Raw genomic sequence first — 144,179 nt, forward strand, 5'->3', positions numbered from 1 at the left:
ATCATACAGGCTAACGGTCCACAAAAAAGGGCAGGAACAGCCATTCTCATCTTAGACACGATAGATTTTAAATTAAATAAAGTAATAAAAGATAGGCAAGGACATTACATAATGATAAGAGGATCAATCAGCCAAGAAGACTTAACAATTATTAACATCTATGCACCCAACGAGGGACCATCTAAATACATTAAACACCTATTGAAAGAATTTCAAAAATACATCAATAGTAATACAATAATAGTGGGAGACTTCAATACCCCACTCTCACACTTAGACAGATCAACAAAGAAGAGAACCAATAAAGATATAAGAGAATTGAATGAAGAGATTGACAGACTAGACCTCTTGGACATTTTCAGACTCCTCCACCCCAAAAAACTGGAATACACCTTCTTTTCAAATCCACACAACACATACTCAAGGATAGACCACATGTTAGGTCACAAAGACAGCATCAATAAATTCAAGAGCATTGAAATCATCCCAAGTATCTTCTCAGACCACAGTGGAGTAAAACTAACTTTTAACAACAAACAGAAAATTATTAAAAGACATAGAATTTGGAAACTAAACAACATGCTCCTTAAGAACCACTGGGTCAGACACTCACTCAAACAGGAAATTCAAATGTTCCTGGAAACTAATGAAAATGAAGACACAACCTATCAAAATATTTGGGACACAGCTAAAGCAGTACTGAGAGGGAAACTTATAGCTATACAATCACATATTAAACACCAAGAAGAAGCCCAAATGAACGAACTTACTACACACCTCAAGGACTTAGAGGAAGAGGAACAAAGGAACCCTAAAGCAACCAGAAGGACAGAAATCACTAAAGTTAGAGCAGAAATAAACAACATCGAAAATAAAAGAACCATACAAAAGATCAATGAAGCCAAATGTTGGTTCTTTGAAAGATTAAACAAAATTGACAAACCCCTAGCCAGATTCACCAAACAAAAAAGAGAGAAGACTCAAATTAATAGAATTGTCAACGATACAGGAGATATCACAACTGACACCACAGAAATCCAGAGAATTCTGCGAAACTTCTATAAAGAACTATATGCCACCAAGCTAGAGAATCTGGAAGAAATGGAACAATTCCTAGAAACCTATGCACTTCCAAAACTGAACCAAGAAGAACTACAAAATCTAAATGCACCAATCACAGACAAAGAAATTGAAACCGTTATTAAGAATCTCCCCAACAACAAAAGTCCTGGACCAGATGGCTTCACAAACGAATTCTACAAAACTTTCAGGAAACAGTTAATACCCATACTTCTTAAGCTATTCCATAAGATTGAAGAAACAGGAATACTCCCTTCCACCTTTTATGAAGCCAACATCACCCTGATACCAAAAGCTGATAGGGACAGAACAAAAAAGGAAAACTACAGACCAATATCTCTGATGAACATAGATGCCAAAATATTAAACAAGATCTTGGCCAACCGGATACAGCAACACATCAAAAAGATTGTTCATCATGACCAAGTGGGATTCATCCCAGGAATGCAAGGCTGGTTCAACATCCGTAAATCAATCAATGTCATTCATCACATCAATAAAAGCAAAGCCAAAAACCACATGATTATCTCAATAGATGCAGAGAAAGCCTTTGACAAAATCCAACACCCATTCATGCTCAAAACTCTACAAAAAATGGGAATAGATGGGAAATTCCTCAAGATAGTGGAGTCTATATATAGCAAACCTACAGCCAACATCATACTCAATGGAGAGAAGCTGAAAGCATTCCCCCTCAGATCAGGGACTAGACAGGGCTGCCCACTGTCACCGTTACTCTTCAACATAGTATTGGAAGTTCTTGCCATAGCAATCAGGCAAGAGAAAGAAATCAAAGGGATACAGATTGGAAGGGAAGAAGTCAAGCTCTCACTATTTGCAGATGATATGATAGTATACATAGAAAGACCTAAAGAATCCAGTAGAAAATTACTGGAAGTTGTTAGGCAATATAGCAAGGTATCAGGCTACAAAATCAATGTACAAAAATCAGTGGCATTTCTTTATGCAAACACTAAATCTGAAGAAGAAGACATCCAGAAATCACTCCCATTCACTGTTTCAGCAAAATCAATCAAATACCTAGGAATAAAGTTGACCAAAGAAGTGAAAGACTTGTATGCTGAAAACTATGAGTCGCTACTCAAGGAGATAGAAACTGATACCAAGAAATGGAAAGATATCCCATGCTCATGGATTGGAAGAATAAATATCATCAAAATGAACATTCTCCCCAGAGCCATATACAAATTTAATGCAATACCCATCAAAGTTCCACCAAGCTTCTTTAAGAGAATAGAACAAACACTACAATCATTTATCTGGAACCTGAAAACACCTAGAATTGCCAAAACCATCCTAAGGAAAAGAAACAGAAATGGAGGCATCACACTCCCAGACCTTAAACTATATTATAAAGCCATCATCATCAAAACAGCATGGTACTGGAACAAAAATAGGCACACAGACCAGTGGAACAGAATTGAAAGCCCAGAAGTAAATCTCAACACCTATGGGCATCTAATCTTTGATAAGGGGGCCCAAAGGATTAAATGGAAGAAGGAGGCTCTCTTTAATAAATGGTGCTGGGAAAACTGGGTTGAAACATGCAGAAGAATGAAATTGAACCACTTTATCTCACCAGAAACAAAAATCAACTCCAAATGGATCAAAGACCTAGATGTCAGACCAGAAACAATCAAATACTTAGAGGAAAACATTGGTAAAACACTTTCCCATCTACACCTCAAGGATATCTTTGATGAATCAAACCCAATTGCAAGGAAGACCAAAGTAGAAACAAACCAATGGGACTACATCAAATTGAAAAGCTTCTGCACATCCAAAGAAACAATTAAACAAACAGAGAGACCCCTCACAGAATGGGAGAAGATCTTCACATGCCAGACATCAGACAAGAAACTAATCACCAAAATATATAAAGAGCTCAGCAAACTTAGCCGCAAAAAAGCAAATGACCCCATCCAAAAATGGGCAGAGGAAATGAACAAAACACTCACCACAGAGGAGATCCAAAAGGCTAACAAACATATGAAAAACTGCTCTAGGTCACTGATTGTCAGAGAAATGCAAATTAAGACAACACTAAGACACCACCTCACTCCTGTAAGAATGGCATACATCAAAAAGGACAGCAGCAACAAATGCTGGAGAGGATGTGGGGACAGAGGAACCCTTTTACATTGCTGGTGGGAATGTAAATTGGTACAGCCTCTGTGGAGAGCAGTCTGGAAAACCCTCAGAAGGCTAGACATGGACCTTCCATATGACCCAATAATTCCTCTCCTGGGGTTATACCCCAAGGACTCCATAACACCCAACCAAAAAGAGGTGTGTACTCCTATGTTCATAGCAGCACAATTCATAATAGCTAAAACCTGGAAGCAACCCAGGTGCCCAACAACAGATGAATGGCTGAGAAAGCTGTGGTATATATACACAATGGAATACTATGCAGCTATCAAGAACAATGAACCCACCTTCTCTGACCCATCTTGGACAGAGCTAGAAGGAATTATGTTAAGTGAACTGAGTCAGAAAGTTAAAGATGAGTATGGGATGATCCCACTCATCAACAGAAGCTGACTTAGAAGATCTGAAAGGGAAACTAAAAGCAGGACCTGATCAAATTGTAAGTAGGGCACCAAAGAAAAAACCCAGTGGTGAGGGGTAGACATGTAGCTTTCTGGGCCAGTGGGGGGTGGGAATGGGTGGGAGGGATGGGTCACGGTCCTTTGGTGATGGGAATGGTGTTTATGTACACTCCTAGCAAAATGTAGACATATAAATCAGTAGTTAATTAATATGAGAGGGGGAAATCAATTGTATGTCTCAAAGGTTCTCAGGAGACAAACTGAATCTTTTTAATAGATAGGCTACGTATTTGATATGCGGACTCTCTCAAAAGCCTAGACCAAGTAGATTGGAGGCTTCCAATAGCACAGCTATATACAAGATACTGGGTACTGTCCAGCAAACCATAACAAAGGGACTTTTCAAAGTTAACCCAATTAACAAATAATGTGATGATAATATTAACTATTGATTGTCTTTTTGAACCCTAAGACAGCAGGAACCTCACATCTTCACTATAGAGCCCCTACTTCCCCCAGTCCTGGCACCCATGGATAGGGCTCACTTTCCCGTATGCTTCTCCCAATCCATACCAAATAATATTGCATCCGCCGATCACAACCTAACCAAAGCAACGATTGCCATCTCAACATGCTTCACCTCAGAGTGTATCCAGAGACTTCACGTGTGGAATGACAATCCTTCAGCTTCATTACTCGGGTGAGACCTTTCCTTTTATAGTACACTCTAATTTCATCTCAGGTAGTTCACTTTCTAACAAAGTCCCATAACCTAGACATACACCAGTTTCTGTGAGAGAGAGCGTATGCGCACACGTATCCATAAACTACTGCAAAATATATACCTGAAAGCAGGATTACACTAGAGTTTGCAGTGAGTACCTCCCAACACTTCCTCTCCACTATTCCAATCTTGGGATCCATGTTTGCTCAACAAATTGTTTGGCTTTGTATGTTGACTCTCTTTTCAATCACCAGGTTCCAGATGCCACCAGGATGCTGGCTAGGCTTCCCTGGATTGAGGACCCCACCAATGTGTCCTGGAGCTCAGCTTCCCCAGAGACACACCTTACTAGGGAAAGAGAGAGGCAGACTGGGAGTATGGACCGACCAGTCAACGCCCATGTTCAGCGGGGAAGCAATTACAGAAGCCAGACCCTCTACCTTCTGCAACCCTCAACGACCCTGGGTCCATGCTCCCAGAGGGCTAGAGAATGGGAAGGCTATCATGGGAGAGGGTGGGTTATGGGGATTGGGTGGTGGGAATTGTGTGGAGTTGTACCCCTCCTACCTTATGCTTTTGTTCACTAATCCTTTCTTAAATTAAAAATTTAAATAAAAAAAATATATATATATACATTAGCATGCTGAAAAAAAAAATGATATGTACATAATGGTGTACGTATACATATTTTTTAAAAGAATGTATTTATTTATTTATGAGAAAGATAGGAGATGAGAAAGGACCAGACATCACTCTGGTACATGTGCTGCTGGGGATTTAACTTAGAACCTCATGCTTAAGAATCCATTGCTTTATCCACTGCGCCACCTCCCGGACCACTATAAATATCTTTTAAATGGTTGCTTGTTATGAAATAGCAAAAAATGATGTTGTTCTTTCCAATAAGCTTATACTATTTGGAGTAAGAGGAACTTGATTCAGCTTTTGTGATATTGGTAAAATCAGCATTGGAGAACAGGCATCTAAATTAGTTAAAGAATATATTTTCCATGGCTTGGTAACTTTCATTTTAAAGGGTGGTAAGGAACACTTTGGTCAATAAAATATTTGCAAACTTGTGTGTTATCATTGTTTTAGAATAACATGCAATATGTTTTTTATTTGCCCCCCCCTTTTTATTGTTGTTGTAGTTAGAACTGTTGTTGTTACTGATGTTGTTGATATTGGATAGGAGAGAGAGAAATGGAGAAGGGATATGGGGCTTGAACCCAAGTCCTCATGAATGGTAATATAGGTTTTATTGAGTGACTCATAATCTGGGCCATAAATATGTCTTTTATGAGAGAGAGAGAGAGAAATCAACTCTGGACTATTTAGTGCTAAGATCAAGTTTAAGACCTTGCAGGTCTTACACTTCACACACTGTATCCTGGGCTCCTGGGCCACAGGAGCTGCTTCTTGAGGAACTAAAACAAAAATAATTCAAAAGTATCTCACTCCTCTGTGAGAATATCAGCCAACTACAACAAAGTGAAACACCCTCATTTATATTTTCTTGAGGAGAACCAAAGGAATAGATATTTCTATTGATAATATTGCAGTGATTAATGGAGAAAACAACATTTGCAGCAACACTTAACCTTGATGTGTTCTGCTTCATAACACTTTTTCAGCATGTCTGGATTATCTAATCAGAGCACCTTCAAACTGGCAGTGGCCAGAAGTTAAATGGGATATCCCACTATTGGTCATGTTCACTTACAACTCAGCTTAGCTTCTTCATTTATTAGTTTGTAATTTAAGATGCTCATTAATTAGTAAAATATTATATCCTTTTACAACCATTATGATAATACTACTTACTTTTTGTTTCTCTAACTATAGAGAACTAAAGTAAAAATTATATATAAATTAGTGCCTTTATACAATTTTTTTTATATCAAGCAGTAAACTACAAAATGGTTGTGATAAAAGAGTATTTATTCTTTCTGAATGATGGCATCATGTTGCTTTTTTCAGGAGTAACTAGAACCGGGTGGTGGAGCAGTTGGTTGAATGCACATATTACAGTGAACAAAGATCAGGGTTCAAGTCCCCAGTCCTTTACAAGTGGTGAAGCTGTGCTGCAAGTATATGTTTGTCTCTCTTCCTCTATATCTCCCCATTTCCTCTAGAGTTCTATCTGTATATATCCAATAAATAAATACATAAATAAAAAATACAATACTTCAATAGGTCAACAAGATAGCCCACCTGGATAGTGTGCCTCACGATTCAGGTTCTAACCTGGTCTGTACCATGCTGGAGGAAGTCTCAGCATAATGTTGTTTTTCCTTCTCTTTGTTTCTTCCCTGAAAAAGTCATCTTAGAATGCTGAAACCCCAGCAACAACCAAAAAAAAAGGCAATGTATTTGTAGATGTTAATAATCTTGACAGTGTACTGGCTTACAAAATTAGAGAAGGGATGTTTGTCAAGTTTATACATATGTGTAACTCATGTTTAGGAAAAGAAAGAGAAACAAATATCAGCATAATGAAAGGAGTAGTAATATATATATATTATAATATATATATATAATATATATATATATATTCAGCCCTCATTAGTATAAAAGAGAAGCCATGGCATGTCATAACATAAATTTTTGTGGTAAACTAGTGGTGAACTGTGAGAGTCGGATGGTAGCACAGCAGGTTAAGTGCACGTGGCGCGAAGTGCAAGGAACGACATAAGGATCCCGGTTTGAGAAGCGGTGAGGCAGGTGTGCAGGTGTCTATCTTTCTCTCCCCCTCTCTTTTCTTCCCCTCTTCTCTCCATTTCTCTCTGTTCTATCCAACAACAATGGCGTCAATAATAACACAACAAGGGCAACCAAAGGGAATAAATAAATATATAAAAAAACCTAGTGGTGAACTACCATAGTGAAAAAGATAATTGTCATGAGATAAAAATAAAAATGATAGAAAAAAAACTAAGACACTTAACCATTCTGTTGCTTTGTATTAGATTCTGTTAAGGTTTAATGTGTTTATTAAGAGACAGAGAAAATGACCAGAGTATTATTCTGGAATATGTGATGCTGGGAATCAACCTTAAGTTCTCACGGTAGAGTACCCAATGCTTTGCCCACTGCACCACCTCCCAGACCACTCTGGGAGGTTTGATATACACTGTACTATAAATGAAACAGAAACATGTAGTCTGAGGTAAAACAAAGGAAACAAACAAAATAATCACAATATAATAACCAGATGAAGAGTTGAAGATTTCATTAGCACAGAGAACTTCACATTGCTTAATTTCAATTTAAGAGGTTACTTAAGTGGATGGCCTTCTAGAAATTTAATGGTGTGTTATGGTTCATCTGAACTTGTCAGATGGCCCCAAGCTGCTATAATTAGCTTTTCAATGTCAGACTCATTCACTCCTCGAAGAATCCTGAAATAGCCATTCTCTCCCCATGCCTTTCCCCAGGAATTGGCAGCAATCTGTAGGAAAAATATAAATAAAAATACTGAATATTATACTTGGATATGTTTTACTATTGCCTGTAATATGCATAGAACTCAAATTTAGCTTTAACTGGTTTTTGCTTACTACAGAGCATAATTATTGGAAACCTAAATGTGATCTAGATAAAAAATTTTAAAAGTGACAATAAACATCACATAAATACTGAGGCAATAATGATGACAATAAAGGCAAGATGTTGGGTTAATATCAGAAGAGCAATATAGATAAATTTACATGTGTATATCAACACATATCAATAGTTATATACATATTTTTGCTAAATACTTATGTCTAACAGTGCTATTGTTGAAGCTCAAATCCTACAGAACAAAGTTATATGCTGACTTTTCTAGTATGAAGTGAAAAAGATTGCTTTAAGAGAGCAGACAAAAAAGATAAACAGACCAGCTAAAAAGCTTATAATAAATTGAGTGACATAATCAAGGGAGGGGAGATAAGAATATAAAACAATAGAAAATATTTTGTTTTATTTATTTGCTCCCAGGATTACTTCCGGGGTCTAGTGCCTGTACAACGATTCCACAAGTCCCAACAGTAATTTATTTTTCCTGTGTGTGTTCTCTCTCTCTTTCTCTCTTTTATTGGTTAAGGGTAAGAAACAGGGAAGGGGAGGGAGAGAAAGAGAGACAGCAAGACAGAGAGAAGTGGAAACAATGCAGTGCTGTTCTACTCTGATAGTGAATCTTTCCTCCCTCTATCTCTGCAGGTAGGCACTGGAGTCTTTGCATGCAGTAATATGTATGCTCTACCTGGTGAGTCACCACTTGCCCTCAGACTTCTTTTTCTGTTTTCCTTGCTGTTGGACTTGTGTCTCCAAAGACATTTCCAAAGCAAGCCTTGTAGAGTGTAATGCCAGTATTTTCTTCTGTGTATTTTGATTTCCAGTGCAACTGGAAATATCCAACTCTTCAATCCATTTTAACTTAACTTTTGTTCATAGTGACATGTATTGGTTTTATTTCATCCTTTAGAACATTGCCATTCAATTTTCCGAAAACCATTTGTTGGAAAGACTCCATTCTTCATGTAATGTTATGGGATCCATTGTCATAAATGAACTATCTTTATATGTAAAGACTTATTTCTGGGCTCTTAATTCTCTTCATCTGATATGAGTGTATGTTTTGTTCTAGCATCATGCAATTTTGATTATGACAGACCTGTAGTATAATTTGAAATTAGCAAATAAAATTTGTAATATTTGTTCTGTAACTGAATTCTTGAGAGACCATAGCAGACCTAAGACCTGGCTTAGTTGATTAGACCATTCATCCATGAAAGCTTGAAAATATAAAGGTATTTGATTTTAAGCTGCAAAATGCTGAGTAATAATGGAAAGCTAATCTAGATGCTGAAATTGATGAATGTATATTTTATATCAACATAGATATTTATGAAACTTTTTCCTTACTTTACTTTGATAACCTGATGAACTAAATTTATAACTTTTTTTGCATAAAGACAGCCAGAAATTAAGAGGGAAGGAGGTGATAGAGAGGGAGAGAAAAGGAGACACATGTAACACTGCCTCACCCCTGGCAAAGCTTTCCTTCTGTATGTGGGCACCCAGGGCTCAAATCTGGGTTCTTGTGCATTGTAACATGTGCAGTCAACCTGGTGAACCATTACCTGGCCTCAAATTTCTGACTTTTGTATTAATTACTTCTATGACCCAAGTTTCACTTTAAGACAGAGATAGGAAGAAGTAGGCTGGGGTGGTAGCATGCTTTTTTAAGTGCACACATTACCATGTCCAAGGACCTGAGTTTGAGCCCACAGTACTTACTTGTGGAGGGGAAAGCTTCATGAACAGTGAAGCAGGTTTCTAGGTGTCTTTCTACCTCTTCCTCCCTTCTCAATGTTTCTCTATCCTAGCAAATAAAAATTAGAAAGAAAAAAAGGAAACAATGGCTTCCAGGAGTGGTGGTGGATTCATAGTGTTGGCACTCAGCCCTAGGTATAACCCTGGTGAAAATGTTTAAAAAAGAGAGACAGACACAGAGACAAAGAGAAGCAGAGTGAGAGAGAACAAATGAAACCACAGCACCAAAGCTTCCTCAAGTGAATGGGGATCCTACTGAATCTAGATCACATATATAATAATGCAGCACAATGTCCAGGTAAGCTATTTTGTCAGCCCTGACTTTTAGCATTGCTAGAACTGGCTTGTGTTAGTATGGGGGAATTGAACCTGGGTCTATGTGGCCTCAGGCAAGAAATTTTTTTTTTACATAACTATTATGCTATTTCCCCTGCCCAGCCCTGACTTTAGGTATTAAAACTTACTTCAAAACAAACAGAAAAGGGTACAGGCAGCAGGTAAGTGCACATAGTGTGAAGCTTAAAGACCCGCGGGGGTGGAGGGGTAGGGGGGTGGGTCCGCTTCACAAGTGGTGAAGCAGGTTCGCAGGTGTCTATCATTCTCTCCCCCCTCTTCCCCTCCTCTCTCCATTTCTCTCTGTCCTATTCAGCAATAACAAAGGCAAAAAAAAAAAATTGGGGAAATGGCCTCCAGGAGCAGTGGATTCATAGTGCAGGCATCAAGCCCCAATGATAACCCCAGAGACCACAGTAATAGTAATAGTATTAGTAATAGTAATATTAGTAATACTAAAATCGTAATAGCTTAGCATTGGAATTAAGTAGATGCATTCACACTTTGGCCCACCAAGTCCACTACTAGAAGCTATCCTAAAGATCCAGGGGTAAAAATATAAAGAGAATGTTTATGACTATTCAGTGCAGCACTGTTTCTTTTTTTTCCTTATTTACTAGAAAAATAAAACCTATTTATTATTGCTAGAATAAATACTCCTTGCTCATGATAAAGTAGCATTTTGAATATATTTCTTGATTATATTTTATAAACATTTTTTATATTCATGAGAGATTTTTGGCATATAATTATCTTTCTTGTATTACCATTTCCAAGTTTTGATGTGGCATTCAACACCAAATTTAAAATAATCTAGTAATTGTTGATTTCTCTCTATTCGTTAAAAGGGTTTGCCATAAAATTTATTCTATTTGTTCCTTAAATATTTGTAGGAATTTAACAGTGGATCTTTTTGAACCTGTTTTTCCCCCCCTTTTAGAGAATTTTTTAAAAATAAGCACAGCTTTTCAAATCATATAATGGCTTTAAATATTTTTAATCTCATATTTCCCGAGTTTTGATGAGTTTTTCCCTAGAAATATATCTATTTCGTGTATAAATATGTTTAAATCATATCTGCTATAGTTTAAAGTGTTTTAGCACATATTTTTCACTAAGCTTACTATATCTGTATAATATCTACTGAAACTATGCCAATGCCTTTTTATTTTTTGGATAGAACACACAGAAATGGAGAGAGGAGGGAAGACAGAGGAGGAGTGAAAGATAGACACCTGCCGACCTGCTTTACTGCCTGTGAAGTGACTCCCCTGTAGTTGGGGGGCCAGGGGCTGGAAGGGGTATCTTTATGCCTGCGGGTCCTTGAGCTTTGCGCCCGGTGTGCTTAACCTGCTGCGCTACCGCCGGACTCCCTCTTTTATTTCATTTCCACGACAACTATTTTTCTCTTTTATGAGTTTTCTTTTTTTTAATTATTTATTTAAGAAAGGAGACATTAACAAAACCAGAGGATAGGAGGGGTACAACTCCACACAATTCCCACCACCTGGTCTCCATATCCCATCCCCTCCCCTGATAGCTTTCCCATTCTCTATCCCTCTGGGTTTTCTTAGAAAACTGATTTTTTCAAAGAATCAACTATACTTTACTGCTATTCTGCATTGTATATCTACTTTCTCCACCATTAATTTTTGCTTTTCTTTTGTTGTTTCTTTCATTCTATCTTCGTTGCTGTTTCTCTAAATACAGTCTTTAAAAAATACGCACATATTTTTTATTTATGTATTATTGGATAAAGCCAGGGAGAAATTGAGAAAAGAGGAGGAGATAGGAAAAGAGACAGAAAGAAACCTGCAGCCCTGCTTCACTACTGATGATGCTTTCCCCTTGCAGGTGGGGACCAGGGTTTTGAACCCTGGTCCTTATACACTATAATGTGTGTGCTTAACCAGTGAACCATTGCCTGGCCCCTCTCTAAATACTATCTTATTATGAGACGGAGTTACTATTTAAGTAAATTATTTAAAGCCTACAAAGAAACTGGATTATAGGTATTCAAATAATATATCATCATGCACATATGAACTTTAACTCTTAACATTTAGTACCTTCAAATATTAGTTACTTCAAGTATTATTTTACTAATAAAATTGAAAGATTCAAATATAAAGAAACATCATTCTATTGAAATATATATATATACGTATATATATACATATATATGATAAATACAAGGACTGACCATACAATGGGGAAGTTGTGTCTATACAAGCATCTACTGAAAATAGATCTAATGAGTACAAGCCCTTTAAATGTAGTGCTGACTGAGATACAAGTATAAGCATTTTAAGATGTTAATAGTACAAAAATTTATTGTATTCATTTTAATTAAGAAAAAATCTGCATTTTTGTTTACAGCTTGAAATAAAAGGAGTTGAGAAAAGTTGAGGACTTTTACTAAAATAAATGATTCAAATTAATTTTTTAATTAATGGAGAAAATACTGATATGAGAAAAAGTATTGCAGTGATTTAGGTTATAACTAAATAAACAAAGGCAAAGACAATTCTGTAATACTCACTTGACAACAGGAATTAACGTGGACAAATTTACGTACCCAAAATTTTTCTTTCTGCCCTTGTGCTCCTCTCAATGTGCCCCATCTACAAATATTAAAAATGTGAGACTACTGGAATGAGGAAAACGTCTATCTCCCTCTTGATAAAGTGCAACATACTATCAGTATTATGTGCTTTTTAAAATTTTTCTTTTGACTTCATTTTGCTTTACTATGAAAATTCCATCACCGATGAAAAGAACTTTTCTTGTATATTTCTATTTTCATTTACCATAGAATTAATTATTACTTTACTAGTTCATATATATATATATATATACATGTATGTATATATATATATATATGAATGATTTGGAATTAAATGCATTAACCAAAGAATGTAAGTCCCAGGGGAAATGGAGTAGAGGGACTTTAAAATACATATAGTACTCATCTCTTTACATTAATCTCCAATAACTACCTTAAATGGCATGAGTGAAAAAGTTCTAAGACTACACATAAAAGTGTCTTGGAAAAATGCAAAATCTTTTGAACTTATTTTGCTCCAATGCCTGGAGATGGTACATAAGAAGATAAATAATGTTTAATAGAGGGGATTGTAAAGATATATCAGAAAAATACCCTGTGGGGGCCGGGCTTAGTGCAAAGACCAGAGCAAAGATCCTAGTTCAAGCTTCCAGCTCTCCACCTGCAGAGGGGTCACTTCAAAACGGTGAAGCAGGTCTGGAGGTGTCTTTCTCTCTCCCTCTCTATCTTCCCCTTTTCTCTCAATTTCTCTCTGTCCTATCCAAGAACAACAACAGCAACAAAAAAGGAAAAAAATAGCCTTCAGGAGCAGGGGCTTCCTGGTGCAGACACTGAGCCCCAGACATAACCTTGGAGGCAAAAAAAAAAAAAATCTGTGAAATAAATATTGCATATATTAGGACATATAATTTGGACACCTCTAGGGACTGAAACTCTGTTTTGGGGTAGGAAGAGCCACAAGTACATAAATTTAGCAAAATAACTACACATAATATCACTGCCACAGGGGGCAATCTAACTCTAAGTAAAACACACTATCTTTACAAAGGAGGAAAGGTATTTATTAAACACACAGTTGCATTTTTTTTGTTTTAGTATTACCAAGTAAAAGTGAAAGAAGCGGTTTTTGTTTGGAGATATTAAAGAAAAAAAACCTATTCCCTTGAGTTTGTTGAATTGTCTATGTTTCTCATATGTACCATATATGTTGTTATCATTATCCAAATAATTTTAGAACAGCATAGTAAGCATCAGTCATTTTTGTCTGGCCAATCTAATCAGTTATTTTGGAATTGACACAAATTTATTTTTAGTCATTGTGTATTATAACTTTAAAATATATATTATCAATCAATCTTAACCTATGGTGAATGCCAGTACTCATAATATATTTTATACTTAATCTAGGGTGAATGCCAGTACTCATTCTATATATTATACTTTGGATATATATAGCCAAAGTCACCAGAGAAACAAATCAAGTTTTTAATTTGTAAGTAAAGCTGTGAATCTGATATTTCAGAGACTAGAATGCATATGAAAGAAAATAATAAACAAAGGAGTGTTAACTTCCATGCCAAATTAATATGGAAGGAAGCATTCATATCTCACAAGAGAAGCAATTGTACAGTTCCTTTGTCACTGCCTCCCCCCCCCGCCCCCACGAAAAAACAAGAAATACCCATCCAACACAGAATCTACCTTTTGCACTGGGACCTTCAGCTTTTTTAATCCTTCTCTGTCTTCTTAGACAGTGCCTAATTGGTAATGAAATATCCTGTAGAGTCACAATGGGGCATTATAGAAAAATAGAACTATTGGTTCTTTTCAAAATATCCATGCTCTGAAAGACTGGGAAAAGTCACTTTGCCCCAGGTGATTTCTCACTGGTATCATAGCAGATTCATGTAATTAAAACTTCTATTGAAACTTGAATGAAAGTCAACTGGAGCTAAGCAAGAACACTTTCTATTATTTAGTATCTATATACTTCATATGTATATATTGATTATTAATTGCTGCAATAACAAATAGCTGAGGATTTCTAGAAAACTCTGAGGACATGATCTTTATAGCATTCAGATTTGTTCTAAATATAACAACAGTCATTTTTCTCTTTCATGTAGCTCTCTTCTTTTTATTCAATTATTTTTTGGGGAAATAAAATGTTACACATAGGTACAATTTCTCATCTCCCCAAAACAGAAAATATGCATACCACTCCAACCAATAACTGAAGTCGTTCTTCACCATCCTGCACTGGGTCTTCAACGCCCTTGATACCCACCCCACCCCTACTTCCCACTCTCCCACAATCTTTTGCTTTGTTACAATACTTAGTTCACTTTTCACCCTCTGCTTCCCATTTTTGTTTGTTTGTTTGTTTGTTTCTTATGTTCCACCTACAAGTGAGCAAGTGATATAAAAGGAAGTTAAAATATCCTGATGGGAGTGGTTGGAAGCATAAGATGAATATTATAGCTAATGCAAAAATTAAGAAAATTCTGAAAAATAATGTAAGCCTTATAAAACAGATATTTTATATTAGTTTAATGGCTGCATCTCCAACACCTAAAATTGTAACTGCACATAATCAACCCTCAATAAATATTTGATGGGAGTATTCAACTTTAGTATACTGTCATCGGAAATAAATGAATGGGTACATTTCAAGAACTAATTCTTGGGGAGAAAAAGTGATAGTATTTGTTGTCTAATTCATATTGACAGAAACAAGTAAGAAAAAAAATTAAAACTAACTCCAGGAATTTCATGTTGAGTGAGTGTTATATCAAACGTGACATCACTAGAGATGTACTTCACATCACACTAAGATGTATTTCTGACAATCAAGTTGATTTATCACTGCCTGAGACTGTAATTACTCAGTTGCTTCATCTTTTAAGTTCTTTTTACCAATAGCAGTTCAGCATCTTAAGTTTTAAACTCACAACTTTTCAAAGTTTCTGACAAGTAAACCTGTCATTGTAAGAACCAGAGAATGCTGTTATTAAAATGAATTATGAAAGAAATATTCACCAGCATAGTGAAAAAGTCTTCTTTTTAATTTTTATTTATTTATTTGTTTGTTTATTTATTTATTACCAAAGCAATGTTCAGCTCTGGCTTATGGTGGTGCAGGGGCTTAAACCTAAGGCAGGAAAGTCTGTTTACATAACCATTATGCTATCTACCCTCCTCCTGAGAAGTTCTTCTTGATAATAATTAGTATCTCACTTATGTCAAGATTGTATTTGTTTAGGAATCAAGCTCCTTAAAGTATGTGTCACACCCATATAATAATATGTAGCTGAAAGGAGAAATAAATGCACTGGCATGTTTGATAGTAGACATATTATATTGTAGAAGAATCATCTAGATCAAAATGTTGTGAGACTTCTGATGATTCGTTACTTCTAAGGTCACAGGATAAACCCAATAAACTTTCCCTAAAGAGTCAAATTCTGGATCATATGGAAGGTCCATGTCTAGCCTTCTGAGAGTTTTCCAGACTGCTCTCCACAGAGGCTGTACCAATTTACATTCCCACCAGCAATGTAAAAGGGTTCCTCTGTCCCCACAACCTCTCCAGCATTTGTTGCTGCTGTCCTTTTTGATGTATGCCATTCTTACAGGAGTGAGGTGGTATCTTAGTGTTGTCTTAATTTGCATTTCTCTGACAATCAGTGACCTAGAGCAGTTTTTCATATGTTTGTTAGCCTTTTGGATCTCCTCTGAGGTGAATGTTTTGTTCATATCCTCTGCGCATTTTTGGATGGGGTCATTTGCTTTTTTGGTGCTAAGTTTGCTGAGCTCTTTATATATTTTGGTGATTAGTTTCTTGTCTGATGTCTGGCATGTGAAGATCTTCTCCCATTCTGTGAGGGGTCTCTCTGTTTGTTTAATAGTTTCTTTGGATGTGCAGAAGCTTTTCAATTTGATGTAGTCCCATTGGTTTGTTTCTGCTTTAGTCTTCCTTGCAATTGGGTTTGATTCATCAAAGATGTCCTTGAGGTGTAGGTGGGAAAGTGTTTTACCAATGTTTTCCTCTAAGTATTTGATTGTTTCTGGTCTGACATCTAGGTCTTTGATCCATCCTGGAGCTCAGCTTCCCCAGAGACACACCCTACTAGGGAAAGAGAGAGGCAGACTGGCAGTATGGTCCGACCAGTCAACGCCCATGTTCAGTGGGGAAGCAATTACAGAAGCCAGACCTTCTACCTTCTGCAACCCTCAATGACCCTGGGTCCATGCTCCCAGAGGGATAGAGAATGGGAAAGCTATCAGGGGAGGGGGTGGGTTATGGAGATTGGGTGGCGGGAATTGTGTGGAGTTATACCCCTCCTACCTTATGGTTTTGTTAATTAATCCTTTCTTAAATAAAAAAAATAATAAAATAAAATAAAATAAAGAAGTAAATCAGATATTAAAAAAGAGTCAAATTCATATCTTCTGAGCAGACTGATAGCATATTAGTAGATATAGATCCAGACAGATTATTTTTAAAATTTCTAGACAGACATGTAAAGAAGTTTTATGTAGTATAGCCTACTTGAACCGGAAATTTTGTAGGAAAACAGGAAACAAATACATAAAGCGTGATAAGAAAGACCGACTTTTTTTTTATTAAGGAAATGAAAATCAGATAAGATACAAGTATTGCAAAACCACCAGACAAATCTCAATTTATAGCAACGATATGACTACTCTAGATTAAAAATTTTGCTTTTGAGGATGAGATTTCAGACAAATTCTCTGTTCCCCTTACACAAAAAGTTGAAAATATCTACAATAAGAATAAAACAAAGACATACATTTTTTATCTTATGAATGTTCAATCATAAGTATTTAGTCCCTTCATTCAAAAAATGTTTATGTCTGGTAAATGTGGCAGTGCTGAATATGATAGGGAGCTATCAGAGAATAATCATGCTTGCTCAAAGATGAACAAATATGGACTCTGTAGGTAAGCAAAATAAAATGAAGTCATTCTCTACTACTAACTTCTTTAGTTAAGCAAAATGTAAGTTTACTGAATCCAAGATTAGATTCTTTTAAAAAACATGTTGTCAAGGAAGTTCACATTTTAGCATGAAAGCTAATCATCGTAATTAGTTATTTTTTATTGGACGAGCAAATGAAGATTTAAAAATTACCATTTTATATGAAAATGCTATGTGGGTGGACTGAGAAGGGGAGAATTGCTAAATGGAAGGAATCTTTTGTTTTACACAAAAGATTGTCTGAGGTTCTAAGGTTCTAGGTCTAGCACTCTGCACAACAATATGCCAGAACTGAACAATGTTGGTTAAAACAACAAAGGAGGAAGGAGAAAGGAAAGAAGGCAGGAAGACAGGAAAGAAGAAAGGAAGGAAGAAAGGAAGGAAGGAAGGAAGGAAGGAAGGAAAGAATAAAGGGAAGAAAGAAAAAAAAGAAGGGAATGAAAGAAAGAAAGGAAAGGAAAATAAATGCTACATATATATGTATGTTCTTAGTATTAATCATCCAACCAAGACTATTTATTGCCTACCATATTTCTTAACCTACTACAGCCTAACATTCCAAAAAAATACATAAATAAAAAATATCATATCACATATATTTTGACCAATGAAAAAATGAATAGAGGACATCTGTGAGAAGATTCCTTCCAATTTATATTCCAGTCAAAATAGTCTTTTGTGTGGATTAGGTGCCATTGCACCCAGTGCACACATTACTATTTTCCGGGTCTCAGGTTCGAAGACTGGTTCAAATATCTTTGGCGGGAAAGTTGATGTGCTGTAGGTGTCTCTCTGTGTTTTTATATCCATGTTCCCTATCAATTTGTCTCTGTCTTTATTAGAAAAAAAAAGTTAAAAAAAATGGACAATAGGAAAGGTAGATTCATCATGCGGGCAAGCACTGAGCACCAGTGATAACTCTGGTAGCAATTTTAAAAAATCTATAGTGGAACTGAGAGAACTATCTATCTGTATTTAGTCCATTAGCAAAATATATGTTAAGATGTCCACAATCACCTAAAATGCACGGGGATTTGAATACACAAGATCAAAACAATCCATAATCAATAACAATTAACAAGGGAATACTAATGATGATATACTTTGAGATAAAAACCTATGTGCTCTGAAGATACAAATAGAAATGACATTTTATCTGCACAAAAAATTTAACACTAGGAGACTCAGATTATAGAAAATCCCAGTGATAAACCTACTGAACTCATGAGTTAAATCTGGCCCACTGCCTATTTTGGCAAATAAAGTTTTATGGAATAATCAGGTTCATTACCTTATTATCTATCTCTGCTAATGGTAGAGTGATTAGTGAAGACCATATGCCCTTTCTAATTAAACTGACTTCAGTCAAATTTATTTGCTTCATTTGTAAGATGACTTATACCAAAAGGTACTAAGTAACATATCACAAATATATGGTAAATGTCTAAAGTAATATACCATCTAAGTAGTAATAAAGAGAATGATTGGAAGAAGTCAGAAATTGGGTTGGGAGATCATTTACAACTGTGATGAGGGAGAAAAGAATTGACCTTGTCCTGTCCAACAACGAATACATCAACAACAACAACAATAATAACTACAACAATAATACTATAAGGGCAACTAAAGGGAATAAATGAATATTTTTAAAAAAAAGAAAAAAAGGAATTTTCCTTGGATAACCTGAAGATAAAGCCAACTGTTAGTAATGACATACTTAAGAGAATAGCTTGAATTAATGTTAATGCTAGGAACTACTACATATACATATACATATACATATACATATACATATACATATACATATAACCTGGAGGAGAGCTGTAAACAATCACAGATAGATGAAAATGACAACGGAGAATAAAATGAAATGAAACAAAATGAAAGAGTGTGAAATTGAAGGACGGAAACTAATCAGACTAATAATTCAATCAGGGTTGCATTCATTAGATTCAACTGCTGGCATTTTATAAATGTAACAAATATGCTTATAGTAGCAGTGGATCTGGGAAAGAACAATATATAATGCATTTATTTTGAGGACAAAATAAACCAAGGTTGTCACTTAGTATCACAAGTAGTACTCATTCTCCATCTGCAAAATTCATTTTGCTGTAATTGTCCCATGTCGATTGCAAGACAGACATGTTTAAACTTTCTGAAACATCTTACTGGCATGCAGTTGAATACTGAACAATTCAAAAGGTAGGAGTATTAGTGCCAGCACAATAAAAAACCCACATATAGCTTGTGATACCCACCCCCAACAAGAATGCTAGTAGTTTGTTATTGACCAGAAGCTTTACCAAAAGCATAAATATTTGACTGACAACTATTTAGTATGTTATATGGAATATGCCCTAGGTCAGATTGATGGAGTTAACAGTTAATAGTATTTATATACTTTCCTCATATTTGGGAGCTACTCTCTGCCCTAACCCAGCTTTCTAGTCCTATTCTCAACTCTGACACCATCTTCCCAGGCAGTACTTTTAGTTCACCTGCATGCTAGCTATCAGGTTCAGGCAAAAATTACTAAAATCATGGGCCCCTTTAAACATACCTAAAATAGACTTTCTAGCTTTTTCCCATGTGAAGAGCCCTAATCTCATTTTCTCTATTCCTATTTTTTGGTTCCTGATTATTAAATAATTTGTCCCTTTACCACCTTTCAGCCACCAAGTTGCAGATGCAACTATGATTTTATCCTGACTTCCCTGAGCAGACAACCTCATCAATGTGTCCAGGAACCTCACCTCTCCAAAGCACTAACCAACTAGGGAAAGATAGACACAGGCTGCAGGTATGGATCAACCTGCCAAAGCCCATGACTAGTGGTGAAACAATCACAGATGTCAGAACTTCTACCTTCTGTACCCCATAAATAATTTTGGTCTACACTCCCAGAAGGAGAAAGAATAGGGAACCTTCCAATGGAGGGGATGGGACATGTAACTCTGGTGGTGGGAACTGTACGGAACTGTACTCCTATCATCTTACAATCATGTTAATCATTATTAAATCACTAATAAATAAAAAAGAATAAATTAATCTAATGAAAAGATAGCATTATTAACACTATTGTAAGAAGCTACACCCCACACTACCCTCTTCTCTTTTCTTTTAAGAGAAAGAAGAGAAGAAAAAAATACTTTTATAATGAGGGTTAGAAAGAGCTCACCAGGGAAGGTATATATGTTTCCATATGCATAGCTTAGGTTCAAATCCTGACACCACATAGGAAGTTAAATGACACTGGAGGGAGCTCTGATGCTGTAATCTCTCTCTTTTTCTAACTCTCTCTCTTCAACTGAAAGGAAAATTTGATCTAGGAGAAGTGAACTTGCATAGGCATAATAAGGCATTGGCAAAAAATAAGACAAAAAGTTTATCTTTAATGAAAATATCTTTGTAGTACAATTACCATAAGTTTACGTCATATATTTACAAGATGAATTGTCTGTCATTACTTCTTTCAATACTGTTTTATATGATACAAAATACTATGGATGTTATCATTAACACAAAATATCAAAATGAAAATATAGCATAAGAAAATAAATTTACATTTATTTACAAGTATGAAAGTTTATGTATATAAGTATTTATTTTAAAATTTCCATGATTGAACATGCATAGTTTAAACCCATTTTATTCAAGGGTCAACTGTTGTCAGTAAGATTATGCCTGCTTCTGACCAGAGATGTAATTGTAAAGTTCCACAGCAATGCACTCCTTTTATCAAATACTCTCATTTCTTTCATCAAAACTGCCACATATCACATTCCTGGTAAGAAGTATAAAATCTTGACCCTAGATACTGAAGTAGTAAACTTTCACTAAGGCTTTCTAAATATTTATAATCACTTCCCCAAAAGTCCTGAAAGTGCATTCTCTTTTAAAGAATAGCTAACTCACACCAAGTTGTCAGAAATTAGAAGCTACTAAAATTCTTCCTTTCAATAGTTATTCCATCCACCACCTTGGAAAAGTTCAAAAGCACATATTGCCTAACCTTTATCTGAATTCTATCACATTTCAAATTTTGACAGCATTAACTTCAAAAAATACATCTGATTATTTAAAAACAAAATTAGAATTATTGGTGCAGAAGAAAAAGGAGAACACATTCTTGATGAAATAATAGCAGAGAACTTCCCCAAATGAAATTGGAAAACATATAAATATATAAGAAGCTCAGAGAATTCCAAATAGAATTGATCCAAAGATACATACATCAAAACACATCATAATCAAACTGCCAAAGACCAAAGATAAAGAAAATTTATGGGAGAAGATCTTTATGCAACACACATCAAAGGACTAAAAACCTAAGTACGTAAAGAACTCAGTAATCTAAGCACACAAACATATAAAAAGTAGCCCCATTAGAAAATGGGGCCAGGGAAAAGATAGAAATTTCACTGATAAAGAGATATAGAGGTCCAGTCGAGATATGATGTTTAATGATGGCCCTCTAGTCAGTACCAGACCAGCCTACTAGAAAAAAAAATAGAATAAAATGTAGTTGAACAAAACACTAAAGCAAACTTGGGCATCATAATGTAATTTATTTAGATGTCAAATTATATAGTATATTTTGATTTTACTACTCTAACCAATATAATCAACTTGATTCAACAGACAAAAAAAATAAGAAAGTAAAGTTTGCTTTTCAATAATAAAGAATTATACTTACCCTTGTTATAAAGCAAGTCTTAAAACATTGTTCAAAGTTTTCCTTGAAAAATTAAAGAAATCTATGGTCTCACTTTTCTATTAATATAATCAAATCAGTTGTTTGGGTGTCTAATCTTTGCTCAATATGTAACAATTAGGAACGTATCACTTTACATATAATTATATGGAAAATACTATCTGTCTAAAATCATCCATGAGGCCTCATGATGGCACACCTGCTTGAGCCTATATGTCCATGCTAAAGGACCCCACCTACAGGGGGGGATGTTTTACAAATGGTATGACAATGTTGAAGTTCTCTCTCTCTCTCTCTCTCTATCTATCTATCTATCTATCTATCTCTCTACCCCCTGCCTTCCCTCCCTTGTTCCCAGTCTATCTAGTAAATACATATTTAATAAATAAATAAAATAATCATAATAAAAGGACTTAACTGGTTCTCACTTCAACAGCACAAGTACTAAATTGGAGCCATACAGAAATTACTGTGTGTGAGAATTTCATGCAATTCTGCAAAGCATCCCATATTTTTAGCCTTGGAGATGGTACAGTGGACAAAGTGTTAGACTCTCAAGCAAGAGGTGAGAGTCTTTCATGAAAAAAAAGAAAAATATTTTTAAAGGGTTGGACTGACATTTAATCAAAGATTAACTCCAGTGTGCCTGTTCTTTGTATAATATAGCATCATCTCCATAATCAAGATTAGCCCTACACTATTCTGAAAAGAAAAAAAATCCTAGATTTTTGAGTTCGGGATATGTGCCTCATAATCCATGTTTTGTTTTTTTTTAATCAATGTCAAAAGCTTTTTCTGATTTTTTAAAGACAAAGTCTGTTACCATATCTCCATGAGAAAAAAAAATATATGTATATATTGCTATTGCTGTTGTTTGCTTTTGGGTAAAAAAATAAAGGCTATTTTACTGAGGTAGCAGCATAGAGTATAATGAACGTGGTCTATATTTGAAGTGTCAAATCAATAAAACACCAATGTCAACCAAGAAACAAATAGAGCGTAAACCATTTGAAGTAGTCAATTTGAAGTAGTACTGACAGGCAAGACAACGTAAGTCAACCATCACTAAAAATAGAAGAAAAAATCACTTTCACCATCTCTGGTTGTCTCTCCATTTCTTCTCTGTCAATGAGTTTAGTTCAAGTGATCCTAAGTCTGTTGAATTTTTGGTGGACTTCCAGAATGAATGATTGATATCTTTCCATAACTGCACCAAGTAAGTCAGTCTTATTTTTCAAGGTTCTTCATACTTTTGTTTCAGTATCTCCAAGACTTAGCAAGGTACATAGTACATCATCATTATACAGTAAAAATGGTTGATATTTTAAGGTGAAAGCACTGTGGAGAGTATCTACATAGATTTTATAATTGTATTTGCTTTTAGTTTCCAAGATGCTTCTGCATATTTGGAAGTCATTCAGTATAATAGCCAAAGAGTTACTTTAGCTTTTGTATAATCTCAACAATTAGGATTTTTTCTTTTTAATAATTTTAATACACATTGTATGAAATAATATGAATGCCAAGTAACTTCACATAAGATAAATCAAAATTGAAGATAGAGATAAAAAGAATATTCTAAAGTAATTTATACCTACCACTATTCCAATAGATGCAAAAGAAGAATCAAAGGTCATTCATTCTTTTTTTTTCTTCTGCAGGCACCATTATCAGCAGACCCAAAGCACATTTTTTAGTACTTGCTTTACATAATATTTCATCAATATAACATGCTGCCAATTATTCCTGCTTCCTTGGGACACACCTCCTTCCCCCGGCTATCACATTAAGCTTGGTTCTCAAATTTTGACTCCTTAGTTTCCTTTTCTATCTTCTTCTTCTCTATTTTATTTTTAAATGATGACATCATTCAAGTTTTGATCTATAGTATTTTTTACTCCTCTGGCTTTAATTGCTACCTAAATATTGACAATTTTAATTTTCTTTCCTTTCCTTTTTTTTTACCACATCACTGGCTAGTTCTGGCTTAATCCAGGGGGATTGAACCTGAGACATTGGAGCCTTAGGTATATGAGTCTTTTTGCGTAACCATTATGCTATCAATCCCAATCCAATACAGACTTTTAAATAGCTTCCCATTGATCTTATAAAAGTAGGTGGTTTCACTCCAGAAATTTATATGTGGTTTGTGTATGTATGTGTGTGTGTGTGTGTGTATGTATGTGTGTGTGTGTGTGTGTGTGTGTTTGACACTTCCACTTTGAAGTCTTCAGATATCATAAACTCAATGTATCTACATTTAATTAGTATCTTGGTTTCCCTGCCTTCATCTTTTCTTCTATGCTCTCTGTATCAATGAAAGGTACAACTGTGAAACTGATTGATCCTGCAAGATCTTTGGGATTTACAGATGATATTTTTCCCTCCAAAATATACACCATTCAGTAAATGCTAAGTCCTGTCAATTTTAAAATAATGTATGACTCATATCTAATCTATTTATTCATCTCCAAATGCTGCCAATCAAATCTAACATACTATTATTTAACCATGGCGTCTGACTTTACTGTTCTTCCAACTACTTTAAAGCCAAGGATTTCACACAGTATGTGTTTACTCTTTCCTGTGAGCCCTATATAATAGCCTTTTTTAATTTTTAAATTTCATTATTGGGGAATTAATGATTTACATTCTACATTAAATACAATAGTTTGTACATGCATAACATTTCTCAGTTTTCCATATAACAATACAACCCCCACTGGGTCCTCTTGTCACCCTTCGTGGATCTGTATTCTCCCTACCCCCCACCCCAGAGTCTTTTACTTTGGTGCAATACACAAGTACCAATTCAGGTTCTACTTGTGTTTTCTCTTCTGATACTGTTTTTCAACTTTGGCCTGAGAGTGAGATCATCCCATATTCGTCCTTCTGTTTCTGACTTATTTCACTTAACATGAATTTTCAAGGTCCATCTAAGATTGGCTGAAAATGGTGAAGTCACTGTTTGTTATAGCTGAGTAGTATTCCATTATGTATATATACCACCACTTGCTCAGCCACTCATCTGTTGTTGGACACCTGGGTTGCTTCCAGGTTTTGGCTATTAAAATTTGTGCTGCTAAGAACATATGTGTACACAGATCTTTTTGGATGGGTATGTTGGGTTCCTTAGGATATATCCCCAGGAGAGGAATTGCAAGATCATAGGGTAGGTCCATTTCTAGCCTTCTGAGAGTTCTCCAGACTGTTCTCCACAGAGGTTGGACCAATTGACAATTCCACCAGCATTGCAGGAGGGTTCCTTTGACCCCACAACCTCTCCAGCATTTGCTGCTGTTACCTTTTCTGATATACGATGTTCTCACAGGAGTGAAGTGGTATCTCATTGTTGTCTTGATTTGCATTTCTCTGTCAGTCAGAGACTTGGAACATTTTTTCACATGTTTCTCAGCCTTTTGGATCTCTTCTGTGGTGAATATTCTGTTCATATCCTCCCCCATTTTTGGATGGGGTTATTTGTTTTATTGTTGTTGAGACTGGCAAGCTCTTTATATATTCTGGTTATTAGGCTATGTTTGATGTATAGCATGTAAAGATCTTCTCCCATTCTGTGAGGGGTCTCTTGGTTTGGGTAGTGGTTTCTTTTGCTATGTAGAAGGTTTTTGATTAGTCCCATAGGTTTATGCTTGCCTTAGTCTTCTTTGTAATTGGATTCATTTCATTGAAGATGTCTTTAAAATTTATGTGGAAAAGAGTTCTACCAATATTTTCCTCTAAATATCTGAGTGTTTCTGGTCTAACATCCAAGTCCTTGATCAATTTGGAATTTACTTTTGTAGTTGGTGAAATATAGTGGTTCAGTTTCATTATTCTGCATATTTCAACCCATTTTTTCCAACACCATTTGTTGAAGAGACTCTGTTTTCCCCATTTAATAGTCTGGACACATTTGTCAAAGATTAGATGTCCATAGGTGTGAGGGCTTACTTCTGGGCTCTCGATTCTATTCCACTGGTCAGTATGTCTACTCATGTTCCAGTTCCAAGCAGTTTTGATGACAATGGCCCTATAATACAATTTGAGATTTTTGGGATTGTGATGCCTCCAGTTCTGTTCTTTCTTCTCAAGATTGTTTTGGCAATTCTAGGTCTTTTCTGGTTCCAGATAAACATTTGTAGCATTTGTTCTATTCTCCTAAAAATGTGGTTGGGATCTTTATGGAGATAGCATTAAATTCGTATATGACTCTGGGTAGTATATTCATTTTGATGATGTTAATTCTTCCAACCCATGAATATAACAGCCTTTAGTAAAAGGAGTAGAGCACAACTATATACTAATCTCTATATGTATATAATATAATGAATTTTAACATAAATATAGAAACAACCCAAAAGTTTTGAGTCAAAACATATAAATATTATTAAAATTATCTCTAAAATTTCTTTAACATGTATTCATTTTTGGTAATATGTTAACTATATAAGGAGTATAAATATGGTGCTGAATTCATGTATTTGAAGTATCAATAACAGTTGCAAGGAACTTCAACACTGCATAAAGTTGCTAGTAACAACTGTTTTTGTCTTCTTCATCGTCATGATCACATTATTACAATTACTTCAGTAGCTCTGATGAGCTCATTTTTTATAAACATCAATTTAATTGAGAATTATGTAATAGATTTAGTAAATGAATATAAATCAGTGCTGTTATGGTTGTTGATCAAGGGCTAGGAGATGGCTCACCAAACAGTACAACCACCTTACAAAGTCTAAAGTGCTGGCTTCAAACTTCTGCACCATCTAAGAGCACTATGGCGTCATGGAAAGCTCCAGAGATGGTGGAAAGACACTGTGATGTTTCTCCCTCTTTCTTTTTCTGTTTCTGTCTGATCTTTATTTTTCTCTCTCTCTCTCTGAAATACAAAGAAAGAAAAAAATCAACACTGTGGTAGTGTAGTAATGTGCATTCGCAGATCCCTGATACCGTAAAAAATATCATTATCTCTTCGAAATACCTTTAGTTTAATGTAAACTTTTAACAGGATATCAACCTTATAAATAACTACAGATCTTTTAAAAGTATGAAACTCTAGTTTATATTATGAAATTATCGTGATCCATTATCAAAATCTGAAGAAACAATAACATAAAACAAGTCTTTTATACTAATTTCCTTAAAAGTTGTAAACTTAAAATAAATTGTTAACAAATCATGTTTATTAGTATATAAAGTCCAGGGGCCTTTACAAATATAATTGAATCAAGTGAAATAATTTGCTCATTTCAGTAAATATTAAAGTTTTATAATAATGTTTATATTGTTATTTTTGCCATGAAGGTCAGTTCTGGGGTTTAGTGTCTACACCAATACACTACTTTCTGCTACTATTTATTCATTCATTCATTTATTCATTCATTCATTCATTCATTTTTTGCTACCTAGGTTATCTCTGAGGCTGACAGCCTCCATTAAATCATTTCTGGCAGTCATATTCTTCTTTTAAGTTTTCTTTTGATATGGGATTGTGACAGTGAGAGACGGGGAAAAAAAAAAAGAGTAGAGATAACCTGGAGCACTGTAACACTGCCAATGAAACTCCCCTTTCTAGGTGAGGACAAGGGACAATGCAGGTTCCTTGTGCATAGCCACGTGAGAGTTTTATCTGGTGAGTCAACATCTGCTTCCTATAATAATTTTTATATTTTATGTGTTTATTAATGAGAGAGATATGCAGAGATAGATGGAGATAGAGACCCTAGCACTACTCCGCTCTAATGGTGGTGCTGGGGATTGAACCTGAGACCTTGGAGCCTCAGGCATGGGAATCTTTTTGCATAGCCATTGTGATAACGCCTCAGCCCCCTATAGTAATTTTTAAAAGTTACCATAATCAAGTATTTTAGAAAACCATTATTATGACAAACACTATATTGATGCAAAAGACAAAATATTGTTAAAGGAGCTTAAGAAAAAAAAAATTAAGAAAGGGAAAAGCATGAAATAAAAAGTGGGCTGGGTGTGGTGTATTGCACTAAAGCAGAGAAATTTTAGAAAGGACAGAAAAGGAATAGACTGTGGGGGAAGGGCTTGAAGTTCTCTTCATGATGGTGCAAAACAACCTAAGTTAGAAGTGAGAGTATTTTGCGGACATCTATAACAAAGAGATGAGAAAGCATATCCTTTTGTCAACAACTATCCTGTAATCCATTAGGTACCCAAAAGGAAAAAAAAATAGTAAGCAATAAAGGAATTCAATTTAAATGTGGAAAGGAGAAATGAGTATTAAAATACCCAGTTAGTGAGATGTAGAAGGTCTGCACAATTGAATAATCTTAAGAGAAGTCTTTTGTTTTATACTGAGTTGTTTTGATGTGTTGAGTAGAATATTTTCTAAGCTTGTCAATATATAAAAAGTTAATTTCTTCTTCAAAATTCACTATTTCCCCTAAGACTGCTGTCATATTTACCCACACCAAAATCATATTTTATTTTTACCCTATGAATTACTACACATGTCAAGACAAATTGAGAGAAACAAAGTTATGTTTATGAAATGCAATTATGTAAAGTGATCAGCTTGCAAATACCAATTCCATAGCTTATGATTCAAATTTGAGTTTAGAAATATTACTTATTTCAGTAGACCTTGATTTATAGAAGTCAAGATGGAATCATAGTAATATCGTTTCATTTTTGTTTTAGTCTACCTCATAATTAGATTAATGTTATTGAATATGTCTATAAAATTTAGATGGAAAAAAGTGCTGCCAATATTTTCCTTTAAGTATTTTGTAGTTTCTAGTCTAACATCCAAGCCTTGTTGGAAATTTTAGCAAAAGTCTTTATGAAATTTTAAATATGTGTAGTCACAGAAAGAACTGAATTTTAGACAGAAAAAGTGATACATTTATTTTTATTTTATGGAAATTTGAAGGAAATGCAAAATGTATTGATTTAGTAAATTATTACTGTGTATATGTGTACATACAAATAAAATATATGCATATACATATTTATAATAGTACTGGTAAAGTATTAAATTTGAAGGCAGAATGAATTAAGCTTTAAGGAAATTCAATAATTCCTAGAATGTTCCAAGCTGTAGCCATGGACTGTAAGTTCAGTCTAACAGGGACTTGGAGGTTATATAAGATACAGTGCTAAATATCCATAAATATGGGGCTTGGGTTATATCAATGTGATAAATAGTAAACTACATTCATAATTTAGTAAATACATACATATATTTATAGTACATATAGAATACATACATTCTCAATTGTTTGAGAACAATTCTTTGCTCTAATCCTGCTTCCTAGTTTTACTCTCAATTCTGACACCACCTTCCCAGACAATATTTCAAGTCTACTCCCATGTTAACTATCAAGCTCAAGGAAAGATTTATAAGACATAGACGCCTAGAAACATATCTAAAATAGTTTTCCTAGTTTCCTTCCACCCTAAAATTTCTATTCTCATCTGCTCTATTCCTACTTTATGGCTTTTGTTTTCCATTTTACTGCCTGACTTCCCTGGAGAGATGACCTCACTAATGCTTTCTGTAACCTCAATTATCCAGAGTCTTACCCCACTAGGGAAAGCAGAAACAGGCTGGGAGTATAGCTCAACCTGTTAATGGCTTGTCTAGCAGAAAAGTAATTACAGAACCCCAAGGACTCCTACTTTCTTCACCCTAAAAAGAATTTTGATCCATATCACCAGTGAGGTAAATGATAGGGGAAGTAAACAAGGGCTCTATATCTCCATTCCACCAGGACTGAAAGCATTTGTCATCAGGAATCATGTATTTATACCAGAAATGAAAGGGAAGTAAATGTGGAAAACACCAGAGGAAGCAGAGAACTGCTTCTCTTATCTGAGAGAGAAGAGGAAAAGAGCAAAGACATTTGGAAGTAGGAACAGGTATAGAGGTGACTTAAATGGGGAGTAAAGGCATGATTACTGAAAAAAATGGATGGCAGAAAATGTATATAGATAGTTATAGAATCAAACTGTATTGGTGACCTTGGGAGAACTTCTGCACCTTCCATTGGAGGGGATAGAAACACAGAAATCTGGTGGTGAGAACTGTATGGAATTTTACCCCTGTTATTTTATGATTTTGTAGATCAATGTTAAATCACTAATATTTTTTTAAAAAGATCCAACATCTAAGTTTCCTGTTTCCGGTAAAATTGAATAAAAGGATAATTTTTTCTTTTATCATGTGCCAACAATTCTACTGTAAACCATTAGCCTTCCTATAAAAATTCACATTTTATAAGGATTTTGTAAGTATGAGGATTGTGTTACAGTTCTGTTATACTGATTGCAAATATGATAAGTTCCAAATAAATGTATTATTATGTTAGTTTATCCATTTAATTTTGTAGAGCTGTGGTCTCACCATTTCTCAATGAACATTCTCATGTAGCAGAAAGGGATTGGGAAGTATAGAGAAAGTTAGTGAAATGTCTATAAACTCAAAGTCTATATCTCTGGAATTTCTTCCTTTAAATTTTAGAAAAATTTGGATTTATACTCTAAAACACAGCTATGTTTGTTCAGATATAAAAAATTCCCTGCCAAATCATTTACATTTTCCAGTCATCTTTGCACATGAGTGGAATCATGAATAAATTACAGCCAAAGGAATATAAATAGAGTGATATGAACTGTTTCTAAGTCAAGGATGTAAACCAACTTGATTTAAAAAGCCTTTCTCATTTTTAAAAGATGAGAATCACAACATCTGACTCCAAGAGATGGCACTGCAATAAGAAAAGCACTCTGAGTCACCCAAAACTAGAATCAGTCCTATTGAACTATTATGTGACCATGCAATAGCATCCTCCATTCATTCCTTTGTTTCTATTTTGTATTTGTTGATTTCTTGCCTCACATATGCATTATTTCACTTCTCCATGGCTGCTTTTCTTAATCCAGATGGAGGGGGAGAGAGAGAGAAAGAGAGAGAATGGGAAAATGGCAGACACCAAAGCACTGGAACTTCTCCACAGAGACATAGTGACTCCCACATAGTGTTTGGGCTTAAACCTATGCTGCACTCGTAGCAAGTCACACACTTTATATAGTGAGTTATCTCTTGGATCCTAAATTTTTATTAATATGTTTAACTTATTAGATATTAAAGTCTATGTATTGTAGTAGCTATAGTTTTCCAGACCAAAAATAAAAAACAAAGTAATAATTTTGCAGTTTAAATATTCCAATAACTAAATGAAGTATTTCTGTATTGTCTATACTAATTACTGCACTTTTTTTTCTTTTTCTAAATAACTGTATCTAAAATATTCATTCTATTGTATTAGAATTTCCCATGCTTTTAAACCTCTAATTAAAACATCTGTTCAGAATTTATCAACTTTACAGGAGTTACACACAACACAGAGTGTGATAATTGATGCTTAACATTCAGCAGTTATTCAAAAAGGAAGCATGAGAAGTAACAGATCAAAGGGGGAAAAGCAAGTGGTCATCCCAATAAACTTTGTCAAATAATTTGTACTGTAATATGTACTGGTCTTTACTCCCACAATCCTTGTTTTAGTTATTATGTAGATTAAAAATAGGGGAAATAAATTCAACTCTGAAATATTATTTTACACACTCTTAGAGGGCGAGTATCTTTAGATAAATTGAAATAGGAGTGGAAGAAGCTTTTGATTATAAAGTAGACAGTATATGTCACAACATAATTAGGTCCCAACATAAAATATCATGGCTTTTAGTCACTATATTATCACTGGAAAATAGTACTTCCTTGTTATTGCATGATTATATTCTTTTCATAACCAATAATTGGAAGTCTACCGGACTGGACTGGGTAGTAGTGCACCTCATAGAGAGTACAAATTACCAGGTACGAGGGCTAGAATTCAAAACCAGATCCCCCCACCTACAGGGATGGAGGCTTCACATGTGGTGGAACAGTGTTGCTCTTTCTCTCTCTCTGTCTCTCTTCCCCCTCCTCTCTCTTTCTGCCTTTCCCTCTCTACCTAACTCTGTCTCCTATTCTTTCAAAAAGGAAAAATGGTTACCAGGAATTCTGGAGTTGTTGTACAGGAAGGAAGCAATAACACTGATAAGAAAATAAATCTAACATACAAGAAAAGAGAAATTAGAAAATCATAAAATACTGAGATTAAAATTACCAAAGTCTCTTACTCATTTTTTTTCATTTTCTCCAACTGGTCCAATGTTTCCTTTGTATCAGTCTTATTAAACTTTATTTCATTTTAGGAATTTGTCACTGCTCATACCCTAAACCCTTGTATTTCTAACTCTGAATTGTATCCTGCTGGTGCTCACCATGGGTGTCCTCGCAACCAAGGTAAGCCACTGGCCTTCCCGTAATCAGTTCTAGTGACTGTGTGATGCAGAAATGAAGCACCAGGAGAAATTCAGGTAAGAACTTCCAACTTTATTCTGAGAAGGACAAGCTAATATAGAAAGTAGGATAAAGAACATTTTTCACATATGTCAGTAATCACAGGTTTCCAAAGGTCAGGTACCCTATGGTGGGAGGGGTAGGAATGACGAGAATTGATGAGATACCAAAAGGTCAGAGCAATTAGTTTCCATGATGTAAGACATGTTAATTATCTAAAGGTATTAAGAAAAGCATAGTGGTTAAACCAGCAGAGTTAGATGTAGCAGAGAAGGGCAGAGCTTGATGTAAATCATAGATATCAAAGAACAAGGAAATAAGGTGTGGGGACCTCACTGCTAGGGTACTGGCAAGGCTGTGATGGAGTATGCTTATGTGTGTGATAAAAGGGTGGTGAACTTATAGTGAACATAGTGAACTCTAAGTGAACTTTCAAGCAGGCAGCCATTTGTTCTGCACCAGGGGAATGAGTTAGCTGTGAGAGGTTGCAGGTCTTTGTGAAGCTTGGGAGACCAGCAAGAGGAAACTGAGTCAAGAAAGTGTCTCCTTCCTAGCTCTATCCCTGAAAGGGAGAGACTGACAAGTTGGGTGTCTTTCCAGACCTCCATCTCAAGGATGGGAGAGTTCCTCTAAGCTCTACCATGCTTTCACATAATCCCACATTACCCATCTAAAAATATGCCCATATTGGATGAACTCAACTACACATTTCTTTTTATATACAACTCTGTATATAGTTATAAATACAGAAAGCATGCAGGAGAAGGCAAAGTAGAACAATTACCGATACATGATTCTCCTTTAGTGTTCATCTGAGTAACTCTATCCTCAACATTTATCAGTAGATGACCAATACAAACTAACTTTATCCTGTAACTTCTGGTAACACATCCCTCCTACCATTTCTTGTCTTTTCAAATAAACTTATTTTCATTTATTTTTAAGTATTTTGTTTATTTATTGAATAGAGACACAGAAAATTTCAAAAATAAAGTGATGATAGAGAGACAAAGAGACACCTGCAGCCCTGCTTTACCACTTTATCTGCAGGGGGGCTGAGGACTTGAACTGTACTTATAACATGTCCATTCAACCAGATGTAACATTACCCAGCCCCTTTTTATTTCCTAAACTAAAAAAATTTAAAAAATTTGACTAAAAGTTTTATTCAATTTATCACTACTTGAAATGCTAAACTTTTTATCCTATGTCTTACTCTCTATACGCTCTCCCCCCCTCTTTTTTCATTTGATAGGAGAGAAACTGAGGGGGGAGAGACAGAAAGTGAGAAAGAGAGACACTTGCAGCACTGCAGCATGGCAGCACTACTTCACTGCTTGTGGATCTTCCTGCCCTGCGTATGTTAATTGGGGGCTTGAACCCAGCTCTTTGAACATGGTAACATGTATGTTCAACTGGGTGCACCACTGCCGGGTTCCTCTGTCCTTTCTCCCAATGTAATATTGTGTTCTTTTTTTTTTTAGCCTTCTTGTGGTTATTATTATTGTTATTGATGCTGTTGGATAGGACAGAGATAATGGAGATAGAGGGGGGGAAAGAAAGATAGACATCTCCAGATCTGCTTCACCACCTGTGAAGTGACTCCCCTACAGGTGGGGAGCCCTGGGATCCTTATGCCTGTCCTTGCGCTCTGTGCCACGTGCACTCAACCTCCTGGCCTACCAACCGACGCCCCCCCCCCCCTTTTTTTAAAGATTTTATTTATTTCTGAGAAAGATAGGAGGGGAGAGAAAGAACCAGACATCACTCTGGCACATGTGCTGCTGGGGTTCAAACTCAGGACTTCATGCTTCAGAGTCCAAAGCACCATCACTGTGCTACCTCCCGGACCATTCTTTATTCATAGTTAATATATAATATTCTGAACCCCAGACCCCATAGCTTTCCAGTTTTTACATACATCTTACACTTAAGTATTCTAATGGGTTTTCAGAAAAACAAGGCAAAACTTGGACTGGGGACTGTGTATTGCACCAAAACAAAGGACTCTGGGGAAGGAGGGAAAGGAATAGGATGGAGAGACATTGGGATTCTGTTGGATGATTCAAGAGGAGACAAAAGGCTGTGTGCCTCTGTTTTAAAGACTATGCTGGGAGCCAAGTGGTGGTGCACCTGATTGAGCACATATGTTATAACGCAAAAGAACCCAAGTTCGAGCCCCCATCAGTCCCTACCTGCATGGGGAAAGTTTTGTAAGTGGTGAAGTAATGCAAGTGTCTATCTCCCCTTCCCTCTCCTAATTTTTGGCTATCTCTATCAAATAAATAAAGATAATTTTAAAAGATTATGCTATAAACTATTAACCCTCAATAAAAAAAATAGAAAAAGGGAGTCGGGCGGTTGCGCAGTGGGTTAAGCGCACGTGGCGCAAAGCGCAGGGACCAGAGTAAGGATCCCGGTTTGAGCCCCCGGCTCCCCACCTGCAGGGGAGTCGCTTCACGGCCGGTGAAGCAGGTCTGCAGGTGTCTGTCTTTCTCTCCCCTCTCTCTCTGTCTTCCCCTCCTCTCCCCATTTCTCTCTGTCCTATCCAACAACAAAGCAACGTCAACAATGGCAATAATAACCGCAACAAGGCTGCAACAACTAGGGCAACAAAAACGGGGAAAAATGGCCTCCGGGAGCGGTGGATTCATGGTGCAGGCACCGAGCCCAGCAATCACCCTGGAGGAAAAAAAAAAAAAAATAGAAAAAAACCTATATCAGAAAAAGAGTACTTCTGTGTATTAGTACTCCTTATATCCCCCAGTTCTGTTCACTTGCTAAGAGTCTTAAGTTTGCTTTTTAAGCAAGTGTAATAGTTTTATCCTCTACAGAAGATAGAACATAGAATTTGCTGCAATAATTTTTTAAGGTTTTTCATAGAAGTGAATTGAGCTCTTTGACAAGGAACATTAACTAGGTGGGTTACTTGATTACTTACTTGATTACTCTCTGATGCACTAATATATTAATTTCTGAAAGCAGTAATCACCAAATCAGGAATTATTAATGGAGAAAAATCTGCTGCTCCAGGGCTTATAATAATGCTTAGGTTATCTGAAATTATTCTGAAATATAAACATTTTCTCTGAAAATAATTTTCCTAATTGTAAAATTAGCATTATTAATTATAACAATATATGTGAGACAAATTTGTAATAGCTTTAAATTTCAAGGATTTTATAAGTGAACACACTGCTGCACATGCTGTAACAGTGACATAGTGATTAACTGTAAACACATTTTTATCTTGCTCAATGTCAGCATAAAAAATTAGGAATAAAGAAAACACAGACAAAATAGTTTGATAAGTGGCAGAGATGACAAAGAGTTCATTCTAATAAATAGAGGTAGGTTCCAAACCAGCCAACATTTTCAGAGTCCTCTGAATGACAGGAAAAAATATTACAATTACTGAGTGTGTGGTGGGGAAATTTTCCAAATTGATGTCCTTACCTAAGCACACAATTCTCACATAGATATGAAAAATTACCTTATATTGACTATCCCTGTTGCTTTATAACAGATCTTTTTTAGGTTGCATTCAAAAGAGACAGAAATTAATCAGCCCCCTAAAAATATTGAACAGCATTTTGGCTAAATTAAAAAAAAAAAATGATGACTAGTGTCAAGAGTAAGGAAAATTTAAATTTGTATCAGAATCTCTCACACAATGGAGAATTTCAGTTTCTCAAATTTAGAATATGCTCATGTTGAGAATCACTTTCCAAAATCACTAATTGAAAATCTTAAAGAAATTATCTTACCCAGTGAGTTTGACCGCATGTGTTTGAAACTTGCGATATTTTTCTGATTCTTCATTTATGCTGGCAACATGTCTGTATATTCCTGCCTTATAGTGGAAGAAGTCTTCACGAACTTTCATTATGGCTAAAATAAAAGTCAGCAGAATAAACATTATAGTTTTACAAATTTTTTCTTTAAAATTTCCATAAATTCTTAAAGAACAGTCTGTAATCTAAGTAAGAATTTTTGTATTTCAACCTAATATTTTTTTCCATTTAATTTGTTGCAACATTTTTCTTGTTTTATAAAATCAACCTCTAGTTATTTAGAATATTACTGAAGTTCACAACATACCTCTAAAAGGGAGCCTTTCTTTATTGGCAGTAACCCTATTACCTAAAATCTAGTTCACTGAAGTAAACAACTCTTACACTTGAGTAGCGATTGTCATTTCTCTATTGACCTTGTACTTTACCATAAGAACTCTAATTAATCTAGCATGAAAGCATGAGTCTAGCAAGTTGAGTTTAAGGTAATTGTCCTTAATCCATAGAAGTTAATACAAACCTTTCCTTGGTCATCTTGATCAAAAAGCAAATCCTTGGCAAAATATTCTAATAAGATTTCATCCTTCCAGAACTAAGCCACGATAAGTTTTTCTAGAACAGCTTATATTTTATAAAACTCTCCTTAATTCCATCAACTAGATTACTTCCTTTATTGTCTGTTGCTTTGTTGAAAGGCTAGGGCAATTTAAACTACTGGGAAATATGAATTTGAAGTTAGGTCTAAATAAATAGGGTTTGATGATATACAGACAGTTTGTCTAGTGAGCCAAGTGGCGCCGCACCCAGTTACGTGTACAATGTAGACTGCTTGTCTTAGTTCGATTTGTATTTTAAATAATATAGGAAATAATGGTTATTAGCATTTCATAGACACTAAAATAATTATTAATTCAATTTTACATATAGTTATTAAATGTGCCTTTTCATTTTTAATGCTCTGTGTTTTTTAATAATGAATTATTCTCAAGTGAATTAAGATTTTATTTTATAAAATTTTTATGGCTAACCTTGTTGGAAAATTCAAGAACTGCAAAAGCTGGAAAGAGACAGGAATAATTTAATTATGGCTTTTTTGGTCAAAACCAGGCTACACCATCATCCAGGACCTTAGGGAATTCTGGGAATCCGACAGAGACATGTTGGGCTTAGACCTCTAAGAAATCCCTCTCTCCACTGTCACTAGTCATCTCCATTAGGAATAACATGGTGGACCCGCTTGTGGGCCTCTACATGTCTTTGCCCTTAATGTGGATCAAAATTGAGAGGGATTGCTCTATTTTCCAAAGGGAGGTTGGGTCAATATACTCTGCCTCTAGAGGAAGACAGGTCCTGCAAAGAGTGCAGCCTAGAATGTCCCTTGCTATGCAAAGATTACAGAATGCAAGATCAGAACTTCAGGGGATGCAGAAGTTACACAGACTCCTGTGCTAAATATGGGCCCTAGATCAAATCGATGGGATTTATAGTTAATGGTGTTTATATACCGTTTCTCATATTTGGAAGCTACTCTCTTCCCTAATCCAGCTTTCTACTCCTATTTTCAACCCTGAGACTATCTCCCCAGACAATACCTTTAGCCCACCTGCATGTTACCTGACAGGCTTAGGCAAAAATTATTAAAGTCATGGGCTTCTTGGAATATACTTAAAATAGATCTAATAGCCTTTTCTAAAATGAAGAAAACAAATCTCAGCTGCTGTAGTCTTACCTTTAGGTTCCTGATTATTAAACAATTTGTTCAGCTTTATATCTTAATGCTTTTCAGCCAACAAGTTGCAGATGTTACCCTGACACAAACCTGACTTCACTGGACAGATGATCTCACCAATGTACCCTGGAACCCTACCTCTCTAAATGCCTGCCCCACTAGGGAGTAACAGAAACAGTCTGGAAGTATGGATCGACCTGCCAACAGCCATGTCCTGTGGAGAAGCAATTATAGAAGCCAGACCTTCCACTTTCTGAAACCCATAATGCTCCTGGGTCATGCTCCCAGGGTGATAAAGAACAGGAAAGCTTCCAATGGAGGGGATGAGAAATGGGACTCTGGTGGTGGGGATTGTACCCTTCACCCTATATCTTGTCAATCATTATTAAATCAATAAAAATAATTTATTTATTATTAGACAGAAACAGAGAATTTGAGAAGGGAGGGAGAGATGGAGAGTGAAAGAGAGGCACCTGCAGCCCTGCTTCACCACTCCTGAAGCTCCTTCCCCCCTGCCGGTGAGGAGCAGGGGCTTAAACCTGGATCTTTTCACACTATAATGTGTGAGCTTAACTAGGTGTGCCACCACCTGCCCCCCTAATTTAAATTTTCTTTATCTATAAAACACATTCCCATTCAGTTTTCAAAATCATATATCCTATTCCTACTTTATGGTTCCTGTTCAATAAACAGTTTTTGTCCTGTTTTAAATCTTAACTCCGTTTCAGCCACCAGTTGAAGATTCTACAATTTCATCCTAAATTCTCCAGGCAGATGACTTCACCAATGTGTCCCAGAACCTCACCTCTCCAGAGACCTACCCCAACTAGGGAAAAACAGAAACAGACTGGGGGTGTGGCTTGACCTGCCTATGCCCATGTCTAGAGGAGAAGCAATTACAGAAGCCAGAACTACAACCTTCTTATAATTTTATAAATCAATATTAAATAATTAATAATTTTAAAGCATATATAACTGTACTTTATGGGATGCATTGGATCGACCTTCTCGTGGTGCATCCTGTGAGTACCCATTCATTGGAGAAACTGACGATCCTTCCTAGCCTACTGAATCCACATGGATCCCAGTCACTTTCAAAGCCAGCAACAAGCAGCTCCTGACAGCTTTCAACCTGACCTGTTGACTGGCTACGGAAGAAGGGCAAACGCTAGAAGAAGAACTGTACTTTATGTAGTATTTGTTTTTGTTCTCTTTCTGTCACTTAGACTTCCTTGTTTATTTTTGTGGTTGTGGTTGTCACTAGGACTTCACTGTTCCAGGCTGCCTTTTTTCAGATAGAGAGAAAAGAGAAAGAGGGAAAAACACTGCAGTCACTGCAGTGTCAAAGTTTCTTCAGTGGAGTGGGACCCCGGTTCAAACCTATGTTGAGTAGGGCAAAACAGGTACAATATCCAAGTAAGCTATTTTGTTGACCCTAAACTGTATTTTATTTCTAAAGATTTTACATCAGTTCCCAAAGTGTTATTCATTCAGCATTCTAATACCTTTTACATTCTTTTTTCCTGACACAGGAAAATTGTTGTATGTCTTCTCAGAAAATATTGAGTAGATAATCATGCAGCATTTAGAACTAGTTGACTGCAACAATCTCACAAAGCATTATTTTCTATAGAACTACTACTCTGTTAGCTCTTCCCAACTTCAGCTGAACACTGTGACTAATATATCCACTTCATTCTTGAAAAACTAAGCCAACTACAGAGACATTAGTGAGAGACCATCACAACTGGAAGGTGGTTTCTCTTTTCAGTTTCTGAACCCAGTCTTGATGAATTCACAACATATAGTTAATGTAGCATATTAAGGTATGGTTTGCATTTTGAAAACTTCAGCAAACTTACACAGAATTATAACATACCTAAGGGCTTGAATGCTTATTATATTTCTTGTCCCTGGTTCAGCTTGGCAGTAGGTAGATTTGCAACGTTTGTTAAATGAATATTGAATAATTTACATTTAAATTTTAACTTGAAATTCTACCTCTTTACTTTGATTCACTATGTGGAACTCACGAACATTTAAACTTAGGAACCTAAAATAAATCTAAATTGTGCTCATTTTAAATAATTGTGGTTTAAATTTACTTTGACTACTCAAAGAAAAAAGGAACTTGAATTCATAGTACAGTTATTTAAAAATTCAGAATAGTTAAATAAAATATCCCAAGTTTGTTAACATCAGATGTCAGTTAGAATTTTCAGCTCATCCTTGATTTCCAAAGTCTGTTCTCCATCAAAAGTGTCACATAAGCTCCACTTAATGGAGCATGTTATTAGGGGCAAGGTGGTAGTACAATCAGGGAAAGCAGACAAGTTACTATGTATAAGGGCCTAAGTTTGAGTCCCAGGTCACCACCTGCTGGGGAATGGGGAGAGTTTCAACAAGTGGTGGAGCAGGCTGCCAGTGTCTCTTTTTCTCTCTCCCCCTCTCCCCACTCCATTTTTCTCTGTATTGGTCATAATAAAAAGTGAATAAATAAATAATTTGAAAGATTGGAGTATATTAGTAGAATATACTTCCATAATTCTCTGATCTTGGAATTGCTATATATTCATAGTACTCTAAAAATAAAAGTTTTTTTTATTCCTTTTACATGAGTCAAGATTATGTTTTTACTAAAGAGATAAATATTTGACTCAGCCATACCTTGAACTGGTCCATTTTGCATTATTTCTTGCATAATCTCAGTTTCCTGGAAGGAAAATTCTCAGTGAGTACCATCATTGTTTGCACAGCATACTAAATCTATCCTTTGTTGTATAAAGTTAGATGTAGCACAGTCAACCTAGAATTGTACAGATAACACTTGGATTTTCCATTTTATCTTATTAACCTTGAGTATATGGAGTTTTACTACTTTTGGTCACTTTCATCCAGAGAGAGAGAAACATACAGAAAGAGAGCATGAGAGGCAACACAGCACCATAATCCTCCAGTGCAGTAGCACCTTCAATATAGCATGGGGCTCAAAAAATGTTTGTGTGTGGAAAAGCACTCTCCATACCCAGTAAACTTTCTCCAGGCCCTCTTCATTTTTGCAGTGCACCACAACACCAACCACCACCACTCACAGAGCCATCCAGTGCTGCCATGATGCTTCTTTATGGTGTTAGAGCTTGACAAATGTCCTTTGCACATAGTGAGGTACACATTCTACTGAGTAAATAATAACCCAGACTCTCGCTAACAATTTATTTCAAACCATAACTTAAACTAACCACATCTGAAATGCCAAATGATGGAGTTGCTTAAGACAGGAGGCATCCATTTGTTTCAGTAACATTTACTTCTAAAATATTTTGAATAAAGAGGGAATATAACTTTAAAAAAATATTTATTTATTCCTTTTTGTTGCCCTTGTTTTATTGTTGTAGTTATTATTGTTGTTGTTATTGATGTCTTCATTGTTGGAAAGGACAGAGAGAAATGGAGAGAGGAGGGAAAAACAGAGAAGGGGAGAGATAGACACCTGTAGAGCTGCTTCACCATCTGTGAAGCTACACCTCCTCATGTGGGGAGCCTGAAGCTCAAACCAGGATCCTTATGCTGGTCGGTCCTTGTGTTTTGCGCCACGTGTGCTTAACCTGCTGCACTACCGCCAGACTCCCAGAATATAACTTTTCATGGTTACAAAGAAAAAATTAAGTTGAAGTTATATTTCATCAATGGATATTTTGTCATCTGAATTGTTTTGAACACAAGAGAATTCCAAGATGATTAGTTACAGTCTTCACTAAAGTTTTAGTCTATAAACATTCCTATGTTGTCACTAAATGTAATTTGCGCCTTACTAAAGAGGTAGATCATTCATTCATGTGTTATTTCACCTGTACATATTGATCACAGGATAAATGCAGGAAGTAAGAATAAAATGAAATATTGATCTTGCTCCTATCCTCCAGAAGTTTAAGTTTTGGTAGACAGATACAAATAAAAAATAATTGGTTTGGAGGAGCACCTAGGCTGGGGGTGAGAATGTTATGAATAAAACAGAGAAATTTACAGTTGCACCAAAAACTGTATTTATTGTAAACCATTAAAATCCAAATAAAATAATATTTAAAATTATTTTATGAAATAACCTATACTATGGCAAGTACAAATACCATACTTATAGAAAAATAATGACACTAATCCTACCTAGGAGTCACAAAAACTTACTTCACCTGAGTTTTAATATATGTGTGAGATTTTTATCAGCAAGAAATGTGTGGAATACTTCTTGGGTCAAAGAAGTCAACACTTGTCCAACTACAGAATTAGGAAAGAACTTGGTGTATCTAAGAGAAAGGCAGTATTCCCTTAGTGATCTAGGGATCAGGGGTATTATGTTTATGACCAGTGACAGTGTAGATATGAATCTGTAGAAAAACAGTGAGTCATAAACGAGTCACAAAAGGTCCTTATGTCATGGTAAAATTACTGGATTGAGGGGTCAGCTTCCCTCCTGCAAGGTCAAGTTTTATTAATGGTGAAGCCTTACTGCAGGTATCTCTCTTTTTTTCATCCTCTCATCTCTCACTTTCTTCTTAATTTCTCTCTACCATCTCAAACTTTAAACATAGGGCTGGGGAGATAGCATGTTGGTTATGCAAATTATTTTTATTTCTGAGGCTCTGATTTCTCAGGTTCAATTCCCCAGCACTACCATAAACCAAAGTTAAACAGTGGTGGAAAAACAAAAGAAAAGGACACCTCTGTGGTTACACTTTCTGGGGCCACATAGTGGCACACTTGGTTAAGTGCACACATTACAGTGCATAAGGACAGTGCATTAGTCCCCACCTGCAGGGGAATAGCTTCATGAATGGTGAAGCAGGATCCTCTCTCTCTCTCTCTCTCTCTCTCTCTCTCTCTCTCTCTCTCTCTCTCTCTCCTCCCTCTCTCTCTCTCCTCTCTTTCCTATCTACCTCAGCCTTAATCTGGCTCCATCCAATAATAAATAAAAAAATTTAAAATAAAGAAAAAATTACCAGTAGCAGGGGTTGGTTCATTTTATAGGAACTAAACCCCAGCCATAACTCCTGTGGCAATAAAAGAGAACTTAACAGATAGAATAGAGTAGGATAAGATAGTATAGGATTAGAGTAGGATAGAATGGATTGAAGTAGAGTGGAGTGGAGTGGAGTGGAGTGGAGTGGAGTGGAGTGGAGTGGAGTGGAGTGGAGTGGAGTGGAGTGGAGTGGAATGCGATGGAATGGAATGGTGTGGAATGGAATGGAATGGAATGGAATGGAATGGAATGGAATGGAATGGAATGGAATGGAATGGAATGCAATGGAATGCAATGGAATGCAATGGAATGCAATGGAATGCAATGGAATGCAATGGAATGGAATGGAAATTAGGATAGGATAGGATAGGATAGGATAGGATAGGATAGGATAGGATAGGATAGGATAGGATAGGATAGGATAGGATAGGATAGGATAGGATAGGATAGGATAGGATAGGATAGAAACTAGATTCTGTTATGTAGATAACTGGATTTCGCCAAGGAACAACAAATTTATATATGATTATGTCTGATATTACTGATATGATGAAGTAAAATTTGCCTAGGCTTTTAGCATGACAGATAAAAGCCAAAGGATATTTTTTCAACATTATAGCTTTGTCTACTTTCTATTATTTTGTGGCACTAGGTAAAATATTGATAAAATGAGCTATTATCCTGAAAAAGTCAGTAAAGAGGTTTAATTTAGATTTTTGCCATGCACACATTTTTGAGTATAATAAAATTCATTTTTAAAACTTACTTTCATGAACACTTTTAAAAATTGAGGCAATCTTTTATAGTGCTGATACTGCAAAATTCAGGAATCATAAGCAAATGGAAAAGTTTTAATCAACTCTAAGAATATTAAAAATTATAACAAAATATAGCATTTAGAATTGTTTTAATAACAGCATAAACATACATTTTTTGAGAAAGATAATCATTGTTAATTATTTCCATGAGACTTACATTGGAAGAGACTCTGTACGGAGGAGAACATTGGTAGATCCTATTAGATTTCTCAGTGTTGTTGGGGCAAGGCTTTGTGGCATGCCGTTTTCCCCGCCCATCAGACCTACTTGCCATGGCACATTCATTGTTAGTAGCATTTTGATTCTTGAAAAGTGGATAACATGCGTGGGATACCAGTCTATGAGAAATAAATAAGTAATAGAAGCAATGCTTAGGAAAATGCCATTTAAGATTCTATTTACATATAATTTTATTGTACTAAATATTTAAGAAATCTTTTGCTATTTATATATGGAACTTTCAAAATGTTAACTAATTCCAACCAGAAGTTGTATGTGGAGTTACACACTTCCTACTCCTAATAATTTCTCCATCAAAAAATAATTCTAGCTGCATTATAAAATTTCCTGAAGATTAAAAATGGCTGTAAATATATCTATTGTAGGATGCTGGGTGGTGATGCCCCTAGCTGAGTGCATGCATTACACTCTACAAGGGCCCTGGTTCAAGCTCTGCCTTCAGGAAGGAAGTGTCAGAAGTGGTGAAGCAGTGTTGTTGGTGTCTCTCACTTTAACTCTATATGCCCTATCCCTCTCAAATTGCTTTCTATATCTATCCAAAATAAATAATTTCATCAAAATATTTAAAAAGTATATATATATAGATAGATAGTATTACTAACAGTGAAAGACTCCTTTATTCTACATCTCAATCACATGCAGAAGCCCATAAATAATTTAATGGAAAGTGACAATGAATTTCAATATACTCAGTTAATTTATTCTGATAAATTATTTTAAGTTTTAGAATTAAGATCATAATTTTATTAAGTTACAGATATCATACTAAGACTTTAATTATTCTGAGTCTAGTTCATGATGTTTTAGAAGTAATTTATAATAGTATTTACTGAAAGTTATCATATATGTATGTATATAATATACAAAAAAGAAAAACTTTTACTTCACCTTTGAAATTACATATAAAAAGTACAGATAATTTGATTCTAAATCAAATGTAACTCACTGAGAATGTGAGCAGAAATTAAGAAAATAAAATAATTTGTTTTATAGACATTCAATATTGAAATAACTATAGATGTATCAAATAGAAATAACTCAAGATAATCCGATAATATTCAACAGAGTAGGGGCATCTGAGCAAAGTATGACTGAATCAATGTCATGGAAAATACTGAACACTTCAACAGAGTAGAAGAAAGTGAACAAAGAACAATGAAAGTAAAATCATCAAAATTTTAAACATTTCAAACAATTTATACACTAAGCTCATTATCCTGGGAACATGCTATGGAGGGTCAAGTGGGGCCACATTGAGTAGATCACACAAGTTGCCAGCTACCAGGACCTGAGTTCAAGTCTCTGTTTCCACCCTATGGGGGAGGGGTATCTTCAGAAGTAGGAAACAGTGCTTTAGACCTTTCTCTTTCTCCCTCTCCTGGTGCCCCACTTTCGCACTTTCTGTTTCTCCCTGATTCTACTGTGAAACAAAAAGAAAAATGTGTGCTATTGATTGGATGTTATTCACTGCATATCCAATTAATATTTAAAAGTCATAACCACCATTGTCAGATGATAATATTTGGTATCAGGGCATTTGGGAGATAGATAATTTAAAAGTGACCAAAAGATTAGATTCCTTATGAGATATTGGATTTATCTACTGCTATGTGTGCAAACAAGACAAATCAGGAAGATATGTATCACTAGGAGCTCATATTTGGTTTCTCAGACTCCAAAAATATAATATATATAATTAAAAATATATATATACAATATATATTTAAGCAATGTTTGTTGTTTAAACCACTCAGTCTATGATATTTTTGTGTTAACTGCAGAAAACTAGTAAACTAGTATGAAACTTTCCTGCTAAGGGGGGAACTAGAGGCTTGAGCCCTTGATCCTTGTGCATTGTAATGTGTGTGCTCTGTCAGATTTGTCACCACCCTATTCCTGAAAAATAAAACTTAAATATTTTATTGCCTTAACCTAACTCCAAGCAGCACTCATAAGAATGCTAGAAACATGTGTCAGGCAGCCATTTACCCACGTTTTCTCAGGAACCACCATGCCCTATCAATGCTTCCACTGTTGCATCCATGACGATTCTTGGCACAGCAGGAAATTAAATTTTGAGGGGATAGATTAGCTGTGTATCGACCCTTGGATTGAATTGCTATTCGGTCAGCTGCCACACCTGTTTTAAATAGAATATTTATTAATACTTAAGTGAAGCATGATGTTTCTAATAATTCACATAATCACTCTTGTTTGAACCAAACTCATATTCAAAACACTATGAAACGGAAATAACAGCAGTTGTGTTTTGCTCTCTCAGACCAATTAGGAATACAGCAAAAGAAATCACCTGAGAATGCAATAAGATATGACTAGGATTTCTGCAGGAACTCACCAATCTATAGGTGAATGCAAACAAGTGTGGCTCATGGACAGCGAGGGACTTCAGGAGAGATTCCTGGGACTTAAAGCCTATGCTCAGGAGAGGTGGGTCCAGCAGTTTTCCAGTTCACACATCACCTCCAGACTGAGATTTATCAACAAAAAAGTGCTGAAGGGTAGAGAAAATCATCTAAACCACATCAATTTACAACTGTAAGTCTCCATTGCTGCTGTCTCTCATAGACTGGAAAAGCAGTAGGGGAGCCCTATACTAACATCAAGGGGCAGAGAACTGGCTGGGTGACTCAGGAGAAAGTCTACATTCCCAGTGGTCAGGAGGTGTGAATATATACTAGGAGCCTTTCCACATTGTTCTCCTGATAAATTAGGAAACACTGATTAATTCCCTCAGAACCCATCAAATACAAAGAGGATTTATTCAGAAAATCACAGTGCTAAAAGAGCACTGCTTAGTTGGCCTCTGGCTGGTGGTGGAACCACAGGATTGGGCCCAGGACTTTGAACCCTCTGGGCATGGGAGTCTCTTTGTATAACTGTTAAGCTACCTATCCCCTACCCTGTTTTCTCTAATTAGGCTAAAAATCGACTTTCATACTCTAAATAACATAAAGGACACAAAGGTTCAAGAAGCCCAGAGAGTTCCAAACAGAACTAACTCAGACATCAAGGCACATCATATTTAGAATGAAAAGGAATAAGGATAAAGGAAGGCTGAAAAGTTCCTCAAGTTAGTAGAGTCCATATATAGCAAACCTTCAGTCAACATCATACTCAATGGTGAAAAACTGGAAGCACCCTTCAGATCAGGTACTAGATAGGGCTGCTCACTATCACCATTACTATTCAACATAGTGTTGGAAATTCTTGCCACAGCATTCAGACAGGAACAAGGAAATAACAGGATACAGATTGGAAGAGAAGTCAAACTCTTACTATTTGCAGATGATATGAGAGCATACATAGAAAAACCTAAAAAATTCCAGCAGGACGCTCTTGGAAATTATCAGGTAAATATAGTAAGGTGTCAGGCTACAAATTAATATACAAAAGTAGCAGCATTTCTCTATGTAAATACTAAGGAAACAGGAGAAGAAGTCCAGAAATCAATTCCTTTCACTATAGCAACAAAAACAATAAAATATCTAGGAAGAAACCTAACCAAAGAAGTGAAATACTTGTATATAGAAAATATGAGTCACTATTCAAGGAAATAGAAAAAGACACAAAGAAGTGGAAAGATACTCCATGTTCATGGGTTGGAAGAATTAACATCATAAAAATGAATATACTACTCAGAGCCATATACAAATTTAATGAAATCCTCATCAAGATCCCAATTCATTTTTAGGAGAATAGAAAGAAAGCTACAAGTATTTATCTTGAACCAGACAATAGTTAAACTTGCCAAAACCATCTAGAGAAGAAAGAACAGAACTGGAGGCATCACTCTCCCAGATTTCAAATCGTGTTATAGGGCAATTGTAATAAAAACTGCTTGGTACTAGAACATAAATAGATATACTGACCAATGTGTCTATTTTTCACCAAGCACAGAATTAAATTCCTAATAGATCAAGGTCTTGGATGTTAAAATGCATCCATGTTTATCAGATATATTGGATTAAATCAAATTATTTGCTTTAAAGGTGGTATCTAGTCTATTTGTCCACGAGACCATTCTTAAGATAGCTCAGACTATTAAGAATATTCGGGACATTCGAGATTTCTGGAGGTGGGGCTATGAGCAGCAGCAGATCTGTTTCTCTCCTCTCCTCTCATCTCCCAGATCAACTAGGAATACCAAAGGAGACCACCTGGTACCGAAACAAGACAGGACTAGAATGACTTCAGGAATCCACCAAATCACTGGTGAGTGCAAACACCTGTGGCTGGTGTACAGAGAGGAACCTAGGGAGAGATTCAGTGGCTGGTAACAGTCCAGCAGTTTATCAGTTGAGACACCACCTCTAGTATGTTCCACCAACAAGGGGATGGCTGAAGGGAGGAGAGGATTCTCTGGAGACTCACCAAGTGCAACTCTGAGTCTCCGTTGCTACTACCCTCAGAATCTGGAGCAGAAGCAGGAATGCCCTGGGCTGGCACCAGGAGACAGGGAACTAACCATGAAATTCAGGAAAAGACCTATACTTCAGTGGCATAGCGGTGAGGCTGTGAAAGTGTCTTTGCATAACCACTGGATTATCTCTGCCACACTCTGCTTTTTCTCTTGGTCAGGAGTCAGTGATTAAGCTAAGAAGTCCACTTATAGTTTAAAAGCTCTAAGGCTCCCATAGCCTACAGGGAAGAAAAAGCACAAAAGAGGCTTTTAAGCCACTGAGCTCCAAATCAGGGGTTAAAATACTATTGAAACAACTGTTAACTTCCACAACTCTGAACCCTTTGATTTCCTTACTTAGACACAAGTCAATCCTGGCAATAGTGATCAGTAATTGGAAAAGTATCGAGAGAGGGAACTCATAACATAATATATAAAATGGTTAAACCAACAAGAAGAAATATTGGAGAAATGAACCAGGGCAAGAGTCCAGCTAAAAGCCCCCCAAAGGGTGAAGCACAAAATAATGAGGTCAACATCCAAACACTGGCTAAGGAAATAATCACAGGAGTGAGTAAAGAGTTTGAAAGAATTGTCATCAGAAATGTAGAAATAAGAAAAAGTACAAATAAACAGCCTGGTTGCACATCTTAAAGACTTAGAAGAAGAACAAAGGAACTCTAAAGTAACCAGAAGGACAGAAATCACTAAAGTTAGGGCAGAAATCAATAACTTTGAAAATAAGAAAACCATAGAAAAGATCAATGAAAGTAAATGTTGGATTTTCTAAAGAGTGAACATAATCAACAAACCTTTAGCCAGACTCACAAAACAAAAAAGGGAGAAGACCCAAATAAATAAGATAGTAAATGAAAGAGGAGACATCACAACAGACACTGCAGAAATTCAACATATCATGCAAGGCTTCAATGAATGACTATAGGTCACCAAGCTAGAGAACCAGGAAGAAATGGACGATTTCCTAGATACCTACCAACTTCCAAAACTAAGTAAAGAGAAAGTAGATAACATGAACAGGCCCATCACAGCTAATGAAATTGAAACAGTTATCAAAAGTCTTCCCAAAAATAAAAATCCTGGACCAGATGGTTTTACAAATGAATTCTATAAAACCTTTAAAGAAGAACTAATACCTCTACTTTTAAAAGTCTTCCAGAGGATTGAAGACACAGGAATTCTCCCTTCCAGCTTCTATGAAGCCAACATCACTTTGATACCAAAAGCAGACAGGGACACAACCAAAGAAGAAAACTACAGACCAATATCTCTGATGAACATAGATGATAAAATATTGAACAAAATTCTAGCCAAGCGTATACAGCAGTATAGATTGTTCATCATGATCAAGTGGGGTTTATCCCAGGCATGCAAGGTTGGTTTAATATATGTCAATCAATAAATGTGATCCACCATATCAACAAAAGCAATACCAAAAACCAGATGGTCATATCAATAGATGCGAGAAAGCCTTTGACAAAATACAACATCCCTTTATGATCAAAACACTACAAAAAATGGGAATAGATGGAAAACTCCTGAAGATAGTGCAGTCTATATATAGCAAACCTACAGCCAACATCATACTTAATGGTGAAAAGCTGGAAGCATTTCCCCTCAGATCAGGTACTGGACAAGGATGCCCGTTATCACCATTGTTATTCAACATAGTGTTGGAAGTTCTTGCCATAGTAATCAGGCAGGAGCAAGGAATTAAAGGCATACAGATTGCACTATACCAGCCTTTAGATCCATGATTGGTCAACAATTTGTTTGGCTTTGTATGCTAACTCTCTCTTCAATCACCAGGTTCCAGATGCTAGCATGATGCTAACCAGACTTCCCTGGACAGACAACCCCACCAATGTGTCCTGGAGCTCCGCTTCCCCGGAGCCCTTCCCCACTAGGGAAAGTGAAAGACAGGCTGGGAGTATGGATTGACCATTGAATGCCCATGTTCAGTGGGGAAGCAATTACAGAAGCCAGACCTTCAACCTTCTGCATCCCACAATGACCTTGGGTCCATACTCCCAGAGAGTTAAAGAATAGGAAAGTTATCAGGGAAGTGGATAGGATACAGAGTTCTGCTGGTGTGAATAGTTTAACATTATACCTCTCTTATCCTATGGTTTAGTTAATGTTTCCTGTTTATAATTTAAAAATTAAATTAATTAAAAAATAAAAAATAGAATATAATGCTTTTATTCTCTTATTTAATTTCAAGTGTTACTATGCATCAAATTAGTTTGATGTATATCTGCATATCTTAAAAAGAGAAAAATATAAGAATTTTATGTGTGTGTGCACATACATATTAAGTCTATAAATGGCAATATGGATGAAGAGGTACCGATATTATTATTATTATATTGCTGGGGGCTAGGTTCCTTCACTACAAATGCACTGTTTCTTGAGGCCATTTTTCTCATTTCTGTTGCCCTTGTTATTGTTATTGCTGTTGTTGTTGGGTAGGTCAGAGAGAAGGGGAGAGAAAGACAGACACTTGCACACTTGCTTCACAACTTGTGAAGTAACCCCCTGCATGTGGAGAGCCTGGGGCTGAAACCAGGATCCTTCGTGGGTGCCTGTGCTTCTTACAGTATGCGCTTAACCAGCTGAGCTACCGCCTGACCCCCAATCTGATATTACTTTTATTATTTGGCATTAATATCATAGAACAAATTAATTTTGTTGATTTGTTTAGTTTCTATTTTCAATCAGTTTCTAGTTAAAATTAAACCCTAAAATTAAGACCAATTTTAAGACTAAAAGTTAGATTTTTGTGTAATCTTTATATTGCTTTCTAGGGTGAAAATAGGCTTTTAAATATTATAAATTCAAAATATTTTAATTACTGTCCCAGGCTCTAAAATAAAAGGGTAAATGTGCATATGTATAAATTAAAATGAATGTATTACTTGCAGTAGAAAATGCCCATGATGCAGCACAATTTTTTTGATCCAGTGGGCCATGAATCCATCCAGGCCATTTATAAGAAGCAACAAAAAATTCTGGAAGATCAGTCATAGGCAATGAAGTCTAAAGAAGAAGAGGTAGATTATCAGGTTTCTTTCTTTTCTTTCCTTTTTTTCTTTTATAGACTGAAGGAACATATACTCAGCCTATGGTCTGTGCATGAAAAGGTTTGAGACATTCAATCAGTTTCTTCCCCTCTCATATTAATTAAATAGTGATTTATGAGACTGCAAGTTAATAGGATCAACACCAATCCTACCACTGAAGGACTGTAGCCTGATAACCCCGCCAGGTTTCTTATGTATTACAACGTGCACTATAAGAAAATGGTATGACATTTCTTTCTTTCTTTTTTAAGATTTATTTTCCCTTTTGTTGCCTGAGTTTTGTTGTTGTAGTAGTTATTGTTGTTGTTATTGATGTCGCCGTTGTTAGATAGGACAGAAAGAACTGGAGAGAGAAGAGTAAGACAGAGAAGGGGGAAAAAGAGAGACACCAACAGACCACTTGTGAATCGAGCCCCCTGCAGGTGGGGAGCAGGGGACTGGAACCAGCATCCTTACGCAGGTCCTTGCGCTTTGTGCCACGTGCGCTTAACCTGATATGACATTTCTTATAAATTCTGAGTTTATTCTACTCTATGTTTAAAAATGATAGTTCAATGTGAAAATTATAACAGCACAAAATAATAAGAAAGATATATGTTATACCTTTGCTGGGCTATACAGTGCAATAATTCCAGTCAATGTTTTGTCAAATTAAGTCAGAGCTTTGAAAGATCACATCACTGTTATTTAATTTAAATTAAAAATGTTTGCTTTGAGTGAGTTTGGGGAGGAGTGTTAAAAAAAAGTTTGCTTTGCTGTTTCACGTGCATTAAAGAGATTGAATGATACTGGTGTGATATAAATTTTGAAATAAAGTCTTCATAACAACTGTGTATAGGAGCTGGGCCCCGATGACACAGCTGGTGAAGGTCAAATATTAGCATGCACAAGGACACAGATTTGAGCCCCTGCTTAATGAGCAGTGAAGCAGTGCTGCACCTCTCTTGTGCATGTTTTCACTTTCCCTTCTGTCTTCTCCCATTTTATTTTTGTTTGGTTGTTTGTTTGTTTGCCTCCTGGGTTACTGCCGGGGTTATGTGCCTACACTACTAATCCACTGCTCCTGGAAGCCATTTTTTCCCTTTAGTTGCCCTTGTTGTTGTTACTATTATTGTTATTGCTGCTGCTGCTGCTGCTGTTGTTTTTGTTGGATAAAACAGAGAGAAATTGAAAGAGGAGAAGAAGACAGAGAGGGGGAGAGAAAGACACCTGAAAATCTGCTTCACCTCTCATAAAGCGACCTCCCTGCAGGTAGGGGCTGGAACCCGGATTCTTATGCCAGTCCTTGTGCTTTGAGCCACGTGTGCTTAAACCCTGCACCGTACCCCAAAAAACAATCGCTTGATTTTTTTCTATCTCTATTCAATAAATAAATTTTAAAAGAGGGCTCTGAATTCCATAAAAATGCTATCTAAAAAAAAATGTATGTTTTGAGGTTCACGCTCCTGGTCCCCATTACAGGAGGAAAGCTTCATAAGTGGTGAAGCACTGCTGCAGGACTCTATCTCTCTCTCATATTTTTTTTCCTACACATTTTTTAACCTTTTGCTTATAACAACAGTATCTACTGTGACTTGTAGTTCTGGTTTTACTCCAGTTCACCTATTTTCATAGACTTTCCTTTTATCTATTGTAATACAAATTTTAATTCAGTGCTGACAAGATAGCTCACCATTATAGTGCACCTAGAAGAAGCTTCAGTGGTGTGGTGTCTTTCCCTTTGTCTCTCTGCCTTTTTTTCTGAGAATGTTGCTTGGGTGTAGTGATGGCAAAAAATAATATTAGTTCAGCATATGCAAGTTTGGAAAGATGACTGCATTTTCTAGTCTCACTTGTGCACTCTGTTAATGACACTGGTAGCTTCTGAACTTCTGACATTTCTGACACTTGATTTCTATTCCTTTTTGTTAATCTTCATTTACTAGACAATAAAATTTGGAGTATTATAGATAAACATGAAAGCCTTCATGAACATTATATGATCTCAGATCTTAAGTCTCTAGAAATGGAACAGGAGGATAGAAGTTTAGATATCTAATATCACAGATGGCAGTTATAGTGCAGAATTGCTCACTTCTAGATGGAGTATATGACTAATTTGTATACTATTTAAGCTACTATAATTTTCATTTTATTACTCCTCTTGGTAGTACTAGGCAAAACATAATACTATAAACATTAATGATGTTGGAAAAATTCTATATATTATTGGGTGCAGTATATGAAATATAAGATACATTATAATCAGATGAACAGAAGGCTCTGAACTCCAATTCCATCACAGCCCAGAGAAAGAAAAGGAAAAAAGAGAGTGAGAGAGAAAAAAAAAATAATAATAAAAGAAAAAGAGTAAGAAAGAGACTCAAAAGTAGTAGGTGTGACCTAGAAAGGAAGTCAGAACCATAGGAAAAATTGGCAAATATATATATATTTATGGAAATTACAGTCAACCCATAACTGTGATCTTGGGAGAACTGCAGTTTCCAGTAAAGAGAATGGTTACAGGAAACTCTGGTAGTGAGAAAGGTGCGAATTTTTACCCCTGTTATCTTATAGTTCTGTAAATCAAATTAAATTGCTAATAAAATTTTGGTTCATTTTATTTCTTTTTTTTCTTTTTTTGCAGGGATTAAATAATAATTTAAAAATAAATTTTGCTAGAAATGCTTAAATGTCATCATGTCTAATAAGTTAAACACTGCATATTTACTTATGCAATATTTTTAAATGATTGTGATTTGGGTAAAGAGAGTTACAAACTATAAATATTTCTTTAATAATTTACCAAGGTATAAGGACTGTGAAAAGCACTTCATATCATTTCATGTCACTCTGCTACTACTATTTCAAGCAGGAGGACAGGAGCAGAAAGTGGAGAAACCACTTTAAAACCCATGCACATTGGCTTTGCAGCACATTTATCACTGCATATTGGATGATCCCCTATGGTGAATGTATTAGCCTACTACTGACATTAGCTGTATTAACAGACAGCAACTGTAATGTTTCTGCTGGCTCAACAGGACTTCAGTCAGTGTCATTTTGCTTGCAGTCATAATTGTTTGTCTCTACTAATTTTTTTCTGAGACACTAAGATCATTCTATTTTTATCCTCAAAATGTACTTCTGCATCTTCAGCAATCATTTCAGTATTTTAGCAGAAATAACCTTTCCTTGTATGTGTTCTGAGTATTCTAAAATTAAAAATATTAAAAATAAATAAATGCCTAAAAGGGATTCTTTGATACCATGAATTTAAGACATAAGGGCTGAGATAAAGGTTAACTGAATAAGTATTATGAGTGTCTTTGATACGCTGACAAATACTATTATTCTTGAGTACAGTGATATAATACATTGTATTGACCATAAGCAGAATATCTTTATTCCATTTTATAAGGTTGGAGGTTCATGGATCAAAGTTCTTGTAGGGATACTATTTATCTGAAGATCAGCCCCTAGTCAGTACCATTATGAGTCTATACATATGACATACAAAGTCTCAATAGACTGACAGAAAATGATTGATCCATGCAAGCACTCTTAACATTTTTGGTGCAGAGCAATTTGTTACAGAGATATCTAATCAAGACATTACTTTGATAATCTCAGGATAAACCTTCGGGGAAATATTATATAGCTGGATCAGGAAGCGTTATTGACATTATTCTGAAAGTGTTTACTGAAGTGACTCTTTATACACAGCAGTAAGTTGTTTGGCCTAAGCAAGGTGTTTCTTAACCTTCCAGGTTTCTTTTTATTTTATATTCTCTCAGCTATATGCAAATAAAACTCTACATTTGGGGTTGGGAAGAGAGATGGTTTAACTATTGTGGTGCCATATAGCAAATGGGAGGTGTTATAGCAAAGAAAGGAAATTTCAGTGCCCTCTCTCTTTTTCTATCTTTGTCTCTTTCACTATTTGACTTTTTTAAAAGTTGCCTGGAGGAATAAAATTATGTATGTAGGAGGCCCTAAATTCATACACAGGCATGCAAGCGCACACACACACACACACACACACACTGTTTATGTTTTTCTTTTATAAGCTCTGTCTGATTACTATCCTAAAACAGGGTCCCCAATAAATCATAAAATCATTTTTCTATTTTGCCATAACTACTGTATTTCTATTTCTCATTTTTTCAAATCACACTCTGCAAGAAACATTTCTATTAATCTAAGACAAATTATTTTTGCATATTTATATACATGTGAACCTCTTTGTACAACACTTAATGATATTTCTCTAATTATTTTCTAGTACATACAATCTGGGAATGGTAATGTAAATCAATATACAAATCCGGAAAGACAGCCAGGAAAGTGATGGGTTTACCTAGTAAACAGGAATTACTTATGAATCATTGTTTATTAAAAACAAGGAAAAAAATCATGACTAACTTTTGTCAACATGGTGCTGTGAAGAAAAGGAAGTTTTGGGGAAGGGATTATCTTAAATTTGTCATCAAAATCATTAGTGCTGTTGACAATCATCCTTATTTTACATATAAATCATCTTGCATTAAATATTGTATTTGGTGAAACAGGGCTGCAGGTCACTCTGACTATCTTCCTGTCCCCTCTTAAAATCTTGTCTCTATCCTAAATTAATTAATTAGTAAATTAATTAAAATCCTTTTTAAAAAGAAAAAAACACAAAAAGTACAGTTAAACTCATCATTTCAGAATATCAGCTCAAGTTAAATATCTTTTCCCTCTTTTTTAATCTGTTTTGCCAGAATCTAAATGATCTACTGGAAAGCTAAGGATTATTTTAGGAGCAAAACTTTGAAAATGTCCCAGTACTGCAATTGAAGTAATTTTGTGGTAACTTTTTACTCCTCCAATATCACTCTGACTTAAGGTCTCTCATCTTGGTTTTCTTGTAGGTCATAATAGTACTCTCGACATCAAGCTGCTGAAAGAATTAGATGAGCTAGTATAAAAAACATGTAGAAGAGTTCTACTCAGTAAATGAAAGCTGTCATTACACTTTCTGCTACATTATATTTTAGCAGGTCCTATTGCTGGCTTTCCTTTCCTATTACTGGTTTTTTAATTGGAATTTGAACTCAAGGGATTAAATTTCTCAAAAGTAAGGCCCCTTGATCATTTAACGAAAACTGTGTGCATTTATAACTCATCCATCAATAAACAACTCTACTTGCTTAAGAAACTGCAAGCCTCCAAGTGCAGATGTCTTAATTCCACAGTAAGAGGCTGCATTTCAACAACCAGAGAACTTTGCTCTGCTTCAGGCATTTTTAACAGGTATTAAAAACAATTGGCATCTCAGCTGGAAAGTATGAATGCCTAAGGTACCACATGATGGGTAGTAAAACTGTTCTTCTAGGTGTTAGAAGTTTGTGATAACTAGAGAGGGAGAAAGAAGCCTCTTTATGAAAGATACCAATTCTTTGATGATTACATTTATTAGATGTAATATAGAAATCCAATAAAAAATTAAATAAATAAAAATAGTACAAAAATAAGGGTGGTAGGAAATGGAGCAATTTCACAAAGGATTTTACTAGAGCTACAGGCAAAATCTGAAGATGTTCTTTCAATGAAATTTTTAAGAACAAATCTTGCTAATAATTATAGTCTGTTCAGTATCTATCAGTTCATGGCATTTAATTTTCATGTGATATTATATAGTCAGTAAGAGAATCCGAACTCTTCTGCTGAACTCACAAAATGTTTTTTTGAGAATAATATGGACTTACTAAGTTTTAAGTCATTGAAAAGTCAGAAATATATTTCTGTGAGGTGATTAGCAATATAAGTTTACACATATTGCACATCTAATTGATATAATAAACTTTCACAGTTCAGAGGGGTGTAATGATCAGTTAGGTAAATATTACATTTTCAAGTTATATGGCAAAACTATGACTTTTAAAACTCAAAAATCATTATTTTAGTTATTAAATTTTTTATACACACATGTGAGCCCACCCACATAAATAAACATGACCACGAGCCAGATCAAGAACTTACTGTCATTTCATTCATACTCAGAAGTGTGGGGCTAGGTGGCAAGGTACCAAGACGATATTTGAAACCTTCTTCTAAAGTCATTCCCCAGAATTGGCTGTAGTTCTGGGCTGTCCATCTACCTTACAAATAAAAGAGGAAAAAAGGACATAGACAATGTAATAACACTTTAATAAATGCAAATTCATTTAAATTCTGAAATTATAAAGAAAAAATCTGACAAAATTCACACTGGATAGTCTTTATGTGAATTATATAATTTTTATTTTATCATTGGATTGAGGAAATATTGATTTGCAAAGTTACTGTCACAGGAGCACAGTTCTACATCTCCATCAGATGGTTATCAATACATCTTATCTTTCAGTCAACCATCATCTTCCTCTACTATAGAGAACTGGATTCCAGGACTTCCAGGAAGCATGGACATGGAGTTATAGAAAACAGAACTGATCCCCCCCAAAACACTAAATATCTACAACTATCAAAGACAACAAAATTCAGCAGCTATAGCTGAGACATCCACAGAAGCACCACAGCCTCAGAAGGGTGCTCACATGCTTTTAGTTGGGATAAGAAAAGGTATGATATTGAAGCCAAAAATAGGAATTTAGCTCTCAGTCATAGCATATTGCCATTTGAAGTAGATTTTCAGGTAAAGAAAATAAACAGAGTCATATAGGAACACTGTAGAAATGGTCAAGGATTAATCTAACAAGAAGACATAGCCATTATAAAAAATATATGCCCCAAATTCAGCTGTACAATGAACTTAAGGAAGACATTGAAAACAATAATAACAGTACGAGATCTTAACATACTATGTACAGCAAGATACAGATCATCTGGACAAAAATCAACAGGGAAATAAGAGAACATAAATGAAATGGACCTAACAAATATTTACAGAAATTTCCATCCCCAAAGAAATGAATACACATTTTTCTCAGGTACATATAGATCCTTCAAAAGGATTGAACATATGCTGGGCAACAAAGACAGCCCAAACAAATATGTAAATATTAAAATTATAAGATGTTTCTTCTTAGACCATGATGACATGAAGCTATAAATCAACCACAAAAATAAAAGAAACTATGCCAAAGTCTAGAGACTAAATAACATGCTTCTGAACAATACATGGGCCATCAAAGAGATAAAAAAAAGAAATTAAGAATTACCTCAAAAACAATGAAAAATGAAGAAACCAGCTATCAGATCCTATAAGATATAGCCAAAGCAGTCCTGAGAGGGAAGTTAATAATAATACAGGCCAACATTGATAAAGAAAACAAATTAGTAGTAAACTATCTAACAACTCAACTTAACCAATGAGAAATACATCAACAAAGAGACTTAATAGTCAGCAAAAGACAGGGAATAGTTAAAATCAAAGCAGAAACCAATTAAACAGAAAAAAAAAAAACATTAGGAAGATTAATGAAAACAAGAGCTGGTTCTTTAAAAGGATAAATAAAATAGATAAATTAATTGCTACACTCACTAAGTGAAAAAAGAAAATTGTGGGAAAATCATTCAGATACTGAAGAGATATTACAACAGTCAAGGCAGAGATACAAAACATTATGCAATATTATTATGGACATATATATGGAAATAACTTAGGCAACTTAGAAAAATGCACACATTCTTAGTAAGAGTCATACCAACTACCAACCTTGATACAAGAGAAAATAGATAAATTTAGCAGGCCAATCATGAGAAAATAAATACCTAGCAAATGAGGTGAAAGACTTTTTCAAGGAAATCTATAAAACTCTGTTAAAAGAAATAGCAGATCTCTCTCTCTCTCTCTCTCTCTCTCTCTCTCTCTCTCTCTCACACACACACACACACACACACACACACACACACACACACACAAAATGGAAGACCATACCCTGTTCATGGAGTCTGGGTCAGGTTGATGGTGTAAACAGCTAATTTTATTCATAAATTTTCTTCAAGTTTCAGAGCTTTCTGCCTTAATCCAACTTTCTAGCCCTATTCTCAACTCTGACAGTATCTTCTCAAACATGAAGATTTCCAGAGCCTTACCCCACTAGGGAAAGAGAAACAGGCTAGGGGTATGGATTGACCTGTCAATGATATGTGCAGTGGAAAAGCAATTACAGAAGCCAGACAGAACAAAAAAAGAAAACTACAGACCAATATCTCTGATGAACATAGATGCCAAAATATTAAACATGATCTTGGCCAACCGGATACAGCAACATATCAAAAAGATTGTTCATCACGACCAAGTGGGATTCATCCCAGGAATGCAAGGCTGGTTCAACATCCATAAGTCAATCAATGTCATTCACCACATCAATAAAAAGCAAAGCCAAAAACCACATGATTATCTCAATAGATTCAGAGAAAGCCTTTGACAAAATCCAACAGTCATTCATGCTCAAAACTCTACAAAAAATGGGAATAGTTGGGAAATTCCTCAAGATAGTGGAGTCTATATATAGCAAATCAACAGCCAACCTCATACTCAATGGACAGAAGCTGAAAGCATTCCCCCTCAGATTGGGGATTAGACATGGCTGTCGTTTGTCACCATTACTATTCAACAGAGTATTAGAAGTTCTTGCCATAGCAATCAGGCAAGAAAAGAAATCAAAGAAATACAGATTGGAAGGGAAGAAGTCAAGCTCTCACTATTTGCAGTTGACATAGTATACATAGAATAACCTAAAGAATTCAACAGAAAACTACTGGAAGTTATTATATAGCAAGGTATCAGGCTACAAAATCAATGTACAAAAATCAGTGGCATTTCTTTATGCAAACACTAAATCTGAAGAAGAAGACATCCAGAAATCACTCCCATTTACTGTTTCAGCAAAATCAATCAAATACCTAGGAATAAAGTTGACCAAAGAAGTGAAAGACTTGTATGCTGAAAACTATGAGTCACTACTCAAGGAAATAGAAACTGATACCAAGAAATGGAAAGATATCCCATGCTCATGGATGGAAGAATTTTATATCATCAAAATGAATATTCTCCCCAGAGCCATATACAAATTTAATGCAAGACCCATTAAAGTTCCACCAAGCTTCTTTAAGAGAAAAGAAAAAACACTACAGTCATTTATCTAGAACCTGAAAACAACTAGAATTGCCAAAACCATCTTGAGGAAAAGAAACAGAAATGGAGGCATCACACTCCCATACTTTAAAATATATTATAAAGCCATCATCATAAAACAGCATGGTACTGGAACAAAAATAGGCACACAGACAAGTGGAACAGAATTGAAAGCCCAGAAATAAATCCCCACACCTATGGACATCTAATCTGTGATAAGGGGGCCCAAAGTATTAAATGGAAAAAGGAGGTGCTCTTCAATAAATGTTGCTGGGAAAACTAGGTTGTAACATGCAGAAGAATGGAATTGAACCACTTTATCTCACCAGAAACAAAAATCAACTCCAAATGGATCAAAGACCTAGATGTCAGACCAGAAACAATCAAATACTTAGAGGAAAATATTGGTAAATAATTTCCCCCCTACACCTCAAAGACATCTTTGATGAATCAAACCCAATTGCAAGGAAGACTAAAGCAGAAACAAACCAATGGGACTACATCAAATTGAAAAGCTTCTGCACATCCAAAGAAACTATTAAACAAACAAAGAGACCCCTCACAGAATGGGAGAAGACCTTCACATGCCATACATCAGACAAGAAACTAATCACCAAAATATATAAAGAGCTCAGCAAACTTAGCACCAAAAAAGCAAATGACCCCATCCAAAAATGGGCAGAGGGTATGAACAAAACATTCACCTCAGAGGAGATCCAAAAGGCTAACAAACATATGAAAAACTGCTCTAGGTCACTAATTGTCAGAGAAATGCAAATTAAGACAACACTAAGATACCACCTCACTCCTATAAGAATGGCATACATCAAAAAGGACAGCAGAAACAAATGCTGGAGAGGATGTGGGGACAGAGGAACCCTCTTGCTGGTGGGAATGTATATTGGTAAAGCCTCTGTGGAGAGCAGTCTGGAAAACTCTCAGAAGGCTAGACATGGACCTTCCATATGATCCAGTAATTCCTCTCTTGGGGTTGTACTCCAAGGACTCCATAACACCCAACCAAAAAGAGGTGTGTACTCCTATGTTCATAGCAGCACAATTCATAATAGCTAAAATCTGGAAGCAACCCAGGTGCCCAACAACAGATGAGTGGCTGAGAAAGCTGTGGTATATATACACAATGGAATACTATGCAGCTATCAAGAACAATGAACCCACCTTTGCTGACCCATCTTGGACAGAGCCAGAAGGAATTATATTAAGTGAGCTAAGTCAGAAAGATAAAGATGAGTATGGGATGATCCCACTTATCAACAGAAGTTGAGTAATAAGATCTGAAAGGGAAACTAAAAGCAGGATCTGACCAAACTGTAAGTAGGGCACCAAAGTAAAAACTTTGTAGTGAGGGGTAGACATGCAGCTTCCTGGGAGAGTGGGGGGGGGTGGGAGTGGGTGGGAAGGATGGGACATAGTCTTTTGTTGATGGTTTGAATGGTGTTTATGTACACTCCTAGTAAAATGTAGTCATATAAATCACTAGTTAATTAATATGAGAGGGGGAAAATTAATTGTATGTCTTGAAGTTTTTCAAAACACAAACTCAATCTTTTTAATATATAGGCTGTGTAACTGATATGCAGACTCTCTCAAAAGCCTAGACCAAGTAGATCAGAAGCAATTAATAGCACCTCTATATACAAGATACTGGGTACTGTACAGCAAACCCTAACAAAAGGACTTTTCAAAGTGAACCCAATCACCAAATAATGTGATGATAACATTAACTATCGATTGTCTTTTTGAACCCTAAGACAGCAGGAACCTCACATCTCCACTATAGAGCCTCTACTTCCCCCAGTCCTGGAACCCTTGGATAGGGCCCACTTTCCCGTATGCCTCTCCCAATCCATATCAAATAATATTGCATCTGCCGTTCACAACCTAACCAACCCAATGATTGCCACCTCAACATGCTTCACTTCAGACTGTGTCCAGAGACTTCACATGTGGAATGACAACCCTTCAGCTTCATTACTCGGGTGAGACCTTTCCTTTCATAGTATACTCTAATTCCATCCCAGGTGGTTCACTTTCTAACAAAGTCCCAATACCTAGATATACACCAGTTTCTGTGAGAGAGAGCGTATGTTCACACGTATCCGTAAACTACTGCAAAATATATACCTGAAAGCAGAAGTACACTAGAGTTTGCTGTGAGTACCCCCCACCCCAACACTTCCTCTCCTCTATTCCAAGCTTTGGGTCCATGATTGCTCAACAGTTTGTTTGGCTTCGTATGTTAAATCTCTTTTCAGTCACCAGGTTCCAGTTGTCATCAGGATGCCGGCTAGTCTTCCCTGGACTGAAGACCCCACCAATGTGTCCTGGAGCTCCGCTTCCCCAGAGACACACCCTACTAGGGAAAGAGAGAGGCAGACTGGGAGTATGGACCGACCAGTCAATGCCATATTCAGCGGGGAAGCAATTACAGAAGCCAGACCTTCCACCTTCTGCAACCCACTATGACCTGGGTCCATGCTCCCAGAGGGATAGAGAATGGGAAAGCTATCAGGTGATTGGTTGGGATATGGAGATTGGGTGATGGGAATTGTGTGGAGTTGTAACCCTCCAACCCTATGGTTTTGTTAATTAATCCTTTGTTAAATAAAAAAGAAAAAAAAAGAAAAGAGAAGGCAGGGTCATATAAAATTGATCAAATATAGATAAATAGTTATAGAAATAGTAGCTATGTCATATCTGCAACTTTGGGAGAACTATTGTAGCTTCCAATAAAAAGAATGAGGAAACAGAAATCTGGTGTTGGGAATGGTATGGAATTATACTCCTTTTATCATACTATTTTTTAAGTCAATACTGTCACTAATATTGTGGATCTAATGTGTGTTTGAGCATGGATGGTTGACCCCCTGGAAGCTCTTCTATCAGTCTCCCCTTGGTATGCAAGCCTTGTGGTTGAGCAAGATGGGCTGGAGTATGCGATGAATTCCAACCAGCCTATCAATCTCACCTCATCATCCCACCTCTCCTCCCTCTGGTGGGCTTCACCTTCTTTAAATTAAATTTCTATTTCCCCATTCCTGCGTCACCATCCATACCTTCTTATTGCCTTGCTCTCTTTTTTCCTTATAAGGTGATATTGGTCTTATTGGCCAGCTTGACTACTTCCCTTGCACAGTTACCCCTTTATAAATTTGTAACTGAAACAATAAAGCGTTCTGTACGCTGGAAGACTGCTCATCAAGTTCATCCTTGCTGCTGCTGACCCGAGATTCCCCGCTTTCTGTCTCTGGTGGCCAACAGGCCAAATGGTGAAGTGGAAGCCAGTCTGGCCCATTTCCCTAGAGGAAGTCAACATAATATAATTAAATATACATAATAAAAAGAGGGAACTAGGCCCCTGAATATATTCAGTATCATTGGTTATTTTAATTTCATGAAAAAAGAAAATTTGAATGTACAGTTATAAGAGCATAATAACTGAAAATGAAGAGGAAAGAAGATGTAAACTCATTTTTCTAGTTTGATTGCAGCAGGGGCATGGCAATAAGTAAGGATATGTCAAAGAAGTTATTGCCCTCAATTTGTAGTATGTTGACTTCATAAAGTCAGTGAAAAGTTGAGAGAGAGCAATAGATTAAGTTCATTAGAAAAACCAAGTTCAGAAATATAATAAATTTAAAATGTTAAAAAATATTTCCATCAAGAAGTAGTCTATTGAGTACTGAAAACAGCAAAAGCCAGGCATTGTAATAATTATCTGAAAGGGAAGAGAAAAGAAGGACATTTGAAAGTACTTGTGGGTAAAAGACGTAGGTATGACTTAGAAAGGAAGTAAAGGCAAGGACATAGAAGTGAATAAGAATGGCAAAGACATCATCTCCCCAGACAATAACTTGGATCCACCTGCATATCAGATTTCAGGCTTAGACAAAACAAAACAAAACAAAAAAAAAAACAAGGATAGCTACAGGCCCTTTGAAATATAACTAAAATATGCTTACTAGCTTTCTACAAAATGGAGGACCCCCCCCCCCCCAACTCTTCATCTGCACTATTCCAGCCTTTAAGTTCATGATTGGTCAACAATTTGTTTGGCTTTGTATGTTAACTCTCTTTTTAGACACCAGGCTCCAGATGCTAGCAGGATGCCAACCAGACTTCCCTGGACAGACAACCCCACCAATGTGTCCTGGAGCTCTGCTTCCCCAGAGACCTTCCCGACTAGGAAAAGAGAGAGACAGGCTGGGAGTATGGATCTACCTGTCAATGTCCATGTTCAGCTGGGAAGCAATTACAGAAGCCAGACCTTCAACCTTCTGCAACCCACAATGACCCTGGGTCCATACTCCCAGAGGGGTGAAAAATAAGAAAACTATCAGGGGAAAGAATGGGATATAGAGTTCTGATGGTGGGAACAGTGTGAAGTTGTACCCCTCTTATCCTATGGTTTTGTCAATGTTTCCGTTTTATAAATAAAAACATTAAAAAAAAAGAAAAGAATGGCAAAGAATAGGAAAGCTTTCAGGGGAGGGGTTGGGATATGAAGCTCTGGTGGTAGGCATTGTACTCCTCTTATCCTATGGTCTTGTCAGTGTTTCCATTTTATAAATAAATAAATAAAAATAAAAACCCATAGGAGAAATAAATAAGAAAAATAAATTAAAAGAAAGAAAGAAAGAAAGAAAGAAAGAAAGAAAGAAAGAAAGAAAGAAAGAAAGAAGAGGGAGAGGGAGAGGGAGGGTGGGTGGAAAAGAAAGGAAATGAAAGGAAAGAAAATAATGCTTGAGGAAGAAGAACCTTGAGAGCTTCTGAATATAAGTAAGTTTCATACAGGGAAGATGTCCCCTCACAGATGTTGTGAACTATTATTAAAGTATCTAATCTAAAAAAAAAAAAAGAATGGGCAAAATATATATTTTTAGATGATAGATAGATGGATAGAAATTTGTAATCAATCCATGATATGTAGAGAATTTTTTGCTAGAGAGAGATAGAGGCACAGAACTCTAGTTGTGTTAATGGCATGGAATTACACCCCTATTATATAATAATTTTGAAAATCACTATAAAGTCACTAATAGAAAAAGAGGATATACTCTATTTCCCCAAGACTCTGAAAATGGTATTACCTAAGAAATTGCTTTGCTCAATAGGAACTGTAGATTTGACTTCCTGTTAATATCAACCACAGACTCCAAGTGAAGTCTCATGAAGTTCCTATTAATTATAGCACTATTATTGTGTGAAGAAACTAAGGATATCCTTCTAGAGGCCACTAACAACTATCCCCATAATCTAGACATAGTCCTGAGGCCCTATTAGGCAAATCAAGTCCATCCAAGACTCTCAATGTCCGTGGACATATCATTAACCTCAGGAGAGATTAGCAAGAGTCTTCATGGAGTTCATCCAACATTTTTGATGAGAAAATAATGTGGGGGCCGACTGGTGATGCACCTAGTTCCGTGCACATGTTACACCATGCCTCGCCTGTTTTGCGAGTGGTAAAACAGAGCTCTGTCTCCCTCCCTTTCTATCATCCCAATTTCCTCTCAATTTCTGGCTTTCTCTATACTACAAATAAATAAAGATAATTAATTTTTTTTAAAGAAAACATGTGTTAAATGTAGTTCTAGAGAGTAGAGAAAGCAGAGAGTAAAATGTGATAATTGCTCAGGTTAACCAAAAATACACAAACACAAGACAGGGATAAAGAAAATTATTTTCGGAGACGGATGGTGGTGCACCTGGCTGAGCACACATGTTACAGTGTGCAAGGACCTGGGTTCAATCCCCAGTCCCCGACTTCAGGGGAAAGCTTTGCAGTGGTGAAGCAGGGCTGCAGGTGTCTCTCTGTCTCTCTCCTTCTCTATCTTCCCCTCCCCTCTTGATTTCTGCCTGTCTCTATCCAATAAATAAATAAAGATTTAAAAAAAAGAATGTCCTTAAAAATTGTTTTCCAAAGCTATAATTCACTTCTAAAGCTGTATATTTATTTCAATTTTCTGTTCACACAGCAGACTTATGTCTTTCTGCCTTATCTTATCTACATCGTAATTTTGCCTTGCCTGAATACTTTTCAAGGATAGTTCCTTTCACTTCATTCACATGTTATTTATCTTTTCTAGACAATGAAAGAACGTATTTTATGTTTCTTTTCATATTTTTTAATTTTCAATTGTTTTTGTTCACATCTGTACATTCTACTTTTTCATGTCATTCCTTCTCTTTCCCCATTCATCTCCTACTCTTTTGAACTAACTAAATTTTTAGAAGTCAACATAGTAAATGCACTGTTTAAACCTTGAGAAGTCATTGGGAATGGTAAGAAAGGTAAGATAAAGCATATTTTTTTCTCACCCATAGTCTCCTGTGTTGACCCATTCAATCAATTCTGATTGAATAAGGCATATGTGCTGGGAACATTTCCATTGCTGTCCTGAACATGTGCTGCAAAGATACAACATTTACGATTTTTTAAGCTTTTATAGAGCATATTTATAAAATTTCTAACCAGTTATATATCATTTAGGCATAAAACATATTCTTGATTAATGTCAGTCATATGACTGTTTGATTTTTGCCAAAAAAAAAAGTCAGAACACATACATACATGTGATACCACACAGTATGCTCTTATCTTCCATTCCAAGCAATTAATAAGGAAATAGCCACATAGTCACTGAATTTTGAAAAAAAAAAAAGGTAATTTTGAAAGTAATTTCAACATGCTTACATTTATAAATTTTCTGAAGAACAATCTTTTCAAGTCAGTCTACTTATATATGATTATTATAATAAAATTATTTTGGCTTAAGTATATAAAATGTTTATAATTTAAAGTTCCATATTATAGGTCTATTGTAGATGAAAGCTTACTCTTCTTCTAGTGTTTGCCCAAAGCTTACTCTGTTAAACATAAACTCAAGCATAAATAGATGCATTCATTATATTTTTCACCATTCATTAAATGGAATGATACTTTAAAGAGTTACATAAAGAGATATTCTATAACTTATATCTGCCATGTTTGCAATCTTTTTGACATGTATTCCTTTCCCTTGAAGAAAATATATACAACAAAAGTATTCAGTCCATACTACATAAACACATTACCAAGAGTTGCAGTTTTCTTTAATTATTGATCCTTCTTCAAAGTGTTGACCATTTCTGAAGCAACCTGTCAACATAACATGTAAAAAAAAATGAATAATATAAATTGAATTAGAAAGTGATTCAACAAAACAAGTAATTAAAATGATGTTTAGTCCTTGAAGTATGCAATATTATTTGGTTCCAATCTGATAAAAGCTACATCTGGTTTGTTATTTTGGGGGGGCTTGTTCCATAAACATTCATATTTAAACTGCATTTTATGTACCAACATAGAGAATTTGCAAAATATGGAACTAGATTACCAATGAGTCACTGCTAACAACACTAAACAATTTAATTATTTATTTTTAAGAATTTATTTATTTATGAGAAAGATGGGCAGAGAGAGAAAGAATCAGACATCACTCTGGTACATGTGTTGCAGGGATTGAACTCAGGGTCTCTTGGTTGAGAATCCATTCCTTTATCCACTATGCCACCTCCAGGACCACTACTAAAAATAATTTAAAGTTTTTAAGTTGGTAAGTAAAAATAGTGATTAAGTTTGTGGTATTTATTATTTAAAAGTCTAACCAAGTCTTTAAAATGAACATGACTATTTGCACAAGGCTAGAGGAACTGGCTAAAGTTTTGGATTAGCACACGAAAGCTCTCATTAAACTCATTTTACACTCCATCAAAAAAGGGGAAAAATATAGAAGAAAATATTGGTGAAACTTTGTAGGACCTTCACATCAAAGATATATTCAGAGACTTGACTAGGTCCCATGAACATGGGAAATGAAAACAAGAGTAAATAAATGAGATCACATGAAAATAAAAACCTTTTACACATCCAAAGCAAACTACACAATCCAGTAAATGGGAGAAGATATTTGTACATCACACATCAGATAAGTGACTGATATCAAAGATCTATTCTGAATTGGTACAGATCTCCAAAAAGAGGCAAAAAATAACCCAATTAAAATTGGGTGAAAGAACTAAACAGAGTTTTATAAAGACAAGATGCACATGGCCCAGAAACATGAATAAATGCTCCACTTCACTTATTATTAGAGAAATGCAAACAAAAACTACACTTAAATACCAACTTACATCTGAGAGAATGGCTTACATCAACAAACCAGGAAATGACAGGAGCTGGAGAGGTGGTAGAGAAAGGGGAACTCTGTTTCACTGATGAAGTGAATGAAAACTGACACAACCCCTTTGAAAGACTGTATGTGCAGTCCTTAAACAAATAAAAATGAAAATTTCTTGGTCTAGCAATACCACTGTTGGGCATTTATACAATGGACACTCAAGCATTGATTAGAAGGGACATATGCACCCCTAGCTTCATAGCTCCATTATTCACAATAGCCAAAGAGTGGAACCAGCCTAGATCCCCATCATCAGATAGCGTGATAAAGAAGTTATGGGCTACACACTCCCTGGACTACTACTCTGCAATCTAAAAAATGATATTGTATTCTTTGGGCCAAAATGGATGGTACTAGAGTTGATAATGCTTAGTAAAATAAGTAAAGAGAAGAAAGACAAGTACCATATGGTTTCATTCATATATGGGATCTAGAGATCTGATTTACATGAACTTGCCAAAACTAGAAGAAAAAAAATCTCTAAATAAAACAGAAGCGAGTATACTATTTATAAGACTTATGAGAACATGGTAGTTATCTTTAGGAAGTGGGAAGGTGGGGATACAGAGCTTCGGTGGTGGGTGTGGTGTGGAACTATACATTGTAATCTTACAATCATAAACTATTAATAACAATTCAATAAAAATTAGAAATATGAACCCCTCATTAAAATTATCTTAAAACTCCATCAAAAAAAAGGGAAAAAAAATAATATGACATCAGGAGTGGAAAAAGGAATGCAGACAACAATCCCCTGTCATGACACTGATGACAATTAAATTAAATTAAATTAAACTTTTCTCCAGACTTTCTATCAAGATAAAGTTATGAAACCATGATATTGTAGCCTTTTGTGTTCCATCCCATTTTTCTCAACTACTAACTAAAGTTAATAACTGAATCTACCAGATTATATAAACCACCTCAAAGAAACTAATTTCTCTGTTCTATAAAACAAAAAACAGGAAGAAAAATAAAAATAATAATGAAAAAATGACTTCCAAAACCAGAGGATTCTTTGTGACTACACCTGATCCTAGTGATAACCTTGGTGGCAATTAAAAATAAACAAACACACAAATAAATAAAATAGCAAATGATTAAGGTCATGAGGTTAGAGAGAGATTTTTCAAAATTTGGAGAACAATAAAAACATAGGTGAGGACTTGATTCAGGAAAGAAGGCAAAATAACAAGTGATGCTGAGAAGGGTGAAGGGTCAGGAGTGTAAAGCTAAAAAAGAGACAGAAGAAGAAATGAACATGGAAAAAGAGAAAGACAATCTTAAGGATTAACCCAGAATAAGGTGAGTTGAAAGCCAAGATTGTACAGAGAATTCTTTCTCAATGATTTTATTATTTTTCTATGAAATATGTATATAGCCCTCTGCCTTAGTAAAATTAGTTAATATAGATTTCACCCTCCCCAAAATAAAAATAGTTGAAATTAATATTTTATTTATTTATTTATAAAAAGGAAACATTGACAAAACCACAGGATAAGAGGGGTACAACTCCATACAATTCCCACAACCAGAACTCCGTATCCCATGCCCTCCCTTGATAGCTTTTCTGTTCCTTAACCTTCTGGGAGTATTGACCCAAGGTCATTGTGGGATGCAGAAGGTGGAAGGTCTGGCTTCTGTAATTGCTTCCCCACTGAACATGGTCATAGATAGGTCAATCCATACTCCTAGCCTGCCTCTCTCTTTCCCTAGTGGGGCAGGGTTCTGGGGAAGTGGAGCTCCAGGACACATTAGTGAGGTTCTTTGTCAAAGGAAGTCTAGTTGGCATCCTGCTAGCATCTGGAGCCTGGTGTCTAAAAAGAGAGTTAACATATAAAGCCAAACAAGTTGTTGACAAATCATGAACCTAAAGGCTGGAGTAGTGCAGATGAAGAGTTGGGGGTCCTCCATTTTGTAAATAGCTAGTAGGCATATTTTAGTTATATTCCAAAGGGCCTGTGGCTATACTAGTTTGTTGTTTGTTTGTTTGTTTTCCTGAGCCTGAAATCTGATATGCAGTGGATCCTAGTTATTGTCTGGGGAGATGACATCATGGCTGGAAAAAGGACCAGAAAGCTGAATCAGGGAAGAGAGTAGCTCCCAAGTAAGGGAAAGGTGTATAAATGTTGTTGATTGTAAACCCCATTGATTTGATGTGATCTGGATCCCATATTCAGCTTAGGAGCCTATGTGACCTCTGAATCCCTGTAGATGTGAGCTAACATTCTGTGGTCATACATAGGAACATTGCAAGCTGCTCCAATATCAGGACCCATCTTCCTCAGGTGTGGCATAGAGTATGTTGTCCAACCTCCCTTCAGAGGATGGAACATTCTCTATCGTTTTTGATCCAACTTGAGGGCAAGGTCCTATGGGGGCCCACAAAGGGGTCTTATTTGTTGTTCCTGATAGAGATGACCGGTAACAACGGAGGGTTATGGACTCCAACTCCATCAGGAACCTGAAAGAGAGAAGGGAAATGGGAGGGACATTTGGATATAGCAATATGTATATGTGTGAGTTGGAAAGGAAGAGAAGATGAACCCTTTGAAAAGGTGGCAAATACGTACAAATATAGATAATTGTAGAAATAATAGTTAACCTATATCTGCAACCTTGGGAGAACTGCTGCCGCTTACAATGGAGGGATTGGGGATCCATGGTGGTGAGAAAAGTGCAGAGAGTTGTACCCAGTTATCTTGTAATTTTGTAAATAAATATTAAATCACTAATTTAAAAAACTGGAAATAAATAAAGAAGGAAGTAGGAAAAAAGAATATTTGAGGGATTTAACTGTAGTTGTTAACACGGGTGAGACATGAATTCCAGTGAGCTTTCTGTGTCTACCTGAAGCCAAGGGATTAAAATTCCCAGAGTAGAGTCTCCTGCTCAGCCTACCTAGTCCCAATTATGTACCTAGACTGATTCTTTGGAAAAAAAAAAAGACCAACAGGACCTACTGATAACACAGAAGAGCTCCAGTGGCAGCAAGAAAGGAAATGGCTACAACTCTGAGGAAATCTTCAAAGTGTTCAAAGGGCTTGCCTCCATTCTGAAGGAAGCAATAGAGGAAACACTCAAGGATATAGGAGAACAGACTACACCCCATGAGAGAGCAGGGACTTAACCTAAGACAAAAGTAAAGAGAAAAAAAGCTAACATAGCTGAATTATCATCTGCTTTAACTAAACTATCCACCAAAGTAGCTGAGTACCAGTTGATAATTGAACTACAAACAGTAGCAGAGAATCAAGCTGCAATAGCTGAACTGAAAGCCAAAGATGTTTGAGAACAGAAACATAGTTGCTGAGTCAACAGGCTGCAAGGACCAGAAAGCAGAACTACAGAGGGGGAAGACAGGGAGAGAGAAATAAAGACACTTACAGACCTCATTCACCACTTGTGAAGCATCCCCCAGCAGGTGGGGAGCAGGAACTCAAATGTAGGTACTCGTGAATGGTAATATGTGACCACAACCATGTGTGGCAGAGCGTGGTCCCTTACCTTCGTTATTTTAAAATCTATTGTAATAACAATGAGTACAGCTGTTTCTGGCCCTTTTTTGTTGCCCATGAGCATGTATGATTTTTTTCTAGCCTTTCATTTTGAGCCTATTTCTGTCCTGATGAATCAAAATGAATTCTTGCAGACAATAGATGGCTGGGTTTGCTAATCCATGCTTCCACTCTATGTATTTTAATGGATGAATTAGACCATTGAGATTAAGTGAAATTGCCAATTTAAGATATTTCAAAGGTATTTTATGTAAACCTTATTTGTGTGTATGAGTATGTATTTTATAAATCTAAATACTGATTTTTTAATAAGAATTTCTTTAGAACTTCTTGTAGTACAGGTATGGTAATATTTTTATTTCAGCTATTCCTTGTCTAAAAAGGTCTTTATGGATCCATCCACTCTGAATCAGAGTCTGGCATGCACAATGTTTGAATAATAGCAGTACCAGAAGGAGAAGAGTAGAATACAGGTGAATAAAACATACTGAAAGACATAATAGCAGAGAATTCTCCCCAATTCCCTGAGAGTATATATACATCCAAGAATCAGAGAATCCCAGCTAAAATTAATTCAGACCTATGCACATCAAGACACAGTCTTTTTAAAATGGCAAATATCAAAGAAAAAGAATTCTTAAAGCAGTAAGGGAAAAACAAAAGGCCACATAAGGAAAACTTGTAAGAATATTTGAAGACATCTCAACAGAAGCTATAAAGGCCAAAAGAAAAAGACAAGACATTTACAGAAACGTATAGCTATATAAGCATACATTAGGAAACAAGAAAAACCTCAAATAATCTAACTGAACATCTTAAGGAATTAGAAGTGAAAAGAAAACCCAAAGATAATAGGAGTGAAATAACGAAAGATTGAGCAGAATTAACTGATACTGAAAAGAAATAATATAATAATACAAAATCAATGAATCTAGGAGCTTGTTCTTTGAAAGAGTAAATAAAATTGAAAAACACTTGGCCAGACTGACAAAAAGTAAATAAAGAAAAAAGAAAAGTGAGAGATTTTCATAAATTGAGTAACAAATGAAAGAGGAGAGATCCCAACAAACACCATAGAAATCCAAAACATCATGTACATGCATGTTTATTTATTTATTTGTTTGTTTATTTGACAGACAGAGAAATTTAGAGGGGAGGAGGATATAGAGAAAAACACAAAGAGAAATGCCTGTAGCCCTGCCTCACCATTTGTGAAGTTCTTCCCCTCATGATGCAAGTTGTTTTTTTTGTTGTTGTTGTTCACAAACTAGTATATGCCACCAAACTAGAGAGCCTGGAAGAAATGAATAAGTTCCTTCCCAAATATGAGCAAGGAAGACCTAGAAAAACATGAATTACCAATTACAACCAAAGAAACTGAAGAATTAATTAAGTTTTCCCAAACCTTTAGGCTTGGATGGCCACAAAAGTAAACTCTATAAAATCTTTAAGAAAGAACTACCACCTCTGCTTTACAAGCTTTTCCAAAATATTGAAGACATAGGGACACTTTCATCGACCTTCTATTGAGCCATTTTTGATATAAGATATTTTGATATCACCCAGATATCAAAAGCAGACAGAGATCCAACCAAAAAAAAGGAAACTATAGATGGATGTCCCTGAAGAACATAGATGCTAAGATCTTAAACAAAATTCTAGCAACCCAACTATAGGATACAGCAAAAGTTATACACCATGACCAAGTGGGATTTATCCCAGGGATGTAAGGCTAGTTCAAAATACATAAATAAATAAATGTGATTTATCACATCAACAAAAGGAAATACAAAACCCACATAATTATCATAATAGATACAAATAAATCCTTCAATAAGATCCAAAAACCCTGTATAATCAAGACACAACACAGAAGAGGAATAGATGGGAAATTCTTCAAACTAGTAAAATCCATATTCAGCAATCTAACATCCTACATCACACTCGACGAAGAGAAACTAAAAGCCTTACTTTTACAGTCATGTACAAGATAGGGTTACCCACTTTGTCTATTACTATTCAACATAGTCTTAGGAATCCCTGGAATAGCAATCAGATAAGGTCATCTCTTTTGCAAAATAATGGTTAGAGCTTGAAGCCATGGTGTTGAGTGAGATGTGCCAGAAAGAGAAAGACTGATACCAAATTATCTCACAGTAAAGAAAACCCTAAGGGAGTCTTAGAGTTGGTGTGGCATATTGCACCAAAGCAAAGGACTCTGGGGAAGAAAATAATAGGACAATATGAAGAGAAATTGGGTACAGGGCTAGTGTTGCAGGTGTTTCTTCCCCAGGCACATGCTCTCCGGGTTGGAGAGAACTCAACTGGAGCCATCCTGGGCTGCTGCTTACTCAGTGACTCGGGAGAAAGACCAGGAACTCATGGTGGAGCAGGAACGCAATGCCTTTATTGATCAGAGACAATACCTTTATATATATCTTTAACCAGAAGTGGCAAGTGGGAAAAGGAAATGGCTAGGAGAGGGGGTGGAGAAAAGAAGGTAGAAAGCTTCCATAGCAGCTGCTGTGAAGGTTCTAACCAGTGGGATTAACCAATACCCTGTAGGCAGGGCAGGTCTCAGGCAAAACAATGATTATGTAAATAGACTACAGCATCAGTGCAGGGGGGCTGCCTGACAACTGGGATCCTATTGTGCCTCCTAGACATAAACCAAGGGGAGAAGATAGGCTATGCCTATGTACTCAAGACTGTGCTATAAACTATTGACCCACTAGTAAAGTTAAATAAATAAGTAAAGTTTTAGAAATCTCCAAACATAAAATACTTTCTGTTCAAACACCTCAGTTTATATGTATCACTTAAAGTCAAAAGCTGTTTTATTTATATCAAGTCACTTAAGATTCATTTTTCATTAAAAAAAAAGTTCTGAGCCCAGTAATGAGGCCCCATATCTATGGACATCTAATCTTTGACAAAGGGGCCCAGACTATTACATGGGGAAAGCAGAGTCTCTTCAACAAATGGTGTTGAAAACAATGGGTTGAAACATGCAGAAGAATGAAACTGAATCACTGTATTTCACCAAATACAAAAGTAAATTCCAAGTGGATCAAGGACTTGGATGTTAGACCAGAAACTATCAGATACTTAGAGGAAAATATTGACAGAACTTTTTTCCGCATAAATTTTAAAGACATTTTCAATGAAACGAATCCAATTACAAGGAAGACTAAGGCAAGTATAAACCTATGGGACTACATCAAATTAAAAAGCTTCTTCACAGCAAAAGAAACCACTACCCAAACCAAGAGACCCCTCACAGAATGGGAGAAGATCTTTACATGCCATACATCAGATAAGAGTTTAATAACCAACATATATAAAGAGCTTGCCAGACTCAACAACAAGACAACAAATAACCCCATCCAAAAATGGGGGGAGGACTTGGACAGAATATTCACCACAGAAGAGATCCAAAAGGCCGAGAAACACATGAAAAAATGCTCCAAGTCTCTGATTGTCAGAGAAATGCAAATCAAGACAACAATGAGATATCACTTCACTCCTGTGAGAATGTCACACATCAGAAAAGGTAACAGCAGCAAATGCTGGAGAGGGTGTGGGGTCAAAGGAACCCTCCTGCACTGCTGGTGGGAATGTAAATTGGTCCAACCTCTGTGGAGAACAGTCTGGAGAACTCTCAGAAGGCTAGAAATGGACCTACCCTATGACCCTGCAATTCCTCTCCTGGGGATATATCCTAAGGAACCCAACACATCCATCCAAAAAGATCTGTGTACACATATGTTCTTGGCAGCACAATTTGTAATAGCCAAAGCCTGGAAGCAACCCAGGTGTCCAACAACAGATGAGTGGCTGAGCAAGTTGTGGTATATATACACAATGGAATACTACTCAGCTGTAAAAAATGATGACTTCACCGTTTTCAGCTGATCTTGGATGGACCTTGAAAAAATCATGTTGAGTGAAATAAGTCAGAAACAGAAGAATGAATATGGGATGATCTCACTCTCAGCCCGAAGTTGAAAAACAAGATTAGAAAAGAAAACACAAGTCGAACCTGAAATGAAATTGGAGTATTACACCAAAGTAAAAGACTCTGGGGTGGGTGGGTGGGTGGGTGGGGAGAATACAGGTCCATGAAAGATGATGAATGACATAGTGGGGGTTGTATTGTTAAATGGGAATCTGGGGAATGTTATGCATGTACAAACTATTGTATTTACTGTTAAAAAAATAAAATAAAATAAAATAAAATAAAAAACATAAATTAAAAAAAAAAGAGACTAGAAGACAGCATAATAGCTACACAAAATATTTTTATGCCTGGGCATCAAGTCCCAGTTTTATTCCTGGACACAACCAGAAGCCAGACATGAACAGTGCTCTTATCTATCTATCACCTCTCATTGTATGATTAACTATCTCTCTCATTCAATAATTAATTAATTAAAAAATCTAGGAGATTTCTAAAATAAAGTAATAATACAATCATTCCAGTTACTCAGTTAAGGATGACATTGAAGGTTAGGGCAGACACTGTAATGGGTTTGCAAATAGTTTCCATGCCTGAGGCTCTGAGCTCCCAGGTTCAATGCCCTCACACTCTCAACCTCACCACCAACCTATTCAGAGTTGAGCATTGCTCTAGTTAAAAAATGTGTGTGTAAAAAAAGTTTAGGTCCTGGAAGAGGATAGGAGAGGACCTACTGGGGGTTGTATTGTGTGGAAAGCTGAAAAATGTTATGCATGTACAAACTATTATATTTACTGTTGACTGTAAAACACTAATCCCCCAATAAAGAAATTCTAAAAAAGTAAAAAAAAAAAAAAGTTCTGTATTTAGCCACTGGGCATGCTTTCTAAACCCTTAACCTCTAGGGATAACTGATGACCACTTCTGTAGGATTAACACATGGGCTTTAAACAAAATGTTTGTGCATGGCAAATTTGAACACAATTAAAAGGGAAGGAACTTAAAATTTCATGAAGTTTGCAGAGGTATAGAACAAATCTATTTTGCATAATCTTGCCAATATGTATTTTTGTAACTACCAATATACTTAGCAGAATTGGAACTATAACTTATCTTCTTTATTATGTAGTTAAGTTGCTTGTAAAGAAGTAGCTGTTATCCAATTAAAATGTGTTTACATTAAATTTTCACAGTAATCAAATTAACATTGTTCTGTTCACAACAGATGTTATACAAGACTCTTTCTATACAATCTACTACAGCATAAGATTCTGTCTGGAAAATCCACTCTGATTCTGTTCTAAACTTTATCTCTTGTTTTCTGTTACCTAACATTTGAAATCACTTAGTTACTGACAATTAAGATCAGAGACGGAGAAAAGTAAATGAAGAAAAAAAAATACTTATATATCCTATTTTCTGCTTATACAAAAGGACAGTTTTTTTTTTTTTTTTAAAAATATGGAACGCTTCACGAATTTGTGTGTCATCCTTGCGCAGGGGCCATGCTAATCTTCTCTGTATCGTTCCAGTTTTAGTATATGTGCTGCCGAAGCGAGCACACAAAAGGACAGTTTTTTAGATCCTTTAAATGCTTATAGTCTATGTCACTGGTTTGAAAAGAATTCATGGCTAAAAGCAGTTTAAAAAAATGAAAGAGCACTCTGCACTTTAGGTAGTTAAAATAATACTTACGGGCCACTGAATAAAAGTCATAAAATCAGGAGTGGGGTGGTGGCACAGCGGGTTAAGTGCACGTGGCACAAAGCGCAAGGACTGACATAAGGATCCCGGTTTGAGCCCCCAGCTCCCCACCTGCAGGGGAGTCGCTTCACAAGTGGTGAAGTAGGTCAGCAGGCGTATGTCTTTCTCTCCCCCTTTCTGTCTTCCCCTCCTCTCTCCATTTCTCTGCCTATCCAACAACAACTACATCAATATCCCCAAGAATGTTAAACAACAAGGGCAACAAAAGGGAAAATAACTAAATAAATATATTAAAAAATTAAAGTTATAACATTTCAGAAAAATGCTGACTTATGTGTAAAATTGTTATAAATTTGGTATCATTAATTTGTCTGATTTTAAAGCTTACAAATATTGTGCAGTGCTTTTTTTCTTTCTTTTTTAATTTTTTCTTTTTTAATATTTACTTATTTATGTATTCACTTTTGTTGCCCTTGTTGTTTTGTGTTGTAGTTATTATTGTTGTCATCGTTATTGGATAGGACAGAGAGAAATGCAGAGAAGAGGGGAAGACAGAGGGGGCGAGAAAGATAGACACCTGCAGACCTGCTTTACCGCTTGTGAAAGGACTCCCCTGAAGTTGAGGAGTCGGGGGCTTGAACCGGGATCCTTACGCTGGTCCTAGCACTTTGTGCCACCTGCGATTAACCCGCTGCGCTACCGCCCCACTCCCCAATACTGTTTTCTTTCAACCAACTACTTTCATAAACAATGTAAAAGAAAAAGTATTAATGAAAGAAATCGTAATTTAATGTGAATTTTTTGGTACTAAATAAAATGGTTAATTGCTTGTCTACATGATGAGTTGAGTAAAAAACTATACCTGGAATATAAGTTCTACCTAAAACATGACTCTAAATTAAAATTGTAGTAAAATGTAGCTTCCAAGTAAAATAGGACATTGAAGATATAGTAATTACTCTTTTTTTAAATTACCTTCATTTATTTGATGGAAACAGCCAGAAATGGAGAGGTTGGGGGAGAGATAGAGAGACACCTGGCAGCCCTGCTTCACCACTTATGAAACTTTCCCCCTGCAGGTGGGAAGCAGGGTCTTGAACTCAGGTCCATCGGCATTATAACATGTGTGCTTAACTGAGTGTACCACCACCTGGCCCCCAGCAATTACTTTTCTAAATGAGCTACATTTCTCATACACACAGAAGGCTCAAATATATATATATATAATTAGAAAATAAAAAAGCACTGCACCTTATATAAAATATTGAGACTAGACACCAACGAAATATACACTATTGTTGATTAACAAATTGAAGAGATAACAAAGTAAAATCAAGTTCATAGTAAGAGTGATAAACCCTGGAATATACCTGACCTCTAATCAGCTCTCAAATGTCATTTCGTGTCACCCTCAACCCTCTCTAAATCATTAAACTCTGATAATGGTGGTGGACTTCTACTGCTAAATTTCTCATTCTCAGGGTTGAGATGTCTTTCTCCAGCTTTTTTCAGGCCAGTTCTTCTCTCCTCACTCCTCAAATCTTTACTGAAATGTATTCCATCATCAGCCCCAGCTGCCCAGGCTAATGTCATGTACTAGATCCTGTACAAATGAATTCTGAAATACTTTTTCATAGACTCCTATGTGTTTGCCTTAGAAAACTTGTCCCAGTTTGAAATTTTATAGTAAATTTGATGTATCTTATATCTTCCATCATCTCACTTGATTCTCACTTCAACTTTTCTTTCCTCCACTGTTGCCTCCCTCTAACTGGACATTTCCAGTTCAGCAGAGATACTCAGAGATACAAATTGTTGAATAACTAGATACTCCACACTTAATAAGTTATCTGCAACTTCATAGAGGGTGAAATAAATGCTTTCTGAGTAATTTATTAGTAAAGCTTTTGGATAAATGACAGTCCTTGAAATTTTTAACAAAATATCTATATGAGTTTCAAGAAAAAAATTATATTTTTATATAACAGATAGCATTGACTTGGATAGTGTGCTACACTGTCATGTGTGTGAGCCAGGTTCGAGTTTGGCCACCACCACATTTAAGGAAGCTACATTACTGTGGTCTCTCTCTCTCTCCTCTCTCCCCTCTACTTAAGCAAACAAAAAATTTACATTATACAGAATGAAGCCAACTCTTCAGATTTTCAACTGAGACATTTAATATGAACTCAGGAAAACAAAGAGCTGGGGGATAGCTCACCTGGTAGATTATACACTTTTCCTTATATGAGGCCACAGGTTTGAGTCCCAGAACCATATGTGAGAACTGCATTAAAGAGGAAAGTGTCATGGATTGTGGAGTAATATTGTGGCATCTTACCCCACCCCTATCTCTCCATTTCTCTCTCTCTCTCTTTCTCTCATCAAAATGAACAAAAATAATTTAAACATTGTCCTAAGAACTATTAAACAGTACGTTTGTGAGGTATTAGATTCATCAAAAATATGAAAGTAAATAAAATAAGGGTGCTATAATGCCTAGTTTACACTAAATGGTCTTTAATTGAAAGTTCTATTCACCTTCATCCATTTACAATAAAGTAAATGTGTCTTATATCATCCATCATCTATTAAACTTGTATTTAAACTGAGGAGATTTGACATAATGGGCAGTAAAAAAGCCCCTTAGAGTTTTGTGTTGTATTTTGTTTCAATCTTGTTTATACTGGTTGTTCAGAATTTATACCATTTTCCTATAATTATACCTAAAGAGTAAATGTTGTCATTAACCTTATAAATATTATTTGTATTTATACATTCAAATTGTTATAGATTAATCCCTCCTTTTTTTTTAAGTTAAAAAAATCAGATTAGCAAGATAACCATACAATTCAAGAATCTACTTGGTATTAGACAAGAAATGTGAATGAGTCTACTTATTTACCATTTTTTAATGATAGACCATGTCATAATTTCTAATACTAGGAAGCATGTCAATACTGCAAAATGATGCAAAATGTTACATGAGTCTGTAGGTGATTAGTTGTATGATTTTGATCAGATTCTCTTTACATTTAAACAATCAAAAGACTCCAAGCACCAATACATCTAACAATAGGAATAAGATTTTAAAATAACCACTATTTAAGAGAATTAGAGCTCAAAACATAAACCAGATAAGTTTTTAAGACTTCCAGGTCAGAATTTATCTCAAAATGCTCATAATGCAGGTACAAACATTTTAACTCCAGAAATAGATTTGTCTTGGCAATCATAATACTAATTTTTCATTTCTGGGGAGGGGTGAGGAAAAATGGACAAAACAAAGAAACACACACACACACACAAAAGCCTCAGAAGTCAAGAAAGAAAAAAAAGAAAGTTTGGCAAATCTTGTTATAAACTACGATAGTTATTAAACATGTGATCACAACCTACCTTCTGGGTACCAAGGCTTTGTGTGGGGAGGCCACTCTTTCTCTTCAAGACAAAATGACTTGTAATCAGGACAGCAATCAGAATTTTCCCTTTCACAGAATTTATCACAGTAACACACTGCATTCACCTCATAGAACTGAGTGACACAGCCATCATCTCTGTCTTCACAACAACCAAAACTTCTACAGTATTGCCCTTTGAAAATGGTTCTTTTGAATCTAGTACCTTGCAGAATGGTGTCATTTCTAGAGAAATCTGCTCCTGGGCCCACTTCCCTTCCAGTAAAATACATTTGCTCCATCCAAATTTCTGTGGTAAAATAAAAGAATACAAAGATTTTATATCCAGTCCACATTCTCTTGCGATCAGGTGTGATATCCACTTTTCATTATATCCGATACCCTTGGCCTTGGGGACTTCTCCTTGGAGACTGAATTCTGATCATTAAGACAAACCAGCTTGAATCTTGAAATTGATCCTTTACTTGAACTGTGTATACTTCATGTGGTTAAATATTAATCAAGAATTTCAATGTTTGCCCAAGATAATATAAGTGCTAAAATAAGACCATTGCCATTGCTCCAAAGTTAAAATTTTACAAAACTTAGATCTTGCAAAAATATTTCAACACCATAAAATACATAAAATCTTATGGACTGTAAGTACAATGAATATTGCTTGCCTCTAAATAATCTAGATTCTTAAATCAAAGTTTATCTGGAATATAAATCCAAATTATAGCTGTAATAACCACTGGTAAAGTGTAGGAAATTCAACAGTCAAAAACACAATCATTCACTTACTTTCACTGTAACAAAAATCCAGGCTCTCAAGAGGCTGCCTGCAAGGATCTGTCATGTCAATAACAGCTGTATTAAATCATGTCTAGTCACATACCGGCTTGATTTTCCATTTGTACCCCATCTACCTACAAGAATCATTTTGATTCTACAGCTTAGTTGGGGCCTAATCTGGCTAGAAATTCCTTGAGGATGACCTTGGTTCTATCCACATGACCCCCTACCTGGCATCAGTGGGAGAGCCTGCAGTATCTGGAGGGCAGAGTTTATAGTCAAGAAAAGTCAGTAAGCTATACTAAAGAGTTGCAGGGGAGGAAGTTATGAAGGCAACTCAAAGGTCAACATGCCTTTAGTGTTTTTGTATAGCTATGCATTTTCAGTGACTTTTGCTACATGTACTTATTCATTAACTAAAATAACTCTCTTTGAATTGTGGAAAAATAACCAACAGACGATGATTCAGCAAGTGTTGAGTAGCCTAGCAGAACTTTTCTTGACAATAAGAAATTCTGGACTCTGGTCCGTGAGCTATTCTTTAATTGGCTTTATAACTTCAAGTTGACTAACTACTTATCTAGTCTTCTGAACTATTTCTTTGAAGGATCTTGAACTAGAGAGATAAACTATTAGTGTGCTGAGTTTTCAATAAGTTACCACCTTATTCCAGACCCAAGTAGAGCTCTGGTTTATTTATCTTCATATCTATTTATCTGGTTTATTTATCTTCATATCTATTTATCTGGTTTATTTATCTTCATATCTTCTCCCATAATAAGCGAATAAATAAATAAATATTTAAAGATAATATGAGTATTTAAAGATAATATGAATATCTTTGTTAAGTTTTGTTTCTGACCATACCCATTACAAAGTAAGACAAACTAAGGCCAACTAATCTGAACCCACACAAACTGACACGACTCCAGTTTATAAGTGAAGTATAAGGAATTTATTCTTAAGTTTGAAAGAGTGAAAATAAGGCTAGTACTCAGACCTAACAAAGAAACGACACCAAAAGACAAATCTAAGCTGAGTGATCCCAGGCCGGTACCAAATCTGGTCCTGTCACTCTGAGACAACCAGGCTTGAAATTCACCCTCCTTTAGAGAGAAAAGTGAAGGGGGGTCTGCATGATTGGGGTGGTCTGTATGTCCTTGCTAATTTATCTTTGGGGTAAGTTTCAAGGAGAACATTCTATTCTTAACTTCCAGGGAGGAAGCAAGTAGTTTTACAGAAGCCAAATGGACAAGTTAACATATAGCTGAGAGAGCAGGGGTTGCAGGGTATGCAGTTTCAAGGTAAGCATATCTGCCAGGTGCAGAGCTGAAGCAATTAGTGCATTAGTGTAATTTCTTCTTATCTAGTTTCTAAGAGATCTTCTCTACATCAATGAACTAGTCCAAATTTGGGGAATTCTGTTCTCTCACATCTTCACCTCCAAAGACCAATTCTTGAGTCAACCCTTACAATTGTTCCCTGACTTTAAGCCATAAAATATGAGTCACTTTTATCTCCATTTTCCCACTAGCTTTAACTGTCATTCTGTCAGATAGTCCCTTTTATTTTAACCATTACATCATCTTACTATTATTCACTGCAATCTACTTCTCTAATCCAAAACTTGCTACCTTTATTTCTTTGTCATTTACTGAGTTACCACAATATTGCAAAATGCTGCCTTACATTCCTACCTACTTTTGCCAATCACTTCCTGGCATTCAATTCCTACAGCAATCTTTCCCATGCATGAATATTCTGCAGTCTTCATCACTGTATAGGAAACCTGCTAAGAACAGAAGTCTAAAAGTTATACAAGTCAAGTTCAAGTCATAGTTTCAACACTGTCTAGTAGCAAGTGTTTGGGAAAGTGATTTTCTGAGTCTACTTCTCATCAGCAAACTTTATATAATAATAATATGGGTATTAATACATCAAGTTTATAAGAAATTTAAATTATATAATACTCAAAACACATATATTAAATAATTCTTTGGATTACAAAATGCACTTTATCCTCTGATAATTACATCTCAATTTAACTAAATCACTTTTTACTTTATTTATTTTAAACAAATGTGTTTATTTAAATACATTTATATATTTTATTAATACTTATTGGGTAAAGATAGAGAGAAATTGAGAGAAGTAAACAGAAAGACACCTGCAGCCCTACTTCACTGTTTGAGAAGCTTTCCCTCTGCAGGAGGGAACCAGGGGACTTGAACCTGGGTAATTACACATTGTAACAGGTGCAATTAACTGAATGTGCCACCACCCGGTTCCAATTCACCATTTTTAAATTGACAAAAATTTTCTAAAGACACTGAAAGAAACTCATATTGAAAATGATATATCTGACACAAATTTTCTTTCTCCTTTAGACCAGTTACCAGTAGGTAATGACTTTTTTTATCCTGGCTGGGATGTATTGTATCACAGACTCATAGAGGATAGAGGATAGAGATCCATCTAAACATCTTTGCTGGGCAGAAAGTAGCAGAAAAACATCTGTTCAAATCATCTATAAAAACTCTGATTATAGGGAGTCGGGCTGTAGCGCAGCGGGTTAAGCGCAGGTGGCGCAAAGTACAAGGACCGGCATAAGGATTCCGGTTCGAACCCCGGCTCCCCACCTGCAGGGGAGTCGCTTCACAGGTGGTGATGCAGGTCTGCAAGTGTCTATCTTTCTCTCCTCCTCTCTGTCTTCCCCTCCTCTCTCCATTTCTCTCTGTCCTATCCAACAACGACAACAACAATAATAACTACAACAATAAAACAACAAGGGCAACAAAAGGGAATAAATAAATAAAATAAATAATAAAAAACTCTGATTATAAACACTGATTTAGACATATTGCAAGTTTTTTCCCCTTGGAAATTAACAAGGCATTCAAGAAAAACATGAAATGTGTTCTTCTGAATTACTAGCACTACAAAAATAGTCTGTGATAGTAAGTGACTTTATGTGAAATAACTAAATTTTAGCTCACCTTTGAGAGTTTGAAATCTTATTTCTTTACCTTGACAAGAGATCTATGGTAAATGTGTGTGGTGACAAAAAAATGACTAAATAAGATAACAAGAAAAGGGGCTTCTACAGAGGTTATGTTGGAATTTCATTGCCTTTATATGAATATGGAGAAGTCATACAAACTTCATAATGACAAGCCAGGAAAAAAAAAAACCTGAATAGAACTAAAAATAAATAAATAAATAACAGACTAAAGCTTATAAGAGGGGAAAGTTGTAATTGTAAGAATAAAGATTTCTTTCACATAAAAATCAATTTTCAATATATTCAAACTTCAAATAATGTGAAAAACAAAAACTTACTTCTAAAGTCAGTGAGCATTTCTTTTGAGAGGGTTGGGTGGTGGTGCACCTGGTTGAGCGCACACATTATAATGAATAAGGATTGGGATTCAAGCCCCTGGGTCCCCAGCTCAGGGGAGAAAACTTTGCAAGTGGTGAAGCAATGCAGCAGATGTCTCTCCTTCTCCTTTTCTATCTTCCCTTTGCCCTTCAAGTTTTGTCTCTATCCAATAGATAAATAAAAAAAAACAAACAAATAAATAAAATTTTTGTTTAAGTAAAAAGCACTTCTTTGAAGGAGCAAGAAATAGTTTGGCACTGGGACCTCAAAGAACACAAGTCTACTGCCTCTAGGCCAACTTTTTGGTTCTTTTTATTTAAGGTAGAAAGAGACAAAGAAAAAGAGAGACATCTCAATCATCTGTGGAGCTCCCTTCAAATGACATGGTTCTCCAGTGTGGTGGCAGAGTGTGTGTCTGGGGCCTCAAGCAAAGCATAAAGGCTTGTGCTCTACCAGACAAACTACCCTGCTGTAGCGATTTCCATTAATGTTTAATTTCACAGGAGACATGTAAAAAACAAGAAATAGTACCCCCATCTCACTCTCTTAGCAATACTTCCAGCAGTATGTTTTTTTTGGGGGGGCAGTTTAAATTACTCATCAATTTATTAAAAATGAAAAAAAAGTGCATTCTAAATATATTCCAGGCACTGAAACATACTGGGGATGCATAGATTGATAAAAACTAATTGTAACCTTAAAAAACAACCCAGAATCACTAAGGAAGTTAATTTGTGAAGAAATCACTTCAGCAAGATTTGACGAGATTCTAACAAGGATTTTTAGGGTATTTAGTGAGGACACAGAGGAGGTAATAGCCAATCCCTCCTGTTGGAATTAGGAAAGGCAATATACTAAAGTGATATTTCAGTTGAATTTTAAGATGCTTGGTGTCAAAAGCAGGCAGGATTTCTAGAGTGAGAAACAATAGAACTAATGGCCTATGTGAAATACTGCTAGGGAATCACATCCCTGTGTGCTTTGAATGACAATTACAAATGGCATTGTCGTCTTAATTTCTCTTTCTGATAGTTTTATTAAACTGTGGAAATACAAAAGAATTTTTTGTTGTTTTTAGTATTGATACTGTATCCTATGGCTTACTCACTTTATTTCTTACTTTGACAATATTTTTGTAGCATCTCTAGGTTTTCTATAGATAGTTGTTCTATTTTGGGTGCCATCTATAGTTCCTTGTCTAATCATTTTTATAAGGACATCAGTTTTTACTTATCTATTTTTGTGGAGAATAGGCCTCTGATATGGGCGATTTCACAACTTGAATGTCACCTTTTCATTCATATAGAAAAACAGAGAAAGACAATACAACATCAAAGTTTCTTCCAGTGTCAAGCCTCTGCCGTGCAGCCTGAGCTTCAACCTGGCTGTTGCATAAGTTACCATGAAGCAGCCTGGCTTGTGAGTTACCTCTATATCATAACTTCAAAGTTTTTTTTTTTTTTTTTTGCCTCCAGGGTTATTGCTGGGTCTCAGTACCTGCACTACGAGTCCACTGCTCCTGGAGGCCATTCTTTCCCATTTTGTTGCCATTGTTGTTGCCATTATTGTTATTGTTGCCATTGATGTTGTTGTTGTTGGATAGGACAAAGAGAAATCTGGAAAGGAGGAGAGACAGAGGGGGAGATAAAGATAGACACCTGCAGACCTGCTTCACCGCCTGGAAGCTCCCCCTGCAGGTGGGGAGCCAGGAGCTCTAACTGGAGTCCTTGTGCCTGTCCTTTAGTCCTTGTGCTTTGCGCCATGTGCGCTATTGACAGACTGCCCCGCCCCCACCCCCCACTCCCGAGCAAATTTCAGCTTTTAAAGTATGCTAACATATTCAGTCCTGTGTGACCACAGGCGTAAACTCATCTAGTAACAAGAACCAGGCAGCCTGAAGGTGTGCCCAAGGCAAAAATTAGAACTGCTGCTGATTTCAGAGGTATAGTAGTGAATTGTAGAAAACTAGGTGAGATCTCCCAATGCATGTCACCAAACTTGAAAAGGATCTTAGAGGTAGCTGTTACCCTCCAAGATCTCTAAAAAGGATTTGAGTGGAACCTCAACAATGAATTCTACCCCTCGGGCTGCAGTTATGGAGATTAGCTAATTGACCTCCTTGACAAAAATAACTGAGTTGTTTGGGTATGTTGCCTCCCTGAAGGTGACAGCTCTTTAAGTGCTATTTCTGTGTTGGTTACAGCCCCGGTGGGAATATAACTCCCCTATACCCAAGGAACCAGGCAATCAAGGCAGTTTCCCCTGGGAAGCAACTGCATAAACCAGAGCACCAGATTAAAAAAAAAAAAATCTGGGGCACCAGATGCATGTAGAAATTCCCCTGTAGGAGATTCTGGCAATGTAGAGCAGTTTAAAGTGTGAAGATAACACCAGGAGAGAGAGAGAAAGAGAGAGAGAGAGAGAGAGAGAGAGAGAGAGAGAGAAAGAGAGAGAGAGAGGATTCCTGCAAAGTTTAGTAAACAGAGTGTAGATGCTTCCAGCAGCCTCAGGCTACACAGAGTAGCCCAAGAGGCCCCTGCCCTTCACCATTCCAGAGCTTTAAAATTAACAAATGGACCTCTTTTAAATACTGTCTGGTTGCTTTTTGAAAAAAAATTGCTTCTGGGGACCAGGTGGTGGCATACCTGGTTGAGCATACATGTTACAGTGCACAAGGACTGGGTTCAAGCCCCCAGTTCCCACCTGCAATGGCAAAGCTTCACAAAGGGTGAAGCAGTGCTGCAGATGTCTCTCTCTCTCCCTCCCCCCTCCCATCTCCCTATGCCTCTCAATTTCTGGCTGTCTCTATCCAATAAATAAATAAAGATGATTTTTAAAAATTTTAAATAACACTTAAAATGCTTCTGTTCTGGACCATGGGATAAGAGAGTATTAAATAATATAAACTCTTTGAGGGGTTCTTCTTATGTTATCACAGCCACAAAGTTTAGGTAGGTGAAATCCTATAGGTTTACAAAGCTATGTGTTTTATTGCCTTGCCATTTAGATTTAGGTCTTAAAAGATGGGGTGCAATACACGACAACCAGGCTGGGATCCTGGTCCATAATGGTGGAAAAAACCTTAGAAGGGCATGGTGATGGCACATGGATTTGAGAGCACAAGACACAAAAAGCAAGGATCCGGGCTGGAGCTCGTCTACCCAACTCCAGGGGGATTGCTCCACAAATGGTGAAGCAGGTCTACAGGTGTTCATCTTTATCTCTTCCTCTCTGTCTCCCCCTCATCTCTCAATTTCTTTCTTTCTGATCCAATAAACAGGAAAAAGTAGCCACCAGGAACAGTGGATTCGTAGTGCAGGCATGAAATCCCAGCTATAACCCTGAAGACAAGAAAAAAAGAAAAGAAAAAAAAACTAGTTTGGGAGAGTGTCTTGCAGACACCTATAATAGGGAGATGAGAAATTGTACCTATGTGTCAACAACTGCGCTATAAACCATTAGTACCCCCCACCATCAAGTGAAAATATGTTAATGTGAGTGAATTGTATGGGTATGGACTCTGCTTGTTAGGAAGCTCTGGAATTCCTCAAGATTATGCACCAGGTAATGAATTTTTATGACATGATTGTGTCTTACATTTCACCTTTAGCAGGCTCATTTTTGTTTTTTTCTTACCTGTCTGATATGAAGGAGTGCCTTCACTGTTCTTTAGATTCTTCATAGAAAAGAGTTATTATGTAAATATAGATTTAATGTGTCTGTGGTAGGAGGTAAGGTTTGGATTATTTTAGTCATATTTTGAATCCAAGTCTTCTTTTGTAACCAGTTTCAATGTGCAAATTCACAGGAACTCTGATTCTGTGGCATCTATTTACTTGCAATAATTCATCCTGAATTTACATAACTCACAGACTGTCCATGCTTACAAGCTCTTTAATTAACACATATATAATTGTGGTCATTACATGTTACAGATTAAAATTATTAAATTAAATCTTAGAATTAAAAGTATTAAGTATAAGTGGATAAACAACTCTCCAGGTCTTACCCTGAGAATGATTTTTCTGGTGTAAGCAATGAGATAGTATCAAGTTGAAAAAAATGTAACTGCTAAAGTCACACATTCAGAAGCAGTTTCACTTTCCAATCACTTTTTTCCCTTCGCTTGCCTGTTAATTTTCTATGGTTTATTCATGGATTCAGAACCTTCATGATTTATGATGTTGTTGCGGGAGAATTAAGCCAGGCAGGAAAATTCTATAAGGCAGTGCAACTGTTAAGAAAAGGTTTCAGAAACTTTCTGACTTCTGCAAGAGGTTAATCATTTAAACTGAGGGTTATAGAGCCCCAGGAAGTTAAAATAAAACCATTTGCTCACCCTTTATCAAAAGTAAACCACATTCCTGCCTTTGTTTTTCTTACAACTCAAAGTTAAGTAGTATTTATTCTGAAAAAAAAGAAATTTAGAGTGAGGTGGAGTGGCAGGGACTTCCCCCTCCCCATGGGTTCTAACACTAAATCTTATTTCCATCTTTTGAGATCTTGCTTAAGATTACATCAGAAAATTTGCATCTTCCCTCTGATGTTGGCTGTCTCTTATATCTGCATCCCGTCACCAGCAAGTCTAAGAGGCCTCCCTGTGCTCAAGTACACCTATTCAGCATTTCCCTTTAAAGTTTAGCTACCTCCCAGCTGAAAGGAGGTCAATTTCAGAGTATGTTAACAGGCCATTCTCCTAGGGACACAGCCCCCCACCCCTGGAAAAATTAAAAATCTCTTCTATAGAAAACTTCTTGCTATAAGTATTGACCTTCTTTGGGGCAAGTGATAAGCCAGAATTGATTGGTTATAATATTTTCTTTAAATTTATTCTTACTAAAATATTACTCATTATACATTTGTACAGTATCTATTTATTTTTTCTTAATTATGCCCACCCATGTTCATTGCTGTGCTATTTGAAGATTTTATTTATTAATGAGACAGGAGGAGAGAGTAAAAGAACCAGACATCACTTCAGTACATGTGCTGCCAGGGATGGAACTCAGGATCTCATGCTTGAGAGTCCAGTGCCTTAGCCACTGCACCATCTTCCAGACCACAGTATCTATTTTTTTTTTATCACTTTTAATTTGTAAACAACAAAAAAAAAATCTCTGTGTCCTACCATATTTATTCTTTCTGTTACTTATTTAATGTGATGGGGTTAATCATGATCATAAAAAACATCCAAACTAGTAAATACTTGGTAGACTCTCTGTCTATAGTTCCAGAAAACATGATTAAAATGATTTAATATTACAATAAACCTCACCCATTGGTTTTAGGTGCTTTAAATTGCAATATAGCTTCATTCTCTTCATGAAAATTCATAAACTGAAAATCTGTAAGCAGGAAAACAGTCTTAGCAGTTATAGAACAGGCACTCAACATGCATTAGTTCATTCTAAGCTATGCTCTCTTTCCTGCAATTTACCTTTGGTTTACAAACAATTTGGACAGATCTTTTCTCATTTCAAATTCCAGTCTCTAGTGGGCTATTAATATTCAGCAATAATGCTCTTCCCTTTGTTGCATAACAGAAAGTTTATATTCAGGAGTGAGATTCCTTAGGGGATTCATATCCCATTTTCTCACAGAATAGAAGATAAGAGCCCATTCAAAAACCTGATGATGTTGAATCAGAACATAGTAGAGAAAATTAGATGGAACACTAGGTAAAAGGGATACATATGGGTTGTGGGAGGACTGAGAGTTCCAGACAAAGATAAACCTCCTTGTTTTTCAATAGAACCAGGTAACTTCTCGTCTTAGGGTTACAGAGATGGTATGATTTGGGCAATTTCCTCTATCCCACCTGGCAGTAACCACAGCTGATTGGAAAAGCTGACTCACTTTGAACAGTTGCTCTAGTGCACACTAAAGATAAGACAAGTGTTTGCATTTCCACAAACGTGGGAGAATGGAGACTGACAAATCTTTCTAAAACATTTCAAAGTTCCAGGGATGGAGGTAAAATAAAAAGCAGGGGGCACTTCCTTTCACAATATAGAGGGATATAAACACACCTGAAATTATCTAATTTTATAAAATGTGGTCTCAGCATAGGGAAATATTTCAAGTGGTAAAGGATTGGCTTTCTCAAGGCTCCCAGGTAGATTCAAGGTGCCGCTTGTATTAGAGGAGTGCTTTGGTTTATTTCTCTTTCACAGAAAACATGCTCTCTAACTCACTTTAATATGAAATACATAAAAAAATCTAAATATAAAATAGTATGATCAAGAAGAGAAACTATAAGATTTGCAATAAAAAACTAAACAATGGCTGCTTTTCTCTCCGCCACCAAGTTCCAGATGCTACCATGATGCCAATGGGAATTCCCTGGGCAGAGGACCCCACCAATGTGTACTAAAGCTTGTCTTCCCCAGAGCCTCGCCCCACTAGGAAAAGAGAGAGGCAGGCTGGGAGTATGGATCAACCTGCCAACGCTCATGTTCAGCGCGGAAGCAATTACAGAAGCCAGACCTTCCACCTTCTGCATCCCACAATGACCTTGGGTCCATACTCCTAGAGGGGTAAAGAATAGGAAAGCTATCAGGGGAGGGGGTGGGATACAGAGTTCTGGTGGTGGGAATTGTGTGGAGTTGTACCCCTCTTATCTTATGGTTTTTGTCAGTGTTTCCTTTTTATAAATAAAAATTAAAAAAATTAAAAAATGGATTCTGGTTTTGGTCTTATTTTTTGACATATTCATGCTAAGAGTCACTAAAGCCACCAATGAGTCAGTTTTTGAATGAAATCATAATCTGTAAGTTTGACTTATCTTTTGCATTCTCATTATCTGTGTAATTGATTTAACATGTTTTTTTCATGTGATTTAGCATGGTTCAAACTATGTTAGGCTGAGCCAAGTATAACTTCTACACTTCTGCCCTTCCTATAACAAGGTGCAAATCTCATGCCTGAGATTTTTGTTTTGTGTGTTTGCTTTTTGTCCTCTCTTTATCTTCACTCCTATGATAGGGTACTTTTTTTTTCAGAGATAAAGACAGAAAGAAAGATATGACAATACTACAGCTCTAATCACAGTATGACAAAGCCGACACTTTCTAAGTTTAGATATGTTGCTGGCCCATGACTGCAAATTTTGTTTTTGAATTGAGAATGCCACTTGGCAATTTGATGATTAACAGTTAAGTAGAAAAATGTACATACATACATGAAACAGTAAAAGGCAATAGTTTACACACAGTATAAGTTGAATTTATATCATATCCTGTTTTATATTCCTTTACCCCCTAAACAGTAACATTTTACACAATATAAAGGCTAGCTCAATCATATAAAATGTATATTGCCAAAGCCAAATAAGTCTCATTATCCTGCATCTAAAAACACCATTTGCTTTACTCCCTTAGATTTCCTAAACCTACCCTAATTTTAGTTGGAGACATTGAAATAGTGCAGGAATGCCTGCTGCCAGGTGCCACAGTAAGAAAAGCATGACTGCACTTCAGTCCTTTGTTTGAAGAAGCAGTATTATCTCAGTATTATGCAATATTGAGAACAAGATCTTCCCACAAAATATTTGCTTTTTCTAACCTCTTGGATGCTTTTCTTTTTTAGGATTACCTTTCAGAACTTTGGAAATCCATAATTCCAGCTTCTCCTCCTCTTCCTCCTCCTCCTCCCCTTTCACTTCCTCCTCCTCCTCATACTCCTCTTGGGCTCTGAAGAAATAACTCCTCCCCCATAGTGAGAGGATGGTTTCCTGAGGTAGCTTGACAGAAGTCTGTTTGGTATCACTTTAGGGAAGAGAGAAAATGCTGATTTTTAGTGATCACTGCTAAACTTGTCTGTTCTTTAACTCTGAAACTGATTCTAATACATAAACTTGAGCAGTATCCTGATGGCAAAAATAGCATGAAGTTGGAAAAAATGAAATTAAGTATGGTCCTATTGAATTTGACTTACAAGATGCAAAATTAACAGTAAAAGACAGTGCTTCATAGAATTCCATTCTTTCTAAAGCAATGGCAAAAATAAATAACTGGAAAATAATATACCCCGATATTTTTAGATAAGTGTTTAGCGACAGTGTTCTTTCTCTCTGTGAGTCTTTTCCTGTCTCTATCTCATTATTTCATAAAAAATAGTTAATAGAGGGGGATTCCAGAAGATGGCGGAATGAGAAGCTACTAGTGGCTTCAGCTCCAACCACATCTACTGGAAATGGCAGGATTTTCTGCCTTTAGTAGGCCAGTCAATAAGGGGTCCGAGAGGAGACATCAAGAAGGTGACTATAACTCAATTTGGGTTAGAAAGTAGAGTAAAATGAAAGGGAAATTTTTTCTTTTGTATTACTATTCCCGAAGCACACCCCCCGACCCCCATAATCAGTCCCTGGGAACCAGAGATCTGCTTCTAGCAGGCTCCCCTGCTGAGCTTCTTTCTTTACCAAGATTCCTGTCCCACCAGGGGGTGTCATTTATTCTAATTCTATTCTCTTCTGAAACCTTTGGCCTTTTTCATTCTAAGTAGCCAATCAGCTGCCTCTGCTCAGGGGGCCTGAGGCAATCTGGAGCCATCCAAGCTAAAGACAGGACAGGTTGTTTACTCTGTTCTAGTTTATTTATTTATTTTTTATTTATTTATTTATTTTTTATTTAAGAAAGGATTAGTGAACAAAGGCATAAGGTAGGAGGGGTACAACTCCACACAATTCCCAACACCCAATCCACATAACCCACCCCCTCCCCTGATAGCTTTCCCATTCTCTATCCCTCTGGGAGCATGGACCCAGGGTCGTTGAGGGATGCAGAAGGTAGAAGGTCTGGCTTCTGTAATTGCTTCCCCGCTGAACATGGGCATTGACTGGTCGGTCCATACCCCCAGTCTGCCTCTCTCTTTCCCTAGTAGGGTGTGACTCTGGGGAAGCTGAGCTCCAGGACACATTGGTGGGGTCTTCAATCCAGGGAAGCCTAGCCAGCATCCTGGTGGCATCTGGAACCTGGTGATTGAAAAGAGAGTTAACATATGAAGCCAAACAATTTGTTGAGCAATCATGGATCCCAAGCTTGGAATAGTGGAGAGGAAGTGTTAGGGAGGTACTCACTGCAAACTCTAGTGTAGTCCTGCTTTCAGGTATATATTTGCAGTAGTTTATGGATACGTGTGCACATAAGCTCTCTCTCACAGAAACTGGTGTATATCTCTGTTCTATTTTATACAAGATAAATGTGGATCCCCTTCCCCCTCTCCTTCAGGTTGACCAGAATTAATTCTTTGTGTATTTTCCATTGTTAGGAGACTAGTGTCTTATTCACTACTAAAGTAACTTGTTTCACTCTTCCTAATATCCCTACCCATTCTTACCCTCCCCCCATAGCTAATTAAATAATAAATAAATAAATAAATAAACTAATTTCACAGCTCTTTTATTACTGTTCTTTTTCTTATCTTTTTCTTTTTCTCTCTTTCTTTTTTTCTTCTTTTTCTCATTCTTGTCATCCTTTCATCCCTCCTCCTTCAGCTTTCTGAATTCACTGATAAACGTTTGGGAATTGTATTGGGGAAGAAATCTGACTCAGAGTGGACTCTCTGCATGTATCTCTGCTCTACTACCCTTTCTCCTTTAGCTACCCCTAGAATATACAGTGGATAGTAGATTTGCATAACTGTCTATTCCTGCTATTCTTGTCTAGTCCTGAGGTTTTTTTTTTTCTTTCTTTCTTAACACTCAGCTGCCTATGCTCAGGAGGCTTGACGCAATCTGGGACAGGTTTTTTGCCCTGCTCTATTTTATTATTAATATTATATAAAGGTGTATCTCTTTCCCCCCATCCTTTAGGTTGACCAGAATTAACTCTCAGGGTATCTTTCACTGCTAGGTTACCGGGAATCTTATCCATGGCAAGAGGAACTTGTTTCACTAATCCTACCTCCTCTACAGACTCTCCCCTTCTCCCTCCTCCTAGATAATTAAAATAAAATAAAATAAAAAAAAATGAATGAATTAATTAAAAAACGTTCCTTTCACTGCTCTCTTTTTACAGGTCTTTATTTATCTTTTTTCATTTCTCTCTCTTGTTTCTCTTTTTTATCTTGTCTTCCATTTCTTCCTTCCTTCTTCTTTGTCTTTCTGAATTCACTGATACTCATTTGTGAACAATTTTGGGAAGAAATCTGACTCAGAGTGGACTCTCTATGTGTGTATCTTTTCTCTCCTTCCCTTTCTCCACTTGATGCCCCTAGACTATACACTGGATAGTAGATTTGCATAATTATCTATTCTTCCGATCCCTTCCTTCATTTCTCTTTCTTTTTTTTTTTATTTCTCACTTTATTTGCTCTTTCAAAAATATTTACATAATCGAATCATTGTTTACTTGGTTTTTAAGCCACCACAGCCTTTAGGATTTTCTCTTACCTCCTTGGTCTCTTCTTCTTGATCCATGGACTTTGGTTGTCTAGTACTAATTAGGTTTTTGGTTCTTTTCCCTAACTCATTCACTTCTTCAGTGAGTTTATGCTAAACATTAATTCAAAATATCTGCATCAGCACTCAAGGACCCTACTGCCTTCTTGACACCACCATCTACATAGCCACTAGAAATACTAAACTCAGCATGTCCCAACCAATTCTAGTTCTAATTTCGTATCTCAACATTCCCTACCTCCAGCAAAGCCCTACTCCACTTTCAATTTTGCTATCTCAGTTGACAGCAATTCTGCTGGGATAGCCTGAGGGTACTTCTTCCCGAGCTAGTGCTCTCTGGGTTGGAGAGAACTCAACTGGAGCCAATCTAGGCTGCTGCGTGGGAGAGGGATCAGGAACTCGTGCCGCACTAACTTCGCAGGAGATACACTCTGGAACTCTCGGAGCCGGAAAGCAATTTCCAAGTCCATTTCTCTTTCTTCTTCACTTGGACTTGGTTGCTATTTTTTCACAGAATAGAGACATTGTTTGGCTAACTGGTAGTGATTAAACTGCTTCAATTCTTGCTTCAGTTGCTATTGTAATTACTGAGGTTGGAGATTTCATTTGTCATAAAGGTATTTAGTAGTGTTGTTTGTACTCAAAACACAACTGAGGAACAACAGAACATAAAAATAAGAAACACATAAGTCAAAAAAATGGGTAGATCAAAAACAAATAAAACTGCTACTCCAATGAATGAAGAAAAGAGCCCAGAAGAAACTACAAATCAGCCAGAAGTAACCATAGATAAGAAAAGTATGCAAGCAATAATAAACTTATTAATCACAGAAATGAAAACAACATTGGAGGAAAGGAATGGCAGTATTAGGGAAACATCAGTTAAGACCACCAAGGAAAATACTGATTATCTTGAGGCAATTAGAGGACTGAAAGCTGAAATAGCTGAACTGAAGAAAGAAGCTGAGGGAAGGGAAAGCAGACTAACAGAAGCAGAAAACAGAATTAGTCAGACAGAGGATGAGTTAGAGAAAACTAAGAAAGAGGTGAAAGAGCTCAAAAAGATTGAGAGACACTGAAAACAACAACAGAAACATAATGGATGATCTCAAAAGAAGTAACATTCGTATAATTGGCCTGCCAAAGGAAGAAAGAGAGGAAGGGGAAGCAAACATTCTAGAGGAAATTATAGAAGAAAACTTCCCAGACCTGAAGAACAGAAAGGACATCGAGATTCAAGAGGCCCAGAGAGTTCCAAACAGAATCAACCCAGACCGGAAGACACCAGGACACATCATAGTCACAATGAGAAGAAGTAAGGATAAACAAAGGATCCTAAAGGCTGCAAGAGAGAAACAAAATGTCACATACAAGGGAAAACCCATAAGATTATCTGCAGACTTCTCCACTCAAACTCTAAAAGCCAGAAGAGAATGGCAAGATATCTATCGAGCCCTGAATGAAAAAGGGTTTCAACCAAGGATAAGATATCCTGCTAGACTTTCATTCAAACTAGATGGAGGGATCAAAATCTTCTTAGACAAACAACAGTTAAAGGAGGCAACCATCACCAAGCCGGCCCTGAAAGAGGTTCTAAAAGACCTCTTATAAACATGAACATCACTATAATACTTGCAATATATCAGAGCAAACAAAAAAAATTTTTTTTGAACAATAGCACTACAATACATTAAATCCATAATATCAATGAATGTCAATGGCTTAAAATCACCCATTATAAGGCACAAAGTGGGGGGATGGATCAGTAAACATAACCCAACCATATTCTGCTTGTAAGAATCCCATCTGACACAACAAGATAAACACAGACTTAAAATGAAAGGATGGAAAACTATCATACAGGCTAATGGTCCACACAAAAAGGAACAGCCATTCTCATCTCAGACACAATAGATTTTAAATTATCAAAGTAATAAAAGATAGGCAAGGACATTACAAAATGATTAGAGGATCAATCAGCCAAGAAGACTTAACAATTATTAACATCTATGCACCCAATGAGGGACCATCTAAACACATCAAGCACTTACTGAAAGAATTTCAAAAATACATCAATAGTAATACAATAATAGTGGGAGACTTCAATACACCCATTCTCACACTTAAACACATCAACAAAGCAGAGCTAGAAGGAATTATGTTAAGTGAGCTAAGTCAGAAAGATAAAGATGAGTATGGAATGATCCCACTCATCAACATAAGTTGAGAAAGAAGAACAGAAAGGGAAACTAAAAGCAGGATCTGACTAACTTGTAAGTAGGGCACCAAAGTAAAAACCCTGTGGTGAGGAATAGACATGCAGCTTCCTGGGACAGTGGGGGGTGGGAGTGGGTGGTAGGTATGGGTCACAGTCTTTTGTTGGTAGTGTGAATGGTGTTTATGTACACTCCTAGTAAAATGTAGTCATATAAATCACTAGATAATTAATATGAGAGAGGGAAAATTAATTGTATGTCTCGACATTTTTAAAACACAGATTGAGTCTTTTTAGGCTGTGTATTTGATATGTGGATTCTCTCAAAAGCCTAGACCAAGTAGATCAGAAGCAACCAATGGCACAGGTATATACAAGCTACTGGGTTCTATACAGCAAACTCTAAAAAAAGGACTTTTCAAAGTTAACCCAATTACCAAATAATGTGATGATAACATTAACTATCCATTGTCTTTTTGAACCCTAAGACAGCAGGAACCTCACATCTCCACTATAGTGCCTATATTTCTCCCAGTCCAGGAACCAAAGGATAGAGCCCACTTGCCCGTATGCCTCTCCCAATCCATATCACAACCTAATCAATGCAACGATTGCCCCCTCAACATGCTTCAACTCAGACTGTGTTCAGCGACTTCACGTGTGAAATGACAACCCTTCAGCTTCATTACTTGGGTGAGACCTTTCCTTTCATAGCATTATCTAATTCCATCTCAGGTGGTTCACTTTCTAACAAAGTCCCAAAACCTAGATATAGACCAGGTTCTTTGAGAGAGAGAGCATATGTTCACATGTATCCATAAACTAGTGCAAAATATATACCTGAAAGCAGAAGTACACTAGAGTTTGCAGTGAGTACCCCCCCAACACTTCCTCTCCACTATTCCAAGTTTTGGGTCCATGATTGCACAACAATTTTTGGCTTTGTATGTTAACTCTCTTTTCAGTCAACAGGTTCCAGATACCATCAGGATGCCAGCTAGCCTTCCCTGGACTGAAGACCCCACCAATGTGTCCTGGAGCTCTGCTTCCCCAGAGACCCACCCTACTAGGGAAAGAGAGAGGTAGACTGGGAGTATGGACAGACCAGTCAACATCCATGTTCAGCGGGGAAGCAATTACAGAAGCCAGACCTTCCACCTACTGCAACCCACAACGACCCTGGGTCCATGCTCCCAGAGGAACAGAGAATGGGAAAGCTGTCAGGGGAGGGGATGGGATATGGAGATTGGGTGGTGGGAATTGTGTGGAGTTGTACCCCTCCTACCCCATGGTTTTGTTAATTAACCTTTCTTAAATAAAAAATAAATTTAAAAAATTTTTAAATTAAAAAAAGTTAATAAATAACATTTTAAAACCTCTTTTGGCTGGGAAGTGGAAGTGAGTCCTTGTTCCTGTGTTATGTTAGAACAGTGTTCTGATCACTGTCTTTCATAAATCTATCAATCTATAAAAAACAAACCAATATGATACTTAATAATCTCAGGTCTCACATGGCTTCATTTATAGGCCATGATGCCTTTTAAAATATAATTTCCTAACCTGCATTGCACCTCAGATTCTTCTGCCACATTTTAACTGTATACTGTATATGCCCACTAAAATAACACACTTTGAATTAAATATTTCCAAAGCTAAATTCACATTTTACTCTTTTTGCTACCCTCACTTCTGCCCCTAACTACACACACACACAGACACACACACACACACACAAAAAAAAAAAAAAAAAAAAAAAATTAACAAATGACGCTCACAACTTCTGTGTCCCAGTTTGGTATTTGTCAGGAGAATAAATTTTTATTTTATGAAAGCATCCCACCACGCAAAAGCATGACTTAAATAGTTTATGTCCAGATAACATTAATGTCCTCCTCTATAAACTATGTAAAAATTACCTTTTTTCTGTTTTGATTCCTGTAGCTCTACCATATCAACATATGGTCCCCCAGTTTCTTATTAAAGAAGGAGAAGAAGATTAGAGTAGGACAGAAGAGTTTCTATTACTCCATCTCAGAAGTAACCTGCAACACTTCCATATAAATCTTATTAGGCAGAGATAGTTCTCTGGTTCTAATTGCAAAGATGATTTTAAATATAATTGTTCATGTGCCAAGGAAGAAGAAATAGGTAATGAAAGACATATTGTATTTGAACAAATTTGCCCTTTTAGAGTCCCAGGTCAGAAAGTGTTTTTCATTCATATGTCTTCATCACTCCCATATCCCATCAATGTGGATCATTATAATGATTTTTGCCTTCTCTGTATTTTCTTTTCTTTATTTTTTATTACTTTAGTTTTTTTCTTTTTTATGCATTTATTTGTTATTGAATAGAAACAGAGAAATTGAGAATAAAGGAAGAGCTAGAAAGGGAAAGAGGGAGTCCGGTGGTAGCACAGCTGGTTAAGCACATGTGGCGCAAAAGTACAAGGACCAATGTAAGGATCCCAGTTTGAGCCCTGGCTCCCCAACTGCTGGGGAGTCACTTCACAGGTGGTGAAGCAGGTCTGCAGGTGTCTTTCTCTCCCCTTCTCTGTATTCCCCTCCTCTCTCCATTTCTCTCTATCCTATCTAACAACATTCTAACAGTTATTATTGATGACATCAATAATAACTACAACAACAATAAAAAAACAACATGGGAAACAAAAAGGAAAATAAATAAATACAAAAAAATTAAAATTTCTTATTATAGTACATTATAATTCCCTGTGAATTGGGATCATAGTATCCTCAGATAAACAATGGAAATGCATTTTTGATGACATGATAAACAGCATAAAAATTTGTACTTCCTACCCTCTGCCCTGATCCAGCTTTCTAGTCCTATTCTAAACTCTGACACTATCTTCCCAGATAACATTTTTAGTCTGCCTGAAGGTTAGCTATCAAGCTCCAGCAAAAATTACCACAGTCATAGGCCCCTAGGAACATACCTAAAATAGACTTCCTGGCTTTTATTTACCATAAAAACCCTAGTCCCATCTGCTGCATTCCTACTTTACAATTCCTGTTCATTAAATATTTTGTCTTGATTTATATCTTACCACCTTTCATCCACCCAGTTTCAGTTGCTATTATGATTTCATCCTGAATTCCCTGGACAGATGACCCCATGAATGTGTCCTGAATGTCACCTCTCTAGAGCTCTACCACACTAGGGAAAGATAAAAACAGTCTGTGGATATGGATCGACCTGCCAACACTGATGTCCAATGGAGAAACAATTACAGAAGCCAGACCTTCCATCTTTCTGCATCCCATAAAGAAGTTTAGAATGTAATCCATACTTCCAGAGAGGTAAATGTTAGGAAAAGGTAAGTAGAGTGCTCTGAACACCAATTATATCAGGACCAGGAGAGAGAAGAAAGAAGAAAAGGAAAAAAAAAAAAAAAGACACTCAGAAGAGAAGTAGCAGGTATAATTTAGTAAGGAAGGAAAAAGTAGGACCATAGAAAAATTGAGTAAACATACGAATATAAATAGGTAGTTAGAGAAGTAAAAGTCAACACTTATCTGTGATAGTGGAAAAACTATTACAGTCTCCAATGGAGGGAATGGGGATACAGAACTCTAGTAGTGGGAAAGGTGTGGAATTATACTGCATGTCTAGCCTTGTGAGAGTTCTCCAGACTGCTCTCCACAGAGGCTGGACCAATTTACATTCCAACCAGCAATGCAGAAGGGTTCCTCTGTCCCCACAGCCACTCCAGCATTTGTTGCTGCTGTCCTTTTTGATGTATGCCATTCTCACACGAGTGAAGTGGTATCTCAATGTTGTTTTTATTTGCATTTCTCTGACAATCAGTGACATGGAGAAATTTTTCATATGTTTGTTAGCCTTTTGGATCTCCTCTGAAGTGAATATCCTCTGCCCATTTTTGGATGGGGTCATTTGCTTTTTTTGTTGCTAAATTTGTTGGTTTGTTTCTGTTTTAGTCTTCCTTGCAATTGGGTTGTTTCATCAAAGATGTCCTTGAGGTGTAGGTGGGAAAGTGCTCCACCAATGTTTTCCTCTAAGTATTTGATAGTTTCTGCTCTAACATCCAGGTCCTTGATCCATTTGGAGTTGATTTTTGTTTCTGGTGAGATAAGGTGGTTCAGTTTCATTCTTCTGCATGTTTCAACCCAGTTTTCCCAGCACCATTTATGGAAGAGAGCCTCCTTCTTCCATTTAATACTTTGGGCCCCCTTATCAAAGATTAGATGTCCATATGTGTGGAGGTTTAGTTCTAAGCTTTCAATTCTGTTCCACTGGTCTATGTTCCTACTTTTGTTCCAGTACTAGGCTGTTTTGATGATGATGGCCTTATAATATAGTTTGAGATCTGGAGTGTGATGCCTCCATTTCTGTTTCTTTTCCTCAAGATGGTTTTGGCAGTTCTAGGTGTTTTTATTTTAGTTATTTTTTAAATATTTTATTTGTTATTAATAGTTTCTTACAGGATTGTAAAATTATAATATATAGTTCCACACGACTCACACTACCAAACTTCTGTGTCCCAACCTCCCCACCTTCCAAAGATAACCACCATAGTTCTTAAAGTCTTACAGTCTGTTTGTATCTGTTTTGTTTGGATTTATTTGTTGTTTTTGGCAAGTTCATGTAAATCTGATATCTCAATTCTACCTATAGGTGAAACCATCTGAGGTTGTAGACATGGGCAAGTCATCTCTACAACTATTAGTCCACATTTATACATAATTGCCCCATTTTTCCCTGATCCAATCCTTTCTTTCTCTCCAAGCCACTAATGACAACATAACTACTTCCATATGCCACTCTCCTTTTCCTTCTCTCTCTCTCTCTGGGTGCTGATGTAACTAGAGTTCAGAGCCCTCTTATCTTTATCCTATCACTTCTCTTCCACAGGGAATGTTGATTGTTGGGGTCTGCTTGGCCCCGATCTAGGCCCAGCAGACATTCCGTAAGCCTGGCTCGAGTTTCGCTGATGGTCACTAACTTCCTCAGAGTGACACAGCGTTTCCTGTAGGCCGTGCCTGAATTCACTTCTGCCCTCCAGCTGATGATGAGTAAAGAGCAGAGGCCCCACTGACGGTGACGCCATCTCACACCACCTCTAACGTCATCTCACCCTACCTTTCCATCCCTGCCTCTACCCCCTGCCTATAAAGAATGGCCTTTTCCTCAATAAAGCGAGTCATTGCCTTGACGGAACTCCAGACTTGGTGTGTTTTCTTTTCTCAAGTCGTCGACACTCTCCCTCCACTCAGCCCCAGAAGGGGGGTCTGGCTGGTCCAAATCTCCTCCTTGAGACTACCTGTCGGGAAGAACCCCGACAGTTGATCAAGGTTGTTTTCAGGGAGCAGAAGGTAGGAGTTCTGGCTTCTGTAACTGCTTCTCCACTGAGCATGAATGTTGACAGGTTGATCCATACCCCCAGCCTATTTCTAGCTTTCCCTAGTGGACCAGAGCTCTGGAGATGTGATGGTCCAGGACACATTGGTGAGTTTGTTTGCCCAGAGACATCAGGATGGAGTGATAGTTTCCTCTGTAACTTGGTGTCTGAAAGGTGGTAATTTTGTGTCTGGAAGGTGGCAACTTGGTATCTGGAAGGTGTTTTGGCCCACTTTTTTATTGGGTTACTTTTGCTTCTTTTGTAGATCTGTACTAATTCTGTATAGATGTTGATTTTTATTTATTACTCGATAGAGACAAAGAGAAGTTGAGAGGAGAGGGCGATATATATATATATATATATATATATATATATATAGAGAGAGAGAGAGAGAGAGAGAGAGAGAGAGAGAGAGAGGAACATGCAGTCCTTCTTCAACATTCATGAAGTTTTTCCTCTTCAGGTGGGACCAGGGACTTGAACCTTGGTCCTTGATCACTGCAATGTGAGCAGTTAACCAGGTGTGCTACACTTGTCCCCAATTATTTCCTCTCTTGAAGGAATGTGGTCCTATGCCACAGAAAGCCAAAATATGTTGTACCAGCAATTTACACGAAGGGAAAATTTCTTCATTGCCATCGAAATGCACAGTGAGAGGCCTGTAATTCATTAACTCAAATTTTTCTTAAGCATTTCAAGGAGTGTTAGCCTTTGATACAAGTGGAAGTGGAGAAGGACTGAAAAGTTAGGAACTAGACTTGAGGTCATTTAAAAAGTGATTTAAGGTCCCAATCTTCCAACATCTAGTACCATAACTCCTCATACTTCCTCCAGAACAAAACTTTTAATGGTTCTCCAACATGAAAGTTAGTAAAGCAAGGCTCTGAGTTTAAGCAGACACAGATTTGTCACATTAAACTAAATTAAATTTATCAATCTGTTGCCATCTCCTTTTCACAAGATCATATGAGATAATCCAAGTCTGCTGGGGCTCACATGAGGTGGCTCCAGCCAGGAAGGTAAGCTTACCAAGCCCTATCACCAGCTCTAGGGACTGCGTGATACAGAAAGGGGACTAGGGGAGAATTCTGGTACATTCAATTTATTTGGGGGTGGGCTTGAGTATATATAGAAAGTTTTAAAAAGACCATTTTTCAAATACATCAGAAATTACAGGTTTCTTAAAGGTCAGCTTGCCCCTATGGTAGGGGGCTGGTATGCCAAGAATTGATGTGATACATAAAGGTCAAGATAATTAGTCTCCTGATGCAGGCATTTAATTACCCAAAGACATTTGAGAGATGAATAGGGGTTAAACCAGTAAAGTGAGATAGATAAAAGATAAACAAGGATTGATGTAAATTAAGGACATCAAAAAACACTGTTAGGAGTGTGTGATAAGGTGTGTTCTCCTTTGTGATCAGAAGGTGAGGTGAATTTTGAGTAAATGAACCTTAAAGCAGGCAGTCATGTGGCCTGCTGCTAGCAGGGAGAAACTGTGAGATTTCTGTGAGCTTCAGAGTCTAACAAGGGGGAGTCTAACAACTGAGTCTGGGAGACTTTTCCTCTTGGCTCATCTCTATGAGAGAGGCTAACAAGGGGGTGTCTTTCCAGACCTCCATCCAAGGATGGGGGGAGTTTTCTTTAAGCTCTACCAAGCTTTCACATAGTCCCACACAAGTCATGTTCTTTTGGCTCCTGGTTTCAATCTCACAATCTCAGAAAAATATTAAGAATATCAGCTTCAAAACTGATGTTAAGGGCTGAGGAGAAAACATAATGGTTATCCAAAAGTGTTCCATTCCTTAGCTCTGAGGTCCCAGACTCAATCCCCAGCACCAATATAAATTAAAGCTAAATAGTACTCTGATCTTTCTCTCATTAATATAAAAAAGTAAATTAATATATGAATATGAAAATATATTTAAAAAACTGTAAGAGCAACTAACACTTTATTTTCTAATGAATGCCTTCTTTTTAATTCCCTGAAACAAAGAATCTGATGGCTTAGTTTAATCCATGAGATAAGTGCAACGAAGCTTACTTAGGAAGAATATAAATATATATGGGATGAATATTTGAAGAGTTGAAATTCTACTACATTAGATTTTTTGGTCTGTCTGTCACTCCAGAGTACAAGTTCACTATGGGTAATATATATTCTTATATTCTATTTCTAACATAGTTCATAGCATATGGCCATGCTTAAGCATTATTTGTTGAAAGGCATTAAGAATTTTTCTTTTTTACAGTTTTTTCATTAATGGATGATTAATAGTTTACAATCAACAGTAAAATACAATATTTTGTACATGCATAACATTTCCACATAACAATATAACCCCCACTAGGTCCTCCTCTGGTATCGTGTTCCAGGACTTGGGCCCTCCACCCAACCTGAGTCTTGTACTTTGGTGCAATACATCAACTCCAGTCCAAGTCCTTCTTAGAGTTTTCCTTTCTGATCTTGTTTTGCAACTTCTGCCTATGAGTGAGATCATCATATATTTATCATTTTGTTTCTGACTTACCTCACTTAACATGATATCTTCAAGCTCCATCCAAGATGGGGTAAAGAAGGTGAGTTCACCATGAACCTGAGACTTTGGGGCCTCAGGAATAAGAGTCTCTTTGCATAAACATTATGTCATTTACCCATGTTCACATTTCTCATTTTTTCCATATAACAATTCAATGTCCCTGTAGGTCCTCCTAGTCACCATGCTCCAAGCCCAGACCCCCCACCTCCCCCAGAGTCCTCTACTTTGGTGTAATACACCAGACATACTACAAAATCAAGTTCTGCTTTGTGTTTATTGTTCAACTTCTCCTCCTCCTCTTCTTCCTTCTTCTTCTGTTTCTTCTTATTTCTCTTCTTCTTTTTTTAAATTTATTTTTATTTAATAAAGGATAAATTAACAAATCCATAGGGTAGGAGGGGTACAACTCCACACAATTCCCACCACCCAATCTCCATATCCCATCCCCTCCCATGATAGCTTTCCCATTCTCTATCTCTCTGGGATCATGGACCCAGGGTCCTTGTTGTTTGCAGAAGGTGGAAAGTCTGGCTTCTGTAATTGCTTCCCCACTGAACAAGAGCATTGACTGATAGGTCCATACTCCCAGTCTACCTGTCTCTTTCCCTAGTAGGGTGGGTCTCTGGGGAAGCAGAGCTCCAGGGCACATTGGTGGGGTCTTCATTCCAGGGAAGCCTGGCTGGCATCCTGCTGGCATCTGGAACCTGGTGACTGAAAAGAGAGTTAACATACAAAGCCAAACAAATTGTTGAGCAATAATGGACCCAAAGGTTGGAATAGTGGAAAGGAAGTGTTAGGGGGGTACTCGCTGCAAACTCCAGTGCACTTCTGCTTTCAGGTACATACTTTGCAGTAGTTTATGGCCACGTGCGAACATATGCACTCTCTCACAGAAAATGGTGTATATCTAGGTTTTGGGTCTTTGCCAAAGTAAACCACCCAGGATGTATTAGAGAATAATATATAGGGAAAGGTCTCACCAGAGCAATGAAGCTGAACGGTCGTCACTCCACATGTGAAGTCTCTAGACAAAGTCTGAGTTGAAGCATGTTGAGGTGGCAATTGTTGTGTTGATTAGGTTGCGATCGGCAGATGCAACATTATTTCATATGGATTGGGAGAAGCATACGGGAAAGTGGGTCCTATCCAAAGGTTCAAGGACTGGGGGAAGTAGAGGCTCTGTAGTGGAGATGTGAAATTCCTGCTGTCTTAGGGTTCAAAAAGACAATGGAAAATTAATGTTATCATCGAATTATTTGGTAATTGGACTAACTTTGAAAAGTCCTTCTGTTAGGGTTTGCTGTACAGTACACAGTAGCTTGTATATAGCTGTGCTATGGTTGCTTCTGATCTACTTGGTCTAGGCTTTTGAGAGACTCCGCACATCAAATACACAAACGATATATTAAAAAGACTCAGTCTGTTTTAAAAATTTCGAGACATACAATTTATTTTCCCTCTCTCATATTAATTATCTAGTAATTTATATGACTACACTTTACTAGGAGTGTACATAAATACCATTCCCACCACCAAAAAACTGTGGCCCATCCCTCCCACACACTCCCACCCCCTACTGGCCAGGAAGCTGCATGTCTAACCCTCACCACAGGGTTTTTACTTTGGTGCCCTACTTACAATTTAGTCAGGTCCTGCTTTTAGTTTCCTTTTCAGATCTTCTTACTCAGCTTCTGTTAATGAGTGGGATCAACCCATACTCATCTTTATCTTTCTGATTTAGCTCACTTAACATAATTCCTTCTAGCTCTGTCCAGGATGGGTCAGAGAAGGTGGGTTTATTATTCTTGATAGCTGCATATTATTCCATTGTGTATATATACCACAGTTTTCTCAGCCACTCATCTGTTGTTGGGCACCTGGGTTGCTTCCAGGTTTTAGCTATTATGAATTGTGCTGCTATGAACATTGGAGTACACTCCTCTTTTTGGTTGGGTGTTATGGAGTCCTTGGGGTATAACCCCAGGAGAGGAATTATTGGATCATATGGAAGGTCCATGTCTAGCCTTCTAAGAGTTTTACAGACTGCTCTCCACAGAGGCTGTACCAATTTACATTCCAACCAGCAATGCAAAAGGGATCCTCTGTCCCCACATCCTCTCCAGCATTTGTTGCTGCTGTCCTTTTTGATGTATGCCATTCTTACAGGAGTGAGGTGGTATCTCAATGTTGTCTTAATTTGCATTTCTTGACAATCAGTGACCTAGAGCAGTTTTTCATATGTTTTTTAGCATTTTGGATCTCATCTGAGGTGAATGTTTTATTCATATCCTCTGCCCATTTTTGGATGTGGTCATTTGCTTCTTGGGTGCTAAGTTTGCTGAGTTCTTTATATATTTTGGTGATTAGTTTCTTGTCTGATGTATGGCATGTGAAGATCTTCTCCCCTTCTGTGAGAGGTCTCTTTGTTTGTTTAATAGTTTCTTTGGATATACAGAAGCTTTTCAATTTGATGTAGTCCCATTGGTTTATTTCTGCTTTAGTCTTACTTTGCAATTGGGTTTGACTCATCAAATACATCCTTGAGATGTAGGTTGGAAAGTGTTTCAACAATGTTTTCCTCTAAGTATTTGATTGTCTCTAGTCTAGGTCTCTGAGGCATTTGGAGTTGATTTTTGTTTCTGGTGAGATAAAGTGTGGTTGAATTTCGTTCTTCTGCATGTTACAACCCAGTTTTCCCAGCACCATTTACTGAAGACAGCCTCCTTATTCCATTTAATGCTTTGGGCACCCTTATCAAAGATTAGATATCCATAGGTGTGGGAATTTATTTCTGGGCTTTCAATTCTGTTCCACTGGTCTGTGCGCCTATTTTTTTTTCAGTAACATGCTGTTTTGATGATGATGGATTTATAATTTAGTTTAGGGTCTGGGAGTGTGATGCCTCCATTTCTGTTTCTTTTCCTTAAAATGGTTTTGGCAATTCTAGGTGTTTTCATGTTCCAGATAAATGATTGTAGTGTTTGTTCTATTCTCTTAAGGAAGCTTGGTGGAACTTTGATGGGTATTGCATTAAATTTGTATATGGCTCTGGGGAGAATATTCATTTTGATGACATTTATTCTTCCAATCCATGAGCATGGGATATCTTTCCATTTCTTGGTATCAGTTTCTATATCTTTGAGTAGCGACTCATAGTTTTCAGTATATAAGTCTTTCACTTCTTTGGTCAACTTTATTCCTAGGTATTTGATTTTGCTGAAACAGTAAATGGGAGTGATTTCTGGATGTCTTCTTCTTCAGTTTTAGTGTTTGCATAAAGAACTGTCACTGAATTTGGACAATGATTTTGTAGCCTGAAACCTTGCTATATTGCCTAATAACTTCCAGTAGTTTTCTGCCTAATTCTTTAGTTTTTCCTATGTATACTATCATATCATCTGCAAATAGTGAGAGCTTTACTTCTTCCCTTCCAATCTGTATTCCTTTGATTTCTTTCTCTTGCCTGATTGCTATGGCAAGAACTTCCAATACTATGTTGAAGAGTAATGGTGACAATGGACAGCCCTGTCTAGTCCTAGATCTGAGGGGGAATGCTTTCAGCTTCTGTCCATTGAGTATGATGTTGGTGGTAGGTTTGCTATATATAGACTCCACTATCTTGAGGAATTTCCCAACTATTCCCATTTTTTTAGAGTTTTGAGCATGAATGGGTGTTGAATTTTGTCAAAGGCTTTCTGTGCATCTATTGAGATAATCATGTGGTTTTGGGCTTTGCTTTTATTGATGTGGTGAATGACATTGATTGACTTATGGATGTTGAACCAGCGTTGCATTCCTGGGATGAATCCCACTTGATCGTAATGAACAATCTTTTTGATATGCTGCTGTATCCAGTTGGCCAAGATCTTGTTTAATATTTTGGCATCTATGTTCATCAGAGATATTGGTCTGTAGTTTTCCTTTTTTGTTGTGTCCCTATCAGCTTTTGGTATCAGTGTGATGTTGGCTTCATAGAAGGTCGAAGGGAGTATTTCTGTTTCTTCAATCTTATGGAAAAGCTTCAGAAGTATGGGTAACTGTTTCCTGAAAGTTTTGTAGAATTTGTTTGTGAAGCCATCTGGTCGAGGACTTTTGTTGTTGGGGAGATTCTTAATAACGGTTTCGATTTCTTTGTCTGTGATTGGTGCATTTAGATTTTGTAGTTCTTCTTGGTTCAGTTTTGGAAGAGCATATGCTTCTAGAAATTGTTCCATTTCTTCCAGATTCTCTAGCTTGGTGGCATATAGTTCTTCATAGAAGTTTCACATGATTCTCTGAATTTCTGTGGTGTCAGTTGTGATATCTCCTCCATTGTTTACAATTCTATTAATTTGAGACTTCTCTCTTTTTTGTTTGGTGAGTCTGGCTAGGGGTTTGTCAATTTTGTTTAATCTTTCAAAGAACCAACATTTGGCTTCATTGATCTTTTGTATGGTTCTCTTATTTTCGATGTTGTTTATTTCAGCTCTAACTTTAGTGATTTCTGTCCTTCTGGTTGCTTTAGGGTTCCTTTGTTCCTCTTCCTCTAAGTCTTTGAGGTGTGCAGTAAGGTTATTCATTTGAGCTTCTTCTTGGTGTTTAATATGTGATTGTATAGCTATAAGTTTCCCTATCAGCACTGCTTTAGCTGTGTCCCAAATATTTTGATAGGTTGTGTCTTCATTTTCATTTGTTTCCAGGAACATTTGAATTTCCTGCTTGAGTGAGTCTCTGACCCAGTGGTTCTTAAGGAGCATGTTGTTTAGTTTCCAAATTCTGTGACTTTTAATAATTATCTGTTTGTTGTTAAATGTTAGTTATACTCCACTGTGGTCTGAGAAGATACTTGGAATGATTCCAATGCTCTTGAATTTATCGATGCTGTCTTTGTGGCCTAACATGTGGTCTATACTTGAGTATGTGTTATGTGGATTTGAAAAGAAGGTGTATTCCAGTTTTTTTGGGGTGAAGGACTCTGAAAATGTCCAAAAGGTCTAGTCTGTTGATCTCTTCATTCAATTCTCTTGTATCTTTGTTGGTTCTCTGCTTTGTTGATCTGTTTAAGTGTGAGAGTGGGGGTATTGAAGTCTCCCACTATTATTGTATTACTATTGATGTATTTTAGAAATTCTTTCAGTAAGTGCTTGATGTGTTTAGATGGTCCCTCATTGGGTGCATAGATGTTAATAATTGTTAAGTCTTCTTGGCTGATTGATCCTCTTCTTCTTCTAGTGTTTGCCCTTCATGATCCTCTAATAATTATGTAATGTCCTTGCCTATCTTTTATTACTTTGTTTAATTTAAAATCTATAGTGTCTGAGATGAGAATGGCTGTTTCTGTCTTTTTTTGTGGACCGTAAGCCTGTATGATAGTTTTCCATCCTTTCATTTTAAGTCTGTGTTTATCTTGTTGTGTCAGATGGGATTCTTACAAGCAGAATATGGTTGGGTTATGTTTACTGAGCCATCCCTACTCTTTGCCTTTTGATGGGTGATTTTTAGCCATTGACATTCATTGATATTATGGATTTAATGTATTGTAGTGCTATTGTTCAAAAAAAAATTTTTTTTGTTTGCTCTGATATATTGCAAGTATTATAGTGATGTTCATGTTTATAAGAGGTCTTTTAGAACCTCTTTCAGGGCCGGCTTGGTGATGGTTGCCTCCTTTAACTTTTGTTTGTCTAAGAAGATTTTGATCCCTCCATCTAGTGTGAATGAAAGTCTAGCAGGATATCTTATCCTTGGTTGAAACCCTTTTTCATTCAGGGCTCGATAGATATCTTGCCATTCTCTTCTGGCTTTTAGAGTTTGAGTGGAGAAGTCTGCAGATAATCTTATGGGTTTTCCCTTGTATGTGACATTTTGTTTCTCTCTTGCAGCCTTTAGGATCCTTTGTTTATCCTTACTTCTTTTCATTGTGACTATGATGTGTCCTGGTGTCTTCCGGTCTGGGTTGATTCTGTTTGGAACTCTCTGGGCCTCTTGAATCTCGATGTCCTTTCTGTTCTTCAGGTCTGGGAAGTTTTCTTCTATAATTTCCTCTAGAATGTTTGCTTCCCCTTCCTCTCTTTCTTTCTTTGGCAGGCCAATTATATGAATGTTACTTCTTTTGAGATCATCCCATATATTTCTGTTGTTGTTTTCAGTGTCTCTCAATCTTTTTGAGCTCTTTCACCTCTTTCTTAGTTTTCTCTAACTCATCCTCTGTCTGACTAATTCTGTTTTCTGCTTCTGTTAGTCTGCTTTCCCTTCCCTCAGCTTCTTTCTTCAGTTCAGCTATTTCAGCTTTCAGTCCTCTAATTGCCTCAAGATAATCAGTATTTTCCTTGGTGGTCTTAACTGATGTTTCCCTAATACTGCCATTCCTTTCCTCCAATGTTGTTTTCATTTCTGTGATTAATAAGTTTATTATTGCTTGCATACTTTTCTTATCTATGGTTACTTCTGGCTGATTTGTAGTTTCTTCTGGGCTCTTTTCTTCATTCATTGGAGTAGCAGTTTTATTTGTTTTTGATCTACCCATTTTTTTGACTTATGTGTTTCTTATTTTTATGTTCTGTTGTTCCTCAGTTGTTGTGTTTTGAGTACAAACAACACTGTACTAAATCCCTTATGACAAATGCAATCTCCAACCTCAGTAATTACAATAGCAACTGAAGCAAGGATTGAAGCAGTTTAATCACTACCAGTTAGCCAAACAATGTCTCCATTCCGTGAAAAAATAGCAACCAAGTCCAAGTAAAGAAGAAAGAGAAATGAAGGAAGGGATAGGAAGAATAGACAATTATGCAAATCTACTATCCAGTGTATAGTCTAGGGGCATCAAGTGGAGAAAGGGAAGGAGAGAAAAGATACACACATAGAGAGTCCACTCTGAGTCAGATTTCTTCCCCCAAATTATTCACAAATGAGTATCAGTGAATTCAGAAAGACAAAGAAGGAAGGAAGAAATGGAAGACAAGATAAAAAAGAGAAACAAGAGAGAGAAATGAAAAAAGATTAATAAAGACCTGTAAAAAGAGAGCAGTGAAAGGAACGCTTTTTAATTGATTAATTCATTTTATTTTATTTTATTTTATTGTAATTATCTAGGAGGAGGGAGAAGGGGAGAGTCTGTAGAGGAGGTAGAATTAGTGAAACAAGTTCCTCTAGCCATGGATAAGATTCCTGGTCCCCTAGCAGTGAAAGATACCCTGAGAGTTAATTCTGGTCAACCTAAAGGATGGGGGGAAAGAGATACACCTTTATATAATATTAATAATAAAATATAGTTGGGGAAAAAACCTGTCCCAGATTGCCTCAAGCCTCCTGAGCATAGGCAGCTGATTGTTAAGAAAAAAAAAACAAACAAAAAAAAAACCTCAGGACTAGACAAGAATAGCAGGAATAGACAGTTATGCAAATCTACTATCCACTGTATATTCTAGGGGTAGCTAAAGGAGAAAGGGTAGTAGAGCATAGATACATGCAGAGAGTCCACTCTGAGTCAGATTTCTTCCCCAATACAATTCCCAAACGTTTATCAGTGAATTCAGAAAGCTGAAGGAGGAGGGATGAAAGGATGACAAGAATGAGAAAAAGAAGAAAAAAAGAAAGAGAGAAAAAGAAAAAGATAAGAAAAAGAACAGTAATAAAAGAGCAGTGAAATTAGTTTATTTATTTATTTATTTATTATTTAATTCACTATCGGGGGAGGGTAAGAATGGGTAGGGATATTAGGAAGAGTGAAACAAGTTACTTTAGTAGTGAATAAGACACTAGTCTCCTAACAATGGAAAATACACAAAGAGTTAATTCTGGTCAACCTGAAGGAGAGGGGGAAGGGGATCCACATTTATCTTGTATTGATAATAAAATAGAACAGAGTAAACAACCTGTCCTGTCTTTAGCTTGGATGGCTCCAGATTGCCTCAGGCCCCCTGAGCAGAGGCAGCTGATTGGCTACTTAGAATGAAAAAGGCCAAAGGTTTCAGAAGAGAATAGAATTAGAATAAATGACACCCCCTGGTGGGACAGGAATCTTGGTAAAGAAAGAAGCTCAGCAGGGGAGCCTGCTAGAAGCAGATCTCTGGTTCCCAGGGACTGATTATGGGGGTCGGGGGGTGTGTTTCGGGAATAATAATACAAAGAAAATTTTTCCCTTTCATTTTACTCTACTTTCTAACCCAAATTGAGTTATAGTCACCTCCTTGATGTCACCTCTAAGACCCCTTATTGACTGGCCTACTAAAGGCAGAAAATCCTACCATTTCCAGTAGATGTGGTCGGAGCTCAAGCCACTAGCAGCTTCTCATTCCGCCATCTTCTGGAATCCCCCTCTATTCACTATTTTTTATGAAATAATGAGATAGAGACAGGAAAAGACTCACAAGAAAGAAAGAACACTGTCGCTAAACACTGTTATCTAAAAATATCGGGGTATATTATTTTCCAGTTATTTATTTTTGCCATTGCTTTAGAAAGAATGGAATTCTATGAAGCACTGTCTTTTACTGTTAATTTTGCATCTTGTAAGTCAAATTCAATAGGACCATACTTAGTTTCATTTTTTCCAACTTCATGCTATTTTTGCCATCAGGATACTGCTCAAGTTTATGTGTAAGAATCAGCTTCAGAGTTAAAGAACAGACAAGTTTAACAGTGATCACTAAAAATCAGCATTTTCTCTCTTCCCTAAAGTGATACCAAACAGACTTCTGTCAAGCTACCTCTAGGGGTAGCAAGAGGAGAAAGGGAAGTAGAGCAGAGATACACACATAGAGAGTCCACTTTGAGTCAGATTTCTTCCCCAAAATAATTCACAAATTCAGAAAGTCAAAGAAGAAGGAAGGAAGAAATGTATGACAAGAAAAAGAAATACAGAGAAACAAGATAGAGAAATATTAAAGATAAGGAAAAGAGCTGTACATAAAGAGCAGTGAAAGGAAAGTTTTTTTTAATTGATTATTTTTTATTTTATTTTATTTTAATTAGCTAGGTGGAGGAATAATTGAGAGTCTATAGAGGAGGTAGGAGTAATGAGACAAGTTCTTCTCACAATAGATAAGATGCCCCCTACCCTAGCAATGAAAGATACCCTAAGAGTTAATTCTGGTCAACCTAAAGGAGGGGGGGGCAAGAGATATACCTTTATATAATATTAATAATAAGATAGAGCAGGGAAAAAAAATTCTGTCCCAGATTGCCTCAAGCCTCCTGAGCATAGGCAGCTGATTGTTAAGAAAGAAAAAAAAAAACCAAAAACCTCAGAACTAGACAAGAATAGCAGGAATAGGCAGTTATGCAAATCTACTATCCACTGTATATTCTAGGTGTAGCTAAAGGAGAAAGGGATGTTGAGCAGAGATACACACAGAGAGAGTCCACTCTGAGTCAGATTTCTTCCCCAATATAATTCCCAAATGTGTATCAGTGAATTCAGAAAGCTGAAAGAGGAAGGAAGAAAGGATGACAAGAATAAGAAAAAGAAGAAAAAAACAGAGAGAAAAAAAAGAAAAAGATAAGAAAAAGAACAGTAATAGAAGAGCAGTGATAGGAAAGAGTTTTTTATTTATTTATTTTTATTATTTAATTAGCTATGTGGGGGGAGGGAGAAAATGGGTAGTTGCAGTAGGAAAAGTGAGATAAATTATTTTAGCAGTGAATAAGACACCCGGTCCCCTAGCAATGGAAAACACACTAAGAGTTCATTGTGGTCAACCTGAAGGAGGGGGGAAAGGGGTATACATTTATCTTGTACTGATAATATAATAGAACAGAGTGAAAAACCTGTCCTGAAGTTTGGATGGTTTCAGATTACCTCAGGCCCCCTGAGCAGAGGCAGCTCATTGGCTACTTAGAAAGCAAAAAGGCCAAAGGTTTCAGAAGGGAATAGACTTATGACACCCCCTATTGGGACAGGAATCTAGGTAAAGAAAGGAGCTCAGGAAGGGAGCCTGCTCGGAGCAGATCTCTGGTCCCCAGGGACTGGTTGTGGGGGGGGAGTGGGGAGGGGGGTGCACTTCGGGAATAATAATTTAAAAGAAAAATATTTCCCCTTTCTTTTTACTCTGTTTTTTAACCCTAATTAAGTTATAGTCACCTCCTTGGTGTTACCGCTAGGACCTCTTATTGACTGGCATACTAAAGGCAGAAAATCCTACTGTTTCCTGTCAATGTGGTCGGAGCTCAAGCCACTAGCAGCTTCTCAGTCCGCCATCTTCCGGAAACCCTCTCTTCTTCTTTTTAGTAACTGGATTCATTTCATTGAACATGCCTTTAAAATTTAGATGGGAAAAAGTTCTACCAGTATTTTTCTCTAAGTATTTCTAAGTATTTCTCTAAGTCAATAATGTGAAGAAATATTACTTCATTTGAAGCCATTTCACATGTCTCTATTGCTGTTTTCAGTATCTCTTAATTTCTTTTTGAGATCTCTTACTTATTTTTCTCTAATTCATCCTCAATCTTGTTAATTCTGTTTTCTGACTTATTTCATTTTCTCTCCCTTCTGTTGTTTTCTGCAGCTCAGCTGTTTTGTTACCCTGTTATAATACTGTATTAGCTTGTTCAGTTAGTTGTGCTCTTAGCTCAGCTGTTTCTGATTTCAGCTCTCTAATCACCTCAATAAAGTTATTGTTTTCTTTTGGAGCCTCATTTGCTGTTTCCCCATTGCTATGATATATTACATTCAAAATCTGCCTTCACTCCTGTGACTAATGCTTCACTTGGTGTTTGAATCTTGTCCTCATTATGTGCTTCTACCTTTTGGGAGTTTTATCTAGGTTTTATCCTGGTTCATTTCCCCATTCTTTCTTCTTGGTTTAACTATTGTATATGGTGTATTATGTGGTCCTTCTCTCAGTACTATTCAATATACTAATCACACTTGCCTGGATTGACTTGTGTCTATGTGCTTAAGGAGTTCACAGTTATGGCATCTTGCCTTGTGTTTTCAGGTGATTTTTGTTATTCTTAGTTGACAAGGGATAATAGAGAGATGCAAGTGTTGTTACTGTGATCTCTAGCCTTCTCTTTTTTGTAGTATCTGCAGCATGTGGGATGAAGTGGAGGGGTGGTTGTTTTGGGCTGTCTTGTGGTCACAAATGTTGTTCTATGTTGTGTCCTTGCACTAAATTCAGAAGACTGAAAACACCTTGAATCAAAGTTTGAGATGTTTCAAGCCCCTTTCTCTGTTCTTCACGCAATCAGAAAACCTTCACTACTTGCTGTGCTTAAAGTGAAATCGCCAAAATGGCATAGTTTATCACTGTGGTAACAAGAGCTCTGATTTGACTGTGCTGTTCTTCAGTCCATACCTTTTTTTTTTCCTAACAGCTCACAAGCACCCACGTGAGGTTGCAGATCTTTTGGCTGTATATTATGATTTCAGTATCTTGTATTTATTTATTTGTTCTTTTGGAAGGGGAGGTAATATGATCCCAGTTATTCCATGTCCATGCTTCCTGGAAGTCCTTTTTAAAATTTTAATTGAGGGATTAATGCTATATAGTCAACAATAAAGTACAATGCTTTGTACATGCAAAGCATTTCCCAGCTTTCCACATAACAATTCAACCCCCACTAGGTCCTCCTCTGCCTTCATATTCCAGAACCTAAACCCTCCTCCGTATCCCCAGAATCTTTTATTTTAGTGCAATACATCAACTTCAGTCCAAGTTCTTTTTCGTCTTTTCCCTTCTAATCTTGTTTTTCATCTTCTGTCTATAAGTAAGATCATCTCATATTCATCCTTCTGTTTCTTTTCTTTTTCTTTTTTATATTTATTTATTTGTTTTTCCTTTTGTTGCCTTTGTTGTCTTTTATTGTTGTTGTAGTTATTATTATTCTTATTGATGTTGTTGTTGTTGGATATTACAGAGAGAAATGGAGATAAGAGGGGAAGACAAGAGTGGGGGAGAGAAAGATAGACACCTTCAGACCTGCTTCACTGCTTGTGAAGTGACTGCCCTGCAGGTGGGGAAGCGGGACTGGAACCTGGATCCTTCTGCTGGTCCTTGCGCTTTGCACCACATGTGCTTAATCCGCTGCTCTACAACTGGACTCCCCATCCTTCTGTTTCTGATTTAACTCACTGAACATGATTTCTTCCATTCAGAATTTTTCTACCTTCTTTTTCAGAACTATTAGGATCCTCCTGCTAACCCAAAGATCTTTATCTGTCTGTTGCTTTAAAACTTTTGCTTCTGAGATACAGTACAGGTCACCTGTATCTGCTTTGTCAAGAACATAACTCAGGTTGGAGTCCAGCCTCTGCTGCACTAAAGGAAGCTTCTCTGTTTTGGTGTCTTTCTGTCTCTTTCTTTTTCTATCTGTCTTACTATTTTAAAAACTCAGCCCAAGACACTAAAGGTCCAGTGAGAACTAATTAAACAATTAAATAAAATCTTGTCTCTGCTTTTTTAAGTTTCTGCAAAAAAAAACCAAAAAAATGCATCCTCTGAGGTACCAGTACTGTTTTCACCAGTAATCCACACATTTGGTTCTGTACTGTAGAAAATGGGCTAGGCTCTTGTACATATAGTAAGCATAACTTATTTTTAGCATTAGCTTGTACTTCTAGGCAATATTTCTAAAATATATTTTATGTGCTTAATTTGTATATGCATTATGTATTATCTAATAAATGACTGCCCCAGATTTTTCATAAACTGTGAACTCCTAGCCAAGTGACAGATATTTATTTTATATTGTTTGTCTTTAATTGATTTACTATTTTTCCACATGCAATTAAAATCCTAGCTTGTCTATAAAATAAAAAGTAAGGAATCAGATGCTAGAAGTATAAATAGCTGCAACATTTTATTCCAGCTGATTAAGGGACAAAAAATTCTAAATCTGGCAAAAGCTACACAAACTAAAATGATAAAAGAATAGTTAGCATTTATTGAACTTTTACTGTGATCCAGACTAATTATTAAGTATTTCACATGTACTGCTTCACATCACTTTAGTAAACTGTCATTGCTAACTGGCCCCACTTTATAGATGAGTTTAAATAACTAACTTACCAAAGTCACACAGTTGATAAGTTTCAAAATCTTAATTCAAACTAAGCAATTTGTTCTAGAATAAATGCTTTTACTGGAGGTTTAACACAGGCTACTTTATTATATCTTTTTTTTCCTATGGCTATGAAACATTCTTTCTACTTCACATAGTGGTTTTCTAATGGGATTGAAGGTTTATGGAAGTCACACACTAACATTGCTTAAATGGAGCCTAACAGCATGGTTCTTGAATTCTCTCTAGACTCTTTAAATAATCAAGCTTTTAGGGCAAGCTTTATCAGCTATTTCCACAAAATTTCCCAGTTTATTATAATGAATCATACTGTTTAAGAAGTCAAAACTAACAAAAAGTCAATTGATAAACCTGTAACTAAATATCCTTAGAGCATAAGCATAATCATTAGTTTTATTGAAAATTGCAGAAAAAATACAGAATATAATCTTTGTAAAGTTATTTGCCTCTAGGTGCTACAGGAGCCACCTACAGTAGAAAGCTGTGAAGATTTTTTTCCACAATTAATTTTTTTATTGAGATATAGCTCAGGGTGTCTAAACTTGGTGTCTAAAATGAAGTAACATGCAAAGCAGGATAAAATCTTTAATAAGTAGGAACAATTATATATTTTTTTAGGGAGAGAAAGCAAAGCATCACTTCACCATTTATGGATTCCCATTTATCTCTCTCCTAGATGCTCTATGTCACTGAGTCAAGTGATTGAATCAATACTGCTTAAAAGACATGTACTCTGGGGGACTGGCAGTAGCAAAGTGCATTAAGCTCACATAGCACAAAGCAAAAGGGCTGGTGTAAGGATTCCTATTAGAGCCCACAGCTCCCCACTTGCAGGGGAGATCGCTTCATAAGTGGTGAATTAGGTCAGCAGGTGTCTATCTTTCTCTCCCCCTCTCTGTCTCCCACTCCTTTCTCCATTTCTCTCTGTTCTATACAACAACAACAGCAACAATAACTTATTGGGCAACAAAAACAGGAAAATGGCCTCCAGGAGCAGTGGATTCGTGATGTGGGCACAAAGCCCCAGCAATAACTCTGGAGGCAATAAACAAACAAACAAACAAACAAATAAATAAATAAAAGACATGTGCTTTATTTGCTGACTCACCTTTCTGACCTGAACAAGTCTCTTCTTTTTAAAATATTTTGTGTTAATGCCTTTCTTAGATAGAGACAGAAGGAAATCAAGAGCGAATCAGAAAAGAGAAAGGGAATCAGAAAGAGAGGCACTTGCAGCACTGCTTCACTACTTGTGCAACTTACTCCCTGCAGGTGGGAGATGGGGCCTTGAATCCATGTTCTTTTGTGTTGTATTAATAACGGGTGCATTCAACTGTGTGTATCAACATCCAGCTCCTGAATAAGTTTCTTGAGACAGTTTCTTTTATGTACAACTGAACTCTGATCCAAAAGAATTATACAAATTGCATATCCATTGCTGTTTCTGTAATAATTATATCATGACAGGTCAGTAAGTAAAATAGTTGGGGAATCTTAGAAAAGAGCATAAAGACAGATAAGTGAATGAATGTTTGCCTTAAAATGTAAAGTAGGAAAACATGGTTGTAACTTTCAAAGATTCCACGTGTCATAGATGATTAAAATAATATAAGTACAATATTCTAAATCACTCCCTTACATACCCAGTCTTCTTGAGAAGCGATTGTGTGTGCTCTTCCGTTCACTGAGCTACTCTTGACACATAATTTAATTGAGTATGTGTAATACTAAAACAAACTAGCTAAAAAAATGAACAAATAAAAAATAATGAGACTTATATAATTTGTTCCTAGTAATATGAAGTTACAGAAAACTAATCTTTATTATAAGCTATTTTAAGATTATTTATTATCTCACTAAATTCTCATCACAACACTATATTTTATATTGTCTCTAGTAGATATGAAAAAAGGGCTTAGAGAGACAATAAATTTTCCCAAATGACTTCTAAAAATTAAAAGAGAGACTAAATTCTGGCCTGCCTTAGTCTAAAATTTGTAGGTTTTGGGTATTGCCATCAAAATGCATTTTAGAATAAAATGTACAAGCTGTACATTATTTTGGTTACAGAATTTAAAAAATAAATGACATAGTAAATAGTAAAGCTGAAGATAATATTAGTAGAATCAGGATAAAGAGGGAATAAATACGCTTCGAGTAACTATTTGTAATCTAGACATGCAAAATCAAGACAGTGTACTGCTGAAGTGTATACTGTACAGCGGTGAAGTGTGTAGGGCATACTTTTCATATAGAATTTTTTAATTTTTATTATCTTTATTTATTTATTGAATAGAGGCAGTCAGAAATCTAGAGGGAAGTGAGTGATAGAGAGGGAGAGAGACAGAGAGATACCTACAACCCTGCTTTACTACTTATGAAGCTTTTCCCTTGCAGGTAGGGAAAGCAGGGCTGCAGGTGTCTGTGTCTCTCTCCCTTTCTATCACTAGAACCCAGGTCCTTACACACTGTAACATGTGCACTCAACCAGGTGAGCCACCACCCAGCCCCTCACATAGAATTAAAAAAAAATTATGATCTGTATGTATTTACTGTATAAAGACAAGCAGGAAATGGAAGGAGGAAGAGATAGAGTGGGAGAGAGATAGAGAGACACCTGCAACAATGCTTTATAACTTGTAAAGATTTTCCTCTGTAGGTTGGGACTGGGAGTTCAAACTCAGATCTTTGCACACTGTAACACATGCACTCAACCACCTGGTCCTGACAGAATTTTTATTTAACATTTTCTATGAAAATAATGCCCAATAACTTGACTTCTATAGCATAATTAATGAGTAGCTTATAAGTTGACTTGAAACACCACCTATGATTCTGGGGGTCTGTTGATCAGGGATATATATATATATCTGTGAGTGGAATGTATTAATCTGAGAATCTCAGAGCATAGATTCCTTGAAGGCTTTGAGACATTGATTATCAAGGGGTAGAAATGAATCCATACTTTATAGATGAGGAAACTGAGTCCCAAGCAGAGTCTGTGATTATAGTGTACTTACAAAAATCAGTGATGATCAGAGTGTTACCTTCTACCCAGTTCACCCAGAAGAGATCTCTGTGAGAATAGTGAAAGAAAATTTTGAGGCATGAAACCCAGTTGCACCTAGGGCTGAGCCTAAGGCAAGATAGAAATATTTCTAAAAACAGAACAAGCCTGTACCCGCAGGGGAAGGACTTCTAGTCTTGAAGGACTTCCCAGAGTCAAAAGGGACTTCTCTCAAAACAAATTTTCCAAGTTTAATGTAAGTTTTCAAACCACTCTGCTTCTTCTGATGTATTTCAACCTAACAAAATGGCCCTTTCTGTTATTTAGTTCTCAGAATAGCTTAATGTTATTATTTGGGAAAACAGAAAGACCATTTCAGTCCACCAAGACTAATATTAGCACAAGGATCTGGTGAAGATTTGTTATACCTCTTTTTGAAACTCTCAGTAGTAAAATACACATGACATTGTGAACTCCCTCACATTGGCACTTATTCAGTCCTCTGGTTACATACTGCACAAGCCTAAATGTAGTTTAGTCTCAGTTCTGGTTGACTCAGAGCCTCTAGCCCACTCTCTTAAAATGATTTAATCTGTATGCAATTCAATTAAAACAAACAAAGAAGGAAAAACAGAAGAAAACACATTCAACTTTTGCTAGTTCAGTTTATTCCAGATTCACTTCAGATGCAAATAAATATTTGGTATTAGACTCTGTTGATTTTGCATTTTTTAATGCTGTTAATTAAAAAAAATACTCTCATGGTAAAAGCTAAAGCAATAAATACCAGGAAAATTCACAAACTCCTCAGTTCCTGGCATGCACTCTGCTGGTGTGCACTTTCAATGCCTTTATACTACCAGTTCCCTCTAAATTAGTTATCTTAATTATTCATTCTTAGCTTCTCAGTTTAAACTTCCTTTCCATGTACCATTGCAACTGCTTAACAGTGCTGTCTTCTGTCTTTTTGCAAGGATATATACAACATGGTGCACTAGGCATCAGAACCCTATATACTATGCACCCGTATCTGGAATACAATAGATACTAAATAAAATTGCTGAAACATGATTAAATGAGTCAATTAATTGATAAAATTGAAATTCACTCCTCTTCAATGTCTTTTTGTCTGTGTATGCTGGAATTCTTCCCTTAGGGGAGTAATATCGACTTCAAGAAAAATAGGTGTAAGAACATGGCCATGGGGAGTTGGGCAGTAGCGCAGCAGGTTAAGTGCATGTGGTGCAAAGCACAAGGACCAGAATAAGGATCCTGGTTCGAGCCCCCAGCTCCCCACGTGCAGGGGAGTCGCTTCACAGGCAGTGAAGCAGGTCTGCAGGTGTCTTATCTTTCTCTCCCCCTCTCTGTCTTCCCCTCCTCTCTCCATTTCTCTCTGTCCTATCTGACAACAATGACGGCAACAATAATAATTAGAACAACAATAAAAACAACAAGAGCAACAAAAGGGAAAATAAATAAATAAAATTAAAAAAAGAACTTGGCCATGTTACTTAACACTTTTGTGTCACTTTTTTTTGTTTGCTTTGTTTTTCACTAATTTAAAATAATAATAGCAGACATAAATACTGATTTTTTAAAAAATATTTATTTATTCTCTTTTGTTGCCTTTATTGTTTTATTGTTGTAGTTATTGTTGTTGTTGGATAGGGCAGAGAGAAATGGAGAGAGGAGGGGAAGACAGAGAGGGGACAGAAAGATAGACACCTGCAGACCTGCTTCACCACTTGTGAAGTGACTCCACTGTAGGTGGGAAACCAGATGCTCGAACTGGGATCCTTAAGTCAGTCCTTGTACTCTGCGCCACCTGTGCTTTACCCACTGCGCTACCACCTGACTTCCAGGTAAATATGCAACAGGATGACTTGTGCCACAAAATAACACATTTAATTTTATCTATCTTTTTAATTTTATTAGTGATTTAATATTTTTTATAAAAATATAAGATAGTAGGGGTATCATTCCATATCTTTCCCACCACCAGAATTCTGTGTCCCCATTCCCTCCACTGAAAACTGCAGTAGTTCCTTCAAGATCACAGTTATAGGTTGATTGTTATTTCAATAACTATCTACCTATATTTTATATATTTGCCCTTTTTATGGTTCTGCCTTTTCTTCCTTGCTAAATCAGACCCACTACTTCTGAGTATCTTTTTTGTTGTTGTTGTTGATGTTGTTGTTCTCGCTCCAGGTCCTGCTAGAATTGGTGTTCAGAGGCCTCTAGTCATCTTATCCTAACATTTACCCCTTCTGTGAGTATGGACCAAAATTCTTTACGGGGTGCAGAAGGTGGAAGTTCTAGCTTTTGTAATTTCTTCTCTATAGGCCATGGGCATCTGCAGGTCAATCCATATCCCCCAGTTTGTTTCTGTCTTTCTATTGTGGGGTAGAACTCTGGAGAGGTGAGATTTTGGGACACATTGGTAAGGCTATCTGCCCAGAGAGTTCAGGATGAAATTGTAGTAGCGTCTGCAACTTGGTGGCTGAAATACAGTAATATATAAAGGAGGAAAAAGTGTTTAGTGAACAGGAACCATAAAGTAGGAATAGAGAATAGGACTAGGGATTTTAGGGTGAAAAGAAGCTAAGCAGTCTACTTTAGGTATGTTCTTTAGGGACCAGACTATGGTGATTTTTGCTGGAGATTTATAGCTAACATGGAGGTGAATCTAAAAATATTGTCTGAGAAGATGGTGCCAGAGTTGAGAATAGGACTAGAAAGATAGATCAGGTCAGAAAGTAGCTCCCAAACTTGAATAAAATAAATAAATACAATATACTATTTAACACGTTGATCTGACCCAGGACCCATTTATATTCATCTTTAGCACAGGAGACTGTACACCATATAAGTCCTTGCCAATCTGTGTCACAGCTGGGAACATTCTAGGCCTCACTCATTTCAAAGCCAGTTTTCTTGAGTGACAGAGTAGGACGACCCAGCCTTCCATTGCTAGACCATACTGAGGGTAAGGTCCTAAAGAAACCCACAAGAGAGCTTATAATTACATTTTTGATGGAAATGACCAGTTATGGTGGAGAAAGGCAGTCTATTAGAGGTCTAGGCTCCCATTTCTATAGAAAAATCCAAGGATTTTAAGAGTAGAGCCTCAGGTGATAGGGTGCCCCAGCAAAGACCAAAAGAAGCCATCATTAAGTGAGCCAGTCTCTTGCTATTTTCTGGTGTTTGTACTCCCTTCTTTACCTGACAAGCTTGGGCTTTCTCAGTTGAACTTTGTACTATTTTATTGTTATATTGTGTATGTATGGTGAATATACAGGTGACAAATTCAGAAAGGTTGGATTCCGCATTCTGGATGAGTTAAATACTTATGATTTACAAATACATGCTTGCCATTTTTTAGTTTGCTTTCTTCATATAGGGTGAATATCCTCTTCTGCATGAGTCAACTTAGAATTCCACCCAACCATATCAGAAATAACTTCTTCTTCCAGGATTACTTGACTACTAAAATAATTACCTATATTTATCCATGCTTATTTATTTATTTATTTTTATAAATAAAAAGGAAACACTGACAAAACCATAGGATAAGAGGGGTACAACCCCACCCAACTCCCACCACCAGAAATACATAATCCATCCCCTTCCTTGATAGCTTTCATATTCTTGAAAAGGGTTACTCTTGAAGTATGGATCCAAGGTCATTTTGGGATGCAGAAGGTGGAAGGTCTGGATTCTGTAATTGCTTCTCCACTGAACATGGGCGGTGGATCCATATTCCCAGCCTGCCTCTCTCTTTCCCTAGTGGGGCAGGGTTCTAGGAAGTGGAGCTCCAGGACACATTTGTGGGGTTGTCTGTCCAGGGAAGTATGATTGGCATCATGCTATCATCTGGAACCTGGTGGCTGAAAACAGAGTTAACATATAAAACCAAACAAGTTGTTGACTAATCATGAACCTAAAGGCTGGAATATTGCAGATTAAGAGTTGAGGGTGTCTCTGTTCTGTAGATAGCGAGTAGGCATATTTTTTATAATCCAGAGGGCCTGCTGCTATACTATTTTTTCCCCCTGAACCTGAAATCTGATGTGCAGGTGGATCCTAGTTATTGTCTGGGGAGATGATGTCATGGCTGGAAAAATGTCGAGAAACCGGGATCAGGGAAGAGAGCAGCTCCCTAACATGGAGAAGGGGTATAAGTATTGTTGGCTATAAACCCCATTGATTTGATCTGATCTGGGGTCCATGTTCACATTAGGAGCCTATGTGACCTTTGCATCCCTGTAGATCTGAGCTCACATTCTGTGGTCATACATAGGAACATTGCAAGCTGCTCCAATATCAGGACCCATCTTCCTCAGGTGTAGCATAGAGTATGTTGTCCAGCCTCCCTTCAGAGGATGGAACATCTCTACCATTGTTGATCCAAGTTGAGGGCAATGTCCTATGGGGGCCCACCAGGGGTCTTTTTTGTTGTTCCTGATAGAGATGACTGGTAACAATGGAGAGAGGGATTTATTCGAGGTCTAGGCCCATCATGTCTGTTTGGGAATCTCAGGATTTCCTGAATATGGCCCTAGCTGATGGGGTGGCCTGATAGTGACTAAAAAGTCATCTCTAAAGTGTGCCAGTCCCTTGCCCGTATTCAGTTTTTGCAGTCCTTGCTTTGATAAGGATAGCTTGGGAGTGAGTGAGAGAAGCATAATAGAAAATAGGTGAAGAGGGTAGCTAAGTCTCAGTGGACACTATCACATTACGAACTTCATACTGACTCATGTAGGCTATTATATACTTTTGCTTTCAGGTATATATTTTGACCTAATTTATGGATACATGTGAACATATGCCCTATCTCATGGGATCTGGTCTATATCTAGGGTTTGGAACTTTGTTAGGAAGTGAACCACCTGGAACGGAATTATAGAATCCTATGAAAGGAAAGGTCTCACCCTAGTAATGAAGCTGAAGGGTTGACATACCATGCCTGACATCTCTAGGCACAGTCTGAAGTGAAGCATACCAAGGTGGTACTCATAAGTGTTGATTAGGCTGGGATGAATTGAGAGAAGCATGCAGGGAATTGAGCCCCATTCTAGGGGTTCCAGGACTGGAAAAATATAGGCTCTATAGAGGAAGTGAGAGATTCCTGTTGTCTTAGGGTTTAAGAAGGCAATAGATAGTTATTGCTATAATCACATTGTTTGGCAATTGGGTTAACTTTCAAATATCCTTTTGTTAGGATTTGCTGTAACATACACAACATCACTATAATTTATGTCCTTTGACATTATTTGTATATAGTTATGCCACCAGTTGCTTCTGTTCTTCCTTGTCTAAGTTTTTTAGAGAGTCAACATATCAAAGATTCAGCCGATGGTCTGTGCATTAAAAAGTTTGAGACATTCAATCAATATTTCCCCTCTCATATTAATTGAATAGTGATTTATATAACTACAAATTGATAGGAGTGTACATAAACACCATTCTCACCATGAAAAGACTGTGTCCCATCCCAGCACCGCCCACCACCACCCCTGTCACACACCTCATGAAGCCTAATATCCACCCTCACCCTCTACCCAGAGTTTTTACTTTGGGGCCCTACTCCAAATTCAGTCAAACTCTGCCTTGATTTTCCCTCCCTGTTCTTTCTCAACTTCTGTTGATGAGTGGGATCATCCCATACTTGTATTTATCTTTCTGATTTATCTCACTTAACATAATTCCTTCTAGCTCCATCCAAGATGGGTCAGAGAAAGTGGGTTCATTGTTCTTAATAGCTGCATAATATTCCATTTGGTTTATATACCACAGCTTTCTCGGTCACTCAATTGCTGTTGGGCACCTGGGTTGCTTCCATGTTATAGCTATCAGGAATTGTGCTGCTATGAACATACGCCTACACATATCTTTTTGGTTGGGTGTTATGGAGTCCTGGGAGTATACCCCTAGGAGAGGAATTATTGGGTCTTATGGAAGGTCTAGGAAGGTCTAGTAAGAGGTCTCCAGACTGCTCTCCACAGAGGTCAGCCCAATTTACATTCCCAGCAGCAGTGAAGAAGGGTTCCTTTGTCCCCTAACAATCTCCGGTATTTGTTGCTACTCTCCTTTTTGATGTATGTCATTCTCATATGAGTGAGGGGGTATCTCAATGTTGTTTTTATTTGCATTTCTCTGACAATCAGTGAACTGGAGCAATTTTTTCTGTGTTTGTTAGCCTTTTGGATCTCTTCCTTAGTGAATGTTCTGTTCATATCCTCTGCCCATTTTTGAATGGGGTCATTTGCTTTTTTTGTTGCTAAGTTTGCTGAGCTCTTTGTATATGTTGGTTACTAGTCTCTTCTCTGATGTATGTCATGTGAAGATCTTCTCCCATTCTGTGAGGGGTCTCTTTGTTTGTGTGTTAGTTTCTTTGGCTGTGCAGAAGCTTTTCAATTTGATGTAGTGCCATTGATTTGTTTCTGATTTAGTCTTCCTTGCATCGGGTTTGTATCATCAAAGATGTCCTTGAGGTTTAGGTGGGAAAGCATTCCACCAATGTTTTCCTCTAAATATTTGATAGCTTCTGGTCTAACATCCATGTCCTTGATCCATTTGGAGTTGATTTTTGTTTCTGGTGAGATAAGGTGGTTCATTCTTCTGCATGTTTCAACCCAGTTTTCCTAGCAGCAGTTATTGAAGAGAGCCCTCTTCTACCATTTAATATTTTGAGCACCTTTATCAAAGAGTAGATATCCATAGGCATGGGGGTTAGTTCTGGGCTTTCAATTCTGTTCCACTGGTCTGTGTGCCTATTTTTGTTCCAGTACCAGGCTGTTTTGATGATGATGACCTCATAATATAATTTGAGATCTGGGAGTGTGATGCCTCCATTTCTGTTTCTTTTCCTCAAGATTGTTTTGGCAATTCTAGGTGTTTTCTGGTTACAGATAAATGATTATAGTGTTTGTTCTATTCCCTTAAAGAAGCTTGGTGGAACTTTGATGGGTATCTCATTAAATTTGTATATGGCTTTACTAGCCACCTGCTTCTGCATACTAGCAACAGACATCTCCCCAATATTCCTTAATTGAACTGATCTTCCTGTATTGGTACTCTCCCTTTTTGCCCCTTTTCTTCATTTTCTGAACCATATATAAATCTTTTCTCACCCCAATAAAATTGATTTGTCTCTATGAAGCAAAGAAAAAAAAAGATGAAGAATATAGGTATTAACTGTCTCCTGAAGGTTTTGTAGAATTCATTTGTGAAGCCATCTGGTCCAGGACTTTTGTTGTTGGGAAGACTCTTAATAAGTGTTTCAATTTCCTGTCTGTGATTGGTGCAGTTACGTTTTTTAGTTCTTGGTTCAGTTTTTGAAGGGCTTATGTTTCTAGGAATTCTTCCATTTCTTCCAGATTCTCTAGCTTGGTGGCATATAATTTTTTGTAGAAGTTTTGCATTATTTTCTGGATTTCTGTGGTGTCAGTTGTGATATCTCCTCTATAATTTACTATTCTATTTATTTGAGTCTTCTCCTTTTTTTCTTTTTCTTTCTTTTTTTTTTTTTTGAGTAAGTCTATATAGGGGTTTGCCAATCTTGTTTAATTTTTCAAAGAACCAACATTTGGCTTCATTTGATCTTTTGTATGGTTCTCTTATTTTCGATGTTGTTTATTGCTCCTCTAATTTTAGTGATTTATGTCCTTCTGTTTGCTTTAGGGTTCCTTAGTTCCTATTCATCTAAGTCCCCTTTCTCTCTTTTTTCTTCTGGTTTGCCAATGATATGAATGTTACTTCTTTTGAGATCATCCCATATGTTTCTGTTGTTGTTTTCACTGTCTCTCAATCTCTTTTTAGCTCTTTTACCTCTTTCTTAGTTTTCTCTAGAAATCCTCTGTCTGGCTAATTCTGTTTTCTGCTTCTGTTAGTCTGATTTCCCTTCCCTCAGATTCTTTCTTCAGTTCAGTTATAGTATTAACTTGTTCTGCTAATTGGCCTTTTAGTTCAGCTATTTCAGTTTTCAGTTCTCTAATTATCTTGAGATAGGTGGTATTTTCCTTGAGGGTCTCATCTGTTGTTTACCTAATTTTGGTAGCCCTATCCTCCATAGTTGTCTTCATTTCTGTGATTATTAGGTTTATTATTGCTAGCATACTTTTCTTATCTATGGTTACTTCTGACTGATTTGGAGTTTCTTCTGGGCTCCTGTCTTGATTCATTATGGTAGCAGTTTTATTTGCACTTGGTTTAACCTTTTTTAAATTTTTTTTATTGATGTGGTTTTTATTTTTCTGTTTTGTCATTATTCATTGTTGTGTTATGAGTACAAACCACACTGTACTAATGCCCTTTCACAAATGCAGTCAGAAAACTCAGAAATTACAATAGCAAAACAGTGCCACCAGTCCAAGAAAAAATAGCAAACAATACTGAAAGAAAGAGAAAGGGAAAAAGGGAGAGCAAAAATAAACAACTATACAAATCTACTGTCCACTTTAAATTCTAGGGATAACAAGAAGAGGAAGGGAAGTAAAAAAGAGAGACATGCACGCACACAGAGAGTTCACTCCAAGTCAGAATTCTTCCACAAAATAATTCCTGGGGGGAGTTAGGAAGATGGCGGCCTGAGAAGTGCTCTGATCGCATCGTCGGCAACGGTAGGATTTTCTGCCTTTAGCAGGCCAGTCAAAAAGGGGGGACACCAAAGAAGTGATTACAATTTAATTTGGGTTAAGAATTAGAGTAAAGGTGACACGGACTAGCTGGGTGCCAGAATACCCAGGCGGCACCGGGCAAGGTGAGTGTGCCGGGCATTGTCCTCCGCCAGCCCAGGAAGGCGGCTCCTCCGCCGGTTGCAGAACGCGGCCGGCAGAGGACCCGGAGAGAGCACTTTAGCTCGGGGGCTTCCTCTTGGGAGTCTCCAGGGTCCACTGCGACCCTGAGGGCGGATCCAAAGACTTCTTGAGTATAGCTCTCATTGGATCAAAGGACTTGGAGCTAGTTTTCATTTTTGAGAAATCCTTTAAAAAACTCTGGAGGGGGGGTTTCCTGGAAGATGGCGGACTGAGAAGCGGCTAGCCTTGGAGCTCCGGACACATCTCTTGTAAACAATAGGATTTTCTGCCTTTAGCAGGCCAGCCAATAAGGGGCCATAGCGGTGACAACAAGGAGGTGTCTATAACTTAATTTGGGTTAAGAATTAGAGTAGAGGAAAAAAATTCTTTTTCTTCCTTTTAATTTTCAAGCATACATCCTTTCCGCCGCCCCCCTACCCCCCATAAGCAGTGCCTGGGACCAGCTACTAGCAGGATACCCCATACCACCAAACAGGGTGGTTTTTTTTTTTTTTTAAATTCACTGATACACATTTGGGAAGTTCCTCGCACTGCTCTTTAATTACAACTCTTCTTCTTATCTTCTCACTTTTCTCTCTCTTATCTCTCTCTATCTCTCTTTTTTTTTTTTAATCTTGTCATACGCTTCTTTCTTCTTTGCCTTTCTGAATTTGTGAATTACTTTGGGGAAGAAATCTGACCCAGAGTGGACTCTCTATGTGTGTATCTCTGCTCTAGTTCCCTTTACACTCTTGTTACCCCTAGAATATACACTGGATAGTAGATTTGCATAACTGTCTATTCTTGCTGTCCTCTCTTTCTTTTGTCTTTCTTCACTGGGATTTGGTTACTATTTTTTCACGGACTGGAGAAATTGTTTGGCTAACTGGTAACGATTAAACTCCTTCAATACTTACTTCAGTTGCTACTGTAATTCCTGAGTTTGGTGAGTGCAATTGTCATAAAGGTATTTAGTACAGTGTTACTTGTGCTCAAAACCCAACAACTGAGGAACAACAGAGCATAAAAAAAAGAGATAAACACATAAAAAAATGGGTAGATTAAAAACAAATAAAACTGCTACCCCAATGAATGAAGACAAGAGCCCAGAAGAAACCACAAATCAGTCAGAAGTAACCATAGATAAGAAAAGTATGCAAGCAATAATAAACTTATTAATCACAGAAATGAAAACTACATTGGAGGAAAGGAATGGCAGTATTAGGGAAACAACAGTTGAGACCCCCAAGGAAAATACCGATTATCTTGAGACAATTAGAGAACTGAAAGCTGAAATAGCTGTAATGAAGAAAGAAGCTGAGGCAAGGGAAAGCAGACTAACAGAAGCAGAAAACAGAATTAGTCAGACAGAGGATGAGTTAGAGAAAACTAAGAAAGAGGTGAAAGAGCTTAAAAAGAGATTGAGAGACACTGAAAACAACAACAGAGACATATGGGATGATCTCAAAAGAAGTAACATTCGTATAATTGGCCTGCCAGAGGAAGAAAGAGAGGAAGGGGAAGAAAACATTCTAGAGGAAATAATACAAGAAAACTTCCCAGACCTGAATAACAGAAAGGATATCAAGGTTCAAGAGGCCCAGAGAGTACCAAACAGAATCAACCCAGACCTGAAGACACCAAGACACATCATAGTCACAATGAGAAGAAGTAAGGATAAAGAAAGGATGCTAAAGGCTGCAAGAGAGAAACACAAAGTCACATACAGGGGAAAACCCATAAGACTATCTGCAGATTTCTCAACTCAAACTCTAAAAGCCAGAAGGGAGTGGCAAGAGATCTATGGAGCCCTGAATGAAAAAGGGTTTCGACCAAGGATAATATATCTTGCTAGACTTTCATTCAAGCTAGATGGAGGGATCAAAACCTTCTTAGACAAACAACAGTTAAAAGAGGCAACTATCACCAAGCCGGCCGCGAAAGAGGTACTAAAAGACCTCTTATAAACAAGAACATCACTATAATACTTGCAATATATCAGAGTAAACAAATTGTTTTTTAGAACAATGGCACTACAATACATTAAATCCACAATATCAATAAATGTCAATGGCTTAAACTCACCCATCAAAAGGCACAGGGTGGGGGGATGGATCAGAAAACATAACCCAACCATATGCTGCTTGCAAGAATCCCATCTGTCACAACAAGATAAACACAGACTTAAAGTGAAAGGATGGAAAACTATCATACAGGCTAACGGTCCACAAAAAAGGGCAGGAACAGCCATTCTCATCTCAGACACTATAGATTTTAAATTAAATAAAGTAATAAAAGATAGGCAAGGACATTACATAATGATTAGAGGATCAATCAGCCAAGAATACTTAATAATTATTAACATCTATGCACCCAACGAGGGACCATCTAAATACATTAAGCATCTACTGAAGGAATTTCAAAAATACATCAATAGTAATACAATAATAATGGGAGACTTCAATACCCCACTCTCACACTTAGACAGATCAACAAAGCAGAGAACCAATAAAGATACAAGAGAATTGAATGAAGAGATTGAAAGATTAGACCTCTTGGACATTTTCAGACTCCTCCACCCCAAAAAACTGGAATACACCTTCTTTTCAAATCCACATAACACATACTCAAGGATAGACCACATGTTAGGCCACAAAGACAGCATCAATAAATTCAAGAGCATTGAAATCATCCCAAGTATTTTCTCAGACCACAGTGGAGTAAAACTAACTTTTAACAACAAACGGAAAATTATTAAAAGACATAGAATTTGGAAACTAAACAACATGCTCCTTAAGAACCACTGGGTCAGAGACTCACTCAAACAGGAAATTCAAATGTTCCTGGAAACTAATGAAAATGAAGACACAACCTATCAAAATATTTGGGACACAGCGAAAGCAGTACTGAGAGCGAAACTTATAGCCATACAATCACATATTAAACACCAAGAAGAAGCCCAAATGAACGACCTTACTACACACCTCAAGGACTTAGAGGAAGAGGAACAAAGGAACCCTAAAGCAACCAGAAGGACAGAAATCACTAAAGTTAGAGCAGAAATAAACAACATCAAAAATAAAAGAACCATACAAAAGATCAATGAAGCCAAATGTTGGTTCTTTGAAAGATTAAACAAAATTGACAAACCCCTAGCCAGACTCACCAAACAAAAAAGAGAAGACTCAAATTAATAGAATTGTAAACGATACAGGAGATATCACAACTGACACCACAGAAATCCAGAGAATTCTGCGAAACTTCTATAAAGAACTATATGCCACCAAGCTAGAGAATCTGGAAGAAATGGAACAATTCCTAGAAACCTATGCAATTCCAAAACTGAACCAAGAAGAACTACAAAATCTAAATGCACCAACCACAGACAAAGAAATTGAAACCGTTATTAAGAATCTCCCCAACAACAAAAGTCCTGGACCAGATGGCTTCACAAACGAATTCTACAAAACATTCAAGAAACAGTTAATACCCATACTTCTTAAGCTATTCCATAAGATTGAAGAAACAGGAATACTCCCTTCCACCTTTTATGAAGCCAACATCACCCTGATACCAAAAGCTGATAGGGACAGAACAAAAAAGGAAAACTACAGACCAATATCTCTGATAAACATAGATGCCAAAATATTAAACAAGATCTTGGCCAACCGGATACAGCAACACATCAAAAAGATTGTTCATCATGACCAAGTGGGATTCATCCCAGGAATGCAAGGCTGGTTCAACATCCGTAAATCAATCAATGTCATTCATCACATCAATAAAAGCAAAGCCAAAAACCACATGATTATCTCAATAGATGCAGAGAAAGCCTTTGACAAAATCCAACACCCATTCATGCTCAAAACTCTACAAAAAATGGGAATAGATGGGAAATTCCTCAAGATAGTGGAGTCTATATATAGCAAACCTACAGCCAACATCATACTCAATGGACAGAAGCTGAAAGCATTCCCCCTCAGATCGGGGACTAGACAGGGCTGTCCACTGTCACCGTTACTCTTCAACATAGTATTGGAAGTTCTTGCCATAGCAATCAGGCAAGAGAAAGAAATCAAAGGGATACAGATTGGAAGGGAAGAAGTAAAGCTCTCACTATTTGCAGATGATATGATAGTATACATAGAAAGACCTAAAGAATCCAATAGAAAATTACTGGAAGTTGTTAGGCAATATAGCAAGGTATCAGGCTACAAAATTAATGTACAAAAATCAGTGGCATTTCTTTATGCAAACACTAAATCTGAAGAAGAAGACATCCAGAAATCACTCCCATTTACTGTTTCAGCAAAATCAATCAAATACCTAGGAATAAAGTTGACCAAAGAAGTGAAAGACTTGTATACTGAAAACTATGAGTCGCTACTCAAGGAGATAGAAACTGATACCAAGAAATGGAAAGATATCCCATGCTCATGGATTGGAAGAACAAATATCATCAAAATGAATATTCTTCCCAGAGCCATATACAAATTTAATGCAATACCTATAAAAGTTCCCCCAGGCTTCTTTAAGAGAATAGAACAAACACTACAATCATTTATCTGGAACCTGAAAACACCTATAATTGCCAAAACCATCTTAAGGAAAAGAAACCGAAATGGAGGCATCACACTCCCAGACCTTAAACTATATTATAAAGCCATCATCATCAAAACAGCATGGTACTGGAACAAAAATAGGCACACAGACCAGTGGAACAGAATTGAAATCCCAGAAGTAAATCCCAACACCTATGGGCATCTAATCTTTGATAAGGGGGCCCAAAGTATTAAATGGAAAAAGAAGGCTCTCTTCAATAAATGGTGCTGGGAAAACTGGGTTGAAACATGCAGAAGAATGAAATTGAACCACTTTATCTCACCAGAAACAAAAATCAACTCCAAATGGATCAAAGACCTAGATGTCAGACCAGAAACAATCAAATACTTAGAGGAAAACATTGGTAAAACACTTTCCCACATACACCTCAAGGACATCTTTGATGAATCAAACCCAATTGCAAGGAAAACCAAAGCAGAAACAAACCATTGGGAATACATCAAATTGAAAAGCTTCTGTACATCCAAAGAAACTATTAAACAAACAGAGAGACCCCTCACAGAATGTGAGAAGATCTTCACATGCCAGACATCAGACAAGAAACTAATCACCAAAATATATAAAGAGCTCAGCAAACTTAGCACCAAAAAAGCAAATGACCCCATCCAAAAATGGGCAGAGGAAATGAACAAAACATTCACCACAGAGGAGATCCAAAAGGCTAACAAACATATGAAAAACTGCTCTAGGTCACTGATTGTCAGAGAAATGCAAATTAAGACAACACTAATATACCACCTCACTCCTGTAAGAATGGCATACATCAAAAAGGACAGCAGCAACAAATGCTGGAGAGGATGTGGGGACAGAGGAACCCTTTTACATTGCTGGTGGGAATGTAAATTGGTACAGCCTCTGTGGAGAGCAGTCTGGAAAACTCTCAGAAGGCTAGACATGGACCTTCCATATGACCCAATAATTCCTCTCTTGGGGTTATACCCCAAGGACTCCATAACACCCAACCAAAAAGAGGTGTGTACTCCTATGTTCATAGCAGCACAATTCATAATAGCTAAAACCTGGAAGCAACCCAGGTGCCCAACAACAGATGAGTGGCTGAGAAAGCTGTGGTATATATACACAATGGAATACTATGCAGCTATCAAGAACAATGAACCCACCTTCTCTGACCCATCTTGGACAGAGCTAGAAGGAATTATATTAAGTGAACTAAGTCAGAAAGATAAAGATGAGTATGGGATGATCCCATTCATCAACAGAAGCTGACTTAGAAGATCTGAAAGGGAAACTAAAAGCAGGACCTGATCAAATTGTAAGTAGGGCACCAAAGTAAAAACCCAGTGTTGAGGGGTAGACATGTAGCTTCCTGGGCCAGTGGGGGGTGGGAGTGGGCGGGAGGGATGGGTCACAGTCCTTTGGTGGTGGGAATGGTGTTTATGTACACTCCTAGCAAAATGTAGACATATAAATCAGTAGTTAATTAATATGAGAGGGGGAAATCAATTGTATGTCTCAAAGTTTCTCAAAAGACAAACTGAATCTTTTTAATATATAGGCTACGTATTTGATATGCGGACTCTCTCAAAAGCCTAGACCAAGTAGATTAGAAGCTTCCAATAGCACAGCTATATACAAGATACTGGGTACTGTACAGCAAACCATAACAAAGGGACTTTTCAAAGTTAACCCAATTAACAAATAATGTGATAATAATATTAACTATTGATTGTCTTTTTGAACCCTAAGACAGCAGCAACCTCACATCTTCACTATAGAGCCCCTACTTCTCCCAGTCCTGGAACCCTTGGATAGGGCCCACTTTCCCGTATGCATCTCCCAATCCAAACCAAATAATATTGCATCTGCAGATCACAACGTAACCAAAGCAACAATTGCCATCTCAACATGCTTCACCTCAGACTGTATCCAGAGACTTCACGTGTGGAATGACAACCCTTCAGCTTCATTACTCGGGTGAGACCTTTCCTTTAATAGTACACTCTAATTTCATCTCAGGTAGTTCACTTTCTAACAAAGTCCCATAACCTAAATATACACCAGTTTCTATGAGAGAGAGCTTATGTTCACACGTATCCATAAACTACTGCAAAATATATACCTGAAAGCAGGACTACACTGGAGTTTGCAGTGAGTACCTCCCTAACACTTCCTCTCCACTATTCCAAGCTTGGGATCCATGATTGCTCAACAAATTGTTTGGCTTCGTATGTTAACTCTCTTTTCAATCACCAGGTTCCAGATGCCACCAGGATGCTGGCTAGGCTTCCCTGGATTGAAGACCCCACCAATGTGTCCTGGGGAAGCTCAGCTTCCCCGGAGACACACCCTACTAGGGAAAGAGAGAGGCAGACTGGGGGTATGGACCGACCAGTCAACACCCATGTTCAGCGGGGAAGCAATTACAGAAGCCAGACCTTCTACCTTCTGCAACCCTCAACGACCCTGGGTCCATGCTCCCAGAGGGATAGAGAATGGGAAAGCTACCATGGGAGGGGGTGGGTTATGGGGATTGGGTGTTGGGAATTGTGTGGAGTTGTACCCCTCCTACCTTATGCTTTTGTTCACTAATCCTTTCTTAAATAAAAAATTTAAAAAAAAAAATAATAATAATTCCCAAAGGAGTATCAGTAAATCAAGAAAGCAAAAGAAGGAAGAAAAGAAAATGGAAAAAAAAAGAGGCATTGAAAGGAAAGAATTATTTATTTATTTTTTGAGTTAGATAGGGGGATAGAAAAAGAAAATGGAGTGAAGAAAGATAGAAATAAGTTCCTCTTCCAATGGATAGGACACCCGGTCACCTATAAATTAAAAAAAAAAAAAAAACAGTTAATTTTGGTCAACCTGAAGAAGAAGGAGGGAAAAGGGGCACGCGAATATAATAATAGTAATTATAATAAAATAAAATAGAGTAAAAAAACCCCTAATGTCAGTCTGCTGCTTGGACTGCTCTGGGTTGGCCGCCAGTAGCCTGAGCAAAGACAACCATTATAAGAAGTATCCAAAAAAAAAAAAAAAACCCTCCATGTAGACTTTCCCAGACAGGGCTAAGGCTCTGATTGGTCAGTTATTTTGTCACTCAAATAGAGCTCCAGCCACCAAAAAATTGGAGGGAAACAAAAAGGAAAATGCTTGGAATGACGCCCCTAATGAGCCAGGAATCTTGGTAAAGAAAGTAGCTTAGTGGGAAGCCTGCTAAGAGTGGCTGCCCAACCTCTGGGGGCTGTTTCTGGCGTGGGAGTGGAAGGGGTGAGTTCAGAAATAATCAAGCCAAAAAGATTTTCCTTTGTTTGTCCTTTTGGTCTCTGTTTGCCAACCCAAAAGTAAATTATAGGACTCTATTTTGGTGTCACCCTGACCACCCCTTGTTCACCCTCCTACAGACAGCCCAGTATCCTACCCTATCAGAGAATCTCAGGTTGTAACCTGTTTCTGTTTGGAGCTCATGTCAGATTTTGTTTCCAAGTCCCATGCTTTCTTATCACTCAAATGCTCATTCTGTGAAGCTATTATTGCTTTTGTTACTTGTCACATCTTATCTTTGTCCGGCTAGCTATCCTTTTTTTTTTTTTTTTTTTTGATATAATGTGTCTGCTAAAGAACTGAGCTTATTTATTCTATAGTTTCTCATAGTCTAGATTTTAGCAAATGAGTTAATAGAGTTACTTAACAAATTTTTCTGTCCTCTGTATGACAATGAAAACTTGCAACTAGATGTAGAGACTTGGTCAGGGAAATTTAGCCATTTAAATAAGACTCTTAGTAATGACATGGCCTTGTATAAAACACATAGATCAGTTTTTTTTTTTTTCCTTTTTTGAAGCAAGGATTTATTTAGAACTGGCACAAACTAAAGGGATTGAGAACTTGATCTGGGTAAATGAGAAGAAAAAGCCTGATTCCAAGCTCCTCAGGAGAAAGGAATTGTTTTTATTGAAGGAAAAAAAATTTAATATGCTGAATAAAGACTTTAATAGAAAAATTAAAGGGTTAATACACCCTTAAGAAAGATAAGTGAACTGAAAGGAAGTTTGGAAAATATGGTTTCTTATCCTTTGAGTCATTATGTGCCTTTTTATTTAAGACTATAACTCATTTATAGTTATAAGGAAATATTTGCTACTCTGTTTTCTCACTATCTTACTGTTCTTTTCCTGTCTGGTTGGTTTTTGTTGTGTTTCACTGATTTATTTATTTATTTGTTTTTTAACCTTTTTAAATATTTATTTATTCATATTTTGTTTCCCTTGTTTTTTATTCTTGTGGTTATTTTGTTGTTATTGATGTTGTAGTTTTTGGATAGGACAGAAAGAAATGGAGAGAGTTGGGGAAGACAGAGAGAGGGAGAGAAAGATAGACACCTGCAGACCTGCTTCACCACTTGTGAAGCGACCCCCCTGCAGGTGGGGAGACTGGAGCTCGAACCTGGATCCTTATGAGGGTCCTTGTGCTTTGTGCCACCTGTGCTTAACCCGCTGTGCCACTGCCCAACTCTCCACTGATTTATTTTTTGTTTTGTTTTAATTTAATATGCATTTTGTATTCTTCTATAGGCATTTCGATGGTTATGGGGTTTACATAAAGCATCTATGGCTATAGCAATATACTTCAAAGAGATAATTTCAGTTATATATAAAACTATATCATTATTTATTTATTTTTATTCGATAAGGCAGACAGAAATTGAGAGGAGGGGGAGATAAATGAGGAGAGAGAGAGAGGGAGAGAGAGAGAGAGAAATAGAAACACCTGTAGCATTGCTTCAACATTCATACCCCCTGTGGGTGAGGACTAGGGGATGGAACTCCAGTCCTTGAGCGTGGTATCATGTGTCCTCAACTGGATGTGCCACTTGCAGTACCTCTTAAAAACTATATTCTTATCTCTTATACACTCTATATTATTAACCTTACAAGTTGTATCTTTTCTTTTCGTGTGTCAGTCATCATATTTTATACTTGTAGTTATTGTTCATACCTTTATCCTATTATCTCCTATACCAGAAATCAAATTGATATAGGCACTACTGTTAACTTACCACACTCTGTATTTGTCTATGTATGTATATTTCTCATTATCCTTATGCCCTCTTGTAGCTGCTTGGCATAGTTTCATTTAAGCTTGAAGAATTCCCTTCAACATTTCTTATAAGGTTGTTCTAGTAGTTATCAACTTGATAATAAATATTTACTAAAATATTCTATATCTCTACCTCATTTAGACACTTTTGCTAGACATAATATTCTGGATCATAAATTTTCCATTTCCTTTAAGAAGTTTTATTCTATCACTCCTATAAAATTCTAATAAAAATCTGTTGAGAATTTTATGGGAGTACTGTTTATAACAAATCACTTCTCTTGCATTTTTTACTTTGTTAAAGATATTTAGGGTAAATTTTTTGAAATTTATTTTTTCCATTGATTGAGTATTTTCCCTGTTTGTTGAAACTTGTGTTGGCATTCAAATACAGAAAGGAAAGAAAAAAAAAAACACCCAGCCACTTTCTTTTGTCTTTGTGATCTGCTTCATACAGGGAAGAATCTTCATCCATTAGTATGCCCAAAGATTCAAGAGGCATTTGAAAACTTTATGAACATCCCTTTTCTTTACTTTCCTCTAGTTTCCATAATTTTTCTTTTTTCCACCAGGGTTATCTCTATCTCTGGGATTTTGAACCTGTACAACCCCACCACTGTTGGTGGCCATATATTTTTTTTAAAATAGCGATTGAAAGACAAAGAGTGATAGATAAGTGAGATAAGCAGAGAGAAGGAAAACACTTCTGCACTGCCCCAACTGAGGACTAAACTCCAGTCCTTGTGCATGGTAACGTGCATTCTACCAGGTATGCCATTCCCTAGTCCTATATAAAAATGTATCATGCAAGCTAGTTATATTTAGTTAAGGCTGTCTGCAACTACGTAGGGATCACTGCTAAGTTAAAGCTATATGAAGTTAAATCTATATTGTGTTTTGTTCACTTGCCTATCCAACTCTCCTCCTTGAATCTGGTGAAGATTGTAATAGGATATTACATAGTCTAAGACCTGAGATGACTAGTTAATCAGCTTTCATTCCAGGAGTTAAATGGAAAGTGTTTCCCAGGAGAATCTTATAGTAGAAGAGTATTATCAGGTAATTTTTCTGTTTTGGATAGAGAATAGATGTTGATGTCATTGATGTCAGATGTTTGCTGCTGTGGTTGAAATAGTCTCAACCCCTTTACACCTTGAAAGCATCACATAGAGAGCACATCGCATGGAGAGCACATCACAGTATGCTATGATATTGGTATTTATAGATCTATAGTGAAATATGCAAGAGGCAGTCTAGATTATTCTTGACCCTTATGAATAAAAAATGAATGATTATACTTCAGTTGCTAGCAATGAAGTACAGGAATGTGTCTATTTGTGTGACTGTGTGCACAGTGACTGAGGTGAAGTGCCTGAATTAAAAATGAAAGATTGATTTAATAATCCATTGTGTTTTGTTCACTTGCCTATCCAACTCTCCTCCTTGAATCTGGTGAAGATTGTAATAGGATATTACATAGTCTAAGACCTGAGATGACTAGTTAATCAGCTTTCATTCCAGGAGTTAAATGGAAAGTGTTTCCCAGGAGAATCTTCATTTAAGTTATATCTGGGCTGTCTATGGCAGATGCTCTTTTTATTGGAATTATCTTAAACTCATTCCTCTGGGTAGTTCAACAAAGTAAAAGTTTATCAAGTGTTACAAAGCATATTTTCTTACTTGAATTCTGGCCATGAGCATAAGTAGAAATGGGGTAATACCAGAAAGGACCATTAAGTTAGCTCCAGGTTTTCAGTTTCTATATTTTTATCAATTACAGAGATAAAGCAATTACTCAAGAACTGCCTGTCATTTAATATTTTTAATAAGCCTATAAATGTGCCTTATAAAACAAAAATGACTTTGGTTATCACCACTGATATACAACCTTGACCTAATATATTCTACTCCATTTAAATTCTCTATAGTAAGCATAACTCTCACATAGCTAGTCAATAGAAACTTCAAAAAAAATTCTGGACATATTTCCCAAAAGAGTGTTTTCATTCCACAGCTCCTTTGACTGTTTTTCACAATATTCCTCTTTTTAGGTAGAGTGGAAAGGTTAGGTCACATTCACCATAACTTATTCAGTTCTTTATTTTTCAATAGAGACCCCAAGTAATTGAACTTACTCCCCTTTTCTCTATAGGTGGACCTTAATTAAAGTTATGTAAATATGTGTATGGAAATTTTCTTTCTTTCTTTCTATCTTTCTTTCCTTCTTTCTTTCTTGTTTTCCTGTTAAATTTTTTAGGCTACAGATCCCCACAATGAAGAAATCATTGACACGTCTTCACTTCCTCAGGGAAGTGTCAAAACAGAATTCAAGACATTGCTCAATCAAATTTAAGTTGTACATTTCAGAAGGTCTGGACAACTGAGAAAAGAAAAGTGTGTCAGTGATCAAGAAATACTGAGAGGGTACAAAGTTTAAGTGGGTGTGAGAGACTGAGAAACAGTATTGTCATAGATGCTCTTTATTTAGTGACTGCTATCTAGTAAAGCAAATGCCTGGGTAGACAGTCCAAAGTAGACCAATAGAAGGCTTTGATTGCCTTTTCAAGGCTTTTGCTTGTTTTTTTCAAGGCTTTTGCTTGTTGTAATGATTTCAATTTGCTTGAACTTTGTAATAGCTTAACTTTATATTGCTGGGAAAATAAGTCAGCTCTTTAGTTGAAAAAATTAGATGCTATTTTTATAGATATGGGGCATAACTTATTAATATTTTACATCTTAGGAATAACTCTGAGAAAAGAAACTATAATTATTTAATAAAGTCAATGCACAGTTTTTCCATGTGTGAAGATCTAAAAAACTACCACATAAAAATATATTTATAAATAAAGATATTTTAAATAGATATTTAAAAATAAATATGTCTCTGTAAAAATAACTTTTAAAGGAATTATAGTGATGTAAACAAAAGTATATAGAAGCTATCTAAGCTTCAAGATACAAACTGAAGATACTACATTGTCATTACAGGCTTGTTACCTTTTACAAATAAGAAAATCATCGAGATTCCAGAAGATGGTGGACTGAAGAATTCCTAGAAGCATATACCCTTCCAAAACTGAACCAAGAAGAACTACAAAACCTAAATGCACCAATCACAGACAAAGAAATTGAGACCATTATTAAGAATCTCCCCAACAACAAAAGTGCTGGACCAGAAAGCTTCACAAACGAATTCTACAAAACCTTCAGAAAATAGTGAGTATCCATACCTCTAAAGCTT

At 36.7% G+C, this 144,179-nt stretch overlaps 1 protein-coding gene and 1 non-coding gene across 6 annotated transcripts; both read right to left on the bottom strand.

The window, feature by feature from the left end:
* Nucleotides 1-7,320: 7,320 nt before the first annotated feature.
* Nucleotides 7,321-82,755, bottom strand: TINAG (tubulointerstitial nephritis antigen). Of its 5 annotated transcripts, XM_060190014.1 has the most exons (13): nucleotides 82,670-82,752; nucleotides 82,541-82,588; nucleotides 81,738-82,046; nucleotides 68,014-68,077; nucleotides 67,258-67,347; nucleotides 57,816-57,930; nucleotides 51,648-51,768; nucleotides 46,281-46,431; nucleotides 44,209-44,389; nucleotides 40,887-40,932; nucleotides 36,464-36,587; nucleotides 12,608-12,653; nucleotides 7,321-7,828 (listed from the first exon to the last, which is right to left on the bottom strand). In XM_060190014.1, the coding sequence occupies exons 3-13, from the start codon at nucleotides 82,036-82,038 to the stop codon at nucleotides 7,694-7,696; spliced, it is 1,374 nt and encodes a 457-aa protein (XP_060045997.1). In that variant the 5' UTR covers nucleotides 82,039-82,046; nucleotides 82,541-82,588; nucleotides 82,670-82,752; the 3' UTR covers nucleotides 7,321-7,693. The 5 variants fall into 5 exon arrangements, with proteins under 5 accessions (XP_060045997.1, XP_016040800.2, XP_016040803.2 ...); XM_016185314.2 differs by having other exon boundaries at nucleotides 82,541-82,755; XM_016185317.2 differs by having other exon boundaries at nucleotides 81,963-82,046; nucleotides 82,541-82,754.
* On the bottom strand, nucleotides 78,090-78,196 carry LOC132538396 (U6 spliceosomal RNA). Its single transcript, XR_009549764.1, has one exon. It is a non-coding gene; the product is annotated as a U6 spliceosomal RNA (small nuclear RNA).
* Nucleotides 82,756-144,179: the final 61,424 nt, after the last annotated feature.

The sequence above is a fragment of the Erinaceus europaeus genome, chromosome 4, assembly GCF_950295315.1.
Source record: "Erinaceus europaeus chromosome 4, mEriEur2.1, whole genome shotgun sequence".
Taxonomy (NCBI): domain Eukaryota; kingdom Metazoa; phylum Chordata; class Mammalia; order Eulipotyphla; family Erinaceidae; genus Erinaceus; species Erinaceus europaeus.

What these genes read in the sequence shown, in the direction of transcription:
- TINAG (XM_016185314.2), bottom strand. Translation starts at nt 82,595, where the DNA reads ATGACAGATCCTTGCAGGCAGCCTCTTGAGAGCCTGGATTTTTGTTAC. An exon ending in GGATTTTTGTTACAGTGAAA is followed by an intron (nt 82,047 to 82,540) that starts GTAAGTGAATGA and finishes ATTTTACCACAG; the next exon opens with AAATTTGGATGGAGCAAATG. An exon ending in GGCAGAAAGAAAAATTTTGG is followed by an intron (nt 7,829 to 12,607) that starts GTACGTAAATTT and finishes TTTTTCCTACAG; the next exon opens with ATTGCTGCCAATTCCTGGGG.